At 42.2% G+C, this 143408-nt stretch overlaps 7 protein-coding genes across 14 annotated transcripts; 4 read left to right on the top strand and 3 right to left on the bottom strand.

Moving 5' to 3' along the window:
* The first annotated feature begins 7646 nt into the window (after positions 1 to 7646).
* Positions 7647 to 12164, top strand: proza (protein Z, vitamin K-dependent plasma glycoprotein a). Its single transcript, XM_072443348.1, has 9 exons — positions 7647 to 7665; positions 8876 to 8966; positions 9373 to 9512; positions 9590 to 9614; positions 9685 to 9798; positions 9888 to 10022; positions 10220 to 10335; positions 10419 to 10536; positions 11304 to 12164. Exons 2-9 carry the CDS (start codon positions 8876 to 8878, stop codon positions 11837 to 11839), a joined length of 1275 nt encoding a protein of 424 aa, XP_072299449.1. The 5' UTR covers positions 7647 to 7665; the 3' UTR covers positions 11840 to 12164.
* A 6836-nt stretch (positions 12165 to 19000) lies between these two features.
* gprc5ba (G protein-coupled receptor, class C, group 5, member Ba) lies at positions 19001 to 32842 on the top strand. Of its 3 annotated transcripts, none has more exons than XM_072443347.1 (4): positions 19001 to 19097; positions 27423 to 28457; positions 28718 to 28866; positions 30196 to 32842. In XM_072443347.1, the coding sequence occupies exons 2-4, from the start codon at positions 27425 to 27427 to the stop codon at positions 30238 to 30240; spliced, it is 1227 nt and encodes a 408-aa protein (XP_072299448.1). In that variant the 5' UTR covers positions 19001 to 19097; positions 27423 to 27424; the 3' UTR covers positions 30241 to 32842. The 3 variants fall into 3 exon arrangements, with proteins under 3 accessions (XP_072299448.1, XP_072299447.1, XP_072299446.1); XM_072443346.1 differs by lacking the exon at positions 19001 to 19097 and adding an exon at positions 24743 to 24779 and having other exon boundaries at positions 28718 to 28842; XM_072443345.1 differs by lacking the exon at positions 19001 to 19097 and adding an exon at positions 24743 to 24779.
* Positions 32843 to 35755: 2913 nt separating this feature from the next.
* LOC140357690 (IQ domain-containing protein K-like) lies at positions 35756 to 44506 on the bottom strand. Its single transcript, XM_072442203.1, has 8 exons — positions 44298 to 44506; positions 44014 to 44122; positions 43546 to 43643; positions 43352 to 43404; positions 43203 to 43280; positions 42704 to 42788; positions 38041 to 38152; positions 35756 to 36021 (listed from the first exon to the last, which is right to left on the bottom strand). The coding sequence occupies exons 1-8, from the start codon at positions 44364 to 44366 to the stop codon at positions 35756 to 35758; spliced, it is 870 nt and encodes a 289-aa protein (XP_072298304.1). The 5' UTR covers positions 44367 to 44506.
* A 460-nt stretch (positions 44507 to 44966) lies between these two features.
* On the bottom strand, positions 44967 to 62175 carry sun1b (Sad1 and UNC84 domain containing 1b). 6 transcript variants are annotated; one of them, XM_072443339.1, is made up of 23 exons: positions 59037 to 59153; positions 58617 to 58714; positions 54730 to 54921; positions 54414 to 54652; positions 54079 to 54342; positions 53870 to 54004; positions 52904 to 53035; positions 52709 to 52792; positions 51895 to 52008; positions 51686 to 51805; positions 51506 to 51599; positions 51360 to 51415; positions 51069 to 51271; positions 50179 to 50454; positions 49993 to 50085; positions 49425 to 49504; positions 49190 to 49334; positions 48046 to 48420; positions 47879 to 47963; positions 47294 to 47409; positions 47036 to 47203; positions 46863 to 46955; positions 44967 to 46371 (listed from the first exon to the last, which is right to left on the bottom strand). In XM_072443339.1, exons 1-23 carry the CDS (start codon positions 59046 to 59048, stop codon positions 46255 to 46257), a joined length of 3291 nt encoding a protein of 1096 aa, XP_072299440.1. In that variant the 5' UTR covers positions 59049 to 59153; the 3' UTR covers positions 44967 to 46254. The 6 variants fall into 6 exon arrangements, with proteins under 6 accessions (XP_072299440.1, XP_072299442.1, XP_072299443.1 ...); XM_072443341.1 differs by having other exon boundaries at positions 48046 to 48396; XM_072443342.1 differs by having other exon boundaries at positions 48046 to 48372.
* A 3328-nt stretch (positions 62176 to 65503) lies between these two features.
* On the top strand, positions 65504 to 72274 carry LOC140358476 (uncharacterized). The gene is made up of 14 exons (XM_072443338.1): positions 65504 to 65675; positions 66285 to 66488; positions 66791 to 66919; positions 67497 to 68541; positions 68616 to 68743; positions 69237 to 69408; positions 70388 to 70485; positions 70575 to 70691; positions 71108 to 71209; positions 71277 to 71393; positions 71536 to 71606; positions 71677 to 71742; positions 71818 to 71877; positions 71991 to 72274. Exons 2-14 carry the CDS (start codon positions 66330 to 66332, stop codon positions 72064 to 72066), a joined length of 2340 nt encoding a protein of 779 aa, XP_072299439.1. The 5' UTR covers positions 65504 to 65675; positions 66285 to 66329; the 3' UTR covers positions 72067 to 72274.
* A 351-nt stretch (positions 72275 to 72625) lies between these two features.
* LOC140358475 (uncharacterized) lies at positions 72626 to 75532 on the bottom strand. Its single transcript, XM_072443336.1, has 4 exons — positions 75452 to 75532; positions 75226 to 75344; positions 75048 to 75140; positions 72626 to 74743 (listed from the first exon to the last, which is right to left on the bottom strand). Exons 1-4 carry the CDS (start codon positions 75522 to 75524, stop codon positions 72725 to 72727), a joined length of 2304 nt encoding a protein of 767 aa, XP_072299437.1. The 5' UTR covers positions 75525 to 75532; the 3' UTR covers positions 72626 to 72724.
* A 16381-nt stretch (positions 75533 to 91913) lies between these two features.
* Positions 91914 to 98378, top strand: LOC140358474 (nuclear GTPase SLIP-GC-like). The gene is made up of 21 exons (XM_072443335.1): positions 91914 to 91993; positions 92062 to 92186; positions 94336 to 94455; positions 94574 to 94607; positions 94680 to 94778; positions 94857 to 94950; positions 95037 to 95253; positions 95329 to 95538; positions 95613 to 95804; positions 95882 to 96054; positions 96127 to 96220; positions 96363 to 96450; positions 96531 to 96652; positions 96812 to 96985; positions 97062 to 97219; positions 97300 to 97417; positions 97488 to 97596; positions 97680 to 97813; positions 97886 to 97967; positions 98168 to 98244; positions 98323 to 98378. The coding sequence occupies exons 1-20, from the start codon at positions 91927 to 91929 to the stop codon at positions 98227 to 98229; spliced, it is 2472 nt and encodes an 823-aa protein (XP_072299436.1). The 5' UTR covers positions 91914 to 91926; the 3' UTR covers positions 98230 to 98244; positions 98323 to 98378.
* Positions 98379 to 143408: the final 45030 nt, after the last annotated feature.

Raw genomic sequence — 143408 nt, 5'->3', positions numbered from 1 at the left:
TATTTGTAGAGCACATTTCATACACAAGGCAATTCAAAGTGCTTCACACAGCAGGAAAAATGCATTCAAATCACAAAGAAATTACAGAAACAGAAATACAATAAAATTAACTAAATAAAATTAAAAAAACAAACAAAAAAAAAACACCTTATTAGCCCATTTTGATATTATTCCCCGTGTGAGTTCGGATTTTTCAGTCAGAAGGTTATAATGGCCATTGCTTTGTTTAATTGCTCTTTCATATTTGTGTTACGTGTGTTTTGAGCTCTTACAGGACAAAATATCATTACTCACCACTGACTCATGCATTTTTGCCACTCACTGCTAATATTCATAATGCTGTGATGTCGCCGAACAACCTCAATACAGAACCTATTCACCCCTTGTGACGGCCCCAATCTGGTCTTCAAAAAGATGTATAGAAGATCTGTTTTAACCTCATTTCGGGGGAAACATATACAATATTTGTTGATAATACTTCACTGTGACACAAGTGTAATCAAACAGTTTCATATTTGTCTTCTGGTCTATTGTCATACTCTGATTATGGTTCATCATAATCAATGCTAATGAACCGATAATCCAAATATGTAGGATATAAAGCTCAACATCAAGTCTTTGCCTGTGTACAGTGCGAGTAGGAGGAATAGGGATTATAAAATGGCTGCTTGGTCTCATTTGTCATGCAGCGCGAACTGTCTGAAGATCCAGCTCCAATGTGATAATTAGCTCAACACTGAAGTCATCTCACAGTGTGTCAAGTCTAAGAAAAGTACATTGCAAAGGTAGTCTGCACAATGGTGGTCTGGTGAGTAGAAAAAATATTGTAAATGTCGTTTTGGGGTTTTTAGTTTGAAAGCTTTATGTTAATGTTTCGCCATTAGAAGAGATTTGGGTGTAGAATCAAAATACTGCCACAAAGGGTCAAAATACTGCCACAAAACTGTGTTAATTATTGGTGGATTAAACTATCACACCATCTCCAGTCACAATAATAGAAAGAAAAAAAAACATTGAACAAATTTGACTGTTGTAATACAATAAAATCATACAAAGTCATAAATTAAATAGTTTAAAGGTGCACTAACTTCTGCTGGTTCATGTTGTTCCATATGACAGCATTAAACATCTACCTGGAGAGAAATAGGCGACAACACCAGTTCAAGCTACGAGTCGGATCTGTGAAGAGGTGAGCACAGTCGCAGGAGGAACACATATTTTTCGAGTATTATTTGTTCGATCGTTTCAGCTGTGAAAACACATGTACACAAATTACACACTGCATCATAAAAGAAAGACACCATTCCGAGGAACTAGACGAGCCACATAGACGAGCCACTGTGCATTTTAAAGTCAATTCATTTTGACTGGCTCCCGCAAAATACCTTGTGTCCTGGCAGCAATTTGAAAGAACGATGACCCATAAAGTAGTTCTAGGTTTGCGTTTGAAAGCGCAGTCAAGTCCATTTCAGAGTACATTCACATTACCTTTCAATAGGCCTATATATTGAGTTTGCTTTGCTATCTGTTCAGAGAGATACAAGCAGAGAGAGTTGGAAAGAAGAGGCGTTCAAGAACCTCATATTCTTCTTCTTTTAAGTGCTCAAGTGTCACGCCCATTTAAATAGCTGTCACCTGCATCTCCGCTGTACTTGCTGTCCATCACGAGGCCTGCGCCGGCGTTCAGCTCCAGCCATATCTCTCCAAAGCAGCTGAATGTGGCCGTGGGGACAAAGACCCGAGGCCATGCCAGATTAAAGAGTCCCACACAAAGGAATGGGAGCCAGAGAGGAAATTGTGTGGAAGAAATGAATGAACGAAAAGTCACAAAATGGCTTCAGACAGGAGCTGCCTGGCGCTGTCATAAGAGGATCCCCGACTGCTTTCACAAGTTTGAGCTCTTGAAATAAAGAACTCATTCCAGAGCAAATGGAGTGTCAAATCATACCTGATCTAAACTGCTCGGATCTGTAAAAGAGAAATTACATCGACGTTAATTTGTGGGGGGAAAAAAAGAGATCTAAGAGCAATGCAAAGTGGCGCGCACCACGATTAAGTGTTAAATAAAATATGGGCGGGCTGACGTGAATTGATCATGGATACGTGGCCTGTGGGAGCAGAAGCAGGTGATTCTTCAAGAGGAAAAAGACCCCCACAGGGCTCTTGAGTACTTAACGGCACACCATCATTGGTCCTTGTCGTACAAACTCGGTTACCTGCCCTGCCTTTGGTTAGAGTGTGATGTGGTAACCATGCACATAATAGTCACAGGGTCTTTTGGGTGCATCATTTCCCTCTTAACCAAACCAGGCCATGTTGTTATTACATGTTGGGCTAATCTTATTACTGGAGTGATACGTGTGCTTTGAGGTCAGTGAGTCTGAGTGGACCATTAGAGTTGTTCAAAGCCTTCCCTGTGTTATTAAGACATTACATCATCATCACACGGCATGGCTGGAGTCCTCCATTACACACAGGTTTATACATAAAGCCTACATATAGCTGCACATTGCCACGTGACGACATTCATGCAGGCAGAGAAAGAGGAGCAGGGAGTCCCAGGTTTACATCTGCAGCCAGTGCCATCTGTCATAAAGTTGTCAGGTCTGAGGCGGCATCAATTATGAATGGCTGGGTAATGCCCTGCTGTGTGTTTAGTGCGGCTGTAAAATTGGAGCCCAGATGCAGGGAGGGATGGGTCAGGCGGGTCACACGTGAGCGCTGCACCGCTCTCTCTTGTCCCCTCATCCCAATTTGGGTCAAACTCTCAGGAAATAATGAGACGAGGGGGGTAATAGAGCGGGAGAGGGAGCCATAGGGTTGAGACAATATTACATGTTGAATAAAACATAGCACCAGGTGATGGATAAGGAAGTACTTGGGACTCACTGTTTTAGTTTTGCACATTTGGAAGCACAGTCCAGTTCTAAGCATCCAGAATGTCAACAGGCAAAACATTCATGTTAAATCATGTCTCATCCGCTCTCTCTTATGACAGCCTCTGGGGAAATTACTGAAATCTCATTTGCATAAGTCTGTGGATGTGTGAAGGTGGACAGGCCAGCGCCTGCTCCCTTTCCTCACCCCAGACTTTAGGTCAGTCTCCCTGGACCAAGCCGGTCAGCTCCTGCTCCTGCCCAGCTCTGGGGACCATCTGGTCCAAACAGGCCCTTGTAATGCTTCAGTTATTAGACTTGGGAAATGAAAACATTTGACATGGCCTCAGCTGAGACTAGACCCACAACTCTGTTTGTAAATTGCATTGCTCTCAAACAGTGCCACTGAAATAAGCCAATTAAGATTAGGACTTTAATGTGGTGATTTTGAATAGATGTAATGAGATATCTTCATTAACAATATATCCTCTTTTGTATAGCTCAGCTGAAGCCTGTTTAATGCTGCTTTACTTCACCCTCTTCTCTTCATTAGCCCCATGTCCAGTTCTGATGTCACCTGTGCATCAGACTGATGACAGTTAATTTACACTGTATTGATTTGTGCCCCCATTTTATAAGTACATTATTTTTCCTCCAGTTTTAGTTGTAGGTAAAAAAAAAAAAAAAACGACCAGAGGACTGAGAGGTAATTTTGACTGGACTGAAAAGTGAGTAAAGCATTACTTGCCAAAGGACAAAGGTAGTGCAAACTTATGCTTGTTTATCATGTTTTAATCATCAGTTACTAATGTTATCAGTCTGCACCCATCACATCATGACAGAGTCTTGCCTTCTTTATGTATTTCACTGGGAGATTATTCCCTGAGAAGTTATTAATGAGCCTTTTTCTGTATATCTCTTTAACAGTTTTCCACTCATTTGAATTTGGATTAAAAAAACAACAATGGGCTTAATCGTGGAAAAAAATAAAATAAAGGTACTTTGTAAAAACAGTCCTCTCCTTGAACCAACACCTTAACGTGGTGGAGGGGTTTGAGCGCCCGAATGATCCCGGAAGCTATGTTGTCGGGGGCTTCAAGCCCCTGGTAGGGTCTCCCAAGGCAAACAGGTCCTAGGCCCCTATGATGAGTAAAAGAACAAGGCCGATTACGTCGCCCAGATCGGCGTCACCGGGGCCCCATCCTGTAGCCAGGCCTGGGATGGGTGCTCGATGGCGAGCGCCTGGTGGCCGGGTCTTACCCCACGGGGCCCGGGCGGGCACAGCCCGAAGGAGCGACGTGGGGCCGCCCTCCCGTGGGCCCACCACCCGCAGGAGGATCCATAAGGGGCCGGTGCAGAGAGATCTGGGCGGCAGTCGACGGCAGGGGCCTCGGCGACCAGATCTCCAGACACAGAGACTAACTCTGGGGACATGGAATGTCACCTTGCTGGGGGGGAAAGAGCCTGAGCTTGTGCTGGAGGTTGAGCGATACCGACTAGATATAGTCGGCCTCACCTCCACGTACAGTTTGGGCTCTGGAACCCATCTCCTCGAGAGGGGCTGGACGCTCCACTTCTCTGGTATTGCGCCCGCAGGGAGAGGCGGCGGGCTGGTGTGGGCTTGCTTATAGCCCCTCAGCTCAGCCGCCACGTGTTGGAGTTCACCCCGGTGAACGAGAGGGTCGCGTCCCTCCGCCTTCGGGTGGGGGACAGGTCTCTCACTGTTGTGGCGGCCTATGGGCCGAACAGCAGTGCAGAGTACCCGGCCTTCTTGGAGTCCTTGGGAGGAGTACTGGACAGTGCACCGACCGGGGACTCCGTTGTTCTACTGGGGGACTTCAACGCCCACGTGGGCAATGACAGTGACACCTGGGGGGGGTGATCGGGAAGAACGCGTTCCCCGATCTGAACCCGAGCGGTGTTCAGTTATTGGACTTCTGTGCTAGCCACGGATTGTCCATAACGAACACCATGTTCAAGCACAAGGGTGTTCATCAGTGCACATGGCACCAGGACACCCTAGGCCGGAGGTCAATGATCGACTTTGTTGTCGTGTCATCTGACCTCCGGCCGCGTGTCTTGGACACTCGGGTGAAGAGAGGGGCAGAGTTGTCAACCGATCACCACCTGGTGGTGAGTTGGATCCGCTGGCGGAGGAGGAAGCCGGACAGACTTGGCAGACCCAAGCGCATTGTGAGGGTCTGTTGGGAACGTCTTGTGGAGCTCTCTGTCAGTAGGGTATTCAACTCGCACCTCCGGTAGAGCCTCTCCCATGTCCCGGGGGAGGTCGGGGACATTGAGTCCGAGTGGACCATGTTCTCCGCCTCCATTGTTGATGTGGCTGCGCGGAGCTGTGGTCGCAAGGTCTCCGGTGCCTGTCCTGGCGGCAACCCCCGAACCCGGTGGTGGACACCGGAAGTAAGGGATGCCGTCAGACTGAAGAAGGAGGCCTATCAGGCCACTCTGGCCTGTGGATCTCCGGAGGTCACAGGTATCGGCAGGCCAAGCGAGCCGCGGCTCGTGCTGTCGCAGAGGCAAAAACCCGGGCCTGGGAGGAGTTTGGGGAGGCCATGGAGGAGCACTATCGGTCGGCACCAAAGAAATTCTGGCAAACCGTCCGGCGCCTCAGGAGGGGGAAGCAGTGCCTCACCAACACCGTTCACGGTGCGGGTGGAGCCCTGCTGACCTCGACTGGGGATGTCGTCGGACGGTGGAAGGAATACTTTGAGGATCTCCTTGAACCCTCCTCGAGGGCTCATGGGAGTTTGCCCAACCAGTCCACATGTGCTTTGTGGATCTGGAGAAGGCTTTCGACCTTGTGCCCCGGGGTGTCCTTTGGGGGGTGCTCCGGGAGTACGGGGTCCGGGGCCCTTTGCTCAGGGCTGTCCGGTCCCTGTATGACCGGAGCAGGAGCTGTGTTCGCATTGCCGGCAGTAAGTCAGACCTGTTCCCAGTGCTTGTTGGACTCCGCCAGGGCTGCCCTTTGTCACCGGTTCTGTTCATAATTTTTATGGACAGAATTTCTAGGCGCAGTCAGGGGTCGGAGGGTGTCCGGTTTGGGGACCACAGGATTCCATCTCTGCTGTTTGCAGACGATGTTGTCCTGATGGCTCCATCAAACCCGGACCTGCAACATGCACTGGGACGGTTTGCAGCCGAGTGTGAAGCGGCTGGGATGAGAATCAGCACCTCCAAATCCGAGGCCATGGTTCTCGACCGGAAAAAGGTGGCTTGCCCTCTTCAGGTGGGTGGGGAGTCCTTGCCCCAAGTGGAGGAGTTCAAGTATCTCGGGGTCTTGTTCACGAGTGAGGGATCGGTGCAGCGACTGCATCACTGCATCGGACCGTTGTGGTGAAGAGGGAGCTGAGCTGAAAGGCAAAGCTCTCTATTTACCGGTCGGTCTACGTTCCTACCCTCACCTACGGTCATGAGCTTTGGGTAGTGACCGAAAGAACAAGATCGCGGATACAAGCGGTCGAAATGAGTTTCCTCCACCGGGTGGCAGGGTGCTCCCTTAGAGATAGGGTGAGGAGCTTGGCCACACGGGGGGAGCTCGGAGTAGAGCCGCTGCTCCTCCACATCGAGAGGAGCCAGCTGAAGTGGCTCGGGCATCTGTTCCGGATGCCTCCTGGACGCCTCCCTCGGGAGGTGTTTCAGGCATGTCCCACCGGGAAGAGGCCCCGGGGAAGACCCAGGACACGCTGGAGAGACTATGTCTCTCGGCTGGCCTGGGAACGCCTCGGGTTCCCCCCGGAGGAGTTAGAGGAAGTGTCTGGGGAGAGGAAGTCTGGGAGTCCCTGCTCAGACTGCTGCCCCCGCGACCCGGCCCCGGATAAAGCGGGAGAAAATGGATGGATGGATGGAGTTCATGACACATCAGATCAACGCTTTGTGGTGTGAGCTAAACTAGCATCATGGTTTACTTTTTTCAACTTTTTTTTTGTCTTTTCTTGCTTGCTTCTCAGACTTCTGTAGCTTTTGAGCAGATCAAATATTTACTCAGAAGATTCATACAGAAAACTCAAACCAATGTGGTTACAAAACTTGCTCTATCAACAAGTCAGAAAAACGTAGACTATAATATCTCATATTTAATAATGTTATGTTGACTAAAATGTCTGAAGATTCATAGACATATGGTAGATCAGGTATATGGTAGATATTCCACACTTGTGTCCAAAATATACTCAATGTAGTGAAACATTATGTGCAAGATGTAACTGAGAAGATTACATAGGCCTAAGCAGTTTATATATGATGCACAGTTATTGCACACAAAAGGTGATTTAAAAAACAACAACATTGCAAGATGCATTTCCCATGGTAGAAAAGTTGTCCTTCCATCACCCCATTAAATATTTCCCACATGACTTTGGAATTATACACAATTATACACAATACTGTAAATAATTATTTAAACTTTGTGCATTAAAAGGGATAATATTTTGTCGACACGCTTTCTAACTGTCCTCCATCTGAGTCTAGCTGTCACCGTCCGACTCTTTTAGGTGAGCACTTTGCAGTATGTTCTAAAATGTCTGTTAAAAGGGGGTAAAATGTAGTAAGGGCCTTTACAGTGTTCTGTCTGTGACCCGCTCGCCTTGTCATGAAGCGCCCTCTGTCGGTGGATACACGCCATTACACCGTGAATACGTAAACAACGTTCACGGGCCCCATCGCCCTTCTGCGTGTGTCATTTCAGCTGGAGCCACGGCTTTTGTGAACGAGAGTGACTCATTTCAGGTGGAATTGGACAATAGTTTGACTGCTTCACGTCGTGTCCGCCGAGGTACGTCACACGTCCGGTCATTGTTTATTATAAGGCTCCTATGTCGCACGGGACCGTTACTCAGCTGTACGTTTGTAACAAGGCCTTATTATTATGGGCATCCACTGCAAAAAACAATAGCACTGCCCCAACTTTGAGCAAACTGAAGCAAACAGGACCTTAGTCTGTATCATCCTCCATGGACCAGTGGATGAAACAGCTGATCTGTCCATCTTTGTGACTAATGCTAATGCTACAAGGATGAAGGATGATGGAGCATGGGATGGATGGGATGGGATGGGATGGGGGGACAAAAGCTACGCAGTTTTTGTTGTGGATAGATTGTGCTGTTCTTGTGTGAAGTGATTTATAATGAAGATGTTGCTCCTGTTTGATCACAGAAATAAAGATTGTGAAATAGAGAGCGCACTCGCACAAACATGACTAGATATAGACATAGAATTATATAGAAGCCAGTATTGATCTGCAACTGCTCTGATGGATTCTCCTGGAGGCTCTCATCTCATTTTAATGATAAAAGTCAGCCAGTTCTTTTAGCTTTTGTGTATTATTTTTTTTTCATAATAATATATACATCATCATATACATTGTGTTTTATTCTGTGTTTTGTGAAGCACTTTGTGACTTCTGTCTGTGAAAGGTGCTATATAAATAAAATTTACTTACTTACTTATTTACTATTTTTATTTATTTTTTCCCAAAATTAAAGACATGATAACATTAATCACAAAATAACAAAAACAAATAAGACCAGATCGAAACAAATTAGGCAAAATTGCAAATGTAGGAAATTGAGGCATCAAAAGAAAAATAAAGTTAAAGCACACAAAGTCCAAAATAATTCAATGTGATTCAATTCAATTTATTTTTGAAGCGCCCGAAATCACAATAGCAACAATGAAAACAGATTAAAAAAAATTCATAGGAATTTAACAATGTCTTGGCAAGGAAAAACGACAAAACCTCTTTGAGCTAAAGTAAAAATCTCGAGGAATTCCACATTTCGTCGAGTGTCTGTCAAATGTGCCAGTTGTTTTTGCATGTAGACTTCTCCTACCACAGTCCTCATTTTCAAATAAGGTATAACATGTATGAAACCTAATTATAGCTTTTCCCTTGTTAAAACGACACAATTGCACGACATTTACGGTACATTTTGTGTTGTCCCTGGTTACTTGTTGATCTTGAGGGTCTCTGCTGCTTGACATAGATGCCGGTCGCCATGAGCCCCTTGGCTGTCCCGACGTCGCTCCTGCTCCTGGTGGTGGGGGCCTGGGCCACACACCAGACCCCCGAGAAAGGTGAGAAACATCAGCAAGAGCAGGTCGTCATGTGAATAATACGGGCCAATTTTTCAGTTTTAAAAGTTGTACACATTATCCGAGGAAGATGGCTATGTTTCATTTGGCTTATGTACACCTTCTTTAACTTTAGATGAAAAACAATGACCTATTATTATCACTCTAGTTTTATTTTATCACCAATTCAATCACACAATATTATTTTTACAGCAAGTTTTAACACAAAAATCCCTAATTCACTTTCACTCCTATTGCCTGATACAGTATTCCTATAGTATCTGACAGTGAGGGAAAAACTACTACTATTTAGAGTATATATTGAATTGTAATGACTTAAATTTAGCTCACGATGAACCTATTCATCTCGACATCCCTATTACCAATACTTGTAATGCTGCTCTTTCAGTGTTCTTGGATAAGGATGAAGCGAGCGCAGTCATTTCCCGTCAGAAGAGAAACCAGCCCTCCAATTTAGAGAAAGAGTGCATGGAAAAGATATGTACTTACGACGAGGCACATCGCTTCTTCCAAGACACATATCGCACCGTGAGTGTTGTATCGTTTTCTCACGCTCGTTCTGAAACCAACAGAAATAACAAACGTCTTTCCCTGTTTCCTTGTAGGATATTTTCTGGTCGGTTTATGTTGGTAAGATAAGTGCATTTCAAACAGTGATTTGTAAAAACGATTGAGCTCGTGACACGTTTCTTTTCTTCAGACGGCGACCAATGTCTCAGCAACCCCTGTCAAAATGGAGCTCTGTGTTCAGACAGTGCGGGGGGCTATGACTGCGTGTGCAAGTCCGGTTTCTCAGGGGCCCATTGCGAAAAAGGTCTCAGCAATTAGCAAATGATGATGTTTTAAAGTGTGAGCCGTGTCTACATCTCAAGTTTGAGTTTGTTAACCTCGGTTTCCTTTCAGATGAGACCATATGCCCCTCAGAGAAGGACAAGGGCTGCTCTCAGTTCTGTAAACCTGGATACAGCTCCTATGACTGTTCGTGCGCTCAGGGCTGGAGAATGAGCCGAACCGACAGGAACAAGTGCGAACCTGCCGGTCTGTTTTTAAATCTGTTTGCTAACATTGCAAATTGTGATAGCTGAAGCTTTTTTAGTACAATATTTTCTCTTATATCTGTCTACATTTCCGTTTGTATCATTTTGTTTGGTCTTTTTGACTTGGCTCCACTGAAAAGGCATCAATGGTTGGACATGTATTGCACTGAACCTGACGGGAGTGTTATTGTTTTTTAGTGTCAAATCCCTGTGGTAAAGTGAGCAGCCTGAGTCAGTGGGAAAGCAGACAGAAATCCATCAGGGACAACAACTTCCAGGGCCTGACTTGCACGTTGACCGAGTGCCCATGGCAGGTAAATACAAGTGTTAACGTTGCACATCGCTTTAATGTATCTAATGGTGATAAATGTCTGGTTGACGTCTGTCTGTGTCACAGGCGCTGCTGAAGAGTGGAGAGTCTGCTGGTTACTGTAGTGGAGTCATTCTCAAATCAAACATGGTCCTGACTTCTGCTCAATGTGCCAAGAAATACAGTGATTTCCAAGTGGTGGTCGGTGAGTACAGGGTTTATAAGTGATGGTTTAACATGATCTCAATCCCCTACCTGGGCGTCGGGACCCCCACAGGGTTTCGCAAAATGATTTCAGGGGGTTCCCTTGATGATACGAGAGGAAAATGTCAAATTGTTATAGTCTCAAACAAGCCTTGACACCCTTCAAATGCAGGGTTAGTAAGTGCAAGTATTTGTTAGCTTACCAAAGTAATGTATCTACATCTATATCCTTAAAATAAAATCAAACATAGATGACTTTTTATGTTTGGGGTGGCGAATGCCATTGGTTATTTTGGGGGTTGGGACTGAAAACGTTGAGCACCACTGAACTAAAGTAATGTGAGTATTTGTAACTTGTTACTTTCCACCCTGGCTCATCATGTACAGTATCATTATTTATCGATTCATTCATAAATCTGCAAAGCGTTCGAGCTGCAATAATACTACCAGATGTGAGATATTTGTTTACAAAAGCTACTTAAAACTGCAAAAGTTATATATATATATATATATATATATATTGATTTGCCAACCTGACGTGATAAGACTGTTAGGTTTAAAACATATTTTACATGATTTTGTCAATAATGAGAAGAATTCCTAAAATGTGTGCCATGAAATTGTGATTTTTAAAACATTAAGTAGATAGAATACATTTGCTATCACCCTGAAAAGATTTGCTGAATAATCATGCTACTCAAGCTTCACTTAAGTTGTCGGACACAAAAACAAAATACAAAAAAATAACACTGCCCTGTTTTTTGACAGGCACACGCAAGACCACCCCTGAAGATGGCGAGCAGACACTGCTCGTAAACTTAGTCCACTTTCACCCTCGCTATATCGAAGGCCGTCCTGAGAACGACCTGGCTGTGATCGAGCTCCGTGACCCGATAAGGTTCAAGAGAGAGGTGGTGGCTGTGTGTCTTCCGGAGCGCGACTTTGCCGACCACATCCTGGCATCTGGAGGTTACCCCGCTGTGGTCACCGGGTGGAAAGAAACCACAGACCAAACCTCCTTCCAGGGACCTCTCACTCTCAACCAGTTGGCTTATGACACGCTCTCACATTGCTTAGGGACCTACCCCATGATCATGACAAATAAAATGGGCTGTACGTTGCAGCGGGCCAACGCAGACTGCAGTGTGAGCTCAGGAAGCCCCCTGCTGACACTGTACAGAGAGGTCTTCTTCCTGACCGGGATCATCACCAAGCCGGCCGATGCCGACTGCTCCGCGGGCTACATTTTCCAGAAAGTGTCTCGCCATCTGGACTGGCTTCAACCCTTAATGGGCCCACGTTGAATGCATTAGGAAATGACGTATGTGTATTTATATCCCGGCCATCTCATGAAGCAGTTAACAATAATTTAAAATCCATAATATCCCCGGTAGTTGCTTGTCATTTCCTCTGGACATTCTAACATTCACCACAAGAGGGCGCTCTAATGACATATTACAGATAATATAAAGTGCAACAAAAAGCCATGAATATATCAGTATGTGTTTTGTGATGTGGATGCTCCTTTGATTAGTTTTGTTTGACGTTATCTACTCTACATGCACTTTGTAACAGTAACACTGGTTATCGCTGTTTTTGAATGCATTAAATCCTCATTAAACCCCTGAATGATTGGTGGCAATTTCTGTTCTACTAAAGATTATATATACTGCACAAATGTGACTCCTCAAATTAACTTATTGGTGCTCTATTGCGTCTTGGTCGGTAATTGTTTTTGCATAAAGATTATACTTACGATTATATATTACGCCTTTATCGCCACGTTAGAAAGAACAAATATGTAGTTTAATGCTGTTATCCCTTAGGAGTTCTGAGGTGTGACATGAAAAAAGTCACACAAGAGCCAGAAGGAGCTCATCTGTCATTTATGCCCCAGGACGAGCTCTGGGGTTAAAGGTTTAAAGCTGGATATTAGGCTTTGTCTCCATAAGTTATTACATTTTGAGTTTTCATCAAAATAGTATTTTGTGAAGTTTAAAAAAAACTAGAAAAAAGTTTAAAACTGTGCGCTGTCTGCTCGTGATAATAAAGTATTTAATTTCTCGTCAAGCCGGAGGTAAGAGCCGAATACAGCGCTCTGATTGGCTGCGCTTGGGTGGTCCATCCAAGTTTCACCAATAGTCCTTCTAAAACTACACGCACTATAATGAATGCATCTTTTGGGTTTAAGAGAGCGAGGGACACATTTGAATACCTTCTTCCCCCTGTCATGGTGTGAAAATCCTGTACTCCAGCTTATGCTTCATGTCAAGAGAGATAATGAACATGAAATGTGACTTTTCTGAAAAACTAAACAGGACTTTGATGTCCTGCTGTGTGACAGCTGAATTTCCAGAGAAAAATACTATATATATTATATATATATATATATATATATATATATATATATATATATATATATATATATTATATATATGTTTTAGGATGGGATAGTTACATAATTATTAAGAGAAGACAATTATACTATACATATCGGGAAATGTGTTTTTTTAACATGGCAATTTTTTCATGAATGTGCAGGGTTTGTTAACATGTTTTAAATAAAGAGTTACTCAAAAATGATGCAATGCTTGTGAAAAGCCAAATACAAGCATAATAATGTATTTTGCTGAAACGGTTCTCAAACGGTTCTCAAACTGGGGTGGGGGGGTTTTCTTGTAGGTCAATGAAAGCCAGAGCTTGTCATGAGTATCATACCCGTGTTTTGGTTCTACTTTTCACTGTAAGTCTTTATGTTGACATTGTATGACATGTAGGCTGATAGTGTATATTTTACATTTAAATGTTGTCCGTGTTATGGCTTTACTTACAAAAGGTGCACACCACACTATAATATTGGTATTTCCGTATCAAACACAGTTGTAAAATAATTGCGTTCCACCCTATTGAGTCAATCGGTTTATTTTTATTTGATAGATTTAGTCTCACTTCTACCATATTCTTTGAGTGTATTGGACCCATACAGTGAGCTCTGACGTCAGGCCCTATGTCATTATTAAACATCTCTTTCTGGTCGCAGACATTGCTCCTCTGTTGTCTGGCACTGTTTTCCCACAGTCACTGGCCCACTCTTCTCACAACCTCTCGGTGCACAAGGCCAGCACCGTGTCAACGCCGAACAGAGGACTCGTAAGAATGAAGAATGGGCCACAACAAAAACCTGGCCTGCCACTTTTGATCAGGCCCCTGAAAAGCATGTCTCTACGCGCTGGGGCCCGTAGTCGCTGTTTCCATGGCACTCACCAAGGAGACAGCTCCTTGTTCCCAAAAATGGCAGTGCTCCTTCTGAGGGACTTCCAGGGAGATTTATTTAAGTGCAGCTCCTTCCTTCCCCGGCCTGCTCTTGGACTCGACGCCTTCTCTGTCCATTTGCTCTGATAACTCACAAGCACAGGATTTATATATCAGGCGATCATGGAAAAAGACTGATACATATCAACCATGAACCATAATAAATGCCCAGTGTTTATTTATTTTAATGAATTATTGAATAGGTAAAATATTCATACGTTTCAAATGATTGTTCTCCAAGCAAATGTTTTTGGAGACTTTAGATAACCAGTCAAATATTAAACAAGGTCCTGAAGTGTTCTCTTGACAATACAAGAGGGTCAACTTGTATTATGAAGTCCTTGTGCCACTCTTGTTTTAACTATAATGACATATTGTTGTTTTTTGTTTTTTCTTTCTTTTTTTTTGTAAGATTGTAAGTCTGATGACTGAGAAGACCACAATAAAGGGAGAAGAAGATGGGGGGGGGTAATTGAATATTTTGAAGAGAACGAGACACAAACCCACTTAACCACACTATGTGAAAGTGTTTCTTGACTGTTCCATTGTGTGCATCTGGCCAGTGTCCCATTAAATCAATAATCCTCCACAAAACCCTAAATTTGCCACACGCTGTGATCTGAAATCCCCCCCCCCCCCCCCCCCCCCCTGTCTTTGGGCCAGGATTATCTGTCTGTCTCGAGTCAGGAGCTGCACAGGGGGCGAGTAGAAGCGTTGATATTAAACACTGGCGTCCTCAATCTTTTTATTTCTGAAAAGCGCCTTCAAGTGCTCTTTAAACAACTGAATTTTATGGGCATGGGCAGCGAGTTCCACTTGGTTGGGTAATTGTGCACAGGGTCAGCAGTAACACAAGGCCCCAAGAGGTATACTCAAGGTTTGTATGAGAAGTGGAAGGGAAAATGGGAAGGACAGTTGAGCAGAGCGCGAGGAAGAACACAAAGGGTGTAGCTACAAAACACGTACACGAAAATCCTTCTTAAGCACTAGTACAACTGATAAAATGAAACTGCACAGCAAATAATGGCTTGTACATTTGTTACTGTTTAAATGTAGAACAAGGTTTGTGACCCCTTTTGAAATACTATAAATACCATTGCTATTCATACAACGTCACTAAATCTGATACCAAAAAATATGTAAATGTTCTTTCTTTGGGCTAAAATAAGTGCAATTGATAAATCTGATGAAATTGAGTTGCTGCATCAAGCTGCTTTCCACACGACAATCCTGATCTTGTTAATGACGAGATCCAAATGACAGGACGCCGTTTTGAAACGCTGTAAACACAAACAAAACAGTGTAACAGAACCAGAAAGGTAAATCACAGTCGGTCCTTCTTCCCCTGACACGACCTGAGCTGAAACCCGAGCAGCTCCGCAGAGGTCTCGAAGGCTCGGTGAATGAAAACAAGTGTGTGGCGGCAGAAGGACCTCCGGGTGGTGATGGACGCCACAACAGTTTTCACACACACCAAGCAGAGGCCAAAATCCAAGAGGTGGGCCAACTGATGATGGGTTCAGTTCCTTCAGTTCCCACCCTTTCAAGGCTAAATGTAATAAATTGTCTTGAAAACAATAATAATAAAAACCTTAGGACAAATAAATACATGATAATAACCTAGATATAAATCAGTGGTGGCAACTGATGAGTCATTAACCCAGACATAGCATGTGCTCAGACCATTAACTTAACATTGTTTTAAATGAGATGCTCTTCCTGGTCATGTCGCACACCTGTATCCTGCCATAGCTCGTGCATCCTGTGAGTTCAAAGATCTCACTTCTGATGTGGAAACAGATGGAGCTGAAGGGGGGCTGTCCCGGCTGTCCCTGATGCAGCACGGGGGGGGGTGAACTCCAGGTAGAATAATTAGAATAAAGAAAGGAAGGAAGGCCGAGAATACATTTATGACAAACGGCTCATGTGATGTTGTACAGACACATGACACTGACTGTTCCCGTCATAACGGTTGAGAAATTCAGCACAGGCCAAAGTTAGCCTGCATCTGTCTGCGCAGAAATATTAGTCATGTTCTTCTAAACACACTCCAGATCCTGGATCCAAATATACTTTGTTTATAAATGTCAGCCAATCGAAGTCAGACATGAGTTGACCCTTTCAAACATGTGACCCATCCTTCAACCAGTGCCATTGGGACCGGTCAGGAGCAGTGAGCTCTGCAGTGCAGGAACCATCTCCAGATCCTGAGCCAGGCTTGGTCAGAAGAGGAGGGCTTTACCTCTGGTGGATGTTTTGGGTTGATGGGGGAAACTGGAGCCGCAGGAAAAACATAAAATAAAGGGGAGGTGATTTAATTGTTGGTTAGAAAAATAGTTGAATATTTAAAGGTGCTCTTTGTAGCTTTTTGGTGGCGGTGGTGCTTTTGTTGGAATGTTCCACATTGCGGCAATAAACTTGCCTATCTTATATTTAACTAACTACAGATTTTTCTTTCAGAAAGATCCCTGAAAACATTCTCTTTTTGTAAGAGCGCAGTGGGTGAGGCTGTGGCACATGTGCGGTTGCTACCATTGCAGCGTAAGTGGGTTCAAGTCCAATGTCTTCACCCTCTCTACGCTTTTCACACAAATGTTCTGTCGAATAAAGCCCTCAGGGCGGGCTCGCCTCTCCACAGAACTAACCTGTAAGTTGGCCTGGAGGTGTCACCTGCTCTGAATATGTTTACTGTCATACTGTGGAGCATTCTAGGTCAAGAATTTACTTCCACTTAAAGTGGCGGCCCCTGAATAAAGTTACGTAGTACACCTTTAAGTATTGGCATGTTGCTGCCAACCATTGACTCTAAAACGATACAGGCTCCCAAAGTCACGCGCGGCGTAAAGGACACGACTATTAATAGTGCCCGTGCAGCCAGAGAATAACTGCAGCTTCAGTGTTCACATTCTCACATCAGATATGCGCATTGTGCATTAAACATCGTTTTCACTGTGCATCTCCTGTTGTAACTGTGCTGATGGTATCAAGACACTTGCACAAAAATACACGCTAGTGCCACTGTTGTGTCGAGCTCAATATGCATTATTTATTTTAACGACGCAGAATCAAATCAGTGGCACTAATGGCCGCGTGATGAAAGCAGTTGCAGGTACTGTTGCTCTAGTGTGGCAGCATTAGAGCCTCAGACAGGGCCCCCTCCCCCTTCTTTTCCCACGTCACTCTCTGCATGCACCTGTCAGATTAGGCTCATGCAGGTCTTCAGCTGCCACATCTCATGATATGGGTCCCTCACTGGAGAGAGTGAAGTGAGGGGACCTCTTGAACCGGCTGTACATTTGAGATTGCCCAGGCACAATCATTCGGAAAAAAGAATGGGACTTTCCTTTAACATCTTAACTCAAAGAATGGGCCCCTGTGGATGGTGACGTGATGCGCTTTGCCATTGTCGAGTTCTGTTTATCTCCCACTGCACGTTGGGGAACATTTGGGTGTCATGGCTGCTGCGCGTAAGAAAGCAATGGGTTTACAATTGGGGCAAACGAGATTGAATTTAGAAATGTAAACTAGGCGTGATAGGTAAAAGTAAACAAGAAAGGGTTTTACAGGGGTGGAGGAAGGAGGGAGTAAATGTGGGGGTGGGGAGAGTGAAGGGGGTCCACGCTGAAAGGCTCCCGCTGCTGGACAGACTAAAGCAGCTGAGGCGACAGGCATGTGACGGGAGGGGGGAATATAAGCAGAACAGCGGCTTGGAACAGCGTCAAGCCAGACCAGCTACAGAGCACTTCCGCCAATGCCCTTCACAATAATAACAGGAAGACAAGCTGGGCTGTCAGGCGTGTTTGGTAAATGAACATTTTGAGTTTTCTCTGAAAGATGATTCTGCAAAAGCAGCACTTTGTGACAAAATTGAGACCGTTGTGTGCTGTCTGCATCCATACAGTATTTTATGTCTTGTCAAACTGGAAATGAGAGCTAAGCAGTGTTCTGATTGGCTTCACTTGGATGGTCCACCTCAGTTTCACTTTGGCGTCTGAAAAAGCTGTTTTAAAGCTGTGCATGAGCCCACAAATTCATGCTTGTAATTAATAACAATGTGCCAAATGGTTAGTGAGCGCTTGGGGCGGGTTCTTCACATTTGAAAACAAAACTGTGTAAAAATCAGGTACTACAGCTTTGAAGAATAAAAACTACTTTGTTTGATGCTGGAGACATAACAAGCTGAATAGAAAACCTGGACCCAAACGTTTTGATACTCTTCTCACTGCGCTAAACATTAATACTTTCATAGTTGTAATAAATTGCACCAGCACAATAATATTTAATAAATTTTTATGTAGAAAATTACTTCTTGGAGCATTTTCTCCGTTTTACCAACAACGGTATGTATGCTTAAGTTTTTTTTTTTCTGATATTTTTCTGGCTATTTCTAAACGAGGCACAGTCTAGGCTTTTATTTTGACTTACTCAACCGGAAACGCGCCGTGTGTGCCGCACGTTCTACTCGCGTGTTCGCTTTGGTTTAGTGCAGTGAAGTGAAAGAGGGAAAACTGTGGAGCTGGGAATATTCAGCTGCGACAAACACACAGTCCGTGACACTGACTTCACGCTCCTGAGCTGGGATCTTATTGGGATCTTATTGGGATCTTATTGGGAGGAGTGATCAGTGCGGTGGTTTCCATAGGGACATTTTAAGGAGCCCCCTGTCAGGCGACCTTTAGCGGCCAGTTGAAGTGTTATAATAGGCGGAGAGAGGCCAGTGATGGTTGTGCGGGGAGCTGGCACCTTTTCCCCGTCTTTCTGCGCGGTTGTGATGCTCTGAGCGCGCGGAGGGGATTATATTGTTGCGCATGTCACACACGGAGCGCGCAGTTCTGGCGGATGCGCTCCTGGGAGGACCATTGACGCGCCGCGCGGACCTGCAGCTGGATGAGACGCGTCCGATTATTTGGGAGTAAAAAAAACAACGCACATTCGGTGACATGTTGCTGTGATGACGTGGGGTTTAGTGCAAAGAGAATCACGGGACTGCTCCATGAAAAGGTCTGCGACAAAACTGCCCTGAATCACACCCAGGGCGCACTTGCCATGTCCATTCCTGCCTCAGAGGACAAGACACGAGCTGAGGACTGAAGAAGTGTGTGTGTGGTTTTTTTTTGTGTGTGTGTGAGTCTGTGACTGTGGAGAGATTACGCCACGAGCCGAGTTCGAAATCGAAATGTGAAGCCCCAAAAACCTGCAGCACACCTGAGCCACGATCGTTCTACACCGGATTTGTTTACGTCGATTAAGGTACGTGCGTGTCATTGGAATGTGACAAAGACAGATGCACACACTGTTATAATAGTGTGTTTTTCCCAGACATGCTTTAAAGACCAGTGTGATAGGTGTTGCCTGCGCGTGTGGCACACCGGGTTCCCGGGGACCCGCAGAACGTGAGAGCCACACATTGGACTTGACCTCGAGTTTACTTCATCATTAAACACGCGCAAATCCTCTCACGGCTTAAAAGAGAATTCGACGCGTATTTTCTCACGCGGATCGACCATAGACCACAAGACGACAATACACTGGACGTGATTTAAGGGCTGTCAATCACCGCGTGCACCCCACCCCCTTCTCGTTACACCGCCCTCCCCCAGTCTTTTACTTTGGAGGTTAAATGTCATTCTTTATATGTGGGTCCCACGCGCACGCACCACTGGTAACAATGGGCCGTGTCACAAACAAACACGGGACCCTCCCATGTGACTAGTATTGTTAGGGTCTTTTCTAAAAGGGTGAAGCATTCTCCAAATGTTTATGCATTAAGCTCCTTAGGTCAGCTCAAACCATGGGTGTCTGTTGAAGTCTCTCCCACGCAGGAGACCCATTTTATTTGAGAGAGAATCACTTAAATAGTCACTCGAGTCCCATTATATAAAAGCGCAGAAGTGGTCATCAATGCCTGTGATATATGATCTTCTGCATCCATTGCCAGTGTGGTTTATTCATGGAGTCTTGCCGCTTCACGGTCTATATCGGAGTGTTCTGTTTTCCATCATTAATCAATATTCATGCAGTTTATTGTCAGCCGGCGCTTCCATGAGTAGGTTAGCTCTCTCTTGGGAATAGAGGATGCTAAGTATCTCCTCTGGCTGGTGCCATATGTACCTCAACTGGAACACTATGGCTGTGTGTGTGTGTGTGTGTGTGTGTGTGTGTGGCCTCTTTAACATTACAGTTACTCCTGCACACACCCCTCTCCTCTCCACACACTCTTTCAAACACAGAGAGATGCTCCAGGCGCGCTGCTCGCTCCAATTCTTCTCCCCAAACGCATCTGGCTGTTGTTTTCTTTCTACGAGCCCGTCTGATCACTATCATAAGCTCTAAACAAATGTGATCTTCTCCGGGTGCACTGTGATCCACCTCCATTCATCACGGCGCGTATCCCGGCTGTTCATCCATAATAGAAGATGATTATTGATATTGTGCCACGCGGATGACTAAAGAGGTCTCAGGTTTAACATTCACTACTGGGCTTCGCCGGATGCCTCCACAGTGGCCACGGTGGAAGGGGGTAGTTTGAGATTAAACATGCGCTCGGTTAATTGCCAAGTTAATTAGCATATGGTTACACTGTGAGTAGGGTCATATGATAATGAGGTCTAATTAAGTTGGCCAGGGAAGTCGGAAACGTCTAAGGGGAGAAAATGCTTCACTGACAGTTCCATAGAGAGTCTGGAAATCTTGCCGTTGCACATTTAAAACTAGAAACCATCCTTTTTATTTACATTTCAGCACAATAAAAAGCATGTCCAACTCACAATCAATCTTTCTCCCCATTTTCTGCACCCTTTTTTTGCTTGAAAGAACAAAAAGAGAACAAATCATTCCTTGCTGTTGCCTATTGTTGCCTTAATTCACCGCCCATGTTTTATGAGGATGAAACAGAGCAGACAGAATACAGAAGCCGAACAAAAAAACCCTGAAAATAGATTTGAGGTGTTCTAATTGTGAGAAAATCTTGACAGAATGGAGGCAACACCATAAGGTAGAAGAATAAAGTATTGTCTCAGTTCTGGTACAAAATGCCATATGCAATTTCTTTCTCTCAACAAAATAAAACATACACATATTTTTTTTCAAATCACAGCAGCTACAGTTCCTTAGTGCTACCATCATATGTTTAATGCTATAGTATTTCACAACAAATAACAGTATTACAACAAATATGTAGTTGCACATCTAGAAACACTGTATTATTTCCCCCCGCCAATAAATCTACAATGAAATACTTCATTTGCTCTGTGTAAAAATGTCAGCTGATGCGCAAGGCCGGTCCAGTGCGAAGTTCATTTAATCAATCCACTGGTTACAATGGTTAATGTAGCCGATTCTTCAAGTCATGACCTTTGTTTTAACGCTGAGTCAGAAAATATATAATTGGCGGAAGCAGTTTGGAGATGTCATCAGTAAACAGATGTCGAGGAAGACGGGGCCGCGTGCTGTGTGCGTCCCCCTTGCACAGCTGGATCAATATGTTGTTACACAGGGATCGCAAAAATGTGCACGCATTATTTATGGTCCCGGGAGGATGTAGAATTGATGTGAACTGAAGCGAGTAGTCAAAACGCAATAATTACAGCTGTGGATAGTCTTTGCCTGATGGTTAACACAGTGGCTTGCTACATCGCTTTTACTATTGAGATTTGTTTCTGGAATAGGTGTATTTAGCACATTAAGTGAAACAATAATACTGGTATTAAGTGTTCAGCTTCATGATGGCAGGCACGTTTTATTTATCATTGCAGAAGGCTGTAAAGAATACTATCAGGTGAACTTGTTTTATGCCAAATGCCAAATGTTATCTAGTCTAAGAACTGGCACAAATATGAACCTACATATTACAAGTATGATCTTCTTATAGCTAGAGCAGATAGCAATGTGCTACAGTAAAAGTTTACAGTGACAGAATGAAAGTGAGCTGAGGCGAGGATCAAAATGCAATAAGGCCTTCAATTATGCACTTCAATTAGTCACCATCTGGTTGTACGCCATGTCTGATTGAGAACACTGCACCGATGGCTTGCTGGGGCGCGCCCGTTGATGGGGGGGTGCGCACATGTGTGTGTGTGTGTGTGTTTTGAGCAACAGAAAAATGTCCAGTGCCAACACGTGGTTAATCTCTAAATATGAGAGAGCAGTACCTCCTCTCTCTCTCATGTGTCCCTCCTCTCTCTCTCTCCTCTGTCTATCCTCTCTCTCCTCTGTCTCTCCTCTGTCTCTCACGTGTCTCTCCTCTCTCTCTCCTCTGTCTCTCCTCTGTCTCTCATGTGTCCCTCCTCTCTCTCTCTCCTCTGTCTATCCTCTCTCTCTCCTCTCCTGTATCCCTCCTGTCTCTCCTCTGTCTCTCCTCTCTCTCTCCTCTGTCTCTCACGTGTCTCTCCTCTCTCTCTCCTCTGTCTATCCTCTCTCTCTCCTCTGTCTCTCCTCTGTCTCTCACGTGTCTCTCCTCTCTCTCTCCTCTGTCTATCCTCTCTCTCTCCTCTGTCTATCCTCTCTCTCTCCTCTGTCTATCCTCTCTCTCTCCTCTGTCTATCCTCTCTCTCTCCTCTGTCTATCCTCTCTCTCTCCTCTGTCTCTCCTCTGTCTCTCATGTGTACCTCCTCTCTCTCTCCTCTGTCTCTCATGTGTACCTCCTCTCTCTCTCCTCTGTCTCTCCTCTGTCTCTCATGTGTACCTCCTCTCTCTCTCCTCTGTCTCTCATGTGTACCTCCTCTCTCTCTCCTCTGTCTATCCTCTCTCTCTCCTCTGTCTATCCTCTCTCTCTCCTCTGTCTATCCTCTCTCTCTCCTCTGTCTCTCCTCTGTCTCTCATGTGTACCTCCTCTCTCTCTCCTCTGTCTCTCATGTGTACCTCCTCTCTCTCTCCTCTGTCTCTCCTCTGTCTCTCATGTGTACCTCCTCTCTCTCTCCTCTGTCTCTCATGTGTACCTCCTCTCTCTCTCCTCTGTCTATCCTCTCTCTCTCCTCTGTCTCGCATGTGTCCCTCCTCTCTCTCTCTCCTCTGTCTATCCTCTCTCTCTCCTCTCCTCTGTTCCTCTTGTTATAAAATTGTAATTATTCTTTATTTGTTCTTGTCTATTTCTGATGTTGGTTGAATGACATGGAATGGAAACAAAAAAAGAATTTGACCGTCAGTTCTGGCCTTCTGAATTTGATTGGACGCTACACTCCCCGGCCTGCCAGCCGCCATTGAAAGCAACAACAACAGGCACATAACAACTTAAAAAGCAACTCAACGGTTGTTAACCCGCAGTGTTAAAAGTGATCCACAGTGACGAGAAGTAAAGTGAGTGAGTATTCTCCTTGAAAGACTATTTTACAGCAGTGAAGCGCCCAGGGCTGCCTCTAGCCATTTGGGTGCCCCCATACCCCCAACCTCCTTCGAAATTGTTTAGAAATACATATTTGAGAATAAATAGATAAATAGAAGATAATGCCTATAATAATAATAATAATAATAACTTTTATTTATATAGCGCTTTTCAGTGACCCAAAGACGCTGAACAAGACAGAAGAAGTAGAGAGAAAAAGATGGGGATGTAACAGGGGGTAGAAGTGTAGGCAATGGGGTAGAGGAGGCTAGGGGTAGGGGAGGTCATAAGCTTGGGTGAAGAGGTATGTTTTTAGGCGGGATTTGAATGTTGTGAGAGAGGGAGAGTGGCGGACAGGTTGGGGGAGGGAGTTCCAGAGTCGGGGTGCTGTTCGGGAGAATGCTCTGTCGCCAAAAGTTTTGAGTCGGGATGTTGGTGCAGTCAGGGTGAGAGAGGAGGAGGATCGGAGAGCTCGGGTGGGGCGGTGGGGGATGAGGAGGTCAGACAGGTAGGGGGGGGCAAGGTGGTGAAGAGCTTTGAAGGTGAGGAGGAGTATTTTAAAGTTTATGCGCTGCTTGATGGGGAGCCAGTGGAGAGAGCGGAGAACGGGAGTGATGTGATCACGGGACCGGGTGTGGGTGAGGAGGCGGGCAGCGGAGTTTTGGACCATTTGGAGTCTGTGGAGGGAATGGGAGGAGATGCCAGTGAGGAGGGAGTTGCAGTAGTCAAGGCGGGAGGAGATGAAGGCATGGATGAGGGATTCAGCAGCGGGGAGGGTGAGGCAGTGTCGGATTTTGGCGATGCGGCGGAGGTGGAAGTATGAGGTCTTGACAATGTGGCTGACATGGGGAGTGAAGGAGAGGGTGGGGTCCATGATGACACCGAGATTGCGTACCAGGGTAGAGGGGGTGATGGTCGAGGTGTCGATGCTGAGTGAAAAGGGACCAGTTTTATTGAGAGTGGATTTGGTGCCAATGAGGAGGAGCTCTGTTTTGTCACTGTTCAGTTTGAGGAAGTTGAGAGTGAGCCATGATTTTATTGTAGAGATGCAGGTTTCGATGTGGCTGAGGGGAGGGTTTTGGGTGGATTTGGTGGTGAGGTATATCTGGGTGTCGTCAGCGTAGCAGTGAAAGTCCAGGTTGAGTTGGCGGAGGATGTGACCAAGGGGGAAGATGTAGCAGATGAAGAGGAGGGGGCCGAGGACTGAGCCCTGGGGGACCCCCTGCGTTACTGGGGAGAGGGTGGATGAGTGACCGGAGAGGGAAATGAACTCTTGCCTGTTGGTGAGGTAGGATGTGAGCCAGTCAAGTGCAGAGCCCTCAACACCCAGTTATATATTTCCTTGCCTCGCCCCGGCTCTAACTGTCACCTGGAGCCTTCAGCAGATCAGATTGAGGCTCTATAAACACTACACTTTCTGTTGTATTTATGAAAACATGATTTAGACATTTGTAAGTTTATGGATACTTTTTTTTTATCTCATAAGGGGGGCGCGCCAGAAAAAGTTTCGGAAGCTCTGCTGTAGAGCAATCTGGAGTGGAACTGCACCTGTAGTATCTTTGTTGCAGGGTAAACTGCGGTGATATAAGAAATGCATGGTGCCTACTTGCCAGGTTTGTGTGAGAATGTTGGTCTTTAATAATAGATGTCCCAGAACAGTATGTAAAATTTAAATGCAAATGACCAGGGCAGACCAGGGATAGTGCTATGAATGTGCCGTATGTATATATGTATATATGTATGTGTGTATATGTATGTGTGTATGCATGTACGACTGCTACATGCACAAAGCCAAGATGGAGCTTTTGGCAGTGGAGGAATATGAGTCCTACACAACAGCAGCCACGCAAAACTGGCAGTGTCTGGATCCTTTAGTTACATAAGATACACAGCAGGAATAAAGTCTAGGGGGAGGTGGGGGAGGGAGGGGGCGCAGGCAACAAAAAAGGGGACCAGGGAGCAGCCAAAATGGAAGCTGAAATAGAATGAGAATGGAGCGTGGGGAGGAGAAGAGGGAGAGAGAGGCTTCACAGCACTGCTTTAAATGTAGCAAAGACATGAGACTCTTCTACTGTATACTGTGCTGAGGATGAGATCTGAAGCAAAAGAGCTTTTAAAGGCAATAAGACAAAAATGGTTGCGTGGAGTGGTGAAGTGAAAAGATATGGAGGTGGAGATGGCATCTTCTGTGACTGTGTGGGGTGAGGTGACATTCTGTAGATGCGGGCTATGTTACACTCTGCATTTGGTAAATGTACCAGAACGGCTGCCAAAATTGTACAAGTACAGGTTTAAAAAGCTACTCAGGAAAGTACAATTATCCAAAGAATCTTCTAAATTGAAGTAATGTGAGTATTTGTATTTAGTTACTTCCCCTCAATGTGAAAAAGTGAGGTCTGTGATAACAAATATTCCTAAATTGGGACAATAAAGTAGCATATCATATGCATGAGGCGTCAGCTGACTCCTTCCGAGCAGTAGCACCCAAGCCCCTTCAGTAGCAGCCAGAGCACCCATCTGTGCACAAGAGGGTGAGAGGGCCAACATGCACAAGAGCTCACTGGTGACGTTTGAGTCTTTTCTGTTTGGAGCATCTCCGCAGCAGATTTTAATAGACTGTCATTAGGAAGGGATAAAGGCAGAGGAGGGCCAGCTTGGGAATGAGCAAGCACCATCTATTGTTTTGTCCCGGCTGTTGCCATGGTTATGACCGGAAAATCAACACTGTGAGGAGATAAAATTAGTGAAGGTGTTTGGATGATGATGCAGTAGCAGCAGTAGCAGCAGCAGTAGTAGTAGTAGTAGTAGAATTTACATAAAAATATGAAATTAAAAGTCAGTAAATTCCCTAAAACCAGATGTCCTTCAGATAATCTATTCACTATTCTATCTATTTTATTAAGTTAAGACATAAGAAAGCACGTCCTCATTAGATCATTTATACAATTTTACTGCGTACAAGTAAACGCTGACCAATAACAACCTGCGGCAGTGTGAGATGACAAGAACAAGTCAGGATATGAGAAAGGCAGAGTTTCGGTAATGAGGGAGAAATATGGGGCCGCTAACTCCCATCAGGCCACTTCAAAGACTCAAAGATGAATATGCACAAGATGAATGCACAAACTTTCACTGTTAATGAATATTTCACATGTAAACAACAACGATTGCTGTAAAAAAACAACAAAAAAACAAGACGAGGAAATCTTGCGCTGCCCTCGAAAGTGCTTAGAAAACGGAAGAAAAAAGACCTGAACGTCAAAGTCGTTTTCCCATTATTTATCGATAATAGTTTTTCAAATCAAATGATCATAGCCTGTTTGTGTGTAATTTGAGTCATTTTTTTTTTGCTTGCCGGACAAATAGCTTTCAATGTGTTATTCAAGCCAATATTTGCTCCTATATCACTCTTCTCTCGTTGATCTTGAAACACAATACATCATGAGGCTGAAACTACCAGGCTTGTTGCTGTTACACTCTGGTCTGTCCTAGTTACAGTGCAGCTGGAGGCACTGTGTGTGACCCAGCAGCCTACCCAGTGTGTATTTAAACCAGGCTCTCTCTCTGGCATTCAGACTACATGAAACACTAGCCTTTATATGGTATGTAAATATTGTGGCTATTTTGATGTCAAAGCATATAAAGAAGTCTTGGGATAAACAAAAGACTTGTTTGGAGAGTTTGAGTTAAAGTACACCCAGCAGCTTGGGGACAACACATCTGAGGTTGATAGCAACATGGCACTTTCTTACTGCCTGGATATTGTCTTGAAATACTCTTGAATCCAGTGTGTGTGTGTGTGTGTGTGTGTGTGTGTGTGCGCGCGTGCGTGCGCGCGCGTGCCTATGGTGTGTGGTAATATCAGTGGTAATATCTTTTGGATTTTTGTTGTATGTAGGATACAACCTTGGATGAGTTGTTTACTAGACTAGACAAACTGCGCTGCACTTAATGACACTGACAGTAACTGCCTGTCATTGCTTGTTGTATTGAGGGCAATTAATGGCCTTTACTTTAGCTATTTATTTGCATGTGTTTACAACAAAAGGAAATGTTTCAAGGCTTCCTAGGGGTTGAAAAGAGCTGCTGCTATTGTCTATGCGTGTATAACTATATGAACTACTGTCCTTTGTTTCTGCTTAAAAACACAGCAGTGGGCCCGGCAGCATTGTCCCTACAGAGAATAACTTCAGAGGGAATGTTTGTTTGCCAATGGCTTTAATCATTTACTTGCTTTTGTTTATCCCCTCTTTCAGAAATGGCGATCCTGCCTGTTCTCCTCCTGCTGACACTCTCCATGGCACGGCCTGTTTCCAGTCAAGAGTGGATGGACCAAGTGCAGGCTACTCCCCGAGGATGTGGTTGGGGCATAGTGCGCCCGTACACACTTCTTTGTGACCTGGACTCTATTTGGGGTGTGGCCGTGGAGTCGGTGGCTGCTGGAGGAGCTCTGACCTCCATCTTACTCGTTCTGGTTCTCCTGTGTCGCCTGCGCCACATCAGTGAGGGGGAGAAGCGAAGTGGTGTGGGGCCCATACTTCTGCTGCTGCTCGGCATCATAGGTCTGTTTGGCCTGAGTTTTGCATATCTTATTGAGCAGGACGAGTCACTCTGTCTCCTGCGGAGGGCGCTATGGGGTCTGCTGTTTGCCCTGTGCTTCTCCTGTCTGCTGGTCCAGGGTGTGCGGCTTCGCAGGCTGGGTCGTGAGCGGCGTAGCCCAAGTGGATGTACGCTCACCGGGCTGGCCCTGGGGCTGAGTGCGGTGCAAGGGATCATCGCGGCCGAGTGGCTGCTGCTGACAGTGCTCAGAGAGGGCCAGGCCGCCTGCCAGTACCTGCCCTTGGACTTCTCTCTGGCATGTAGCTACGTCCTGGCCCTGCTGCTAGCCGCACTGAGCGCTGCTTCTCTGGCGCTCTGCGGGAAAACTCAGCAGTGGCGCTGCAATGCCGTCTGGCTGCTGTTGACATGTGTGCTGTCGCTGCTGCTGTGGGTGGCCTGGGTGGGCTTGTACCTGTACGGAAACGATTGGCTTGGACGCTCCCCTGAGTGGAATGACCCCACACTGGCCATCGCTCTAGTGTCTCAAGGCTGGCTCCTGCTCATCTTCCACGCCATCCCCGAGTCCCACCTGTGCCTAAGACCCCCACCACAGCCCACCGCCCCAGACTACTTCGACACCTCCCAGAACTCGACAAGGATGAGGGAGACCAGTTTTGATGATGAAATCCCACTGTCCCACAGGCAGTTTGTGGAGAACCAGGGCTATGGATACACTGACGAGAACGCAGCAGGTAAAGTGCAATGCAATATAAAAATGGAACGCATTATTTCTAAGGAAAATCTAGATGAGACTGTAATGGACCATACAAGTGCAATAAATATTGACAAAGGTGAACGCTTTTATACAATCCAAACCATAATACCATAATATTCCCCAAAATGTATGATCCTAAACCACTTTTTCATATAACTTTGTTGATTTGCCGTTAATATTCTGCTTCAACACAAACCTAACAGTGCAGCATCATAACTATTATCCTCTTCTCTCCAGGTCTGAGGAGTGGCAGCAGTGCCGGGCAGCACAACAGCAGCGGCGGTGGTGCCCGGCCCAGCGCTCCGTTCCGCAGTAACGTGTACCAGCCCACAGAAATGACCATGATCCTGAACGGGGGCGCGGTGAGTACAGCCTCCCAATCACAGGTACACCACTCTAACTCCATGTAGATCTGCCCTCCCAGCCATCACACTGGACTGCATGTTCAACCAGAGTCCAACAACTCATATGGGAATGTGGGGGAGGTGTGAGTGTGCACGAGTGCATGGTCATGTGACTTTAGTGTATCTGTGGAACATGCATGAGTGGTTTTGACACTGCAGTGGTTCTCAGACTCACTGCTATACTGTACCTCAACAATGAGCGTAGTACTAGTATTCACCTTATCCGGACGCCCGACTGAGCGCTGCCATGCGACGTAATCCTTCTTCCCGTTGTAACATAACAGAAAATACGTTCTACATAGACTGAAAAGTCGTTTTCGGCCCGCCCGGGGAATTTGTGCGTTGTTGACTCGTTGGTCACATGAACATTGGATATTTTACACCAATCAATCTACTTTATAGTATATTTTAGTGGAGAGACTTTTCATTTGTTTCTACAGTTAAACCAACGGAGTTCCCGCTGGAAGTGCGATTTCAACGGAAGTGCTGATCCGTGGCAATAAGGCCAATATAAATATAATGTATAAACGTCTTATTAACAGTTTTTTTTTTTTAAATCAGTGCCATTCAACACAAAAAAACACTAGTTGCCTGCACCACAACTTGAGAACCACTGTCCCACAGGTTACTCATCTGGCTCATCTGCTGTAGTCCCAGAGCAGCCATCCGTGCGTGTGTCTGTGTTTTGTGTGTGATGCGTATCTTTATGCCCTGTGAATGGGACACACCGGCGCACTCGCCTCACAGTCAGTATGAATTAGGCCTGTCAGGCAGTCGCACAACACACCTCAAAACACTGCAGCCCAAATGCTGAATCCACACTTCACTGCACGCTGATGAATAGTCCCCATTTGTTGCTACCTTGGCCTGTTTTCTCAGCAGCTCATATAGTTTTATGGTAACATTTACAACCGCTAATTGCACTTTTCTTTATTGCCACTTTCAAGTATTTAAATGTGTATTAACTCAGTGAGAAAACATGTTTTTGTTATAAAAAAGAAGTATCTAAAACAAGCCATTTCAATTAATGTTAAATCAGGTATTGTTACTATGGCGTGATACACATTGACTAATACAGAATTGTGTTCATTCATTCATTTGTCTCATTTTATCTGTAGTGAAAATCCAATAAAGGGGTTTTGGTAATGTCTTTATAGTCAATTCAATGTTTACACAAAGACACTGAAAAAAGAATTGGAAACTACACCTCGACCAAATAGTTTATCCCAATTGCTATTCCACGTATTATCTTTTCACTCTTTCAGTCAATCAATAAAACGTTTTCGGAAAAAGTGTGTTTTTCTTTTGCAGGTGCCCTCTGCCCCTCCCACCTACACGGGCCGACAGCTGTGGTAAAGGATCATGTTTTGAGAAGACGATGTGGTGGGGAGGATGAGGACAGTGAGGAGTGCTGAGAGATGATGTTAGCCTTTCAAAAAAAAAATTAACAAAAACAAAACATTGTCGCCAACTGGGCAATTTCACTCTGTACAGACTTAATAACTGTCTGTGTGCCAATCAACTCATATCGTTTTAGTGTGTTTGGGACTCAAAGATAATGGGCCATGGAGGACCGAGCTACAATGTTTTAGACGAAAGAAAATGAAAGAAAATCTGACTCATATCTGCCAGGATATTGTAGTATTATTCTCCAAAGAGTTCAGCGCTAAAACAACAACAACAAAATCGTTCCAGTTTTTCCGGTCAGTCAGTCAGACCAGACCGTCTCTTAAAATGGAAAACCTTTGGCTCCGTCCTCCATCCATCCACAGAGAAGAGCACACGGGCATCTGTACAGCATAGGTACCACGCCCACTATATATATATAAAAACAAGTGTATACGACATCTCGACTTCGGTCTCCACGATCCATCCGAACACTCGCATTTCTCACCCCGATTCACACGCATGGAACTCAAAACTGTGAAGCCCCCGTGACCCACAGCGCAGAGCCAGTGCACGGACAGATGCTGACGCCGCGAAAACAAACTCGTCCCGACGAAGGGAAGCGTCAGAAGAGGGCTCCGATTGGACAGTTTGGGACGTCAATTCTCTGCGAATCTAGGTCAAACTGCTGTTCTCTCCGGTGGGCAAATGTCACTTTAAATCAGCAGGAAACGAAGTGAGACAACGCCGCGGCTTCCTCAGTCCGTTTTTTGTACGTTCGGACATTTAAAAGACGTTCAGATTACAGGGTTTGCTAACTGGTGCTAAATACCCTATAGTATATTATAGCTCTGCACAAACTTCCCAGCGGAAAACATATACAATATAGATCAAACGTGCAAGACATAGAAGCTTGTGTGTTGATCGACTTAAAGATGGTCTGTAGGCGACACCCTCGAATCCTACTGTGACAAGATGGCGCCGGGGACGTCTGTTTTGGGGGCGGCCGTGCTGTTGTGTCTCTCTGGTGGAGCGTCCAGGAAAAGTCAGCCTGCCAAGAGAGGACTCACGTTTCCCAGAGTCTACATTTCACTCTTCTGTCACCACGGGCTCTGTACATAGTATGGTGTAACGCTTGTTTACTTTGATTTAGTTTAGCCCCGCTGAAGGACTGACAACTCTTTTGAAGTTGATTTGCCTTGTGTTTTCCCGATTTTTGTTACGCTTTTATCATTATTTTTCTCTTCTAATAGTTTTATTTTTTATGATTAGCTACTTTTTTCTTCAATGTCTTGCCAACACTGGACATGCTTCGATCTTTTGTTTAATGCATGTATAAGTTGTAAATTACAGTCAGTGTTTTCTGCTGCGAACTTCTAGTATTTCTGTCAATGCCTCTTCTTATTTGGTATCTTGATGCAGTGTTCATAGTACATCGTGGGAAATATTAACGGTGGGGAAAACAGTACTTAAAGTTGGTTCCACTGTTTGTAAAGCAGCTCTAAACTGAAAAAAAGAAAAGACTAAAGAGATACAGTGAGGAAAGTAAGTATTTGAATACCCAGATGTGTTCATATTTGGTTCAGAAGCCTGTGTTTACAATTACAGAGGTCAAACTTTCTTTAAGATTGTGTCTCTCGCAGTGGAAATGCACCTACGATGAACATTTCAGAGCCCTCCATCATTTTTTTAAGTGGGAGAACTTGCAAACTCGCCGGGTGCTCAAACACTTACTTTCCTCACTGTAGATTTACGAGGCCGGGGTCAGACCTGGACCACTGCTGTATGTACAGTCCACTGATGGTTCTAAAATAGCACTGGTACCGACATGTCACTCCTCAGCCAATCAAAGCCAGTCTACACATGGGCTGGTCCTGGATCAGTGACGAGGGGGCGGGAGGTGTTCAAGTACTGTGTGTGTTTTCACTTTCTGTGGAGTACAAAAAAAATATATAACACGTGAATTTGTAGATTTTGCACTTGTCAACTACCTATCTGTGCATGCTTCTCACCATTTCAACAAGTAAGACCTTCTTGAAAACGTACTTTTGAATACTAACTATAAAAGGTCATGTGACAGCAATCATCTTTCAGTGTATATCCAATACTTCACTCTCAGTGTTCGTGCTTTCTCAAACGTATAAATGAGAGTGGGGGGAAGGCAAAAGGCCAGCGGAAATGGACTAGAATACAGCTGGATCGTTGAATAAATGTATGAATTGGGGGGGGGGGGGGGGGAAGAAAGGAGAATCTTCAGGCTGATATTGTCTTTGTGTTTCAAATGAAAACAGACTGTGATGAAATTTGCACAAAACTTCTCTACTTCTCTATGTGGTTCGGTTGGTCATCCCCGGGCCAGAAAAAGAGCCCTTCCTCCTGGCGTGTTGTTGCCTGTCCTCATAATTTGTCTTGCCTTCAGACTGTTCCACGGGGGCAGCCGACAGGGTGGATATTCACAGCTATGACGGTGCAGTGACGCAGCATGCCTCTGTATAGAACCCGATCCCTCTGATTAGACCGTTTGAAAAAAAAGTTAATTCAACTTCAATAAAAGTGTCATGTTTGTAGCTAATTTGTAACTGTGGTGTTTTCTTCACACAGTGGTCTAGTTTGCAATGGTTAAGTTTTTTAATCGTTATTTAGTTTGATGGTACAGCGCCTGTGGTAAATATGTGTCATCATTTTATCAGTCAAGTTTCAGTCTGCAAAGAAAAATGTAATAGAAAACTTGAAAATGACAGGAAGTATAGCGTATAGTCGAATATATCACCAATAAGCAACGTTCCATCAAAATTGCAGTGACAAGACTCGGTTTAAGCATTCATTTAACAAAATAAATGCGTTATTCAGGTATTATTATTGTTTACAGTATGGTTGCTAGGTAACAGCTATGGAATTACCGTTAACTGTCAAAGGCAGAAGTGTGACCCAATTCTTAAATATAATAATAAACTAAAACACTACGTTTTAGTGAAATGTGTAGTCCAACTCGTCATATGCACTTGAAATCATTGGTTGATTAAAAACTATCATTTAAAAATAAAGGCAATGTGTATTCTTTTTTTTTTTTTTAAACATTAACTTATAGTGAGTGCTCTTAATCCAAACCCAGCACCAATCTCATAATCTGCCACTGTTTAAGCACTAATGTGTCCTAAGCAAACAGAATAAGTTCCAATCTTCTATTAAAAATATGTGTTCAAAACTCTGAATTAAATCTTGATTGTATAACATAAGTCGCAGTTATTTTTTTTTTATTGAAACAAGTAAACATACAAAACACAGAACATAGAACAAAACAGAGAGAACATTAAACAAAATGAAAAATACAAGAAGCCCAGAACAGTCACTGAAATGAAATAAATCCTGTTTAACATAAACGTCCCATTTAGTCCAAAGTCTGTCAAATAAATCCACCTTCAAATAAAATTCAAATTACTTTATTCACAATTCTACTCGCAGTATGTATTAGGTAAATAGATGCTGAAGTTAGAGCTACAGAACAGGATTAAACATGTTGATTTTTAGCTTTGGAAACCACAAACAGGAAAAGCAAAGGCCACAGTGGCTCTCCATAAAACCTCACCATTCAGAATAAACAGAAGGCAGTAATGAAGGAGGACACTTCAGCTTGAAGCAGCATTAAAACCAGGTCAGGCGCTCTATTGTACGTCGCTTGTGGTGTTTCACTTCGGACGCTGTTATCTGACTTTGCAGGGACAGCCTGGTGCCGCGCTGTGATCCGGTTACAGTGAAGCCCAGAGCTGCCAGACTCAGTGGAGATGGATCAGATATCCTCAGAAAGAAATGCCCTATTTTATCACCCAAGTCAAGTGGCAGCTGTCCCTCACTCATCCACAAACCTGCCACCGGAGCAGCTTCACCTCACAAGCCCTTCGTCCCCACTAAGGAGGGGAGGACGGAGGAAACCAAGTTCAAAAAGTGTTCAAATCAGTCAAGAGCGCGCCGTTCTCACCTGCTATCACTGACACGCAGACGGCGAAGGGAGTGTTTTATGTCGGCAAGCGGCCTCAGAAGGGCACAAAGTCATAGAGGCGTTCCAAGAAACCTAAATCTTTCCTTATGAATAATCTAAAAGTGAATAAAACAATGGCATTCAGCCTTACTCATGTGAAGTGCTTTTAACAGACAACAGGTTTGTCACATCGGAAAGCAAAGCCATTTGTAATTTTCAGTTTAAAGAGTGGAAGACTGGAGTAAAGCTATGAGTATTAAACAGGGTTGAGTATGAAAATGAACAGGATCTGGTTAATCACACATAAAAACACATCATGATCCTTATTATCTAATGCTTTGGATTGTGGGAGGAGTCGTATCTATGGCCTGATTTAGTACAATACAATAAAAACATGACATTTATTACCATGATTCATTTATTTTATTCCTTAACAATCTGATCATTGATAAACCCGCTGTTCCAGACAAGCTTCAATGTGGAAAGTCTGCTTCATGGACCTTGGTGCAATAGTGCACGTCGCACAGGAAAAAGGAAATGACAAGTCAGAAAATAGGATGTGGTCGTCACACAGTCAGCGCTCAGCTAAAGGTGCTCAGGAGCGGCTTACGAGCTCGTAATACGTCCTACTCCCGACAATATAACATGGGACGTCAACCGTAGTGTTAATTTACAAGGCCGGTAAAAGGAAGTCATCCATCAAAACGGCAATGAAAGCAATCATCTAATTACATGTGCATCTCTCAGTCCGTAAATCTCCGCCGGGCCATGTTTAACGGCTAGTTTTACAGATCACATTGGTCAACTTGACATCAGTTTAATAGCTATAAAACAATAAAACGTGTCTGGTTCAATATAACATGAAAAGCTATTACTTAAAAACTACAAGCAAATATATCGGCTGAACAGATCTGTAGTAAATCACTGCTGGTTATACTTGATCCATGAAAAGTGATTTATAAAAAACGTTGGGAAACTAGGACGTGCCAAAAGAAGCGGTGAAATATCTACCGACAATAAAACATAATTAAAATGGAGGATTCCTAAGAGAACTAGAAAATACAGACATGAATTATTTCAGACTATAAAAACTTCATCGTAGAATGTCTTAGATAGTTTTTACTCTGTTGTATGCAAGTTATTGAAAAGGACAATTCAGATATTGGATATTAAGTTTACAAAATGAATCAGTTATTCATATGTGTTTAAGATAAGATAATCCTTTATTGTCCACACATGAGGAAATTTCATTGTTGCAACGCAGGTAGATACAGCGGAAAAGGACAGATAACTTATAGGAAGTTTAAAAGACACTCTTAATAGAAGAACTCTTATAAACAAAACTCTTATAAACAAAACTCTTATAAACAAAACTCTTATAAACAAAAAACTCCTATAGACAAAACCTCTCCTTTCCTAATAAGGAATGGAGGGGAAAAATGAAGATAAAATAAAATAAAAACAGCTAGCGTGAGACAAGATAATACTAATAATAATTTAGTATTAGTTTCATTGAGGCTGTGAGCCCAAAGAGGGAGAAACTGCAGCCAGCGATTTCTCACTCGATTCAGCTACAACTGTGACCTTCGGCATCAGAGTGGCAGAGCCCATGTCGGCCAGGCCCCCAAAACCGGGGGTCAGCCACTCACCGGGGGTCAGCTGGATGGTGGGGGTGTGGACCACGGTGCTCTGCGGAGACGGCGACACTACCTGGATAGAGACGTCCGAGTTCTCCAGTTCAGCGCTTTCGGGAAGATCGGCCATGGACGAGCCAACTGAAAGAGTCAAAAAAACAAAATAAACTATATTAATCATTGGGTTTTATCATAGACTTCATATACAGCCTGTCCCTTACTTAGCCTGTAAACGTAACAGCACACTTTGTTTTTAAATCAGAAAATAAAAGGGCCACGCCTCTCCACAGCTGCATTTTGAATATTTCCTTTATTAAGTCGGTCTATTTTATAACACAGCTCAATCTCCGTTGTTTTCTTTCATTCAATCAAAGGCGTGACTCATGCCCTGCATTTGGAGGCCGTTATTCCACCCCACGGTGTAACAAATATCCACACGGCTCAAGTCAAGGACGCTCTTGTTGTGATGCATGATCTGTTGAGCGCAGCACCTGTCACGCTGCCCGTGACCTTCTGACCTTTGACATATCCTCGCGCGGTGCCATTACGGGTTCACTTTGTCATAGTAGTTGTCTCTCCTCCATCTCAGGGCTAATTCTGATTTCCAAACCGCGAAATGGCAGAGGAGGCATCACGTGCTCGCCTCCTCGGGTCAGTTGAGACCAGAGCAGCTGTTGCCAGGTCAACTTAAAGAATGGGGGGAGGGGGCTTCAGTAAAGTTACGTATAAAGAGAATAAAAGCTTTCTCAATGTCTTATTTTGTAGTCTTTTATAACTTATGGGTGCACAACAATCTTTTTATAGGTTGTTTTATCATCGCCAAAGCAAGTTCCTATGTTTGTGATTTATAGCAATGGCAATAAACCTTTTCTGTTTCTGATTGTGATCAAATAATTAACGGATAATTAGGTCATAACGTTCTTGTTCATTAATATTACCGATAAACGTCGACCAGTTCAAATAAAAAGCAAGTTTCTTAGCTCAGGTTCATCAGTTTCTTACAAAAACGCACCATTAATAATCATTTTGCCATTTTGTCCATATGAATCCAGTGAAAAACAATCAGGACATTGACAAGATACACCGGAATACTGCGTTCAAGTCCTTTTCTGAATCCGAGCACAGTCTGGAGAGGTTGATGAACGTGCCGTGCCCGTGGTAACCTACATACACCGCCGAGTCAGCAGTAGTGGCGCACGAGCCGCTGTGGGCCGTGGCAGAGCGGTGCAGAGGCGGCACGGCCACAGCCAGGCCCATTGTGGTGAGGAATGTGTGATTGTGATAGGCCTATTGTTTGTGCGGAGCAAAACAGAGGCACCATCAATATTAATATGGATGTATTTGTGTGAATAAAATACAGATTCATACACATAAAGACAGTTTTGTACAGCCGACCATGCAGTACAACACTAATCAGTTTCATTCATGATTTCCGTCGTGTTTTAAACTAATATAATGTTTGTAGCTGTAGTGTCTTGCTGGATGTAGAGTTGCCATAGCTCATAACTCTCTGGAGAAAAATCATTTTGGAACAATAATATATCACTGTTGGGAAATGCCACATGTTGCTGCCTTGACAGGAATAATTATAAAACCAATAATCACGTTTATGACTGAACTAAAACTACTGCAGCTCTTCTTGTTGTGTCCCAGGATCATAATGGACAAAAGACATTCCCTTCTACATCTATTAAACGCCCAAAAAGCTCACAAAATGATTAGAATCTCGTGCAAAAACAAGTGAAAAGGCAGATTAAACTGTAAAACTCCAGCTTCCTCACTCCACGCGTTCTCCTTTCTACTGTTGCGCACGTAAAATCCCAATAAAACAAAGCGTCGATTAATAAAACATTTGTTTCGACGAAGACTGATTAATCGCTACGGGACTGTGCTGTGTATTTTCTTTCTTCCTTTTCGGCTCCCTGAACACAGCCACACATTCTCAGCTGTTCATCTTTTTTTTTCAAACCTTAAATCTTGCACTTCTAAGTTCTAACCGTGACTTTGACCCATCATTCTGCCCACGAACAGGTGCAATAACAGAGCGATAATCTGTCACTTCTAACGCTCCGTGGCCATATCTGATCAGAGCCACTTAAATCCTTTGCTGGTGGCACGGATGCTACGTTTATGCCCTTTGGGAGTGTGTTTCTCTTGTACCTCTGCTCTCTTGTTGGGCCCAGAACTTCTCCACCGTTTGTCCGATGTCCTGATTCTCCCTCAGCTCCTTCTGCCACTGCCGGAGCTCCTGGACGTCCGGCTGTGCCCTCACCTGAAGGACACACAGTTGAAAGACGAGAACAACGTAAGACCCTGTGTTCAAGGCATCGCGCGGAGAATGTCCCAAAGTGTCCAATTTGGCATGAAACGTTGGAGAAGAGACGACGGCTGCTGCACAGCGGTGGAGAGTAACGAAGCACGAAAGTGAAATGTTAAGGTATTTGTAGTTTACCGTGAGTGAGTCGTTTTTACAGTCGATACTTTTTACTTGGTCACGTTTGACAGGAGTTACATGTACTTTCTGCCCCACTGCAGTTTTTAAATAACATTTCACTCTGTAATAGTCAAAAAAATGTACCGTATTTAAACAAAAATGCATAATAGAGAAGAAAAAAACATATATAAGTTGCATTGGAGAATGAAATAAGGTTGCAAGTGTGAAAATAACAATTAATATCACATATAAGTCGCTCCGAAGTATAAGTACAAGTATATAAGTATAAATATAAGTCGCACCCCGGCCAAAACTATGAAAAAAGGTGCGACTTATAGTCCAGAAAATGCTGTACTTCAATGCTATTTACTTAATTTATTTATTTACTAGATTTTTATATGTGATACTTTTACATAAAATGCAGTACTTCTTCCACCACTGATCCTTTTACAACAAACCAGAGCTAGTTCTGTTGTTTAACTGTACAGTGAAAGTTTGGAGCAATAAAAACATCTGATTTCTATGAAAGGTTTTAGTGGGTTTTCAATTCAAATTAGTCTGTAGTGGATATTGTCGTTCTATCAGATCCTGTAATTGCGGGAAACCCCTGGTGATGCGTTGGTGTCTCTGTTTAGGTTCTCGGCTTTCCTGTGAGAGCAATAAACAGAAAACACCCCTAAGCTTTCATTTTCTTTACTTGTTCGTTATGCAGTACTTCCACAACTTTCCATCTCCCAATCCTTTTGGTCTCTCGTCCTCCGCACACAGTTTTCTTGAGTGCCCGAGCATTCAACGCGTCTGAGAATAGGCCCGTTATATAAAGGACAAGAACCTGGCTACGGCGGAGAGTGCTCCAATAGCTAATTCACTCATACAAATGGAAATCAGGGGGTTCCGGGGTCAGAGGGGTTGTGTTTTCTCCTGCCACTCCGGTTCAACTCTGCACGTTGCACGACTTCTTCACACGATGCAAAGGCACTGGAATTATTTATAATACATCACAGTGTTGGTTATGACGTGTCCCACATTCAGAGGCAGGGAAAGATGTCATTAGGAAGGATGGATGTGTAGTGTGTGTACCCCAGTGAGATAAGAGTGTCTTTACTGTCGTTATTTGATAGGGCTTTTATTAGTTAGAGCACAAGCTTCATTACAAAACAACAGCAATTAACGACGAGCTCTTTTATGATGTGTGCAGTGTCTACGTAATAAATGAAAATAAATGAAAAGGACTATGGATTTGTGCAAGACAATTTCCTGAGTAATTTCCTGTACGTAGAATGGACTAAACAAGTCTATTAAACCGTAGCTGTGACTGTACAAGATCTATTCCAGGAAATAAAGGTTATAAAGGAGTTACTAAAAGCACAAACCGGGCTTGGATCAGCAACACAATCAAGACAAAGCAAATGCAAGGCGTTTGAAACAAGAATTGCAATTAAAACAAACTACTGCAGGGCTGTATCGTGGTTTAAACCTTTTTTACGCACTAAAAAAAAAGAGACAAACAGGCGTAAATAAACTGAACTCAGTACAAGCGCTGCAAACGCCTCAGAACCACAGGCAACACAGTAAACGTCTGTTCTATTTTTAAGACGCCGCCATCTTTCAGCTTTTCTCCCAAGACACAATTTGCTGATGCACAAAGGCTTTATAATCACAGTCACATGCTACACTCGCTCGACCACACACCTATTATTTCTCTTGTCACCAAAGGCCAACGCAAACAACCACACAGTTGCCAGCTACTGCACAGAAGGGAGCAGTGGAGTGCCCGGGTAAGTGCAGTATTGAATCACAGGTATGGATCGCTAATTAGCTCCAGTCCAGACCGTCTTTGGTGTAACGGTGTCACTGATTGACAACGCACCGGGCCCGTTTTCCCATCCATTTAGTTATCAGTGGCTGCCGAGCGTTCATCCGGAATCGCAGACCCACTTCTGCTGTGGACTGTAAATCTCGCAGAGTGGTGAGCGCGCCGTTCTCTTTCATCCAGCGCTATTAGTTTATGCCAAATGCAATATCACTCAATAGCCTGGCCCACTTTCGAGACAATGGTGCCCGAGCTTTAAGGTTGTCCTGTGCACTAGAGGAGAAAGTTTGAAAGAATAAAAGCAGAGGAGAGCTAAAAGGAGGTCATATACTGCACTTGTTTTATAAATGCTGGATTATTTTAAAGCAAATTCGGTGGAAAAACTGTGATGATGATTCATTTCAAACTCCTTAATAGTGACGTTTAAATAGGCTCATCAATATAAAACACTTTTACTAATAAAAAAAAAACCTTTGACTGCAGAGGTTTATGGTTATTGGTTAATACATCTGTAATTACCTATCAAATAAAACAAAACCGGATCACATTTTCTCACATTAGTATTAAAAGTTGTAGTAATATTCAGAATGGACTTAGATTTATGACTAATTTGTGGATTTTCTGTTTGAATGTTTCTTAAAATATAAACAACATTGTGACTCACCCATGGAGAGTATAACGTCTGATGGATAATGTATACTACTGGTATGTTAAATTGAAATAAGATACATAATAAAAGAAAAGTACGCTTCGAGGTGTGTTAAACATATGGTGTGACCTTCTGTGACCTCCTGCTTGAGCGAGCGGAGGTTGCTTCCACACATTAGATTAGCTCGATCTGGACAAGTGGCCGAATATACTTGTGAACACTTAATAAATCTTCACATGTGTAGATAGAGGAAATGGCTGTGATAAAAGCTTCTCTTCTTGGCCACAAAGCCCTGATACTGCCATCCTAATGTGAAAGCCTATTTATTACCACCGCCCTCAGCAATCCATCCCACTTCAGTAGATATGAGGAAGCACGAGGCCTCTTCCCCTTCGCACTGTTTATGTGCAAGCTATACATATGTGTACATTATGGCATCAGACATGGATGACTGGATTAGAGTCGGAGCTTGGCGCTCAGTGCAAAGAAGATTATGTAATGCAAGTGCTTACGTTTCAGCTATTTCCACTGCTGCAGCGCCTTATGTGACTGGATGAGACAAATGAATAATGGAAATTAATGGGGAAATGATGAAACGAGGCAGTGGAGATGTCCTCTTGTGTGTCCAGGGGCTGGGCCTGCCTGATACACAGGCGCTCTGCAGTCAGCGCTGCGTCAGGGAGCTTATATAACAGCAGCAGATGAGAGAGTGAGGGTGCAGCATGTGGGGGCTGGACAGGGCACTGTGCAGAGCTCCCCTTTTATTAACAAGACTAGATCAACCAAAATGCTATGATACCTCCAATAGAATCATTCTTGCATGTCTTACCTTAGGGGGTCGCACTTGTCTTTTTTATCTTAGTTTTAGCTCAGTTTGAGTCTAAATGCGTTCTTACTATGTTCATTCGTAATTATACATTTGATTAAGACCATAAAGCGGCTTCTTTTGTATGCAATATCAATAACAAACTGCCAGGTGCTTAAATGCTGCACACATTGTTTACCATAAGCACATCATACCATAGGCGATTAGTCGATAATATCCTTAAAGATACAACATTCTTATCATCTTTGCCATACTATTTGTCTTCTCCAATAAGTGCACATACTTGTAAAGGATGGTCTGATTTATTTGAGTATAAATGTGTTTTAGTGTAGTAGTAAGTGACAGCTCTGTTACAAACTGTTGCACGTCGTCACAATGTCCTTCACCTAAAATATCTCAAGGCAGTTGTGTTTATTTGTATCAGTTGACTCAAACATCATCTAATTTGAACAAGTATGTCTTTTAACTCATTTCATACTTTTCCTTGATTATATTGTGTGAGAGCACCTACTTTTTTCCCCCCAGCAGTTTGTTTTTCAACCACTTTTTATCATGTCTGTCTTTAACTCGTCTAGGATTACTGATCATTACGTGCATTACATCAGATCTGCATAAATTCAGTGAAAGCAGTGGGAAAAGCTTGGCATCTGGCTCACTACTGCCCTTTTACACACGTTCATGCACATGCGAGTGCTGCCCTCTAGTGGTGAGACAAGTCAGTAATACTGTACCGTTGTTCAGCTAAAAAAACAAACACTAAAATAACAAAACGGTCAGGCCTGATACTGTTTAGTGTTTAATATCCCAACACAGCAAATACCTACAGTTCTGAAGTGTGTCAGAGGCCTTCATCACATGAATAAAGAGCTGGAGGCAAAAGGATTTAAGAGAGTCATTACTGATGATGTAATCAAGTCTGTGGATGAAACTACAGCATCTGTGTAAGAGAGCCTCACAGAGGATGGAGTGATTATACAATACTATATTTACCACCACAAGCGTAATCAGGGAGCAAACTAGTAAAGCACATACAGAAGATGTATCCACACCGACAATACACAGAAACTACAGGGTTCTGCCTCTCACTTTGTATGTGTTTACCTTGTATCCTCTCCAAAAGGACTGGATCATCACTGCAGCTTGTGCTTCACTTAGTTGTAAAAACAAAGGTATGGGCGGCCGAGGACTGAGATTGAAAAGAGACAAAAGAGAAAGGTTAATATCCTCAATATCCTGGAGCATTTTGAGGATTCAATAGGTTTTGTGAACATTTCACTCTCATGTCATAAATGAACCATCTAAATAAGGAAGACATTTAATTGATGTGTTGTAAACTTCCTATAAACTTCCTATACGTTATCTGTCCTTTTCCTCTGTATCTACCTGCGTTGCAACAATGAAATTTCCCCATGTGTGGACAATAAAGGAATATCTTATCTTAAACGGCTCTGTTATCTCTTTACTGCATTCACAGATCACATTCATGCATTCTAGGTATTTGAGTAGCTATGACTTTACATTACATTCTGGGTTATACCTTTGAGTACAGATAAGACATAGATTTAGTTTGAATGAGATGCCCACATGATTGGGGACTTACTGCATGCTCAGCCACTCCTTCACAAATGGGATGTCACACCACTGAACTGGTTTCTGTCCTTGTCGTCGTGGGTTTTGGCTGTGAAAGTGGCAGACACTCAAATGACATGTTTGATTCAAAAGGTGATTATTCAGAGTCAGAACTCTTACTTGTAAAGCCACTCTGTCAGGAAGTCGCAAGGGTTAAATGCTGTTACCTTTCGCTGAAACAATGAAATGAACCATTTACAAATATGGAATTAAATACATCAACGTACATTAGACACCGTGGGTTACTAAGACGATGTCAAAAAGTAAAATAGTGTAATTAATTAATTAATTAGTTTTATTTGATAGAAATGCACCTTTAAACATCCCTGTTTCACAGCTTCTTTCTGCAAAGCCTCAAGTCCAGGTAGTAAAACAGGGAAAACACTGGTCTCCAGCCATTCAGTGAGAGGGTCTACAAGTGTGCAGACACACATAAGATAAGATATTCCATCATGTCTATATATGTGTATATATTACATCATGTCTATATATGTGTATATATTACATCATGTCTATATATGTGTATATATTACATCATGTCTATATATGTGTATATATTACATCATGTCTATATATGTGTATATATTACATCATGTCTATATATGTGTATATATTACATCATGTCTATATATGTGTATATATTACATCATGTCTATATATGTGTATATATTACATCATGTCTATATATGTGTATATATTACATCATGTCTATATATGTGTATATATTACATCATGTCTGCATTAGCAGTCACAGCTCGTGTGGATCAATGGTTCTGACTTACGTCCAAACAGTTGTGGAGGACGTGGTGTGCTTTGGGCAGAGCCGAGCTGCTGACTCAAAACACTAGGTTTGCTCTGAACAACTCTGGAAGAATGATCACATTCAGATTCCTAAATTGAAGAGAAATAACATTCTTAAAAAATTGAAATTAAATAATAATATAAATATTTTTTTGAGATTGAAATATTAAACACGGATAAAAAGTTGTACATAAACAATAAAATACAAGGTATTCTGGTCATTTTTTCTCCATGCACTTGTAAAACGTGCCATGTTCTGGTTGACCTGGGCAGGGTGAGTCCCGGAGCGGGGGCGGGAGTGGGGCCCCTGAGCACTGCTGTGTCTCCAGTCCATCCACAATGGACCTGGAGGACGAGGACGCCTCGAGTCAAACGCTTCCAAACGTGACAATCATGGAAACAAATGCAGTAGAATTAAAGTTGGTAAAACAACATTTCCAAACCAACAGTTTGACCAGACTTACCTTCGGACACTTGGTGCCAATGTGACGGTCGGAGCGCGCGTGTTTGTGCGCTCATTTTGGCGGAACCTGTATTCTGGTTGCCTTGGACGCGGGGTCGCTAAGGAAACTGTCCCGCCTGTACTTCCGGTGTACTTCCGGAGTGGTGACAAGCGAAAAGAGGCTGAGAGCGATATTCTCAATAGATCCATCTGAGAAGCGAGTGTAGCTCAGTGCACGTGTGGACTCTGTCGACATACGTCAGGTCCGTGTGTGTTTAGACCCCATGGTTTAGACCCCATGGTTTAGACCCCATGTCTGTGGATCTGCTCCAATAATATATAGATCCATGGTCTCCTCTAGATGAGCTAACCACGCCCACACGAGTGCTAATCAGAGCAGTTCTTGTTTGTGTCGCTAGATGGCGATCTCTGCCTCTGTAATGCTAAACTTTGGTTAAAGGGACGAAAATGGTCAACAAAACCAATATAAAATGTATTTAAAATCTTTATTGGAATATATTCCAAAGCAGTTAAGTCATCTCATGACTGAACAAAAATAGCAATTTATATCTTAAAAAAGTCCCAAGATGTTTCCAAAATGCACAAAACAGCTTTTATAACAAAATATACATTGCAGTAACTCATAATTTGTGGTCACCAACTGACTTGTTAATAAATAACATTGTGAACAAACTTTGTACATAACATTTCAGCCTTTCTCATCTTTGCAACCAAAATTAACTACACATTAGTTTCTCAAATATTGTGAGAAACCAATTTGTCTTTTTACAGTGCATTTCTTTACATTATAAACACAAAAACAGGATTAACTTCAAATAAAACAACTATGATGAAAGATTTAGATGAGAAGTTGTGAAAAACAACTGTAAAATTATTATACTTGACATTTTTAAACATAAAGAGGGATATGATAAAGTTACCAACCAAAGGAAAAGTTCCCTCCTGTAAGAAACTAAAAGAAGAAAAAATAAACACAAACCCTTCACTTCCCTCTCATACAGTTAATTAGCATTTAAAATGATTCTGAGTTTAAAATCCAGGCACTGGACTGTCTGATAAGAGACCACATTGAAATTCATGATGCAGGTAAAACCAAGCTTAGCAAGCCACATGCCAATACAATTTGGGGATTTGTGCACAATCCTATAATAAATAAAGTAATACAGAAACACCCTCATTAAAGTTCAGGTCAGTGGTTACATTGTGTTTCTGTGGACAGAGGAAGACTTTCAGTACGTCTCCAGAAACATTCAACACCTGTCTAATGTATATTGTAGTATTGCCTCTACAAACATGAAATGAAGATGAAAAAAAGAATCAACAAAAGTAGCATGTCTATTGTGTTAGGCAAAAATGTAGTGGCTTCAAAGCGAATACAAATGGCAAAAACGTGAGAAGTGATGAGCTTTTACCCTCTTTTATGCATCTGACAGGCTGAAAATCCACAACACGCTGGAGGGTGGATTTTGGCCAGTTAGTGAGTCTCAAAACACTCACAAATTCAGTGCAAAAGCATTTAAAAAAAGAAAAGACGTAGCTTCTTTTGTGGTTCATTTCCTGTTTTTTGTCCTTCCATAGTCCTTATATTATATAGATTCTTCTTCCAGTACAAAACACATGCATAAAGCCATTTGGATCCTTCTTCTCTGGCATAAAAAATGTCCAAATATATCAAAGCGTTCATCGATTTTTTTTACAGTTGGCATCAGCTATGTACAGATGATATGTCTCCTTGGATGAGTTGATGTTGGCGCCTGGTTCATAGTGGTTGAGGTTCTCCATGAACTCTGAAGCGGTAGAGGCAGGTGTACTCTGGATGACCCCAGTTGGACAGCACCCGCACCTCGATGATCTGAAACGCCTTGTCATTGGGCTCCTGGCACAGACACATAAAGACAATGTCAAGTTCATGCCTATGAACTTAGTAGTAACAGAGTCAGGAATCCATTACTTTTTTTTTTTTTTTTTAACAAAAGCTGTTAATTATGATGTTTTAAATGGTAAATTTAGACATACAGCAACACTTTAACATGTCTGCAATGATAAAAGCTTGTGTGTTGACAGGCCAAAGAATAAAATTGGTTGTATATATATAGTATTTTATGCCATGCTAGAGATCCACTCTGGAGGACTTTAATCAGCCGTACTAATGGTGTTGCAATAAACTGTAGCCCATTCAACATTTAGGCCGCTGTTTCTTTTGTCCAACACAAGTTGAGCTCCTCCATCGTAAGAACAGGCTGAAAGTGAAAAACCCAAAGAACATTTCCTTCCTTTCACGCAGGGTCAAATAATTCATGGGTTAATGCAATGCAATGCGATAACGTGCTCATTTTCCAAGCTCTAATTATTAAGCTAAGCATTTACCATGACAGGAAAGCTTTGCAGCGAGTCTCCATCTTCTTGGTAAATGTAGTTCCCAAGTAGTTTTCCTTCTTCTTGATATTCATTATCCAACCCCTTCAAATGAAATAAAAACACTTTAATCCAATGTCGGCTCAAGAGCTTTACAAGTGACCAGTTTGTCATAAGTCACGTACATAGACGGTGAAGTTGCGTGGAGCACTGGTGATGTTTCCAGTTGGAGAAAGAGCCTTGGGAATGTGCTCGACACAGAACGACGTAGGCAGGACTCTCATAGACAACCGGATCACCAAGTAGCCCTGAGAACCTTTAAATGCCCAGCAGTTCCCTGGGTACACGTCAGGCTGAGGAAAGGAGAACAATACATCTGTAAAATACTGAATATTCACATTGCTGTACATTTCCTGATCCCATATTGAAGTGGATGGTCTTACCTGGATGACTGCACGAGGAGACTGGGAGAAGTACCAGAGGGGCAGACCAAACAGACTCATGAGGGCCGTCTTTGTCTCGTACGTCTCAGAGCAGCGGGTGCTGAGGATGCTCCCACCTGAAGAGTCATGGTGAATGTTTATAATGGTATTAAACAGGCAGTTGAAGAGTAGAGTTCAAACTATCAAATAAATCTCAATGTGTCATCTGTATTTAGTTTTACATGCTCACGATAGTTTTTAAGTACAACATAATCCAAGTATATCATCTTATTTCCTTACTAAATTGTTCCCAACATTTATGGTTGTGACATTTATTTGTGTTTATGTAATTTACTGTGGAAAAGCTGTTATTTTCCTTCTAGTGTTTGAGGAGACGTAGAAAGAACTTAAGGCTTATTGAGTCCACCATGTTAAAAGGCTTCTAATACTCTGACGTCCTCCAGCCTGACTAATGCCGACATCCATGTTACATAACCGTGACAGAAGAGTGGAGGAGGAGGACAAACCCTGGGCTGGAAAAACGGCAGGCTAATCTTGTCGAGATAGTTTCGCAGGGTTAGCGTCGTATAAATCCACTAAACTGACCTCCAGATTCCAGCGCAAAGTCCACCAGGCCAGTCCGATCTTGAGAGAAGAGCTTCAAAGCGTTCTGGACAATCACTTTAACGTGCTGCGAGACAAAAAAACAAAGACTTAAGATTATTACGGTTACACCTTTTACAATCACACGACGAAAAGGAGAAAAGTGGCACCTCCTCGGAGAGCCCCTCAGCGGAGGCAGAGTGCTGGACAGTCCCCGTTACTAACTGAACGATGCTCTGCGCGTGGGACTGGACCTCGCCCATGGTCTGAGCTTTGTTGAGCTCCAGCTGCAGCGACACGTTTCGGAGGATGCTGAGCTCGAGTTGGGCCAGAGCCGCCCTCAGGTCCGGGGTCCTGGTGTAGTGCTGCGACAGCCACAGGAGCAGAGACTCTGGGACCTCGCCCTCGTTACCGCTGCCATAGAACAGGGCCTGCAGTTCTTTACGCACTTGGGCGGACACTTCTGAGGAGATCTGGGCAGACACCTCGGAGGAGATCTGGGACGAGAGCTGGGACGAGATCTGGGACGAGATTTGGGTGGAAAGCTGGGATAACAAAAAATAAATAAAAATTACTCTTAACAATTAATTTATTCTGAATAAGCTTTTCAACATGCAATTTCAAACATGTTCAAAACAGATCCACATTTAAATTTAAAGCAGTTAATTTACTTGTGAGGTGGAGAATTACAACTTGCAAAGGAAAACCTAGGGTTCCGTACACTCTGTCTTAAAATAACCAAAAACATGTTCACTACACAGCTACACACAACCAAAAACGGCAACAATTTGTTTAATTTCATTTCATAAATTAAGCTTCAATAAACTCGACCACTTAAACTAGCCTTCACGTTCCTTATGCAGCACATTCCGTCCCTCTTTCTATTTTTGACACTTTGACAAACACAATCATGTGCAATACTGTGACATAATGTCAATCATCCTGGTGCAATATTTTCTGTCCATATTACAGCCAAGAGTTTTTTTTAAAAAGAGTTTTTATTATTATACTTCTGTACCTAATCTGTGTTGCAACATTGGAACTTCCCCATTATGAGACAAATAAAGCTTATCTTATCTCATCTTAATATTAACTTTCTGCATTTACACCCCGCACATACAAAGGTGAGACTTGCCTGATCATAGTTTGTTTATTTAATCATTTACAAGAGTATAATGTACAGCATTTTACCAACCTACAATAAACAGAAATACAATAACAAAGCAGTGTTAATCTCTCCACGTATTTCCAGAAGCAGGTAATTAAAGCCTCGGTAATTTGGCAAAAACATGCATCTGATTTGAGTTTGCTTACGTCTTCTCGTAGCGTGTCCAGCTGCTCACACTTCCCCTTGCATCCAATCACACCCTGCAGATCGGCTCGGATTCTGCCCAGCTCCGACTCCAGCCTCTTCACATCAGCCAGGAGAGCGTCGTGGTCGTCCTGCTGCACGCCCACACTGACAGGAGGCGAGAGCCAGGTTTTCAAAATACAGAGCACAACCCGCCCGACAGTAAAAGGTTGAAATATTTCCACAAGATGCGTTTACCTGACCGGAGTCGCAACGAACGCCTGTTTCCCGCTCTCCTCCCTCTCAGACTCTACGTGCTGTTGTTTTTGTTGCACCTCCTACAACACAAGAGAAGCCAAAATGTCAAGGTCCGACGCTGATGCAAGAGCAGCTTTTCACATAGTTTCAGTGGGGAACAAAATACACGTTTTTACTGAAATCCACAGAACGTGTAACAGATGCAGCCCCGCATAAACGTCACTCTTCAATTCCAGCAACAATCGCATGTCTCAACTACTTTGCTCGGAGTTTCTTCCCACAAGCAAGTACAGTTTTACATTTGTGACTTGTGCAATTGGTGACTAAACTACTAATATTCAAAGGAAGTAATTGTAGAGTCTAAACTATATTTTCACAGTGTACATGACGGTGAATGACTCTGAATCATTTAGTTCACAATATGCTCTGACCTGCTGGCCAATCCATCACAATTTCTCAGTACAAAAACCCAACTCTGCTTCTAACAAGTACAACAATGTAATTTATTAAGCTAAATGAAATGAACTTAACCAAAACGAATCCATATTGTTGATTCAAGCACATTTACCTCCGTTCTGGCAGCCAAAGCTTTGACACGCAGCTCTACCTCTGCCAGCCGCGCTCCCTGAATCTCCTGCTGTTGTTTGTGCTGTTCGGCCGTCTGGGGGAACGACGCGATACACAACAAAAAAAACAACGCAGGATTAGAACGTGCATCTCAAACGGGTCACGGTTCATTATTTGTCAGGCCTACCTCTGCCCGCTGTGCCCCGTCCTTCTGCAGCTCTCCTTGCAGCACGCCGAGCCTCTGCTCCATGAGGGACGACACCCACAGTCCCAGGCTCTCTCGGTCGGTCTGTGTATGGAGCTGCTCCTTCAGGCGGCCGTACAGGACCAGAACGTCCCCGTGCCACTGCTCCAGCTTCGCGTCGCCCTGCTTCACCTGCTCCCACAGGAGGGCCAGCTGCTGCTCCACGTGCTCCAAACGTGACAAATCCACACCGGAGAGGAGCACAGGAGGAGGGGCCGACTAATGAGAGACAAGGAGACTTTAGCACTCGATAGTTCTCGCACAACGCACGATTTATATGTCGAGAATGGATGTGGTTTGACCTGTGCACAAGAGGAGATGGCAACAAGACCATGCATGCAAACACTCGTAAACAGTGTCTTTATTTTAAAAAGCGATACATTATTTCACCCCCAAATCTGCAGCAAACTCACTCCAGGTTTTCTCCTTTTTGCTGTGGTCAATAAATCGACTTAAGAGAGTGTGCGTTCTCATTTTCACATTCACCATATCCAAATTGAGACTAAACCAGAAACTAATCCTGGACTAGATCAGGACTAAACAAGGACTAGAACAAAACCAAATCAAGTCGACATCGGGACTAAAATCGGTTCTATTTAAGACCAAATAACATCAAGTGTGAAGGCAGCTCAAGACAATCAAATCAAATTATATCAGTTAAAGATGGAATGTGGTAAATTGAATTAGTAATAAACTGATTACAGTTTTAGAACCACAGTTACAAAGTGTTATGTTGTTGTATAAATGAGTTTGTAAAAGAATGCTTCTGCCCATAGTTACCCATAAGAGCTTGTGTTCCATATGTTAATCTAAGTTTAGTTGAGGTCACTCACCGGTGCCTGTGACACTGGAGTGGCTGGAGTGTACTCCACTGGAGCCTCCGGTGCAGGAGCAGGAGCAGAGACGGAAACAGACTCCTGGGTCGACCTCTGGTTAGACAGTAAAGCGATGGGAGACGCTGCACGCCAGTCGGTGATGTTTACGACGGGGAGATAAGTGAGCAGAACAGCAGCGGACGGACCCCACAACCAAAGAGCTAAAAGGACAACAAAAGAATGGACGGTCAGATGCTGTGGACAGGCAGTGACAGCTTCAGGTCCGACTTCAGTAGCTTCATTACGTACCAAGGAGGGGTAAAAGGAGCAACAGCAGCAGGAGGAGCTTCCAGAGCTTGGGAAGGCTAAAAATATAATACAGAGAAGTCATATTGATTAAATTTGCTTGTGTATCTTCTTGTGAATTCTCATTAAAGTGTCAATAACCGTCTTACCTGGTCAGAAAGAACACATTCAGAAGAGACATTAGAGAGACCAAACTGTACCATCCACAGGCAAGAAACCACAAGAGCCTTTTTCCGGCACTCACTGTCAAGAAAACAAAAAGGAGGGAACACATGGAAAACCTATAAGTAACGTTTCAAAAGAAAGCTTGAGGCATGTTCTCTACACACCTGGAGCCGCCAACAGGAGCCAAAACAGAGAGGCAGACTTGTGCGTTGCCGTTCCGACCCCCGAGGCCAAAGCTTTAGCTGCGTTTACCACACAGTAACCAGGCTGAAGGAGGCAGTAACCTAAACCGAACGACACCGTGGAATTCAACAACGATATTCACTCGCTTTAAGTAAAATCGGCAGAAAACACATCTAGAGAGACGTCTGACCTGTGAAAGCGAGGACGCTCCAGAGGGCCCCTGCCAGCCTTCTGCGCCTGGAGCAGTGCGTGTGCAGGACGGCGTGAGAGTCGGAGAGAGTCTGCTTTCCTTTACAGTCATCACCTGTTTCCACCGTAAGAGCACAACGGCCCACGCAAACATGTAAATATGACAAGATATCAGAATAAGTCCAAATTAAAATGTGCCACTCATTTGAATAGTGTTGCATAATAACATTTCGAAAAGGCTGGACACTCTATATAACGTAAAGAAAATAAAAACACTCTTTTTTTGTACAATAGAAAGTAAAAAGATATTAGTTTCCGCTTTTTTTCTGTCTCGAAAATAGCTCAAGTCTAGTCAAAATGTGTCTTTACCACTTGTTCAAATGAGTATCTAGTTTCAATCTGAATCTGCTGAGTAAAGACGTTTTTTCACAACTCTACATTTGAATCATCTACATATTGTTCAGGAACGTGCAGCACGAATGTGTCACAACACTGCTCCTCGTCACACCCTTTTGCTTTTCACAGTTCTGACGGCCGCGCCCGGAGTTAGTCACCGACGCAATCCTTTCATTTCACTACTCAATTATGAGAGGAACTGGTTTGGCTGAGAAAAATCTGAACAGTATTTAAGCGAGAAAAAAACAAATGAGCAGCAAAAAAATAAATAAAAAATGCACAGGCATGAATTCACTGCTCATAAGAATAATCTCCATGCCCCATTTGACCTGTGACTTCACTCCCAAGCTTTAAAATAACCCTCATCATGCATTGTAAATAGTATGTATTGGTATGCATTGGTGTTATCATTTGCTTACATAAGGAACCATTAAACTTGAGGTGTGATGCATCTTCTGTCGCCAGATCCTTCACATTCAAGCTGCCGCAGAAGCTCGAGTGCGCTGCAACACACAAAATATACAACATTACCGGCGTGAAACATGCTTTTGTGATTGAATTAAGACAATAAGGAGTCTCTCTGCAGCCACATCAAAAGAAGCAGCATCCGATACCTTGTTCTTCATGAACAGTTTTCCTGTTGTATCTCAGCACTCTGTGGAGAGTGCATTGTTTTAACCACTGCAGTCGAGAGACGCTGGAGGACAGAGCCTGTCCCACTGAACTCGAGAAGGATGAAAAAACACCTGGCGACACAATGGGCCCATACACTTGTTAACAAAAGCAAACGGCGTTGAAGAAAGATGAAGGAAAATGAAGCCAGTGATGAAGAGGACTCAAGTCGAGGAATGTGAAAGGAATTAGAGGTGTTCCATTCTCAGGATCGTGACCAGGTTTAAAGTGCACACGACAGGTTAGACTAGACCTCTCACAACGTAGTTACCATGATTAGATTCAAAATATGCAGTTTCCTCTAGTTTGACCATTTTACCTCCCGAGGAGCAGCTATGACACATTTCCTAGCAACCATACTATTAACAAGGGAGAAAAATGGCTTAATTTACACAACTTCATCTTAAAACCCACTTTCATTTTGTCTTTTAACACCGTGTGAGTGTCATTTATGTATTTTACTGTTATTTACGTTATTGTTATTAGTACATGGCTCATATTGCTCAAATGTAGAATTGTTTTTTTTTGGCCTGTGTTTTTGTTTTCTTTGCTTTCACAAGGGTGTGGTGCAGCATTGTGGGAACAGCCTGGTTTATACAGAATGTGGATGGATGAAATAGTTAGTTGACAAGTAAAAACATTTCATCTACATTTTGGAGATGTTGTGTTTGACATTAGTTATTCCTTTTGAGATCTCGGCGTTGCTTCCTGAGATCTTGACATTTCCTTCACAAACTGGCACTCTCATAACGTAAAACTATGATGAATATTCACCACACGTACTACAAAGCAATCATTTAAAAAGCATGAATACTTGTCATATGCACTTTAAAGTCACTCGTGGGAAAGAGAAGAGCAGAGTCAAAAAAAAGAGAATGAAAAAGAGAGTTGGGGAGTATCTTTTGTACCTTTCCCCGACAGACTCTTTGCTTGTGAACCGACCCAGAGCACGGTGTTGAAGAATACGGTAAATAAAGACACAACGGACGCCAGCGTTTGTCTGCTGCAGCTCATACAAGTGTTAGATATAGAGCGCAGAACACCTGGAGATACGGGCGATAACGCTGCATATTAGAAAAAGTTATTCAAAATGTGTTTAGTTAATAAAGTCTCTTACCAGTTTTGTTCCTCCGACTTCTGTCTCTGGAGTAAATACTGGTGAACGGTGAGGACGAGGAGGACAGCACATCTGTGGAGGCTTCTTGTGCACGAGAGGAGGAGGAGGAGGATGAAGATGTCCTCTGTGTCGTGAGCACACCTGTTCTCTGGGAGGAGTGGTGCACGCAGTCTTCACACAAGTAACCGTTGGCAACCGCTGTATGAGATTTTGATGAATTGGCACTGCAGCCGCCATTGACGCTGGTGCTGTGGTCGCCCCTTTCTGAAAAGAACAGTTGATGTCACACGGGTCGAGATGGTTTGACGGACTTGAGCGATTAGTCCAACACTTACCCCTGTGTTCGTGTGCAGTGGAGGTGGTCGTGATGATTGTGGAGACGTTCCGTTGTCTGACTTGAGATGGATCCAAAACGGAGGAGTGCAGCGAGGCGTCAAAAGATGTGTTGGTTTCGTGAAGTTCACTGCTGTCTGGGGTACTAGCAGCTGAAAACGACAGGGCTACTCTTGGTGTAGGCGCTTGACTCAGAGACAATGAGCGGGAAGCTGACTGTTGCTTTTTGCTCCGAGGGGTTCTGAAATAGAAAGTTAAGTGCGTTCAAAATGATGTACATTTTAAAACTGGGAATAGTTAAACACTGCACTCTCTTACCGCGTGTCTTTCCTGGTGCTGCTGCTGTAGCTGCTGCTGCTCTGGCTGTACGAGTTGTCCACCACACTGTTGCTATCCAGCTGTCCCATATTCTTCAGGCGCAGGCTCCTCCGGGACATTCTGGGAGACTCGTACACAGGAGCAATCTGGTGCTCCTTCTCAAACTCTAGGGCTGTCGTCGAGTAGCTGGAGCTACAAACAAAAATGCGTGGTTAAAATTTATGATGCTGAAAGTTGAAAGTCCAATAAAGCCGCAACGTGCAAGTGAAAGCCCCCGAAAGGGAACACAAATAGCATGCAGCTCGTTTCCTCTAAATGACACTGGAACAGGCCAGGAAGTGACTCACTCACATGAGACATACTACACAAAAGAGTGGAGTGTTCCTCTGTGGAAAAACTACCCAGAAAAATTCTCAAATATGCAAATAGTGAAAATGTTCTCCTCCACGGTCTGCTGCACGGTAAGCAGAATCACACTACACATGTAGTAAAGCAGTTTGCCATGTGAAGTGAGCGCTGATGACTCACGTCACCACACCCACCGGGCAGAGTTGCACCAGAGAGGCCAATAATCTGTCCTGACCAACAAGGAACAGGGCAGTTAAAGACACAACAAGTGCTCAAACTACACAGGTACGCCATGCCAGGAAACCAACATCATGGGAATATAATGTGGACATTGTGTTTAAGCCGACTCCACTGTTTACAGGCTACGCAAAGGTCATAGTAACACAACAGAACACTGCTCTGCCATTGGAGGACAGAGGATGAACTTCCTGTCGGACACTTGGGTGTGTCGAGATATTGTTTGTTTTATGAAAGCTCATGCAATGGGTGCTCCTGCGCGTGAATGATGTCTGCACAGACAAATCTCATCACATAATACCACCATTTGAAGGCAAACAGTATAGAGCAGTGGATCCTCAGAGCAGCTCTAAAGCCTGAGGATTACTCCGTCTCACTGAGATCTAATTATACACTGATTCTCCTCATGCTGCTTACGTACAGGCAGGACAAATGTTAAACAAACTTAAATTTGTCATTCAATATTCAAATATTCATTGCAAGAAATAACGGCCTTGAAATGATATATTATAAACAGTATATATAAAACAATATAAGTTTTATATTGTAATCAACACTTCTTAAACATTTAAGAGCTAAACAATAAGTTTCAGAAGTGTAAAGTGCTAAATGTCCAACGGTCTGTACCTTCTGGCAGATGGCTTCCTCTCGGCCATATCAGTGACACATAAATAGACGTGGACACAGCAGAGTGAGCGTGTACCAGTCAGAAGTAGATGGGAGCTACAGAAGGGAGAACTGTCCTCTCTGTGCTGCGGATTACATAACAACTTTTGGCAGTTGGACTCTTCCCACACTGTGTGGAGAAACTCTGGTCTAGAATAAGAACAATGTGCATCAAAAAGCCTCACACACAATCATTTCCATCCTAAAATAAACGGATGTGTGTTTCGCGTTAAGTGCATCGACAAACCAGAGGGTCACCGGTGCAAATCCCTGCCTACTCCAGTCACAGTACTGCGCCTTATCGCGAGAGGATGGGCGTCAAATCAGCTTCCTGTGGTGACCCCTGAAGACGATGGGGAGCAGCAGGATGAGATTGCTCTTCTTCTGAAATCTCTGGGGGATTTGCATAGTAAGCAAAAAAGTGCTTCTTTGACAAAGGACACAACTACACAGAGTTCAGAGCTGTTTCCTCAACATCTCCCTCTTAAATGCTCTAGTTACAAATCTACACAGTTGGAGCAGGAATCCATGGTAAATCTACTATGAATCATCAACACTTTTTTTCTCTTGGAAAGCTCAAACTGAACAATAAGTTCTTTCTCCCCCAAGACAATAAACTATTTCAAGAGTCAGAAATTTAGCACATTTCTCTGGGTTGGAAAAATATGTTGCAACGATCCAGGTTGTCCCTCCCACCATGTTGTCCCTCCCACCACGTTGTCCCTCCCACCACGTTGTACCTCCCACCACGTTGTCCCTCCCACCAGGTTGTCCCTCCCACCACGTTGTCCCTCCCACCACGTTGTCCCTCCCACCACGTTGTTCCTCCCACCATGTTGTCCCTCCCACCATGTTGTCCCTCCCACCACGTTGTCCCGCCCTCAAACAGAGCAATGCCCCGCCTGTTTCCTCCCATACATTTGTACCACACACACACTACACTACACTACACAAACAGCTGCTTCATGTGGTTGTGGTCACCATGGAGACCACTATAAACACTCAGGAGACACACAGTCAACGTAACTATAACCCACATACTCCGTGTAGCGTACCGAATGTCACACCGGGCTGCAAGAGGAAAACTGTATGAATGAAAAGAATCATAAAAGAAAATAGGACTAAAAGCTGCTAATATTGTAATGTAATGTAAAATGTAAATAAAATGCACTGTGATCCAAACACAACGGATTGAATCGAATATCAAATACATGATATATCAGCAACACAGCATGCAAGACTTTTAATTGAAATGTATTTAACATAATACAGAGACACCACTTGAGAATCATATTTTGAAATGGATGCTCAAGACAGTAGTACTACAAAATAACAGAAATGGATTAGGATTCATGAGTTTTATGACATAACCAGTCACAGCAGTTTGGATTCTCTCCAACAAAAGGGCCAACGGTTTTTCGTCACCTGACTTGGGGCCTTCTGCTAGTGCCCTCTATTTTAGACGTTTGATATGACGGATGCACAATTTCTATTCAAGAAACGTAACCTATTATTGCAACACTAACTAACTACCTCGGGAATCAAGAGTGTCAGTAAAAAAAGCCCTTGGGGAGTCACAAAACTGCTCAAGCTGTTGTAGCTTCAGCGCTCGAGAAACAAAACAAGCTCTGTTCTCCTTTGAGCCATCAAAGAGTTCCATAAATCTAGTCACCTTCACTTCATCATCTTGTCCTTGCCCATTTCTTCAAGCATGTGGTGGTCAGATCCAGGCTGCCACACCTCCGCATCAATCACAACCAGAGACGGGCAATATCATAAAACATGCTCATGACCGACTTCTGTTGGGGCCTGTTGTTAGAAATGACTCAAAATTCGCCTGGAAAGTTGGTTTGCATTCCTCAAACAGCTATAGGCTTGTTAAAACTACTTTCACGAAGAAATGGCAGGTTTAAGCATCCAACGGGTTTTGTTTTACGACTCGACAAGTTGAAAAGCAATAAAGTAAAATAGGGCAGAGCCTGGAAGATGAGTGTCATCTGGAGGACATAGTCTTAGTGAGAAATGCCAAAGTGACAGCCACACTAGACCATAATCTTCCTCATGCACAGAGCCCCTCCTGGTGAAAACGATGTTAATATTACACAAACAATGCTTTATGTGTGTCCCAAGTCAAGTGTGGGCATTGAACTAGTTTGCAATAAAGCTACTCGACAACACATATTAGAATTACATGCGAATTACATGCGATATACAAGGACTATGTCGGATTGTGCAAGCGGAAAACAACAGCGAATCGGTTGTTTTTCAAAGTTATTCACACGGGAGCACACGATTTCTGCCCTGGGTCGCTCCGCTCGCAAAAATAAACAAAAGATCATGAGGCTGAGTCACACAAACCACCGACACAGAAATTTGGGAGAAAAAAAGAAAAAAAAAGAACGAAAGGAATCCTCAAGTAAAAACCGCTCGGCCTGTGCGAAGCTGCCAAACGTTATTACCTTATTATATAACCGAACAGATTCAATGAACGTGGTGAACTGACCAGTCCCATTACGTTCTCTTTCATTGACGCTGCTCAGCCGGGGCCAAACAAAAGAGCAGACGAAGTGAAGGACTTACAGCTCCACGGGATGCAAAGTTAAGACAGTATTGGGTGCAGTAGTGGGAGCACTCACCTGAGGGCGTAAGTATAGCCGGTGTTGTCCGGAGCACACAGCGGCGGCGTGTATGTGTGCAATTGGGAAAAATCCATGTTCATTCTTCGTTGTTTAGACTGAAAGAGTTGGGATTCAATGGACAAGACGATATTTTTTAAAAACTGGATGCCATTTCAGGAAACAACCTACAAGTACAACATGTTGGCTCCTTTGCTCCCGACCACATACATCAAATACATCTCTAAGTAGCAGGTCAAACTGATGAGCTCAGCCTTTGTTTTACATGTACATAAAGCGATCCGCAAATAAATCAACCGCTTCTTGAGCACAAACCGTTTAGTGCTATCCCCCTGCAACTACACCGCTCTTAAACAACTGCACATTCCTCTCCTGCAGGAAGACAAGACTCCTGCTGTAATCCTGGCGGGACGTGCTGACCTCTTGCCGCATGTTGGCTCTGGCTTGTTGACGGACACACGACAGTAGAGCTCGCGATGAATACGCGCTTGTCCCGAGCAGATGTCGACCATCTCCGACAACTGGTTACGAGGCGGTCTCGAAGGCGCAGCAGTCGCACACGTTGAATCCAAAAAGGCACTGGGCTCTGGGGGTTGTTCCTGCCCTGGGAGAGCTCCACACGCCGAGCAGAGCCGTGTTATGAAACCAAGTCGGGCCAGCGAGGGGCGGGGCGGGGCAGGGCTTTTGGGCAATAGGCGGGAAACCACTGGCCTGCCTCCAGTCAAACCTGCTTTATGTAAATACACCACATGTGGAGACCGGGGCGTGTGGGTTGTTATGGCATGTGCTGCGGCTTGACAGCGCCACTTTCAAAAACGTATCCTCGACTGGGACGGTCACGGGCGGGTTGAATTTGAACTTTGACAGCTTCTGCAGGGTGATACAAGAGCAGAGGGCCATTTTCCTCACATCTACCACTACAAATCTCATGTATAAACCCATCCAAGTCCACAGATTGGACAGATTATTGGGTGGGTGGCCAAATGGTAGGAGCACATGGGTGAATAACTACTGTAAGACAAAGTTTGAGCTCAGCAGCAGACAGAAGAATAGCATGTACAGTGATAAAGCTGTGTACTACTGACACTTTCACACTGCATCTAGTCGCTTTTGCACCGGTTTCACGCACATTCTTGTCACGCAAGGCAGTTTTGAGTCCACTGTCCCGGTCCAAGTGTCAGTGTGGCTTTGGCTGCACACAGGGACCTGCCAGGACCCTCTCATGTTGCCTAATCCTATATTTAGACGTTGTGCAGTCAGACAACAGCGCCAGTGACAGCTATGGGACGACGTAGGCTGACTATTTACACACTATATACACCGTTTTAACGTCGCCACGCTCGCGGCAAAGGCAACAAATACACCTGCCAAATGTATATGTTGTGTGTATTTTCGTAGCGAGCGCAGGGGATTGGTCTAAATAAGGCCTGCGTTATTTAGGCTGCCAAGACACTTTGGAGCCAAAGGAGCCAACGAATCAAACGTATGATCTAGCAGACTACAGCTGAACTAAGACGTGAGATGGCACAGTAAAGCAGTAGTAACACTTGCCCGCGTAGTTAGACTCCATGTAGGCTTTATGATTATTCTCTAGCAGCGTAAATCCAGCGGACCGTCAGCGCGTCACGTCACATGCGCAAAGAGCGAGCGACGCACCAAAACCAAAACGCAGAGGTAAAAAAAACACTGGTCAGACAAAAACAAAGACTGTGCTGCGCGTGTGCTCAAAATGCAACAAAGTTCGTAAGTTGTAACGGAGTGTAACGCTCGGCGCACAGCGCGCAGCAGATCCAAAATGGCTTCCCGACTGTAACAAAGCCAGAAGGATCGCTGTTGAGCTGTTCCTCTCACTCCTCTCACTCCCACCGCTCCCAGGCCCGGGATTGTGACGGCTGCAAGGCTATTGGAGGAGAAGAGCTCTGCAGCCACAACATGAGGGCCCCCTGAGGGCCCCAAGTACAAGAGGAATCACACTATTGTTACGAGTGAACCTTTGGACAAGTCTCAAGGGAGAGTGAAGAGTCCTGCATCTGTCACTGAACCTCAGAGTCACGTTTCAGCTTATTCTTTGAAACCTTTATCTTGAAACAATAACACTCCCTATATCATTATTCAACTCAGTGATACTTTTATTATTATCAAATAGTCATTATGTCTGGGAGTTGTAGAAAAAATATGAAGTTGTAGTCATCTGGACACTGTTTTTACAAAAACAAGTTCTCAGACTAGATCCCCAGATTGAGAATGACACTTGGATGAAAGTCCAAACATTTTGTTTTTTCAGTTGTTGTCCAGATGACTACAACTGAATCTTTTCCTACAGAATAAAGTAAATATATTAGTAGTTATATTCGTTTTTTTTTACAACAATCAAACTTCTGAGGAGTGTAACATCAAAGAAAAGCTATAACCCACTTATGTTCAGTCAAATCAATCATTCTGGGATGAATTGAGATCAGTTAGTACTCCAAAACACACATTTTTAAAAATGAGCCTAAAATTCACAACATTGTAAAATACATTATACCTGGACTTAAAAATAAAAACTTGATCTAAGTCTCTAGATCTAATTAGAGTGATATTTCCTCTGTGCAGCGCTTATAATTACACAGACCTCAGAGGCCAAAACAGTGTCCGCTTCACCATGTTCACTCCAAATGGTTCAGAAACAGCTTCAGTTTGAATTGGGGGTTATTTTAGTCAGGCGTGTTTTCAAGCCAATCAGACACACAACAATCCTTAAAACTTAGTTAACTTAAAACATCAAGAGTAGTGCACCTGGCACACTTTGCCTGGTGCCAATAATACACATTGTGCCTTTAATATGGATGTACAGTAAACTAAGGAAACTGTTGCACAATTTGGACTTGACAACGTGACATTGTTATCAACATTACATTACCTTGATTTACTTACATAATACAAGCAGAACAATCATTTATCAACACCACAAAGAGCCAATTCATTCTTTCAACCTTCACCTCAGGAGTGACAGTGGCCTCAGCTGCACAGAACAAGCCTCTGCTGCCATCTAGTGGACAAACACTTTCAGTTTGAGCTTGATGAAGATGATCTCCATTCAACACATGACAATAATTACCACAATTACCCATTAATAACACACAATCTGCACACTTTTGTACAAGCATTTATGCCAACCCAAAGTCTATAATATTACATTCAACCATGGACTTTTCAGGCAATATGAAACTCGATAAGGTGAACTATCCTTGTGAAACTAAACTTTTTTTTTAAAACCACGATTATTGTTATTGTAAGGGCAATGCAAAAGAAACGTGTACCGTGTGAAAAGGAACGAGAGAAGACGTAAAGAGTTTCACAACAGCAGGAAAATAAAAGTTACAGACAACTCACGCGCAGGGGAGAGGCTAATCTGTCCGTTTGCGGTGACGACGTCAAACTCTGGCGGGCCCCATCCTAAATCCTCCCACGTGGGCACCAAAACAACTCTAATGGTGAAGTTGATGTCTGTGGATTCACGAGCGGGAGTTCGTTCTGACAGTGTAACGTAACCGGAGTGAAACGAGGACTACTCACGCTAGCGTTTGCCTTTCCCGCACACGGTCACATTTTCCGTTACAGCGTGCGTCGTTTGCGTCAGTCCATATATGGTCACAATAGCCAAATATGGGTTAGGATAAAATGCGAGCAACAGAGTATGCTGCCCCTAGCGGTGCTTAAGAGAACCACATGTGTTGGTCTGTGTTTTTATGTTTTCTTCCTGTATTGTGTAGTATTTTTCACTACTAAACCTATAAAATGACAGTGTATAACAAACATTGCAAGTCCTGAACATGTGCATTACTGATTTAACCATGTGCAATACTGTCATATTCATGTGCAATTACTGTCGTACTCACGAGCAATTAAGGCTATATTCATGTGCATACAACTGATGTAAATAAGAGTGTTTTATTTTGTTTATTTACTTACTATTAGTATTATTTAGTCCTCTGCTAGCTATTTTTACTTTATTTTATTTTATTATTATCTTATTTTTATCTTTGTCTTTTTATTTTATTATCTTGTTTTTGGTTTCCCCCTCCATTCCCTATTAAGATATGAGAGTTTTGTTAATAAGAGTTTTTTTGTTTTGTTCATAAGAGTTCTTCTATTAATCTGTCCTTTCCTCCTGTATCGACTGTGTTGTAACTACGAAATTGTGCGGACATTAAAGGATTATCTTATCTTATCTTAAAACAATTTAAAAAAATACATTCAGCACTTGGCAACACACAGCCTAGTTTCAAAAGATTCAGAAAGATAAAACATTAGGACCATTGCTATTTACTCATTTAAAACTTACAAATAAGGCCTTCAAATAAAATAAAAAAATCAAGAAAAAAAAAAAGTCAGAACCATAAATAGATTGAATAATAATCACTTAAACCCTCATAGTTACAATAAAGTAATCTGAGCCACAAAAATTCCTTGTAACCTGTTCACAGACAGCGCTGCAGGGCTGAACTATTTATGTTTTTTTTCTTTCTTCTTCTTTTTTGTAGAAGCACACTGCTTTGTGGACAGGACAAACCAGACGGACTGGATTTCCTCGTCACTACAGAGTTGGTGATGTGATCCTTTTGCACGCGGATGGCTTCATTATAGCTGTTCTCATTTGACTGTTTGGACTCTGTTTTGTTCACTTCCGAACCATGAAAGTACTTGTATTTGTATTGTTCGTGGGATACGTCTCCTGTGTACAGGCTGAAGAGCGAGATCGCAGTAAGTATATAGAGGCCTATGCACAGATGACTTAAAATGCATCTTTATTGAGAGGTGCTTTGTTTGTGAACTGTTTTCTTTTCACAGAATTATTTTGCGAAAGTTGTCTAACAGCCGCAAAAGGTACGCTATCAATATTCGATTTCATAATTATTATTGTTTTATTTTAAAGACGGTTACTTTAGAGTATGGTTTCTTGCCAATAATGTTGCCTAAATGACCTGAAATCATAATATTTGTCTTATTGTCCAATACTTTTAGAAATTGAGAAAGCTTTGCAGGATGCGCCAATCAAAAACAGAAAGAGTATAATTAAAAAGCTGACTCGAGGTGCAGTGTGTTACAAACTCCCTGATGACAAAAGAACCTCCTGTCTGCACTTGTTTGGTAAGATCTAGATTTTTCTTGATGAAAGGTGCACTGTGTAACTTTTCAGGTGTGTTTCCCTAACCCTAAGCCACCAGCGTGTAACCATGGAGATGTCACTGCTTTGTCTCTAATGTTCCACAGACTGACGTTAAACTATCTTGCGTTTGTTATTATTGTTAATGGACAAAAAGTCTGCCTTCGTATGAGCACTTTCTTGTCATTGAGGACACGTTTGATGCCATGTAGAACATCCAAAGTAATATCTAACATCTCCATGGAGAGAGCAGGTGGCAGACCCTCAAAGTTACACAGAGCATCTTTAATCCATTTGTCTTTTTAGTCATGCAACGTTTTAAAACATTTCAAATCCAGGCATGCATCAAGGTGAGTTCTATCAAGCTTTATCAGGCAAAGATCCCAAGCGACTGGATATTGTTCTCTGTTATGAGCAATCCACAGCGTGTGTAGGGGTGAAACTCCACACATTTAAGGTACACATCCCAAGTCACGTATATAATGTCAAGCTATAATGATTCATGGAATACTTTCTGAATATGCAACAGGGCCGTACACGCACAACTGTGGAAGGTGACATTGATGCTCTCCTTCTTGAAAACAAAGATAAGGTGCGATATGTCGAGCCCGTCCACTCAAGATCAACCGGACACCCAAAGAAGGAGTTGTGAAAACGCCAGAATGAAGACTGTGCCCTATGTTGTCTTTGTTTTAATGTGTATTTATATTTGATTCCCTCACAGACTTGGAAGCTGTATTGGACATTTGTTCAGTTTGTTTGTAACATAACCTAATAAAGTTAACATAAGAATCTGGTTGATGCTATTGCTAAGATGCAGAGGTCCATGTTCTTGCCTAAATATGGTAATACAATAGATAAAAGTACAAGATATTGTGGGAGGTATTGCAAAAGTGATGGTCCTACAAAAGTACAGGTGCCTTCACTGTCATTGGACATTTCAATTACAAAATGAATCGCACACATTTCAAATTATTAGACTATGCAAGCCCACTGCCCATATGCTTCCATTATATTATACACTGTAATGGGCTATAGATAGTTAATTTCACGTTTTATAGTTACAGTGTATTTATATTGGGCTTTTCCACCAGGCCTTGTCCTGCTTAGCTTCTGAGAGCTGTTGAGATCGGGCTTTGACAAACACGTGTGCCAAAGTAAACCTCAATCCTTACTTTATTGGAGATTGTGTTCCAATACAACAATTGCCAGAGACAAATATCCAGTCTAAATGCCGAGCTTCTAGTGTCCCGCAGCCTTGAGGTTTACAGATAGCATCAGTGATTGGGCCATCCATGGGTTCAGTGACATCCCACCACTGGAATGTGTCCCTCTCTGTATGTGTAGTGCACTGCACACTGCTGTGTGTACGCCTTGTATAGCTGTGTTGTGTTTATAGCGCTTCGAACTCCAGCCTAGACAAATTTACCTCTGATGCAATAAAACACATTCTGATTCTGCCTTCAACCTGTATTGCAGTTTGTTCTTTTGCTTTATTCAGAAGATGTAGTCATTATCATGAATTGTTTTCCGACATTATTGTTACAAAATCTGTAACAACCCATTTTTCATTTCATATAATGTTCTTATTGTATCTCAAAATGTAAGTACCACATGTATTGAAGTGGCTTAGGTGCTTGTACAAACAGTGTATTATTTATTATAGTATTACTCCTTTCCTGTCGCCCCTCCCCTCCTGAAAACGGCTCTTCTGGAGCGCAGCGCACCCTGGGATACTGTTGCTAGGAGGCGCTGTTGTAGCCCGGAAGACAACCCGCGCTGTGAGAGGAAAATCTCTACATGCCTCTGCTGCTGCTCCCTCATCCGCGCACTTACCGGCCCAATATCACTTCAATATTTACATCCGGTCATGTAGGGCATAGAGCAGAGGCGTTTGATCACCAGGAAAGGTAAGGCGTTTAGACACGTGTGCATGCCTGTTATTCTAAGGAGCATCTGGACTTTCTATTTCGGGCATTCATTCTAATGGGCTAATCAAGGCTTTTTGCACATAAAATCTGATTATTTTGAATGTTATTGCCACGGAATATGTCGTCCTGATGATGAGTAAATGACACGTAAATAGACAAAACGTTCTATTTCATAGTCAATGCCACTGAATTTCTCTGTCTGTTCGCTTGAATGTTATCTGATTCAAAAATATATATAGAGCTAGACAACACCTTCCCTTTGTCTTGTGTCCTAACAGGATGTCCATTTATACGGTCTGTGCATTGCTATGCGATGACCATTTTCACAATTAGAAAGGATTGCCTATTGATTAGTCACAGGATTCCAACCGGACTGGGAAATGGGAGCCGTTCAACAGCAAGGTCAGCTGGAAAGGCACGGCAGGAATGTGATGAGTGTGATAAAACACTGATGGGCTGACAGATAATAGACAAGTCGGTGCTCTTCCTCTGCGTTTCTGAACCAGAGCCCAGCTTTGACATGGACAATACATGTTAATTACACGTTTATACGACGCCGTCTCTGCCTGTGCTTTTTTGATTTGACAGCTGCTTCAGGGGAGGCTGCACGCATGCTCCCGGCTCAGGACCTGGATGCGTTCACAGATGGAGAGCTATGAGCAGTTTTGCCTTCAAACCCTGGCACTTCTGCAGGACCAGGGCGGATTTAAGAAGTTGACACCGGAGCCACTTTGTTCCCTGAAGCCACAGTCTGTCATCGTTTTCCACGGAAGACCAATTCTTCCGCCTCGGGTAAAGAAAGTTTTATCACACTGTCATTTCATTTATCTTACACGCTTTGTTTTCTGAGGCGTCGTCTACATGTTTCGCTTGTGAGGGTGTTTGTGCGAGGCATGTGACGAGGAGTCCAAATTAGATCAGCAGTTTCTTGGGTAAACATCAGGCCTTTTAACTGGAGAACCGCCCGTTCTGTTGGACCGCAGACAGGCTGGACGGACTGCAGTGTGTCACATGCAACCGTCTCACCGCAACTGCGTGAGCGCTCTGTGATGAGAGTGCACATTCTGACTTGTATCGGTGTGTTTCTCCCGTAGCTTACGGCTGAACAACGCCGTGCAATGTGTAACTACAGGGAACAGGCTGTGCAGAAGGAGGTGCAAAGGCAGAGCCAGCAGAGGGGCCGGCCAGGAGCTCCAGTCCGAGACCTACTGCACCAGGCACAGGTTAAGGCTATTCCCAGTATATGTTTTGATACTGGTTTATTCGAGCAATGAGCAGGGATACGTTACTTACATATCTCCGTTAAGTTTTGAATGAAATAGATAAAAATGCATTTATCTGGATATAACAAACCCAGTTAGCAGTGAAATGAATAGGGATACTATGACTGTGATTTCAAATATCCATCCATTTTCTACCGCTTGTTCCCTTTCGGGGTCGCGGGTGACCGGAGCCTATCCCAGTGACTTCGGGCCTTAGGCGGGGTACACCCTGGACAGTGGCCAACTCAACGCAGGGTCAACACAGAGACATAGACATTACAGACAATCATGCACTCTCACATTCATTCACTAGGGCCAATTTAGAGTCACCAATTTTGCCTAACACATAATATAAGTATGCACAGAATTAAACTAATAACTATTTGGTATGAAAACTGTCTTTGAACTGTGCCGTCCGTGCTATTTTTAGTTCAGAGTGGACTTTTAAACGCCTTTGGAATGTCTAAGGAACTGTCAACGATTTCTGTAGGATTTTTGCAAGTAATAATCTTTTTTTCTGCTGTATTATCTACCACAGACAAAACCCGGTGGAGTCGTCGGAAAGGCACAAAGTGGAAAGACTCCTACAATCTGTGGATACACTTTAGTCACAGATTCACCTGGACTTACCAAAGATTCTGGATGTGACTATCTGGCTGCATCCTTTTCCGACACTTCTATTGTTTCTTGCCAAAAGGAAGAGGAAGTCGAGAAGTCAAGGACAGAGCAACAATTTGAGGAGGAGGAGGAGGAGGAGGAGGAGGACAAAGACGACATTAGTTTGGACAGCCTTCTTAAAAAGTCCAGAGAGTATGTAAAACAGGAGCAGAAAATGACAGCTGCACCTGACAGTTCTCCTCTTGACACTACAAACTCCACCATTCAGATGGGGTTTAGCTTGCGCCACAGTCCTGTTGGCCAACCCAAAACCCAGAGCCAACCTTTTTACGACCCCATTCCCCAACAACCTGCCTCCTTTTCTCCAACATCACCCGACCAGCATAGCCACCTCCCACTTAAAGACTTCTGCCCTAGTCGTTGTGCCCCAAATCGGCGCCCACGTCCCATCTCAACAGGAAACATCCACTTTTCCTTTCCGATTGAGCCGGCAGACCTTATCCCCCGCGGTCCTGGGAGACCAGCCGACGTGGGAGTCGCAGACCGTGACATGTTTCTCGGCACGGCCAGGTCCTCTCATCATAGAGCGTCTCTGGGGCAAGACTTTATAGACGACGTTGAAAATTGTCAATCAAACCAATGGAGTACCAGCCCTAAAATGGAGCCTTGCAGCCCTGACGATGTGATATGTAGCCCGAATGGTCATCGGGGCTCGTCACAGTTTCGGCGACGTTGCCACACTTTGGACAGCCAGCCCCAGAGTGGTCGTGCGGCGGCGGCGGCGGCGTGTATAGACCGCAGCCAGGAAAGAGTGCCGCGGTTTATGGCAGGTGTAACGTGGCTCGGCCCAAATCGGCGTCTCCCTACGAACCAGTCCCATAACACCGAGTGCCCCTCAACATCAAAGCCAAGCGTGACCTCTGACTCGCCCAACGCTCCCAGGAAAGCACCAGACGCACAGACGAGTGAGCGAGCGCATCTCTCTGCGATCTATAGATGACGAGCCTCTAAATTAACTGTGTTCTCTATTGGTGTTTAGGAGCTGAAGGCGCCCAGAGACCAGCACAGGCGTTAGAGGACAAGCAAAGACAGCTAGAGGACGAACATGCCCTTCACATGTCCCAGCTGCTGGCGGAGCAAGAGAGAGAACAACAGCGCCTCCTCCTGGTGATTGGATTACACACAGTACTGCATGCTTCGCTGCTTGACAGTATACATGCGTTCGCACATCCGGGAACTTGTGCAGTGGCAACCGAGTCCGCCATTTTGAAAGGGGGCACAACTGCACGTCTACTACATACGAAATCCAGGAAATATGAGGCCAAAAACCTGCGTTCTGTTAGGACATCGCTCTGTTGTCAGACCAAGGAATGATAGCTTTGTCGTGTGCCTTAGTTTGCCGTTATCGTCTAAAGAATCAAAGTATTCGTAGCTCATTATGCCGTAGAAAAGGATGCAGTCGTGTTGGTTTTTATATATCGCGTGCCCCTTTTAAAATGGCCACTATGGGGAGGTCCCGGCTGTATAACGTCACCGCGAACGCATGTATTAATTGAGAACAAAACTAACCAACTAAAAAGCAGTTCCTTCATCAAATACCTGTATTAAATGACTCATACAACTTGACATGAACAGTCAGTTACGGTCTGTTTGTGTCCAGGAGCATGACCAGGCCGAGAGGAGACTGAAGGAGCAGTGGTCAAGGCGACCTCTCAGCGCAGATGCCAGTGGGTGGAGCTACAGGTTGGGGAGTGAATCCTGCCCCATCATCAGCCCCTCCTGCCCCCGCCTCAGCCCGTCCCACACGCCGTCTGAGCGATCTCGCAACTTAGGTATTTGTTATCATGACTTTCTAAATCTGCAAAAAAAAAAGCACTGGACTTACCTTTCACGTGAGGTTGTTACGTGAAGCAAACTGGAGGCACGGCTCGGTCTGGAGCTCTGGTACCTAGTTGGAGTCAGAGCAGGTGAGCTGATTCATGCTGTTAAATTAGTCCTACTCAAATAGCATTAAAGTCATAAGCTAGTGTTAGTCCATTAGCAGTTTACTGTATTTCATCTGAAGTACATATGACACTACACCTTTCAGTAAAACAGGGAATGGTTTCATGGCAATACGGTTCTTTAGAACAAAGTCTAAAGAATAAGGTCTTTAGAATAAAGTCTAAAGAATAAAGTCTTCTGATTCTGATTCTTTAGAACAAAGTCTAAAGAATAAGGTCTTAGAATAAAGTCTAATGAATTAAGTCTAAAGAATAAAGTTTAAAAGTCTGGCGGTAATGCAACACTCGCCATAAAACAACAACAACAACAACAACAACACTCGGATGCCAACCGCCATAAAACAACAACAACAACAACAACAGGAATAAAGTCTAAAGAATAAAGTCTAAAGAACAAACTGACATAAAGTTTGAAGTTTGTTCTTGTAGCTTTTTGTTAAGTCACACTAAATAGCGTCACAAATGCTCGAATTGATCACAGGCTCCATAAAATGAGTTGTTTAATCATCTTTTTTTGCTTTTTTTCTTGTGCTTTTTCAACCGTCTAAAAACGTACATGGCTGTTTCTTCATGTTTTGTTGGCCATCACCGCGGTAACTCAAAAGTCACTGAAAAGCATCAATCGCAACATGTGTAAATCTTTAGGCCACGTGTTAAAATTCGTTTTTGAGCAATACATTCACATAACACTTTTATTCCCGTTTGTTCACCTTAAATGCATTTGAATTGAAGTTAAGCCTTAAGTATACATACACAATTGGCTCCAGTGAGTTGTGTGCCATTCTGAATTTGGGCTTTTTTGTTTAAGGCTTTCCAAATCCTGCAATATCTCCGTCTGTTCTGTCACCAATTACCACATGGGCCCCTAACTGGACCGGCTACAAACCTGGGACCAGGCTCAGTGAAGTGTGTTTGACAAAATCACATCAATCAAATGAAGCCTTTTTGTTTCTTTACTTACTATTCATTTCATCTCAAATCTTTTACTCCTCTAGGTCATGACTCTTAAACAACAAAGAGGTTACTGCCACATTTGTGCTATAACGCGCGGCTTTCTCACCCGGCGACTCCTCAAAACTGAAAAAGTCAAACAACTGCGGCAAACTGTTGTGGTAAGAACATCCTTCCCCTTAATACGACTGTAATACATGAAACATACATGTGCAATTCATGTGGAATTACTGTCGTGATCACATGCAATGGTATTTATGTATTTATTTATTTTTATCTTTATTATTTTTCCCCTCCATCCCTTGTTGGGAAATGGGAGGTTTTGTTTATAAGAGTTCTTCTATTGAGAGTGTTTTTCAAACTTCCTATAAGTTATCTGTTCTTTTCCTCTGTATCTACCTGCGTTGCAACAATGAAATTTCCCCATGTGTGGACAATAAAGGATTATCTTATCTTATCTTATCCAACATTCACGACATTATAAACGGATCAAATACTTATTGTATAGCTATTGCTCTTCAAAAACCATCCAAACAAGAATCTATTGATTGTAAATGTTTGTTCTGTGTTTTCCAAGGACACACACGCGTTTATTTGTTCACTCCAAACCGAAGCCCCTCAAAAGAGACTGTCCAACACGACACAAGACTTTTCTCTGCAGGAAAGAGTCCGAGCTCAGGTTTGTGCAGTGACTGTGTGTATCCACAAGAGGGCGTCCCTGTCTACATTACTATGTGTTTTCACAGTTGCGCGCGGCTCTTTATGACGTCCATGACATCTTCTTTCAAATGCCTCTGTCACAAAGATTAGCCCTGCTACAACAGGAACGAGAGCTCCGTTTGGAAAGAAAGTTGAGAGAAATGGTAATGAAAATAAATAAAAAACAGTTGTGTAACATAAAAACAAAAAAATGTCTGCACAAAATTGTTATTACCAAACATTGAGAAGTGTTATTATTAAAAACATTCAGTCTGTCTTCATACCTCAATATTTCTTTATCACAAGGAAAAGACAAAGTCGTCTAAAGATAAAGTGCTCTCTGCTGCTACACAGAGGTCAATAGACAGAAAGAAAAGGTAAAAATAACTTCAATGTTGATAATAGTTTGTCGATTCATATAAATGGTTTGATTAATGTTTATTTTAGAGTGGGTGAGTCTCCAGCTCAGACCAAGAAGATGCAACAGAAGCCAAAAAGCCCCACCACAAACCGGTTAACACTCTTATGTTACAAATACATATATATATTTAGTTTAGCATGTTTCAATGACCATAACTGCTTTTCCAGAGTTCTGAAACCAAGCCAGGGCCAAAATTCCCCTGCGATGGGGCAACTGAACCGCCAGGGGTAAATCACACTTTATTTATTTATTATCACTTTGGAAGATTCATAAAAGGATTCATAAAACGTCTTAATTGCGTGTTCATTGTTTGAGGTAATGTTTCTCTCAACATTTATAGCAGTTGGTACAAGAAGACCCCAGAGGAGAGGGTGAGGCGAGCGGACCACCTGAAGAAGCAGCACTCTCTGGGGTGATTGATTGTGACTGAACCGTCGTCACTGGACCTTTGAACTTGAATTATTTATTAGCTGCTGGCAAAAGGATTGTTACAACTTAAACATGTCTAAAGGATTGACAGAAATGCATATTTATTCGTTTACACATTTTTACTGTGCCTAAGAACTTCTCTTTTGTTTGCATGCAGTTGATGTAATAAAGCCTTACACCGTCTTGCATCACAAACTAATTCAACGTGTTTCTGTTGAAGGGCTCCTTAAACCAAATGCTTTGTTTACTTAACGGTGCTGAGCAGCCTTACGAAACATGTTGTCCTTATATTTAAAATAAAATGGTTTAAATGACAAAAAGGTTAATGTGTTGTTCCATTTATATGAATAAAATCCAATCCAACTTCATTTTAAACATCGTTGGCCAAAGTGGTGGACACAAATTCAAGTTAGAGAACATTAACACATGAGACAAAAACAAATCATGAATAAAGCAAAATCATCAACAAAATGACAAAGTTAAAAATATAGAAGCACCCAGAAAAAAGAAAACAAAGCAATGGAAATAACTAAATGACATATTTCTCAAATAAAATAGCAATGACACATTTTCAAACAACTTGACTCAATTCTTGGAACAAACAAATCTGCTGCTCATTCACTGTTTTGTCTCACGTCAGAATGGCTAATATCCTTCAAGTGCATTTGGAAGGGGCACAATCCAACCATCGACATAAACACATTCACTTTTTATGTCATGTATGAAAAAACCTCTGAGCTCTTCAGTCAACCTCCCCTCGACAAACAGGCTCAGCTCCTCAGAAACAGGACTGGTGTCTAACATTTTGGCCACAAAGACTCGAGTGCTGGGGCAAAGACAGTCGGAAGTGCACTTACATCGAGCTTTAACTTCAAGATAAAAGTGTATTTCTCCATAGCTGCCATTTTTCAGTTTTATTGTGCACTTAGTTTTGTCTGCTTTACTGTTGGCACAATGGTAAACTCTGTGACCATTCGTAAAGCACTCATAAGCTCTTACCATTCCTGTGCCCTTTAGGAGATCCTGTACTGCCAACTGAACAGAATCACTGATATCAAGAGGGTAACAGTGTCCACGAGGAGTGTAAATGACTTTTTCAACATTTTGTGGTGGGTTAAGGTTTATCAATTCATTGAAGTGTAACTTGCCAAATACAAACGACCTGAGGTGGTTAGGTATATTCTGCCAAATACCAAACTTCTTGACAATACCATCATGACTGTTAATTACGTCCCGAAGCAGAGCCTGTAAATCTTTATTGTTTCTTTCAAAGACCAGGGCAGACGTAGCCCAGAGGGGTCCCCAGTTCTCAACACTGTCACATAAATGGATGAGCTGGTGGCAGTTGAACGTGACATGTTCCTCACCATAAAGTTCAGCCATCTTTTGAACAAAGTCTTTCAGGTAAAAATGTGCACGGTTCAGACTCTCTTGGGTTATGCTGTCTTGGAGAAGAATGTGGACACTGCACGACAGCAGGTAAAAATGATGGAGATATTTAGATTCTAGGTATGGCTGGAGAACATATGTACCGTAGAATAAAATAAACGCCTCCCAATCTACAGCTTTCCATTTGTCCCGATACTTCAGTGAAATTGGAACTCGGGTTATCGTTATCTTTGACCTGAGACCAAGGTGACGTGAATCCAATTCGTCTTCTCTGTCACCAATATACCAAGGCTCTGTTAAATTCTTCTCCTCCAGCCACAGGAAGACCAGCTGCTTGGTCACACCAAGAAGAACTGCGTGTGAGTACTCTGGGACAAACCCTCGCACAATGTCAAAGACCGGAAGTTCTTGCAAGAAACTCAATCCTTTTATGCCTTTGACTGGTTTTCCTAAGCCCTTGGCACGGCTGGCATATTGTTGATGCATTTCCTCACATCGTGCTTGCTGTTTCTGTTCATCATTTGCATACGACCTGATTTTACCTGAGCCCTTATCAACCATTGTGCCAGGGTGCAAACACCAGTCACAGCCATATTCACCATTGAATTGTGTACTATTTCGAAGAAACGGTCTTGCCACAGCATCAGAGGAGCAAATCAAAACAAAAACTCTTGAGGAATGAGCAGCACCATTACCATCTGTCCATTTGAGTGGAGCTTTTTCTATTTCAAGACATTCATTCACAAAAGGCCTTAGAATTTCTTCCATATTAGGACGTCCTTTGCCACACCAAAGTGCTGGCACCAGCACATTCTGCTTTCTGATTTGGTAAGGCAGCTCATTGATAGTGAACTGGAGAGGCCAGATGGAGATCTCCTCAACCGGGGCCGAGTCAAAGTTCAACAACATTGTAATGTCATCATCTGCCAGTGTTTTGTGTATCAATTTCTGGTATGCTTTTCCATCCATAATGTCATTGAGTTCATTTTCACAAATGACAGCTTTGGAAAGGAGTTTCAAACCATAATTCTCAAGGGTATCCTTGAGAAGGTCTTTCAAAGAGCTAAACAGAAATAATCCTTCTCCGTTGTATTTTTGTATGGCAAACCTGCCAGTGTTAAAGATGGAATCAGGAGTAAAGTTAGGGATAAGAGATTTTAACAAAGTCATTAGGTCATCCTGAACAGGATCAGTTAGGTGATGGCGCAATACAAAAAGCTGGGTGGCCAGGAAGCCACGTTGAGTTATGAGTGATTGTGAGGGAAAAGACCTCGTCTGTAATGACAAAAAACAGATAAATATCAATTTCAAGAACAATTACAGAAAACACACAGTAGAACAAAAACGACATATTGTGTCATCATTTATCATTTGATTTGATCTTAGCCAGTTTCAACATAATAACAAGACCACAGCCCAGACCCAGTGGTCTGCCTTCGAAGAGAGACTAAAACAAACACCTAAAACAAAGGTCCACATCTGACCTAGACTTTTTACTGTGATAAAAAATTGGGGTTTGAAAACGTTAGCATAGACAAAACATTGTGTTTGCATTTTCATTTTTATCAGTAAAACATACCACATGATGAGACTCCTCTTGGTCCAGTGCGGGATCTGCATTTGTTTCCACATTTGTTTCCATCATTTCTTCATCATGTTGTCTATTGAGAGACTTTTCAGGCACATTTATTGAATAAATTGGAATTAAATTCTTCTAATGTTGTTTCAGTCATGTCATATTACTATAAAGTTTGTACCTGTTTGTATTCCTTCAGTCTTTTTCTAAATTTAACTCTGGGGCCAACTTTTGGGATCAAGACTTTAAGATGTTCTGAAGTGTCAAGACCTAAGAAAGTTTTATTGTTGATCTCTTCATCTGGAAAAAGACCACATAATAATCTGCACAATTACTACTTATGTGTAAATGTTTTTGGACATATAGACACGGAACTTAAGTTGTGAAAAGGATACAACTAATCGGACCTTCAAACCGTTTAATTAAGTCTCTGAAGTTCCAGTCTCTTAATTTGTCCTGAATGACTGTGGAAGACTCCATTTAAACTGCAAAGACAAACAGACCTTGAGATTGTTTACAGGAAAACAAAATACACAATGCTTGTTATTGAAAAAAAGGTGCATATTCTTGGTGTCATCATAAAAACCATCACAAAACAACATAAAGGTGATGTCCGGTGGTCGAGTGATTAATGCAAAGCACATATGCAGGTTTCCAGTGCCGGCCGCTCTGTCCTGAGTTCAAATCCTGTCTCTGACAATTTACTGCATGTCCTCCCTTCTCTCTCATCCCCTTTTCACACTGTCTTTCCTGTCCAATAAACCTTACAGGCAAAAAATCTTAAAAAATAAATATTGATCAATATAAATATGCTTCTTCTTCTTTTATTCTGCCTATCTTTAGTAGCTCAATAGACACTAAGCTCTTCCTAAAGCTGGAACACACCTTAATCTCCCTTCTTGAAAAGAGAAACCACCACATCTGTGTCATCAAAGTATTTGACACTATAGGTTTGGAATAATGCAATGTGTATTAGCTCAATATTTCTGTATGTAAAAAAAGAAAAAGAAGCTTATCTACCTTTATTGCCTAGGAGTTTTCAGATGCGCTGGGAAACAGATGATCTGAGGTGAAATGCTGACGACGTGCTTCTAATTATTCTGTTTAGTCTGTACATCAGTGTGCGCAGGCTCTTAGCACTTTATGCCACTCCCAAACACAAAGCATGACCAAACCTTCTGACCCTGGACAAGACTATTAGATCCACTTCCCTCAGGCAGGAGGCCACTCCCTTCAGGCAGGAGGCCACTCCCTTCAGGCAGGAGGCCACTCCCTTCAGGCAGGAGGCCACTCCCTTCAGGCAGGAGGCCACTACATCTGTAAATTCATTTCAAATTTTGTATACATAGTAAGCCTGTTTTTATCCTATAGCGGATTCAATCTGTCTTTATTTAATGCATTGTTTTTTCATTTTATATAGGTTGTTTTATCATTGTTCATTGTTTTATGTTATGAATCACCAAAGCAAGTTCCTATGTTTGTGAATTCTGTTCACTGGCAATAAACCTTTTCTTATTCAGATTCTGAAATCTGCACTCAAACGATAGGAAATACATAGTTTTGAACTGTGTGTCTGTCTGAACCTGATAATATATAATAGATCCATGGTCTGAACGCTGATGTATGATGTTGCCGTGCCGTGTACGTGCCGTGTTCTTACATCCAAAAGTCAATTCACATCAAGGTCCGCGGACCGCAAGGGCTCTGATTGGTTGATCCACGTATGGAAACCTTATTAAATGCAGCTTTGAACTGTTGAGTTTTGGCGCAGAAATGTGTGCACACTGGCCTTAAGTGGCCTTAAGTCTTGTGCCAGTGAATATATGAATGTAAAATAAAACAGTTAAATTCCCATGACGCACCTGCACCTGCAAGCTGACGGAGTAGCACACACCAGCCTGTTGTCCAGCCCCTGACCCCTGCACCTGAAAGGTCAATGGCACAATTTGGTGAATGTTTCTGTATGTTTGTATCTTTGGGTCCCTGGAGGTTAATAAACTTCTCGTGCGTTGGAAAGTTTTTGCCTGTATAAAACTGTAGGGCTGCACTCATTTTAGTGGAGAGGTTAACCTCAATATTTTAAAGGAATTGTGCACTTTTTAAAAGAAGCATGAGACTTTCAGGACAGGATCATTACACCCCTAAGGTAAATATTTGATGTGGAAGCACTCTAGATCTGACCCGTGACGGCCTGGAAACAGGATTTTCCAAAATGGCCACCAGCAAATTAACCATACATAGTTATTTCACTTGTAGGACACATAGGCAGGGGCGATTCTAGGGAGTGTGGGGGCCCTAGGCAGAAATTCTTAGGGGGGGCCTACCGACCAGTGTTCACAAAAAATCTTCGCGGTCTATTCTGTCCTCACTGTGATGTCACTACCAGGGCTAGACAGATAGCGAACATCCAAAAAAGAGAGTCCAATGACCATGTAGAGAAGCGTCTTTTAAGACGCTTTTCCCCACAACTTGTCTCTTTGACAATTGGAATTTTGTAAAACTGTAACAAACACATAAAAACACATGTAAACACATGTAAACCTTATAAATGTACATTCACATCAATTGTACATGAACAGCTACATATAAGAGCAATGAAAATAAAGATTTGAACACCTAGCTTAAACCAACATTCAAAGGAAGTACAGATTAAACTTAAGTTTGACATAAGTTTATATATGCAAACGTAGAACAACATTATAACACAGAATAACATTCAACTTACGGACAAAGATACCCCAAGGCAGAAAACGGGATGTTTTTGTCAGTAGCTGCACTGCCGGAGCCGGACATGCTTGACTGAACGCATGAGGCCGAAAAACGAAACTTATACGACAACGTCCACTAGGGGCTGTAGTCGACTATCGCGCACACGAAGAAGTTTAGAAATGACGTAATCCTGTGTCAACAGTACACGGTCAGTAAGCACAACCAGAAATAAACCATATATTAAGCGCACGGGCGGCTTCGCGGGGGCCCCCTAGTGGCCTGGGGCCCCAGGCAATTGCCTGGTTTGCCTAATGGGATGCAGCGCCTCTGCACATAGGAACATGAACTTGGTGTCTAAACATAGGTTTTGAGGTACTGTGAGTCTACTGGCATATAATACAAGGTCCTAAGTATGTCAGCCATCTTGATTTTTCAAAATGGCCGACACGAAAGTGACAAAACTACACATTTCAGCATATAGAGAAAACTGAAGCATGATTTTGGTGTCTAAACATAGGTTTTGGGGTATTGTGAGTTTACTGTCATATGCTAGAATGTCCCAAGTATGTCAGCCATCTTGGATTTTCCAAATTGCTGCCTTTAAAATGACAAAATCACAAATTTTCGCATGGAGATATGATAGAAGGGTAATTTTTGTGTTTAAACTTAGGTGTTTGAATATAGTGGTGTGCCAGCTGGGTATGCATGCTTCCATTCAAATACTAGTATAATAAGTTACTAGCAAAATACATGAATACAAAGTAAAAATCAAATTCTATAAAACAAAATATGCCACTTTACTTCCAAACCAAAATGTTCACTTGATAAACACTATTCATAATGTACTCTTAAATCTTGTTAAAATAAATGCTATATTTCAGGGCTTCTCCAAGGTTCTCCTCAAATGTGATGAGTGTGTCTCTCCCATGTGTATGTGATATAAGGCCTGGGACTGTCAAGAGAAGTCTGTTCTTAAGTCTAGTGGTATGGATGCGGTTCCCCGCAGGGGCACCCAACTGATTGAGACAAACCTTGTAGAGTTCTGCCAATTCTGCTAACTTAAACACTTGTGCACAATCCATATCTCTCCTTTCCTCCATAAAGGCCACAAGCTCAGCAAATGCAATTCCGTCCAGACAGGCATCTTCTTGTGTCCTGTTGCATTGCTCTCCTGGACCTATTATAGAGTTTGTTCAAACAGTTGTGGTGGTACTTAGCCTCCATGGCTATCATGTCTCCAGGCGCAAGCTTGGCCAAAAGCTTTGTGTTGTTTAGTTGTGTGGCACACTGTCTAACATTTATATCTAGCTGTTTAGTCATGACCTCATGGAAGCCTCCGGGACCCGCAGGATCGTCACAGAAGAAACACAAAGATTCTTCCACTTGTCGCATTGAGCCAATTGAAGAACGTGTGTATGCCTGATGTCTTCTGCTTTTCTGACTGCTGTTTTAGATACCTATTTAGCATGCTTTGGTTGAACATCACCCTACATATTTTGTGCCACACTGCCTCATTAACAACTAGGGCTGACTCTATTCCCGGTTACCCCCACGAGTCCGAAGGTTCGCTAGTCCGAAAGTTCACAAGTCCGAAGGTTTTAAAGGTTCACTAGTCCGAAGGTTCGCTAGTCCGAAGGTTCACTGGTCCGAAAGTTCTCTAGTCCAAAGGTTCACTGGTCCGAAGGTTCACTAGTCCGAAAGTTCCTCATAGGCTAAAGTGAAGGTACAGACGGCATCGGGATGTAGTCAGTCTGTAAAATGCGCACCAAGACACGCACTGGGGCTCGTCACAACGTTTAATGTACCAGCTGCTCACAGGAGGCACCGCAAGTTGTACTCATGGATGTATTATATTATCTGGATAGGGTACGCCCCCTCTGCCTCTGGCTCCAAATTGAGTAGTGGCCACTCCGTAGAATGCAGCCTTTTGGTCGGACCATTTCAAGAGTTCGGCCTCTAAAATGACCAAACATTCTAAATTGTTTGTAGTCTAAAAATAAAATAGAAGGAATTTCACTCTTTGACTGTTTCTAAAATACTTTAAAAATACATTTTTAACCTCCCGCTCCGAGCGCGCACTTGGATCTTCCCCTGGACTAAAACTGTGAGGAGACCTTGCTCAACACCCGGTCTGGAGAGACGGGAGATGGCGGAGGAGAGTGGATCGGGGATCGAAGACGTTCTGGACGGCGTGGAGGAGCAGCCTTTTCTGGCTGCACGTGCCCGGAAACGTAAAAAGTCCCTTAGCTCGTCCGAGGGTTCTGGGAATGAGCAGCAGGATGAGGCTGAAGCTATTGATATCCGGGGTGAGAGCAGAGACTGTAAGGTGATCATAAAGCTTGCACAGGATAGTGCATCCTTTAAGGAGTGGAATTCAGTGGCATTGTCAAAGAGCCTAACTGTAGCTGTGGGAGTGATCAAGAGTGCGAGTGTCCTTAGAGATGGCTCGCTGCTGGGCGTGTGCAAGGACGCGGCTCAGCAACGGAAGGCGATTGGAACTAAACGTCTGGGTGGAAAGGACATTCTTGTGTCTGATGCTGAAAGAAACACGGTCAGAGGAGTTATCGTAGGTGTCCCTACGGCGACGTCTGTGGATGAAGTTAAGGTGAATTTGACTGGAGTTACGGTGGTGGACGCTAGGCGGTTGAAGGTGACCCGGTTTGGGGTAAGATGTGACAGCTTGTCGGTAATGGTAACACTTGAAGGGAGGTGCCTGCCTAGTATGGTGTTCATTGGGTACATGTGCTATAGCGTCAGGCCATATGTTCCGCCGCCCCTGCGTTGCTTTAAGTGCCAGCGCTTTGGGCATATTGCAGCGGTCTGTAGAGGGAAGCAAAGATGTGGTAAATGTGCAGGAGATCACGAGTATGGGAAGTGTGACGTGGGAGCAAAACTGAAGTGCTGTAACTGTGGGGAAGAACATAGCTCTGCCTACGGGGGATGCAGGTTTAGCAAAAGAGCTGCTGAGGTGCAGAAAATAAAGGTCTCTCAAGGTATATCCTATGCAGATGCAGTCAAGAAAGTTTCAAGTAACGAGTTTAGAGTAAATACAGAGAGAGGAGCCAGCGCTGCTCCCAGCCAGGGCGAAATGAGAAAGGCCAGCGTGGCTCCCAAGAAGTGTGAAGGTTTCAAGAGTGGAGGTCCCAAGTGTGCAGGTTCCAGAATTAATGAGAATACCCTGGTTGTGGATAGAGAGGATTTTGTACTCTTTATGGTGGATGTTGTAAACTGTGCTGCTCAGACTCAAAGCAGAACTGAAAGGATCAGGATCATTGCTAAAGCTGCAGGGAGATTCCTTGGAACAAAGGAGCTTGATTGGGCAGATATAGAAAACAGGCTAAAGGCGCTAAATGGGAGTCGGAGTGATGGGGGTCTGCTTGTGGGGAGTCAGAGTGATCAGAGTGACGAGATGGGGGTGGGGGTGGTCTCCTGTCCTCGCCCAGTCTCGTAGACGCACGGCTACCAAGCAGCGACATCAGTGGACATATTAAAGCCTATAGAATGAAGCCTAAAGAATAAAGCTGTACGGTGGAAGCACCGAACGTCAAAGAAGGAGAGGAAGATGAAGAAGAGTCTCCCTGGAATAAAGCCGGTTGTTGTTGTTGTTGTTGTTGTTGTTTTATGGCGGTTGGCATCCAAGTGTTGCATTACCGCCAGACTGTATTCCTCAGAATAAAGCCGGTTGGTCTCTGAAACAACAACAACTATTCTAGTCACAAAGACATATCATGACCTCATGGGCTTTGTAACACCAAAGCAATGGAAGGAGTACTTTTACGGACTACAACAGAGTCTGAGGACTACGACAAAGTCTGAGGAATAAAGTCTGGCGGTAATGCAACACTTGGATGCCAACCGCCATAAAACAACAACAACAACAACCCTCGTGAACGAGCCTCCGGAGAACATGTGACGGAAACTGAACACAAGCAGAAGAATGTGACCAGACGAGACCACGATACACGTAAGTTGTGTTTGTATGTCATTCCTCACGTTTCACACATCGTTCCATGTGAAGTGTAAAACAACGATTACACAGTTAACACAAGTTAACACAAACTAACACAAGCTAACGTTTAGCTAACGTTTAGCTACACAAAGATGCATTGGAACGACACGTCGTGATGGCTCATGACTTCTGCAAATAAATAACTCATTATTTCTCCTACTAAATGTTCTAAGAGACAAAAGGTTAAGCACAGATGAAGGAAAACTCGAGAAAGAAGGGGAAATAAAGTGATGTTTGTATGATGTGCAATCAAAAACTACAAATAATTCAAATACAACCTGCTGAAATGGGTCATATCTTACTGTCAAGAAATGAGACATACACCGATGCTATTCCTTAACACATAGAGAACACAATTCAACTTAGAATATGAAACGACACAGAAAGATCAGACATTTGTATGGCATGCATGGGAGAAAACGCGGGGACTGATCACGCAAGCTGTTGTAAGCAGCTTACGTGATCCTCCTGCGTCTCACCCCCGCGTCTCACACTGTTTTTTCCCATGCTGGTTGGTTTTATTAGATATTCTGGAATAGGCGGGTCACATTTCTCATTGGTCAGTTTCACATCAAGGCACTTGGTATTTTTCCGTAGAGATCAAGCCTTGGGTAAACATTACCCAGACTCCTCTGGGTTATCACCCCCCCTCGGGTAAACATCCTTTGGCCATCTTTACGACCCCTTCACAAATCCAGTTTGTCACACACCCGTTCTTCTCTTAGACTAATGATGCAGATAAAATATCACTATTATGCAGATAAAATACATCACAGAAATATAATCATATATTCACATTTTATCACATTTCCCTCCTGTTTATCAAAGCATTAGTCTACTGTCTCATATGCCAAACACATTACTCTTTTCAGTTTTCAACATGTCTTTCATATTGGTGTTAAAATGACACTTTTACACACAAAAGTTTATGCACAGTCTTCAAACACTGAACACACTCCTTTTCTCTCGGCCCACAACATTTCTACAGCATTACTGTCCTAAATTTTGAGTCAGATTGGTCAATCTCTGTAATTTGACAAACAGACAATTTATCTTGTCTATAATTTGTGTGGTGTGATGGGAAATATAGAAGTACAAGCGGAAAGCCCTTAAACCCGCTGCTCGCTGGTCAGTCAGTTCTCGTCAGGGACCTCTGGACACCCCAATAGAAGCAAATACGTTGTATCAGGTGCTACTGGAACCAGATTGTCCACTAACCTCTCGCCCTTGACCCTGCGGTATGGTTCTGGGTGATGCTGATCACAAAAGAGATACATAGGCACAACGTCCCACAAGTGTCCCCACACCACCATACGTCCTTGCTTGGTTTCTTAAGAGACCTTCTTGCGCTGCTCGCTTCGGTCACACCTATGACACATATGAACTGGTACATTTCCCATCTCAATTCATAATCGCATTAACATTACATGTAGTTATGTTGTAGCAGATAAAAAAACTCTTAGTGTAAACAACAGTGGCTGTATAATATGCCATTGTGTTTCTTCAGCTACTGTCATGTCAATTATACATCGTACATTTCACATTACACATCATGCATTTCATAACCTTTCAAGTTGATCACTTATTTTCTTCCCTCTATTTTCCATGTCTGTGTATGTTGATTGATTGTCCCGATTGTCCCGATTGTCCCGTGCATAATACAGGTGTTCAGCACCCATATTATCGTCATCGCTGTGATGATGATAACTGTTGATTCTTTTTCACAGAGTATGGTACTCTGCGCACCGTAGCCTCTGGCTCTCGTTCATCGTAGCAGAGTATAGCACTTTGCGTACACGAATCTGTTTGTTGTCTCTGCATACAAAAACGAAGAATACAAACGAAGTCCTGCGTCTGCGATGTTATGGATCTGCCACTGTGTTGTCCAGACATTTCTCTCACTTTCCCATGAGAGCACCCATGTTCTCGTCCCTCCAATGGTCGGTGTAAGGACGACACGGTGTGGCTCTGTCCACTTTGTTGTTCCACTTGGATCGTCTCTGTAAACACCACATCTCCAACACGTTCTCGCTGCGGTGATAAACAAAGTCTTTTCGACAATTCAGTCTATTTCAAACAGTTTTCTTGTTTACAATTTTTTTTTATAATTATTGATTCTGAATATTTGTTTACACGTACATATCCCTCCTGAGATATGGAATTCCCATTTCTCAAACTACTACATAATTCTATATTTAAACAAAATTCAATAATCCAGATAGTTTACAACGTTCACTAATCCAGGATGTAATCAAGGAAGAGATGGAATTGCGTCTGTCACTCCAACTCCGCAATGTCACCTCTTGACCTTTCGCAGTTCAGTGGTCACATCCCTGGCTGAGCCCCCCCTTACACGGCGCTGGGCCCCCACCCTGTGTGTCTGTAATCCGACACTGCCTCTGCGATCTGCAACTTGTAAATCTGTTTTACCACCATTTGTTTCAAACTCCAAATGTTTCAAACTCTAAAAGTTTCAAACTATAAATGTTTCAAACTCTAAATGTTTCAAACTCTAAATGTTTCAAACTCTAAAAGTTCCAAACTATAAATGTTTGGTTGTCCACGTGTGCGCGCGTATGTATGTATCTATGTATGTGTGTGTGTGGGTGTGTGATTCAAATACATCAAACAATAATAATTATCTCAATAATTCCCCGTTGAGCTGGCCATAAGGGTCAGTTCACAACTTAGAGTATTCTTCACATAATTAATAATTTCACATTTCCTCTGTTTGTGTGGCCTGCATAAGGTCACACATCTAATGTAATATGTACTTATCTTCTATATGTGCTTCAGGTGAGTTTCAAACTCGATCTCTCACACCTGCTCATGTGGTGCTTTACAAACATTGTGTATTAGTTTGTTCTAGCAAGTCTATATGTGTATAACAATCAAAATGATTCTAAACCTTCCCCTTGTACATAAGGCACATCATTTTATCAGTCTAACCATCTCTTGCCTCCGTCCTGAGTCCTATAATGTTTAAGTCCTGTTATCACTGGTTTTCATAACTTCTATAACGTTTAAATTTAGATGATATTGTCTAATTTAAATCTATTCAATTCTTGATTGAATCTCAACAATCCTTCAGGTATTTACTTTAGAATGTCAAATTCTTTCCCTGTTAATTTTAACTTTTCCTATTACTCATCACGTCAACCCCCCCTGAGGTGTTGCTGTTGATACTCAAAGATAACAACATCTGCTCCATCCTGAGTCCTCCAGATTCTTTGCCAGTCAATAGCCCCTGTTATCTCTGGCTATCTTTATGACTTGGTGTCCTGTTGTCTTTAGTTAATGACCCATTCATGTCTTTCCAAGGAGGACATCACTATTTAACTTATTCCCTCACTTACGTCTACATGCAATACGAGGTTTCCTCATGATAATACAAATAAATAAGTTACTGATATAACTTTTACTATCACTTTACTTACTGCCCGTTCTACTCCTATGTCCAAAAACATCAGTAGTCACCCATTTACCCCATATTATCACTTCCAGGCCTGTGCCTGTATTTGATCCTAAATTTAAAAACACTTCTGTCTTTTCGTCCTGTACTTTCATCTAGTCATGCATTATGGTTACATAATAAGTCCAAAAGATAATTTTGTCAAGTCCAAAAATAAAACAAAAAACAAAACAAAACGTAGGTTTGTTCTGTGCACTCAAAAAACACGATACCGTAAAAACACAACTTTTGTCTTCTATGTCGGGGACAGGAAGTGTCCTGTCTGTGATCACATTCCCCAAAAAATTGGCCATCTATAAAAATCTGAATTAATCTTCATCTCTTATCAAGTTTAATACAATCTTTATAATTGATTGTTGTCAATCAAAACAAAAACCCTTAAAATTTGTTGAAATACTAAAATTTAAAACCAGCTGAGTTTAGCTTTACTTATTTCATCAGTTCAGAGCGTCCTCTGAACTGCTTTCTCCCCATTCTCCTGCCTTGTTGACCCTCCTTATCTCCCCCTCTCTGCCACGTCATCTGAGCACCCTGGAAGTCTCCCTCCAAAATCCTCTTATGACTTTTCCTTTGTCTTTTTACAGTTGGGGTGATAATTCTGGCATTATGTGGTCTCGGTCGTCTGAGAGAAATGCTACTTGCTTTACAGTCACGTCATATCTCAAGCTTCTAGTAGAATTTCTTATTGATTTTCCACCGGAGATAATGCTAGGTGTTTAAAGATTCACCCGTGACTGCAAATTTTAGATCTCTCAGAATAACGCCTTGTGACCCTTGTATGATTAATTGTGATTCTCACACTCGTTAGTGAATCACTTATTAATCCTCATTCACACATTCACACCTCTCTCTTACTTACTTCGCTCGTGCACAGCGCTTACATTCACACATATTTCCTCAGTAATATTAAACTGGGTATTTCCTCAGTGATACCTAAACTGGGTATTTCCTCAGTAATACCTAAACTGCGTATTTCCTCAGTAATATGAAACTGGGTATTTCCTCAGTAATACCTAACTGCCTTGCTTTATGTGTGAAACTTATCTCGTCCATAAGCCTACAATATTTTTCCAGTAAATATCAAACTAATGCATAAAACGTTTTATGGCTAACTCTTTTTCACACACAAAATTTTGTCTGACCTTCTTTGTCGCCTGTGTTCTCCTGCTGCTTCGAAACGACGTGCTCTCCTCGCGGAGAATGAGGTGCGATGGGCGGCCACGGGAAAAGTGGACTTCCTTTAGCTGTGCACAGACTTCACCGATTCACCCGTCAATCTCCGCGAAGGGCTGCTTGTCGTCCGGCTCGAAGGACCAGAAAATGTCAAGAAATGAGACATACACCGATGCTATTCCTTAACACATAGAGAACACAATTCAACTTAGAATATGAAACGACACAGAAAGATCAGACATTTGTATGGCATGCATGGGAGAAAACGCGGGGACTGATCATGCAAGCTGTTGTAAGCAGCTTACGTGATCCTCCTGCGTCTCACCCCCGCGTCTCACACTGTTTTTTCCCATGCTGGTTGGTTTTATTAGATATTCTGGAATAGGCGGGTCACATTTCTCATTGGTCAGTTTCACATCAAGGCACTTGGTATTTTTCCGTAGAGATCAAGCCTTGGGTAAACATTACCCAGACTCCTCTGGGTTATCACCCCCCCTCGGGTAAACATCCTTTGGCCATCTTTACGACCCCTTCACAAATCCAGTTTGTCACACACCCGTTCTTCTCTTAGACTAATGATGCAGATAAAATATCACTATTATGCAGATAAAATACATCACAGAAATATAATTATACATTCACATTTTATCACACTTACATATATAAATGTAAACGTATTTAAAAGTGACAGTTGTGTTCTCACAGGGCTGATAAGACGACATTTGAGGTTTTATTACATATTTCATAATGAAGTGTTTAAATAGCAAAGCACACGCTTGTTTTCTATAGGAATGTCATGGATTTACTTCCATGGAATATGTAGAGATTTAGCAAACATGTTAGTTATGTTCTAACTTCTAAGGTTTAAACTTATGCAAAAGTAAATGACTTTTGGTTCTAGCTTTAAAAATTAATGTGAAAAGAGGAACTTTGTGTTACAGAGCGAAATGTAAATCTGTCAATAACATATTCCAGCTTTTCTCTGTTAAATGTGCATAATATATCAATGTTCTAATGAGTATCTTTCTCATCTTCAGTGCTGACCAGTGAGTTTGGTCTGTCTGTGCTGTCCAGAGCTCTACAGGTCACTGCAGGTCACTGCAGGTCACTACAGGTCACTACAGGTCACTGCAGACCTGATCACTGCAGACACAGAGTCATCTCACGTAAACTCCTGACGACTCCAAAGCAAAAGGTATTTTAATATTAACTTGTGCCTCGACTAAAAGTAAACAGTGTAGAATCAGTACTGTTTTGTTATGACCAAAAAAACTAAATGATAATTGTTCTTCAAAAGAGCCACTGCTGTGTCACATGTGTCTGTAAAACAGCTTCAGGACAAACTTGTATAATCTAAAGCTGTGACATGTTCTGTTTGTCCCTCAGTCAAACGATGGAGCTGAACGGAGGAGTTCACTGAAGTCCTTTTCATCAGAAGACTGCGTAGCCATGGAAACAAAGTCTTGTTAAATACTGAGATATTCAGTATTTAACGCAATAATGTCACATTCATGTGCATATAACTGATGTAAAAAGAGTGTTTATTTTACCATTATTATTAGTATTATCTTGTCTTATGCTAGCTGTTTTTATTTTATTTTTATCTCTTTTTTCCCCCTCCATTCCTTATTAAGAAATGAGAGGTTCTGTCTATAGGAGTTTTTGTTTATAAGAGTTCTTCTATTAAGATCGATCTATTAAGAGTATCTACTGTGTTGCAACAACGAAATTTCCCCATGTGTGGACAATAAAGGAATATCTTATCTTATTCAGTTTGTTCTATTTGACTTATACAGGTTGTTTTATCATTGTTACTATTTTTATGTTGCACTGAATCACCAAAGCAAGTTCCACTGTTTGTGAATTCTGTTCTTTGACAATGGAATAAACCTTTTCTGATTCTATTAATGATGATAATAATAATGAACAGTACAGACTCCAAAACTCCTTAATAAGGGACTCCCACATTGTAGCTTTAAAACTCAACTAAAACTGTGGCTAAAATCAATTTATCATTTGTAGTTATAATCAGATTTGCATTTATTGAACAAGTTCATTCATTAGGCCCGAGCGCCACAAGCTGGCGAGAGGCCTATTAATCTCGTAAGGCCGTGCGAAGCACGGCTGCGAAAGTGCGCACGTAGTGCGCACGAAATCGAGCGCGAAGCGCTCGCCCACTTCCAAACACTCACTAACGCACTCCTCCACTCATGCACGCCCCGTGCATACTAATTAGTTGTAGGAAAATGGAACATTACCGTTGTAAACGGGCGAAGCCCGTGCAAAAGTTCGCACTAAACGAGCACTTTACATTGGGATGACGACCGCGAAGCGGTCGTCATCCCCATATAAAGCACTCATTTGCGCTAAGTAGCTCACGAATACGTTCCCCATCTCTTGCATGTTCCGTGCATATAAGCATGTAATGCAAAAATTGAACATTATTACTGTATAGAGGGCCAAAAACACAAAGTGGGCGGAGCCCACTCAAAATTATCGAAAGTACCCGTCAGTGACCAGGGACCCACACCATGAGGTAGGAAAGCGCGAGCGCTTTCCGAAAATGTATAGTTTATGATATTTGAAAAATGGGAAACATTGTTTTCGCATCGGAATATTATTCTTTCTTTCTTTCTTTCTTCTTCTTCTTCTTCTTCTTCTTCTCGGGACCAACCCCCCTATTTTTCACCCAGTGAACATTGACGAAAAGTCACAAAAATTTGCACACCTCTAAAAATCGTGCCTCTCTACATTCTGGCTATTTCCCTTTTCTAAAATAAAAAAAATTGGCGCGTCAGCGCCACCAAATGTACCAAAAATGCATTGAGAGATGGGAAATGACCCAAAAAAAATCTGATCGTAGAATCATGAAATTTGGCGCAGAGGTAGATGGTGACAAGAGAAGTAAAAAATATTATTACGGCAACGCCGTCCCCCGAACCAAATGTCGGCCATATTGCTTCAAAAATGGCTAATCATGACTTCGGAGTCTTTCCAAACGTCGTACTTTTACGAACTCCTCCCAGGGCGTTGGCCCTAAAAAGCTGAAATTTGGTGAAAATGCTACTGAGGAGTGGGACATCAAAAGTTATCCAAATTACATTGATACCTCTCACGGTCTCTGTGCGGCGAAGCCGCAAACTGTAACTAAAATTTCAGAAATCTCCCATATTTAAAATTTCTGCCGTTTGCGCAGATAAAGTCCGAATTGCGTCAAATTAGAATCAGTTGTTAAACTCTTTGCCCTAAACCTACTTGAAGTGAAATAAATTCATTTGGCGCCACAGCGCCCCCTACAGATTTTATATGGAGGTTAAATGTTTAGTTTTGCGAAATTATATGAAATTTGACACACAACTCAATTTTAGCATCCCCATCAAAAAAGTCAATGAGACCCATGTCATAATTGTTATGGCGTTGCCGTAACGATGACCGAAACCTCCCATGTTATTCCAATGGGGCCAGAACATGTTTACACTTTAGACTTTCACAAACTCCTCCCAGGGCGTCAGCCCTATTAACCTGAAATTTGGTGAGACTCATCTTCAGGACCATCAAAAGTTATCCACATTTTCATTCAAGAATTCAAAATAAAATTGCTTTTTGATGGTAAAACAAAGGGGAGAACATGTGACAGCGTCACAGATTCAGCAGTAGGCGTGATAAAAGGACAATTGGGGCGCGTTAGCGCCCCCTCCTCTTGCGGCGTGGCGGCGGTGTGGCGGCGGCGTGGCGAGGGCCGATCATTGCCGCTTGCGGCTATATTTTTCATTATTCTTATTAAATACATTAATAAACAAATGTGTTTTGTATTTATTAAAGATTGACATGACACAAGAACGACACAAAAGGAAAAAGTGAATATAATTAAATACTGCTTAACTCAATTATGTAACAGAATTGATGATTATATTTTATATTTCTTCTCATTTGATTAAAAAAAGCATATTGGCCAAATCATATTATGTAAATAAATAACTGAAAAGTTAATAACAAAATATATACCCAAACCAAAAACTACAGAAAATGATGAGGACATTATTACACCTCTAAATGTAATTTATTGTCATTAAACCAGACTTTTTATCTTAACACTTCTTTGTAATTCTCTTAAATATCAGACCTTTACAACATGATACATGTATATTTATAGATGGATATAACAATCCATCATTATACGTTACGTAAACAGACTATTTCAAGCCGAATCATTCCAAAAGTCCGTGTTGACTGTTCTCAGTCTTTCACGCTGCTGTGACGTGCATACGTGTATATATATATATATATATATATATATATATATATATATATATATATATATATATAATGTCTATGTCCATAGCGCTCTTATTTCCGGGTTTCTCGGTATCGGATAGAACTTCTCTCCGTTTATTGTCCCGGTTGCTGCAACAACTGCCACATAAACCTTCACCATTGTGATTATAGTAAAGCGTGCGATATCATTAATGAAGTTTTGGGCCTCTTTGAACCGTGTTTCGTTGTGAATCGAAGCAGACAGACTGCGGTATAGAATGGGGGACACGCACTGAGGGCGGCCAACTTGGCCAAAAGGGCCTGGAGGAGCCTGGAGGAATGTGGAGGGAGCGTGGGGGGTGGTCGGGTGACGTCACGTGAATGACCTCTATAGCCTCAGGGCTAACCCTAACCTTAACCCTAACCCTAACCCTAACCCTAACCCTGACCCGGCGCGGTCTAACCCGATGCGGTCAAATAGCCCAGCATTTTCAGGAGCGGCTCTGTAGACACTCCCGAGATGTAATGGGGTCCACATTAACCCTGATCCTTTTCTAACATAGGAATGACAGTTATGTTAGGGGAAATGTGGACTTAACCTATTATTTTGAGACCCTCTATTACTAAACATTATAAAACTACTCTAAAAGTAGCATACAGTAAGAGTGGTACTACTGCAATTAAAATCGTTGCGTTAAAAGAAGTTTGGGTTAATTGAGTAAATCTGTTCGCCCTCAGAATTATTGCCCACGCGCGCTCAAATTGCGCGTCTGGTCTTTGACCAAGAACAAGTAGGAGGAGTTTATCCACGTTCACTTCTACTATTATTGCAAATGCTTCAGTCTGTTTTCCTCCATTGAGCAGCAGCCGCCCTGAAGATTCTAAAGCGGAGCAGGAGCAGGTAATAAACATTCATGTGAAATAGACAGTTTAAAGATAAAGTCTGCATGTTTTTGATTGTATTGATTGTATTGATTGTTGTCAGTTGTCTCCTGGAACTTCCCGATCAATTCTACTCTTGATTATGGCTACAGAAGCAACTTGAGTAAAATAAATAATACATAGCATACCGTTTTGGTTTGGCACGATCCTGTGGATAAATCCCAGAGTGTATGATATAAAAGCGCCTGATCTGGCACCGTGGTTGGGCGCGGCTCTCTAGTCTCCGCTCTTCCTCTTCCTCTCCGCTCGTAATCCCGCCTTTTATTGTTAGATAATGTTACAAACCTTTTTTTTTTATTCCTCACAGTTGCTGTGTTTGCATTATGGACGAATTTGTTTGCAGTTTTTTAAGAAAATGGGGCTATGGTTCACTGATAGAGAAGTTTAAAGGTAAATGCCACTGTTTGATGCAATTTATCAACATTTGCATATGCATTTCACTCTGTCTCCCGCTTCAGACGAGGAAGTGGACAAAGAAAGTTTTCTCTCTCTTGGAGAAGGAATTAATGAAGATGAACTCAAACAGTTAATTCCAAAAGCAGGAGCAAGGCTCAAATTCAAAAAACTACTTAGACAGTTAACGGTAAGTTATTTTAACATCATAAGTGTATGCAGATGTTTTAAACATGTGTGATGGGCGTTAGGGGGCCAGTTGGTTGTTTTCAGAGAATGTGATGACGTCATAACCTCAGATGGGGACAAGAGCCACAATTCCTTATTAATTAGATAAATATCTTTTAAAAAAATGAATACAGAACATGTTCAATCTGATGATTCTACAGTTAGATTATAACAATAATATGAACATTATCTTCTTTATTGAATACTATTGGCTCATAGATGTGTGAAAGATGCTCCTGAACTGAACAGATACGCCGTTTTGTTTCAAGGCTAGATGGTTATTATAAAGCATAATTTAATATAATTAGTTAAAATAATTAAAACAAGCCTTTAAACCTGAATCTCCCACCAGTTGTTAGGGATCTTCTTACACAAAAACCCCCTCAAAACTCAAGATCAGACACATCCCACCACTGTCCCACAGCTAAATGGGAACAGAACCTAGAGGTTGCCCCTGATGCTATCCCTTGCACACATAATGACAAATAACTTAAATTTGTCACTAATTCAATATACAATATTACATGTATATACAATATCTAATGAGCTCTGTAGAACTAATTAGACCGGTCAACAATTATTAAAAATGGGACGCACCTCAATTAACTATGCTAACTGCACACAGAACACACCAGATACCTACATTCACACCTTCTGACACTGTACACCGGTCCACCACATCTGGGAAGGGATCACAGAGCTCCTATCATTAGATTTCGGCTGCCACATCCCTTCATCCACCATCAATCTCAACAATTTCAAGCAGAAAAAATACTCCTTATCATGTCAGTCGGATTATATCCCTCAGCAAACATTCAGCTGCCGACCTCTGACGGTCCTCCTCATTTTTGAGTGTGCCATTTTGTCTTGTGGCCCCATCTTTAACTTGAACGTATGCTCACCCTGTCCCGCCAAGTCTACATGTAAGTCAGGGTTATTGTCTTGTTTACTGTTGTTTACTGTCTCTTATATAAGAATAAATAAAAGCAATTGTGAAGGCCCTTTACTACTTGCAGTTTAAATTATTAGGAAATCGAGCGCGAAGCGCTCGCCCACTTCCAAACATTCACTAACGCTCTCCTCCACTCATGCACGCCCCGTGCATACTAATTAGTTGTAGGAAAATGGAACATTACCGTAGTAAACGGGCGAAGCCCGTGCAAAAGTGCGCACTAAACGAGCACTTTACATTGCGGTCGTCATCCCCATATAAAGCATTCATTTGCGCTAAGTAGCTCACAAATACGTTCCCCATCTCTTGCATGTTGCGTGCATATAAGCATGTAATGCAAAAATTGAACATTATTACTGTATAGAGGGCCAAAAACACAAAGTGGGCGGAGCCCACTCAAAATTAACGAAAGTACCCCAGATTTTATATCGAGGTTAAATGTTTAGTTTTGCGAAATTATCTGAAATTTGACACAAAACTCAATTTTGGCCTCCCCATCAAAAAAGTATATGAGACCCATGTCATAATTGTTATGGCTTTGCTGTAGCGATGACCGAAACCTCCCATGTTATTCCAATGGGGAAATCACCAGAACATGCTTACACTTTATACTTTCACCAACTCCTCCCAAGGCGTTAGCCCTATCAACGTGAAATTTGGTGAGACTCATCTTCAGGGGTGGACCATCAAAAGTTATCCACATTTTTATTCAAAGAGTCACGGTGTCTGTGCGGCAAAGCCGCACATTTTGCCAAGAATTCAAAATAAAATTGCTTTTTGATGGTAAAACAAAGGGGAGAAGATGTGACAGCGTCACAGATTCAGCAGTAGGCGTAATAAAAGGACAATTGGGGCGCGTTAGCGCCCCCTCCTCTTGCGGCGTGGCGGCGGTGTGGCGGCGGCGTGGCGAGGGCCGGTCATTTCCGCTTGCGGCTATATTTGTTATTATGATTGTTGTCAACACTGCGTTTATTCCTGTGTTTTTAATGCACCATGACATAGTAAGAAATAGGGACACAAATAGCACCCTAGACACCTCAGATTGGGGGGAGAAATAAACAGACACTTGACAACTGTCCAATGCAGTGGTCAGTGTAGGTTCATATTTGTTGGTTTAGAACCATACGACCCATGCAGCTGAAATGAGTGTCTTGCACAGGATGGAGCTGAAAATGGGCAGAAGGAGCTCGGGTGTGGAGCCACTGTTCCTTTGCTTCAAGAGGAGCCAGCAGAGATGAGCCCAGAATCTACTTCAGGTGCCTCTAGGATGTCCCCTGAGGTAGGTTTTCCCATTGACCTTAGAAATAGTTTATACAGAAAGTCACTAAATAAATGAACGTAATGTAAGCACCCACGTCTGGTAAAGTTTGTATACTAAATAAAATGTTTGTATTTAGGATTTTTCATCTTCAGGTACAACATGTGAACATGGTAAAATACATGTAATTTATACATTGGAGTATGTATGGTGTAAAAATAAAAAATCTCAATCTCTTTTCTCAGAAGAAAATGTCACAAAAAGGAAACTGGGTCCACAGCCTGAGACCGACACTCCTGCGAAATTAAAACGACAATGTGACACTGCCCCAGGATCATTTGAGGGTAAAGTTGAAACAAATTTGGTTTGGTTCCTACATTATTCTAAAAATCACACTTTGGCATTCTTGCATATCTGGACAGATGACTTCATTCAGAATCAGGTGATAGAAATTATGCTTAGGGTCCACAACGTGTTGGGTGATCATGAGAGCACCGAACTGAATAATTTTTTAAAGTAACTACTCACTGCATTACTATTAATTTCTTAAATTTAATCTATTTCTATTTTTATTTATTTGTTTTGGGCTTTTCTTTATTCAGAAATAAGATTCGGGACTTGAATACTGATAAAAGAGACCTGGTTGGTGTCTTTGGTAAAACTGGTGGAGGAAAGAGCACTTTGATCAATGCCATTATTGAAGAGAAAGATCTTTTGCCCACTGGAGGACTGCGCGCATGCACCACCGCCATGATCAAAGTGGAGGCTAATACACAAAGCAATAAGTATGAAGCAGAGATAGAGTTCATCTCTAAAGAGGTAATAGTGGTCATAGTAGGGCTCAAATATGAAACTTATGCCTGTTGATGAATGCATGAATTGAACGTCCTTTAGGAATGGAAAGATGAGCTGTGGTCTTTGAAAAATCTTTTTGGTGAAATCTCAGAAGATAAGAAAGATTGTGGAGAGAATATTGAAAAAATGACCGCTCTTTATGGAGATGAGTGGAAATACAGATCTCCTGAAAACTTGATGGAGCCTAAATATTTTAAAGAAATTCCAGAATTTCTTAAGTCTGGAAAAAAGATTGTACAAGTGGAATCGGTGACTGTTAAAATCTATAACATTATCAGAATGTTATCAACCAAATTAATAATTTATTTGACATATTTTTGCAGGCCCAAGAGTTGGCTCAAAAAGTCCTTAAATACACCAGAAGTAACTCTGATGAAGGAAAAAGATGGTTCTGGCCCCTGGTAAAGTGTGTGACTGTAAAAGTACCAAACAACAATCTTCTTAAACACATCACTTTAGTGGATCTTCCTGGAAATGGGGATCGAAATAAGAGCAGGGATCAGATGTGGAAAGAGGTATTTTACCATGAAATGTTGGTGATATTCCATGTCTAGTTCCTAGTAGACATTTATTTCTAAACGAATGTGTTTAGGTGGTAGCTAGTTGCTCCACTGTGTGGATTGTGTCTGATATGAACAGAGCAGTATCTGATAGAGACGCCTGGGAGATCCTTGAGAGTACGTGCAGTCTCATGGGTAATGGTGGTGAATGTCAAAACATTAACTTCATCTGCACCAAGAGTGATGAAGGGGCTGATGACGATGGGTGAGCACTTTATATTTGCTTACATTATACTAATAGTGTTAAATGTTTGACCTCTAGTTTAATATTTTAAAGCACACCTGACAGCATTGCTCGCAACATTTTGAAAAACAACCAGGAAGCCAAAGACTTAATAAGGAAAGAATTCAACAAACTTTCCAAAGTCAAGGTGAATTTCTTGTCAAATCTGTCACACTCAAATATTACAAATATTATGTCCCTAAAGTGTCAGTATTAGCTGCTTATTGTGGGTAATCAGTAGGAGAAGTGTTGGTAAACTAACCTAAAGGAGCAACTGCTTTATTTTGTAGAAACAATTCAAAGACGAATGCTTTGAAGTATTCACTGTGAGCTCTAGAGAATTTTTCCAAAAAAAGAATCTTGAACCTGATGAAACTGGTGAGTAAAAATGAGCATGAGAAATACCAAACACAGATATTTAAAGTGTTGGTGGTTCAATATATTGTATTTTGTTACAGAAATACCCAAACTTCAAGAATGGCTTCGAAGTCTAAATGACCAGCATGATGTAACTCTGAACTATGTTTTTGGAGCCTATGGGATTCTGTCTCTGATCCAGGGAACAAAACTGGAAAACGTGGTAAAATGTGTAGATAAATTGTGTTACTTACTGTTCACATCTGTTGTGTTGTGTGGCTGTTTCTCATTCAGCTGTTGCATTTGCATTTACATTTGCATTTGCATTTGCATTTGCATTTGCATTTGCCTTTGCCTTTGCCTTTGCTTTGTGTTTCTGGAGCCTGGTCAAACTGCACAGGTGTGTGAGAAGCTGAATGGAAACATAAAGAGCGAGCTTCAGAAAGTTAAAAGATCTATGGATGATGTGTATGAAGAGTTTGAAAAATGCCTGCGTAAGGGTGTCGAGGAGTCTAAAAACAAGTCTGAAATGGCCTTGAAGAGGAAATTAAACCCTGTAAGAACATCTGGACACAAAAACTAAATGTATTTACTTTAATGTTTTAATTTTTCTTGTTTTGCGTCTTTAAAAGACAACTAAAGGTGGTGGGCGTGGTTTTCACAGACAACTGAAATGTGCTTTGCAAAACGATGGCCTTTACGAAACAAAGAAGAAACAAATCAACCTCAATGAAACATTATCAACTTTTCTGACTGACAGCATAGATGAAGAATTCAGGAAAACATTCCCGTAAGATTCGTTCATTTAACTTTATTACAGTGTGTAATTTTATTAATTTACAGCAATCATCATACTTTTCTATTTTTTAGAAATGATGCGATATCTGGACCTATCTATGGGAAGATTCATGCATTTTCACTTGACATGAAAGAACTGGTTCAACAGTTCAAGAATTTGGAACTTCAGCTGACATTTATCAAGACTGAGGTAAACATGTAAATTATTTGATACAAAATAATATAATGTACACTTTATTTGACATGTTTGCTTTTATAAGGTCGCCAAGGTTAAGATAAAACTGTGCAAAGATATTCGTGATCGTAAAAAGTTCATCTACAACAGTCTGACAGAGACTGTGAAAGAGACGATGCAAGAATGTTACGAAAGTTGGTCTTTGATGACACTTTTAACACATAACTCCTGTTATAAAGTATAATAAACTTGAAATAATACACTATTTTAATTGCAGAGGCAGCAGATTTCAGCGGCTTAGGCAGTTTAGAGAAAATGAAAGATACTGTAAAAAACCACCTCCATGATGTAAAGGACACGATGTTTAAAAAAGCCAGAGCTGTAATGTTGGCCCAGCTGAAGGAGCTGATGGTAAGTTACCAAGTTATAAGTCTTATAGGACTTCTTTATCATACATTTATTCTGATGAGTTTGATGAATCAGGATGATGTCCAGAAACAACTGGAGAAAACTCTGCAGGAATCTATTGAGCTGTCGTTCAAAACAAAGGACTTGTCAATCCCAGGTACACACAGGACACACACTTTATGAATAATGTCACAATTAGTTTTGTAATATATTAAAAAGTGGTTGCCTGGTCAGCCATGAATACACACTAGCCCAATACTTTATGAAGATATGAAGATGTGAGAATCAGTCAGGCAATAAAAGTAACATTTACGTGTAATATACTGCATTAATTATTGTTGTTCATTCTGGTTAAAGATTTTGGAGGCCAGTTTAACTTGGTGAAGAAACACTTTGATTACTTGATGGGTCATAAATAAAGAAGACTTAACCTGGTAGGTAAAACAATGTCTATGATAGATGATTTTTTTGTAGCGATCAATACTTACTGCTGCTTCAATGTTCCAATGAAGGCCTGATCTGCTGGACTGAAGCATGTCGAGAGAGGAAGTGGAGCAGAGAAACTGCAACAATAGAACTCAAGATGTGTTTTTGTGAGCTTATAGACGCTCCTTTTTCAATATTTACTGACACTTACATGATACCAATGTTTTTAATGTAATATAAGTGTGTTAATCAGATCAGTGCTTAAGGCTTACTTCTAATACAAATATGTGGGATACATTAAGTTTCTACTTCCTACATTAAACCTTTACTTTGAATATGTAAGCTTTTAGTTTTTCAGTTTTCTTTGGTTGTTGCCAGATACTGTGATTGTCATTTAATTAAAAATGACATCTAATAATGTCAGAAGAACATGATAAAGGCAGTATAGGCTTTAACCTAATTTCCTATTCTTATTTACCTATTTAAACATTTGGGTTTATTTTAGTTGGGCTTTTATTTTCATTATTATACATTTACATGTCATAACATATAATGTTTTACAGAGTCTAAAGGGAGTACGATGAAGCATTAGTGTATGTGCGCCTACCTGAAACCATTTCAGCTGCAAGACTGTATATGCACGAAACAGAAATCATTCCTTAACATTTCTTATACAATACATTCAATCCTTAATTGTCCTAGACTTGATAATTTGGTAATGTATGAAGAGTAAAAGCCGCGCACACACACACACACACACACATATATACACACGCACACACACACATATACACACGCACATATACACATGCACGCACACACACACACACACACACACACATATACACACGCACATATACACACACACACACACACACACACACACATATACACACGCACATATACACACACACACGCACACACACACGAGATAAAAACAGTTTTGTTTAGCTGTGCACATGACTTTTTCTTTGCACTCTTCTCTTTCATGTCTTAAACTGTTTTGTGATTTCTGTAATTTCTTTGTGATTTTAATGCATTTTTCCTTTCGTGTGAAGTACTTTGAATAGAACCTTGTGTATGAATTGTGCTCTACAAATAAACTTGCCTTATGGTCTACGGTTCACATTTGTTCACTGTAATGTTCGATATTCACTAACAGTTTAATGAAAAAAGCTAAGCCAAAGTGAACTAAGGACTTTTATTCCACCTTATTTTACAAATTGTTCATGGGCCACATACCAATGTATGCTTCTGTTTGTGTGTAATCCATGCTTTGACACACGCACACACACACACACACACACACACACGAGCATGTGGGCCGTTTATGAACCGCATAACAATGTCAATGCTAAGACAAGGAAATCTTTATTTATTGAATAATATGATGAGAATGTTATTTTCAGGGCTATGTAAAAACCTTACAGGTTCATAAATCTATTATAATCATGAATATGTATTATATTATATTATGGGAGAATGTCAGATGTCCATACCCATGTGCTTTTTTATGAGCTCACAAAATATTGAGTAAGATCCACACCTAAAGTGCCTGACTGTTTATAAATTGTATATTTTATGTATTTATTTATTTATTTATAAATTATAGCTTGAATTGAGAAGATGATTAAGGAGAGTTTACAGTTAGGAACTTTATCTGAATTATTGCAGGACCATTATATCTTCATCTACATTGAGTCAAAGGGTGGGAGACGTAGAGTCATTTTCTAAACTGGCATGAAATCTTAATACCAATTTGCTCTATTCATAATTTTCTATATCTCTGCTTCCGAAGAGTGCACACGCTTTTTTGCTCGCGCCGCTTGCTATCGCTGCTTTCCTTATTTATTTTGCTTTTTAATCAGTTTTTGTCTTCCAAACATTTTTGCTTTAGACTTTTTCAAGTAAACCAAGGATTTTAAGAACATTTTTCCAGTTTTAACGACATATCTGACGCCAGCGACATGTCCGGGAGAAGAAGGGAGAAAGACTGTGAACGCTGTCGGAAATATCAACAAGAAATTAATGAGCTGAAAACACGGATATTTGTTTTGGAATCTGAAAAAGTTCTTCACGATACCATTCCTTTGTCAACCGACGGTAAGAAGAGCACACTTTTTACAAGAAAAACTGCTACTTTCAACCTAAACCGCAGTGACTCTGTGTCGTTTCCAAAACTGTCTAAAAACCAGAAAGACCAGGCTGTTTCTTGGAACAAACTTGGAGCAAAGCCTAAACGATACAAAGATAACGTGAAGTCGCCTAAAATACAGCTCACCAACAGATTTTTACCACTTTCAGAGATGGAATTAAATGAAAAAAGGAAAGATGACGTGGCCAAAATACAGCGAGGAGGATCTGTGCCAGGAGCCAAGGTCACGAAGATTGTTTTAGTTGGGGACGGCGCGATAAGTCACGTGACGCATGAAAAGATAAACACACATTCTTTTGCAAGCGCCACTGTTTCTGAGATAACGTCACTCCTTCCAAATATTATGGCTAAGCATGGAGAAGCTAAACAGCTGATTGTGCACGTGGGTGCAGTGGACATGTGGCGGGAACAGACTGACGTTTTGAAAAAAGACTTCTTGAAGTTATTCGACGTGCTTGATAAAATGGAAATCAAAACATTCATAAGTGGACCTCTTCCAAACATCGACAGGAGGATAAACAAGTTTAGCCGGCTTCTTCAGCTGAACACATGGCTGTCCAAAGAGTGTTCCCCGAGAGGACTACACTACATTGAGAACTTCTATCTATTCTGGAAACGAGAGGACCTGTTTAAGAGAAATGGCCCCCACCTATGCAGAGGTGGAGTGAGGGTGCTGACAGAGAACCTGCTCCACGCTCTGAGGCATTGGACTGGGCCTGGACAGGGTCCTGAGCAGATAGTTAGAGAAGAGAGGAATGAGAGAAGAATTCCTGCTCCCTCAGCCAGAGACCGAGCCAATGTTTCAACATCAAAAGCACCACAACCTCAGCCTCCACCAAAGGATTCATCAGCAGCTGCTCCACCACCACCAGCAAAGGATTCAGCTCCAGCTGCTCCACATTCACCTCCACCGCCTCCAGCAAAGGAACAATCTTCAAAGGCCTTGGACCCATCTGTGACAATCCCAACAACATCCCTGTCATCGCCCCTGCCTTCACACCAGCCCTGGGTTCCCCCTGCAACATCTACTCCCACTAAAGATTCATCATTCTCCTTCTCATCTCCACTCTCACCCATGGGCCTTCCCAGCCATTTTGAAAGTCTGATCAAATCAGGCATTAAGATGGCTCCACTCACGCCCAATATAGCAAGGGCTATGTCAGTACCGACTACACCAACAAAAGCCCCACCACCCATCCCCCCTCGCCTCTCACCTGGTCCCAAACTCTCCTTGGCTACAAAAGCCCCACCACCCATCCAACCTCGCCTTTCACCTGGTATCTCCCATAGCTAGGATGCACTGGGTCTCAGCGTTGCCGGGACTTATTGTCACAATAAAAATCAAACCAACCCGGGGCCCTATGTAAAAAGAGCCCCCCCTAGTGCTATTTCTGTAGTCACATCATCACAGAGATGGAAAAACAAAATGCGAGTCAGGCCCAATCTGAGAAATGTGATTCATATTCCCTGTGAAAAGATAAAGCCCAGTCTCACTGAAACTAGTTTGAAACTTGCTGTGCTAAATGTCAGATCCTTATGTAACAAATCTCTCTTAATTAATAATTTTATTTCTTCTTATAATCTTGATTTTATGTTTTTAACTGAAACATGGCTTGACAAAAACACAGGAAATGTAGTTCTGATAGAATCTGCTCCACCCAACTTTAAGTTTGAATCTGAAACACGAGAAAACAAAAAAGGGGGTGGAGTCCGTGCTGTCTTTAGAGATGAAATAATTACCCGCAGGTTGTCTTTTGGGGTGTTTTCATCATTTGAGTATGTATCCTTTAAAATGGAGCTAAAACGGTCTCCATCCATTCTCTTCATTGTTTTATACAAGCCTCCCCAGCACTGCCAAAGTTTTATTGATGATTTTACTGAGATGCTTTCAGTCATATGCACAGACTTTGATGGTTTGGTCATTACAGGTGATTTCAATGTGCATGTTGATAATATTTGTGACAGAAACGCTAAAGAGCTTGATGCTGTCCTTGAAACCTTCAGTCTTACTCAGCATGTGAGAGGCCCCACCCACAGCAAAGGACACACTCTAGATCTCATAATTACAAAGAGGGTAAATATTTCAAATGTTAATGTGATCGATGTTGCTCTGTCTGATCATTTCTGTGTCTTCTTTGACCTGTCTGTTTCTCCCAAACCTCCGGTTGGTCCTGCAGTTGTTCAGAGGAGACACATAAGTGATGGCACAGGTGCACTGTTTATGGAAATGATAAACTTTGAAAATGTCTCATGTTCTAATGTAAATGATTTGTTGAACTCTGTTACATCTAGTGTTTTGAATGTTCTGGACACCATCGCCCCTATAAAGGCTAAAATGGTTAAAAATAAGCAGAAGGCGCCGTGGAGAAATGATGATTTGGTCAGGGCACAAAAAAAGGGAGTGCCGCAGGGCCGAACGGAAATGGCGCAAGTCAAAGCTCCAGGTTCAAAAAGAGATTTACAAAGAAAAGCTGAACATGTACAACCTAATCTTATGTAGAACTAGGGAAAGATATTTTTCTGAAATAATTGGAAGCTGCAGTAACAACTCGCGTGTCCTGTTTGCCACAGTAAACAGATTAACAAACCCTCCAGCTCAGCTGCCGTTAGAACTCATTTCCACATCCAAGTGTAATGAGTTTGCATTATTCTTTAATGACAAAGTTCAGGGCATTAAAAATGCTATAAATCCCACAATGCAAAAAATTACCCTAAAACCACCAAGACACTTAAAGCTCACTCACTTTGCACCAGTAACTGACAAAACTGTCCATGAGATCATCACCAGTCTGAGTTCATCTACATGCTGCCTTGATGTGTTACCCACCAAATTTATAAAGTCTGTGCTGAACAGTTTGTTAGCACCACTCACTCACATAGTTAACATGTCGCTTCAATCTGGAACATTCCCAATGTCTTTGAAAACTGCGGTCATAAAGCCTCTCCTAAAGAAGAGCAGTCTTGATGCCGCAGTACTGAGTCATTACCGGCCCATCTCTAATCTACCATTTTGGGGCAAAGTCTTTGAAAAGGTTGTTTACCAACAGCTCACAGATTTCCTCTTAATAAACAACTCATTTGATGTTTTTCAGTCAGGTTTTAGACCTCATCACAGCACTGAGACTGCTCTTGTCAAGGTGACAAATGACATCCGCCTGAACACTGACACGGGCAAAGCCTCAGTCTTAATTATGTTAGATCTGAGTGCTGCTTTTGACACTGTCGATCATGGGATCCTCTTACAGAGACTAGAGGACTGGGTGGGCATCGCTGGCACTGCCCTAAACTGGTTAAGGTCCTATCTGGAAGACAGGAAGTACTTTGTTGAAATTGGTAGCTGTGTCTCAGACCACATGACCCTGACCTGTGGAGTGCCCCAAGGGTCAGTCCTGGGTCCCCTTCTGTTCAACCTCTACATGCTGCCGTTGGGTCAGTTGATACGCAGTGAAAATGTGTCCTATCACAATTATGCAGACGACACTCAGATCTATGTTTCACTATCGGTAGGTGACTATGGACCAGTAGATTCACTCTGTCACTGCATCCAACAGATCAGTGTGTGGATGCAAAACAACTTTCTCCAGCTGAACTCAGACAAGACTGAAATAATCGTTTTTGGCCCACAGAAACAAAGAGAAAGTGTTAGCGGTCCCCTCCAGAGTCTCGCTCTAAAACCTACAAACCAAATTAGAAATCTGGGGGTAATAATGGACTCAGACTTGAACTTTAATAGCCACGTCAAATCAATAACATCAGCAGCTTTTTACCATCTAAAAAACATTGCCAAAATCAAAAATATACTGTCAAAACCAGATTTAGAGAGACTTATCCACGCGTTTGTCTCCAGTAGATTAGACTACTGTAACGGCCTGCTCACTGGTCTCTCCAAACGAGCTGTAAAACAGCTGCAGTACATCCAGAACGCTGCTGCTCGGGTCCTGACTAGAACCAGGAAGTATGATCACATTAGTCCTGTTCTCAGGTCTCTGCACTGGCTCCCTGTGGCTCAGAGAATAGACTTTAAAGCAGCTCTGCTTGTGTACAAGTCTCTCCATGGCCTAGCACCAAAGTACATCTTGGATATGTTAGTGCCATATGAACCATCTCGGACTCTGAGGACCTCAGGGACCGGCCTCCTGCTGGTGCCCAGAGTCAGGACAAAACATGGGGAATCTGCGTTTCAGTTTTATGCAGCTAAAATCTGGAACAGTCTTCCTGAAGATGTGAGACAGGCTTCTACTCTGACAATGTTCAAATCTAAGCTAAAAACAGTTTTGTTTAGCTGCGCATATGACTGAAAGGATTTTTTCTTTGCACTCTTCTCTTTTATGTGATTTCATTAGTTTAGAAAATCAGTTGGATTGATAATTTTTAATTTAGTTAATTTTATTGTAGTTAATTTTCATCTTTGCACTCTTCTCTTTTGTTTGTGATTTTATTAGTTTAGAAAATCAGTTGGATTGATAATTTTTAATTTAGTTAATTTTATTGTATTTCTGTAATTTCTTTGTGATTTGAATGCAGTTTCCTGCTGTGTGAAGCACTTTGAATTGCCTTGTGTATGAAATGTGCTCTACAAATAAACTTGCCTTGCCTTGCCTTGCCTATATCAACTGGCCTGATTAGGTAGTTTAGGCAGTTTCAGTATCAAAGAAAAACTTGAAAAGTTAAAGGAATATTAATTTAGTTTATTTTATCATCTTAAATCTGTGTCATCATTTGTCTATTTCTTTTTCTGTACATTCCAATTGTTATTTGTTCTCTTGTCAAACTAAAAATAGTCTTATGCTTAATTTATCTTGTGTGTATGTTTGTGTATTTTTTATGTTTTTAATAACCATAAATTGGGTGGTCTTTAATTCTGCTGCAAATGTGATGCAGTGTCATGACACCAAATTAGAGTTGCAGGCCTTCTCAAATCAAGCCATATAAACAAAAAAATAAATACCATTAAATAAAATGATGCTCCCCAATAGTGCTTTTGAGAATCACACAGTTACTACAAATAAGGACATGCAACAATCTTCATGTATGTTCTAATTTGAGAACACTATTTTAGATTTTACAGCAAATCTTTCCTCATTTCACAATGACACGTGTCAAAGATAAAGTCTTTTGCAGTCCAAATGTAGTTAGCATCATGCTCAACTGTTGAACTTATAAAGTTTATTTTTAACTGAATAAGAACATGATGTGGTTAAGAGGCCTGTCAGCTTTGTAAAGCACAAGTAATGATCATACTAACATCATGTCATGTCAATGCCTTATCTCTGAAGTGAAGCAGGGATGGGCCTGGTTAGTATTTGGATGGGAGACCACTGGAATGCCATGTGTCACAGCGGGGCAGTTGTGTCCTTGGGCAAGACACTAGCCTCCAGTGTTAATGTATGCTGGTGTATGAAAGAGAGTGTGTTTGTGAGATTAAATGTCTGACAACGGATGGAAATGAGCTCATGACTACAATCACAATCAACATGCACTGTCTTGACCAAATAAACTAAATCATAGTAATAATACAAATTTAAGGCATATTAACATATTCGCAACTGAAATTATTTAATTTTTTTAAGTTTAATGATTAATTGATGATGATTTTATTGTTGTTTTATTTTTTAGTGACCTAAATCATGTAACTTTGCCCTCCCTGTGTAAACACTCGTATGGAACGTATGGAAGTCATTTTCAGGAAAAATACTATTTGTTGGGTGTCTTTATTTACAAGTATTGTTTTATTTCAGCCAGTAGGTGGCGCAAGATGACCATTAGTGAAAGTTACTGCGGGCTTATTGTCTGAATTGCAGCTGTAATTGGCAAATCCTATATTATATCATAATTTGTCAAATCAAAAACCAAAACTGAAAGCAATATTTTTCCCGTGTCTTTCAATAGATACAATACATACGGACTATTTACTTTTAATCCTCTGCTTCTCCACAATCAGACAGTAAATGGCCTGCTTCTGTTTTCACACTGAAGGGGAAAAGGTCCGGATGTGAACAGGAACAGACTGGAAAACCAAACATCACAGCTCTGGAGGAAGATGGTATGGCACTGGTCAGACTCAAGCACACATATATTGACCTCCAGAGTCCCTGTAAACAATTCTTATGATAAAACTCAAAACTCTGAATTTTATCTGAATTTTGTGCACATTATAATTTAATTTAGAGACTGTTAGGGCGATGTTTTATGCTTTTTCCTGTGTTCCTGTACCAGGGTTCTTTTGAAACATATATTTTGTCTGTTGTAAAAATGTTGACAAAAATCACTCCAACATTGTCTTGTGGTGAAAGGAGGAAAACAAGAAAAATGGAAAGTGCCAAAAATGTTGAAAGTTTTAGCAGTTGAAGCCAGTAAAGGGACGCTCCAGGTCGATGCACCTTTAACAGCTGGACGTCCTGCTCCAGGCTCTGGTCAGGTGAGGGTTTGTAGGTGGGATATCAGCCATAAAGCTGATGAGCCCACTGCACTGCACTGTTTATAAATTGTATTCTTAATTGAGAATTTAAGATAGTCAGTGGTCTGAGAACTTGATTTTATCATTTTAGTTTATCTTATTGATTAAAAAAAAATACATTATTTTCATTATATCAATTTTTTTGTCATTATTAAACGCATTATTTTTGTCAGAAATAAAAAAGCGACGGTCCAAAGTTTGATGCTCCTCTTAGCCTCATCTCTCATGGATCTGCCCTGGTGTCCTACCGGGTCAAGTGTTGGGTCATGACACTTTGGTGCCAAGTGTCTCTTGGTGTCTCCATTCCGCCAGACAACATGTAACAGGCACACAACACATGCTCCAACACAAGCGCAGGCCGTGGACCATCTCAACAGAACAGAGCCAACTGAAGGAGGAGACACTCTGTAACATTTCTGTCGATCAATATTTGAATGATTATACCGTCTACTATTAGTAATGATATTTACAAAAGAAGTAAATGTATGATTTTAAAAAGTGCACCTGTAAGATCCCAAGAAACAAAAAGAAGTAAGATAAATGTTAAATGTTATGGCCTTCCCTTTGATAAAAAAAAAAAACTGCAATTTCGTTCAAAGAAAGTTTCATTGCTTCATGAAAAACACAGATAATAATATATCTAACTGTATAATCAGAAAAAGTTAAGGCAGGCCTTGATCTAGACATTATTTTGATCTGGTTCCAATCAGGATTAGGCTCTTAATTATACATATATCTTATTGTTCTTGCATCTTTCCTGACACATGCAGCTCGACATTGCCCATAAACATTCAGGCCTCAAACATACCAACTGGTTCTGTGGACAGGATTATCACAGCATCTGACCTTTGACTCTGCAGAGGTCATGTCTGAGGCACAAGTGCGTCTGCGGCCCCACAACAGCCCCACGTCTGTCATCCCAGGAATCTGCAGAAAAGCACTTCAAAATGGTGACTTTCTGTACTGTGTGACCAGCAATCAATGGAAGAAAAGGATTTGCTTGTGGATTTCAGACACGTAAAGGTAGTTCAGAATGCCCCTCGGCTGTTTCAAACCTCACTAACACGTGAATGCCAGTTTTGCCGTCTATTGTCCTCTACTGTATGCCATAACTCAACAGCCTCTACAGGTTGTGGCCAAGTTAAGAATCAGAAGAGTTTGTGACTGATTTGTGACTGTCACTTGGGTCAGCTCTCACATTGTTTGGTGGCTTCAGAGATTGCGGCCGCTCCACGACCCTCCTCCCTCCTCTCCTGGACAGTGCACTTGTACACAGTATGCTCTTTTGTCCATAAGTCAGTAATTGTGTGTTTATGGCATAGGAGCTAACACCAGCCACAATCACTGCTGATGGATATCTAAGGTGGCTTGGTAGTGCCGGGCATTTTCCAGTGGGTGACTCATGGGGTTTCTGACAGATGTCTGTACCAATTTATTGCTACTGCCACTGCCTCTCTTGTTCCCCACCCCAACTATGTGACTCTATGAATAAGTGTGCTGTGCCTGGGCCGCTTGTGGTTGTGTAGTTTCCAACATGGTCTTATGGACTTTCCACTCAAAAAAGGTAAAAAGGGTGAGTGGGGCTTAATTCAAAGTTATTTAATGGCTGGAGACAAACAGTATAGGAAAAAGTTTACCCCATTATACAGTGACAATAAGATTGGGGTGCTACGGGAAAATCCTTCATCGGTCACATCTAGTTTTGAGCTAGAAATTTGTTTATGTAGGTATTTTTGTTTTTGTTTATACTCGAATCAATTACATCACATTATATTACCTTTGTAATATCTGTCAGCAAACATTACTAGTTCTAAAAATGTTAACATAAGGGATCATCTCAAAATGGGTTGAAACTGAAAAGACTTAATTGTTTTCGTCTTTCTCTGGACCCCCTCCCCCCCCCAAAAGACTTAAGACTGGCTTCACATAACATTTTACGCGTTGATAAAACGATAGTAGTTTGATAGACCCTGCTCACCTCTAGTGAACATCCCTGAACATCCTTCTACTGTTTATCAGTAAAAGTTATGAACTCTCCAAATAATGTCACCTGTCGCGCATGTTTGTTTACTCAATCCACATGGTCACGGGCCCTAGGGGCCCTACGACAAATCACATTCAACCCAAACTGTGAGATGACATTGAGTCTCAAAAGGATGAGAGAGTGAGAAACTCATGTTTCTTGTCAAAACCTGTAATTGTCAATTGCCCGAGTTTAGACCTTAGACATGTCAGAATGACAGAAGCAGAACACGCGCTTTCGTCTCAGTGAGAATCTCACGTCTTCTGTGATTGGCCGAAACCTCAAGCGGGGTTTGTTTTGTTTCCTTCTTCCGGTCAGTGCGTAGGCACGTTACTAGAGCCAAATCTCTTGATCATATGCTACGCCGCGTCTTGCCGCAAAAAAGCTTTTCCAACTTTTCTGCACCAGCCCCGCTCCCGCCGTGATCCCCGTGCGGCGGCGCACGGGCCGGCGGCGCACGGTCCGCGTGCTGTGATCCCCCACTCTTGTACGCACGAGAGTTTTTTAGCAGACGAAAAATATCAAGTCTTTTCAGCTTCAACCCATTTTGAGATGATCCCTAAGTCTATCCAGGGACTGTAGAGAATATCACATTTGTGCGATACATGGCACAATGCATTTCTCCTGTTAAGGTTAATGTATATGGTGGTCTCTGTCTCATCATTAAAAAAAGAAACTACTGTATTTACCGGACTATAAGTCACACCCTTTTTCATCGTTTTGGCCGGGGTGCGACTTATACTCTAGAGCTACTTATATGTGATATTATTTGTTATTTTCACACTGGCAACCACAAGAGGGCACTCTAGGCTCTAAGCGACACAGAAGAAGAATCTGCACTTCCTCTACCTCCGGAGTTTGTGGAGTTGTTTAGAAGTGACACAGAGGAAGAAGAATTCAATGCATTTAGTGATTTGGGGTAAAACTGATGCTTTGGTAAACTTGTTAGCATGTTCTTTATGCTATAGTTATCTGAATAACTGTTAATATGTTATGTTAACATACCAGACACTTACCACAGTTCTGTCTGTGCGTCATGTAGCTGAAGGTGTTAGCGTTAGCATACGTCATGTAGCTGAAGGTGTTAGCGTTAGCATACGTACACCTATTCCCCATGTTCTCTCATCTGTTATTATTTTAAATTGCATTTCAAGATGAAATGTCTGTTCTAGGTCTTGGATTTTATCAAATAAATGTCCTCAAAAAATGCGACTCATACTCCAGTGCGACTTATATATGTTTTTTCTTCTCTATTGTGTATTTTTTGGCTGGTGCGACTTATAAGATAAGATAAGATAAGATAGTCCGGGAAATACGGTGAATCCATAGTGTTTGTGCCTCTCGGTCGCCAAGTGAATAGCACATAATGCAGCCAGACTGGCTATGACTATTTGCTGAATGTCCTCCCTCCTCTCGTCCCTATTTCATGTTACACTGTCCTACCAGCCAAATAACCCTTTAAAAACAAAAATAGTTCTGTTATTTAGATTTGCTGACGTTTAACATCTTTCCTGTGTAAAGTCAGCATTTAAAATGAGACTTTCTGGAATTTTGGAGTTTTCCTGCTTGTTGTCATGGGGATGGGATTGCTTTGCCTGAAATATTCCACAGTATGGTATGAAACGTCTGTAGCACTTATTTTATTGCGCGTGTACAGTGAGCGGGTGACCTCTCCATAACAGAAAACTTGTAAATTATTTGACATTATGAGAGCTAAAGACGTCTACATCATGGGTAAACGTATATTAATCAACAATCACTATCACCAGTGGCACAAATTGAATATAATAGTGACAGCGATAGATTGGTTCCCTCCCCAGACTGTGCTCCGGCAGGTCAGCCAGTTCAGCACTTATGAGACCCTTGAACTGTTGAACCTGCACACAGCTCTTTACCTGTAACGCCCTGCCTGGAAACGCATACCTGGATTGCTTCATTCATTTATTAGTTTGACAAACATAAAAGCCATACCAGCGGGATTTGGCGCTCTCTGATTGGAGCGACACACTTCAAAGCATAACTCCACAACAACACATTATTTGCACAGCAGTTGGACTGTAATGGCTTTTTTAATGACTTGTATCTATTGGTACATTATAATCTGCTTGCAGTTACCTTTTCTCAAGGTTATTATGTATTTTGTTGACAGTTGGGCCACGTTTAGAAAGCTTCTGTTGGACGGATTTGGTTTGGTGGGAAAGAAGCTGTGTTAAATATTTATAATAGTTTAACGTCATTCATGTTGCTGTTTGTGAAGAATATTAGAAAAATAAAATGTCATCAATCACGAAACTGACACATTTTACTCACAGTTTAGACCGTCATGAAACAAAATAAAAGTGTTATGGGGTATTATCATCAAATCATAACTATTGTGTAATTTTTATGGATTTAGGCCGTTGTTTACAATATGGTTGCTAGGTAACAGTTGTGGAATTACCTCTAATGTACGTCACATTTGCTGCTTGTGTCCAACCAGGGAGCAACAACATTGTAAACTGCACTAAAATGTACAAAATGGTGATTAAAATAAAAACAAATTAAAACATTGAATACATTGTGTAGTATAATCTGTCATATGCACTTTCAGTTGAAGTACATAGTAATAACTGTGATTTTCCTTTTTTTTTTTTAAATGAAATTTTCCTTTTTTGTTTTGCCTTTCCTAATGTATCCAGATAAATCATGGTTTATTATTCATTAACAAATCCGGTTTATAACATCTACACAGACAAAAACAAAAGGTTAAGAGGTCAGCTTTTACTCTCACATTTTTGGTAAGCCTGTTATTATTTTTTCTAATCCAATTTTATTCATGTTTTTGCATCCATTCTATTGCCAGCATAACGAACGGTCCCATCTGGGAATCTGGGACACATTCTGGAAATATGGTATTTCCACCTCTCTTCAACAATAATAAACAGCCGGTTACTGACCATTCCTCAAATCAACATTATGTAAAACTTTCCGTCTTTTCCCTTTTCATCCTCATGCATGATCAAAGCCCCTATAACACAACACACTGTAAGTCCTGTCTTCATAACCCACTATTTCTGGTCTGAGGTTACCCGGGACACCGTGTGGATTCACCCAAATATAGTCGACCGCAGCAGCCAGTTAAATCATCTGTGTTTGTCATGCAAATAGTAAATATTCATTAACAGTTCTGTAGATTCTTCGTCATTATTTGGTGTGTGTCCTGTAATCGGCAAAAGGGGATTTTTTTCTTCTTTCTATCCTTATGAGGGTTCTAGAAATAATCCTAAACTAAATATTGACACAGGCTAAAGGAGTGCGCCTGCGGTGAGGGGCTGTGAAGAGGGTCGTGTAGTCCCGGCCAGACCGCAGCGCAGAGAGGAACCACGCTGCATCAAAGAGGTGATCTACCGGCCTTGTCTTCATCCTCAGTGCCTCTCACGCTCACCAACTATTTCCAGAAAGACCAACAGCGAGTCTCCATTATAGCTGTTATCATTTCCAGGCAGCAATTTTCCCAAACCAAACTGGATTAAATATAGAATACTTTTATTTTGATCGGAGATGGACAGAGCAAATGACCTGCCAACTCGCCTTGGTGTTTGTAAGTCGTCCTCCGAGTAACACATCACCTCCCATTTGGCTGCAGACTGTCACATGACCAGAAGCTTAACATCAGCGCTGCTACTTCAAGCTTCCGACTGTTTTTTATCTCACCTCAAAAAGCAGAACGCCTTTAAGATAAAAAGTTTGGGATGGAGCGTTTCACTGGGTCAAAAATATGTGGAATAGATAGTCGTGAAACAAAGAATGGCCCTTAATGTCAGGTTGAAGCATTCATTGAGTTGGATTAAAAGCGTGTTTGTTGGCGTCCCTATAAATAAAGGACTTGTAGAATCTAACGCAATGAGTGCTTCAGGTCTGCCCACACGATCCGTGACAGAACTATTTGATCCAGAACGTCCTTACTTGCCTCACACACACAATGGCACAAGCGTATAGGTGCTCGAAGTAAAAAGGCATCAATACTTCAGTACCTGGATGACAGAATAGTTGAATCACCAGCATGTTGCTCTTCAGGAAAAGCTGGAGAAGGGTAATTCGGGGGCTTAACTGTGGTGGCAGTCTTAGCGCTTCATTGTAGGCCACAAGTGACGTGTGCAGTACAGATCGAGGTGCAGTATGCGCTAAACAACGTCACTTAACTCACTTGACAGTTCTGGCCTGTGTGTACAACAGTCAGGATGTGCACAAAATATTTAAAAATATTCACAAGATTACAGAGCCCATGTGGCAATGAAAGATGGGTCAAATGCAAAAACTATAAACAATAATAATAATCCTGTCCATTGTATTCTATATATTCTCCAAATGTTTGATTAGTTAGCAAGTTTTTTTTAAATATACTGTAGGTAGGTAGTGATTCATTTTAGTGTTCCATTTACCGTTATGGCTGATGTACCATAAATGTTCACACACACTGTAGCTCCATGTTGATACGTGATTCGCACAGACATGCTAACAGTGCAGCCTCCAGAGTGTCCAGAGGGCCTGGCTTCTCTGCCCACCTCACTGGCTCCTGCGGGGACAGTTTGGCTTGACATGACTGCACTGGGCGCTGGTCCCATCCCTGCACTGAGGTGATGAAGGAGAACTCACCCCCACCCATTGGTCACAGAGGTGAGGGAGCACCCAGGGGACACACAGGCGGGCGTCTCAGGCCACACTCACACAGTTGACTAGACCAGACATGGCTGCTTTCAAAGAGTGGTGCCAGCGTGTCTTGCCCAGCACTGCCCACGGCGAGAACAGAAGTGTTCCACAGCCACTACAGTGCCATCAGGTCAGCATTTCTCTTTGCAAAGAGGGCTCCAACAAGTTTTTGTACACAAGGTGTCATATTCAGATGGCAGTAGTCTTTCAAAGGCTTACTTTTATTCTTTCTTTTTGGCCTTTTCCTTTACACAGTCACCACGCCACATCAACTACAGTCTAGCACACAGGAATTTGCATACTGATTTATAGATTTACAGATGTCCTCCCTGAGGCCACAATCTTTTTAAAGACATTTCCAATAATGGATATTTACAAACTGGATCATATTGAATTCCTCATGCCATAGAATCAACCAGAGATACATCCAATGTATCCAACTAATTTAACTAATGTAATGTAATGTAACTTTGAATGACTTGCAGAGAAACCCTGTAAATGAGCGTTGTATATTACTTATATAGTGCTTCATTATGAGAGGTGGGTGGAGTAAGAGTAAGGTTAAGGTTCACTTTATTGTGTCCGTAGGGAAATTTGTCTTTTGCATTTGACCCATCCAAAAATGTAACTCAAGTAAGAGTAACATAACTTCAAAATGATATTACTCAAGTAGTACAAAGCAATGGTCAAATTAAGAAATTACTCATGTAAGTGTAAAAAGGTATTCGTAAAAGTATTTATTCAAGTAAGAGTAACAGTAATCTTTTCATATTGTCAACACAAAGCTTTTGTCACCTGTAGATTTACGACAAGAAGAACCAAAACCTTACTGTGCTGTTACTCCAAAAAAGGTTAGTCAAGTAGAAGTAAAAGTATGACACCCGTAAACAGCTCAGAGAAGAACAATCTATTTTAAAAAGTTCTCAAGTAAATGTAACTAAGTAAATCCCTCTTCTGTTCATTATGTTCACATTTAACTTGAACTGTTCGACTCTCCAATGGGCTCTGATTTTGATAAGCGAGCAGCACAGGCCCGCCATCTGCCCAGGTGCATGAGAGCAGACAGCAGACAAAAGGCCATCAAGAGAACAGAGCTTCAAAGCTGTTGATGTGATGATGAGGGTCCCTGCTCATAGGGGCCTCGTGCTTCTGAAAACTACTGACCTGTGAGAGGCAACTTCACACAGGTCCAGGCTTTGATTCTGAAGGTGCCCGTTTTAAGTGGAATAGCGGCGCCGACATCAGCAGCAGTGATCATTGTTGAGCTGACAAAGGGTTAACAGGTGTATTGTTCTGAGTTTGATGCTAAACACGGGCCAAAATGTTGGAGAAGTTTGGTTTAAATTTTACGGGTGAAGAAAAGAAGCTGCAGTCCACGGATACATGATTCCAGCTTGTTGCTGTATCGAAGCTTTATTACAACGGTTTGCCGCCACAATTGTAAATATTTTATGGATTTAAAGGTTGAATGGATGATTTTTTTGGCCCAAATCTGAGTCATATTTCCTCGTGGCGTGGACTGCCGATTAGTCCTGCCACGTATCAATCATAAAACGCACGTACCGCTCACCTGCAGCCGCGTGTGGCTCGTCCCACGTTTCCGCGTGTCTAAGCGCATGGATCTATCATAATATAGTTCCCTCAGTGTACGGGACAAAATTAAGACGGAGAAAGACAGTTCGAGCTGACGCAGAAGTGGACAGAAATCTACGGGAGACGAGTGATGCGATGCGCTCCGTTGCGCTAATAAACAAACGCACGTGTGTGTTGTATCAGTCCGCACGGGGGAGTGCGCATGCGCACTTCCACCTGCGTTCTCAAATCGCCGAAAAATTGTTCATTGCGCCTTTAATAAATGTATTTGATTCATATTTTTTATTGTATTGCATAAAATCCCTCGCAAGCCAAGTCTGCGCACTTTTTCTGACTTAAAGACACTCTTTTGGAGTTCTTGGGCTTGATTGAGAATTTTGATCTTAATTAAGTTCTAGAAGATACTCAAAAAGAGAGACACAACCTACAACAGCTATGATTGGAATGGCAAAAAAAAATCTGATTTACTGAGCACCACAACCCCAGATCCAGATTTGAACAAAAATAGGAGGGGCTGGCTTGTCCCGGCTTTAATATCTCAACAAAATATATAGAACATGTACCGTATTGTATGCATTGTGCCTTGGCATTATCTCTGCTGGCTCCCATTCTAAAGACCATAACAGATGGAAGCAACCATGGAGGTTTTCCCAGGAGACATTTGAGGAGAGGACAGGAGAAGATTGAGTAAAAGGACACAGGGGGCATTAAGGACACATTCTCTTTAATCAGGGACCTGCTGGATGCTGATGGACAGAGGACAGAGAGTGATGGAGGGAGAAGATGAACAAGACACTGACAAAGACAAAGAGAAGAAGCCACTTGTGGAGCAACAGCTGGAGTTGCTCTCCCCCCTCGTCCCGCCTGCCCCCCTGTCCCAAACTTCCACCTCAGAACACCCGCCTGCCACACAGTAACACCTAATATGTTCCTTCCAACAAAGTCTGTAAAAATAAATAATAATAAACAAAATGATTTGATATTTTAGTCTTGAAAGAGGGAACAACATGTAAAGCCATTTCAATCCTGCAGTTATAGAAAATAATAATTTACACTATGAATGAAAGCAATGTGTTTTTGTCGATACCGTACTACAAAAGTGTCTGTATTTGCAGAGTTGTAGAAGTGAAAGGCTCCGTAAACTGCTGACCCCAGCTAATCGCCGACAGTGCATGGGGACTGCAGCCAAGCGGGGGTCTTTCAAGAATTAATAGCTTAGGGAGATGCAAGGAGACAACCCTGCCACAAGTGGTTTGTCATGTTCACTCTACAGTTGCTTATAGTGCTCAATCTCACACACACACACACACACACACACACACACACACACACACACACTGGACTTGGTGGTAGGGCAGGAGAGTAGTTTAGAAGTGAGTCTTTTTGTCCACTCACACTCGCATCCTTCACTACCGAGACTGCTCATTTCCCCAAAGAGAGATTGATGAAGACACTTTGTGCTTTGGAGAGGCAGGGGCGCAGGGCCGGCAGGAGGAGGACAAAAGTGCTATAAAGTAACTATTTTTCTATTACTTATAGGTAATTGACGTATTAAACGTATCTACCTTAAGTTATAGGTTACATCGGTGGAGAGGTGGTCCCGGACACGATGGCCAAGCAAGTGGTGGATCCGCCAGAAAAGTTACATACTGTACCTTTAAAGTGTATATGACAGGTTAGACTATAGGATTGATTTGACTCAAAATGTTGCCTATATTTTTTCCCATTTTGCCAATTTTGCTGAAGTTTATGATGTTACTTCCTGGTTGGACGTGAGCAGCAGATGTAACAGAGATAGAAGTCATTCCACAACCGTTATCTAGCAACTCTACTGTGAACAAGGGCCAAAACAAATAACAATAGTTGTGAGGTGACAAAAAACACTAACCTTTATTTTGTTAAATGTTTGTTTAAATTGTCAGAAAACTGTGTCAGTTGTGTGGAAATGCATTGATGACATAAACGGAGGGATTTAAAACTGTACCATTTTGCCTCATAAACTGCAACTTCACTGATGTAAAACTATATTTACCACAGTGTTACCTGCCAAAAACATACAAGTAATAATTAGAAAAACGTGAGAACATATAACATGCACTTTAAGTATATATTTCTAAAGGAAGGAATTTAAGGGAATTTGGTATTTTACTGTAGTTTATGGAGGAAAGTCAATATGGTTATAGTCACTATTAGGACACTCTGTTCCGATGCATGTTGTTCGTGTTCCTCGAATACTTTTCATCCATGACATGAAATGAGGCTGATTGGGCAGTTATAAGGCATGAGCACTAATAAACTAACGCCATATGCATCAGTGTCTCTTTCGTGTCGTGAGAGTAAAGAAGACATGAGATCAACAGAAGCAGTTGCTCTTCTGTAGAGCTCGTGCTCTTTTTCAGCAGTGCCTCCATTTGAGAGAGCAGGCCCAGGCCAGGGCATGACAGGGTCAGGAGCTGACATATGATATGACAGATTGATGTCTCCTGACAGAACATGAGCCTCAGTCCTGTCTCTGTCTCACCTCTGCTCTTCTCCCTGGGGACCAAACCCTGCTCTCCCTCTCATCCCCAGAGACAAGCACCTCCAATTCAAACTCACCAAAACACTACCCCATACTACTGTTTTATCATGTCTTGAAAGTGTTACAGAAGCCTGCTGTAAAAGCTGAACTGTGGCATATTTTGTTACATCCAGTTGCAAATTCCTGCCGAGGACCATCCAGAAGCATCAGGCTGTTTCCATGTTACCTAAAACATTAAGAGTGCAAAAAGTCAAACAGAAAGTAGTTTCCTAAAACCTTGTGCTATAAACTCCTAGCAGCACCACATCAACATTTTTTACATTGATAAAGAGAGAAGAACAAAACATTCATAAAGCAGCGATGAATAAATAACTGACATTCAACACAATTTAATTATTTATTTCTTTTTTACATTAAACTGCGTCTCATTTTTTTCTGAATCGGGGTTTGTTTTGACATGACATTCTTGACTCTCTTTCTGCAGTGTCATCACGGAGATCCAAAATGGTGACATCTTGGCTCTCAGCTCTTGTTACATGAAGTCATCCGAGCAGAACGTGGATGCATTCTTCAGCTCTCACCTCCTTGAGAGACAGACAGAACAGTGATGGATGTGTATATCTAGATACGTATGTTGAAAATGGTTTCTCTTGTAAGCGTGCCAAGTGGCCCTCGTGCAGCTCTGTGCCCGGACACGCACACCAAGCCCTGAAATGGTGCCAAGAAGGACTTGTTGTTAGAGGATGTTGTCTTGAATATCTTACATATTTGGGCTCGCCTTATCACAATTGGTCCATAAAAATGTGTTCCCATAAAGATTTCTCAGTGCTGATACTAAACATATTGAACCAAATAAGTTCCCATCACTAATATGTACATTTCTTGGGCATTTTATCCGATGAGCAATCAAAATGTCTCGAGTGTTTGCTTCTAGGAGCTCAAAGCTTCGCACACAGCTTGATTTCTGAAATTTTCAACACATTTTCCACAGGGATTTAAAAAAAAAAACTCTGAATATTAAATGTTTAAAAGATTGCTTGGGGCTTTTCAGCTGTATGTGGTATGTAGTAATGAGCACAATACCGATAATACTTTATTTAAAATCTGTTTTTGAAACTTTGTAAACTGCAGAGTTATTAAAAACTTGTTTTGCAGAAGTTTATGTGATTTTTAGCCTGAAAACCACCCAATTATGAACATCATTTACCACATTGCTGATTCGCTTATTTCGTTCCTTAAATTTTTACTGTGGAAGTGTGAAGTGGGCGTACACACAATTTAAGGAAAATACCTCAATATTACAGAGCCTTTACAGTGTTCTTATACAAGATGTTGGAAATGAAATATATACATAAATATATAAAATACATAATTACAATGTGGGGATTTGTTTTAATTATTATTATGAGGACATTGTTTCCTGAAAAATGAGAGTTCTAGCACTAGACTCTCCAAAACAAGAACATGTTCTCTTTTTCCCCCTGAATTTGGTGATTACGTGAGTCTTTTCTGGACTTCTTGAGATCAGAAGAACAAGGTGAAGACTGGGTGTAAACAAAGAGACATTTTTGAAACCCTTTGAAGCCGTCCGTAAGGTCATGTGCACGTACCGAACCACTTCCAGCCTGCTTCCTCCTCTGATTGGGGACGTTCATCACATCAGGGTTCACAGGTCACGGTGGGGGTCATGCGAGGCTGAGAACTTCCACCAAACATCTCATGATACAGTCCAGAGTCTTTCCAAAGTGACAAAAAGCTGTTGGGGGGGGTTAAAGAAGCACTTACCTCCAGCTAATACACCATGCATCACCTTTATAGTCTTCTGCGGCTCTTATCAATGGGCCATCATTAACCCGCCCTCTTTCAGCTCCTCCTCTGTAATTTTTTTGTCAGATCAACAGAACACCTTTCATCTAAAGATACAGGCCTTTCGCTCTGACCCTAAACTAGCCTTGGCTTAGCCTCAGGCACCATCACCTCCCGTTTAACCCCGTGTCAGCCTAATTGTGTCTAAAGCTGTAAGGTCACAGCACAGACAGGACTCCAGACCACTCCAGACCGCCGGCCTTACGGAGTCGGGCACTGACCATAGGGGGCAGTATTTTCGTTATTGTTTACTGAACTAAATTAGTTGCTCTTCCATTTCAATGTTCTTCTCAGTAAAGTACTTTAATTAAATGCACAAAAAGTACCTGCTGTCCTACTATTATGACGTTTGCGAACAACTCACTATGTCCAGTAAATGTTATCAAGATAATAGTAATAGTAAAGAGGACAAGTACTAATTTGTGCACTAACTTTGCACTACCACTATAACCTTCTTTTGGAAGCTTTAATTTGCCAGTTCAGCAATCTAATTATCATTTATACTCTATTATTATTTTAAAAGAACAAGCCTACTACACGATGTATTTGTATGTTTTACAGGTTACCTAGGGAGGAACGACACATCACATCCTCCTGTGGAGAGCAGCCAAAGTCTCGGAAGAAGACAAGACTTTATTTGTGTGTAAGTTATGATCTGCACCTTTCTGCAGGTTGTCAGGGAGGAGACAGAAGGAACTTCAGCACTGCACTTTGATGAGTACAATTTGCCAACAGATAAGTTCTAAAGGCAACAGAGGCGTTTAGTGCTGAGTATTACAACATGAGAAGTTACATTGTTTACAATTTTTTTTAGAAGAATATGTTTATAAATGGGAGATAGAGTTCTTACCAGAGGTTGGTTATCCCAGACATCATAGCACTTTACATTGAATTATTTGATTATTCCATACTCTGTACTGGAGTCACTGCTGTCCCACCTCGGCGCCTGGTGGTCTTCCATCCGACAACCCAACCCTGCTCAGACCCAACACAGACAACTAGATCTCTATGATCTTGTTGGTGTCTTGATGTAATATGTTTGAGAATGACAAGGTAAAAGAACCGACACCTTAACATGGTGGAGGGGTTTGAGCGCCCGAATGATCCCGGAAGCTATGTTGTCGGGGGCTTCAAGCCCCTGGTAGGGTCTCCCAAGGCAAACAGGTCCTAGGTGACGGGTCAGACAAAGATCGGTTCAGAAGCCCCCTATGATGAGTAAAAGAACAAGGCCGTTTACGTCGCCCGGATCGCGTCACCGGGGCCCCATCCTGGAGCCAGGCCTGGGATGGGTGCTCGATGGCGAGCGCCTGGTGGCGGGGTCTTACCCCACGGGGCCCGGCCGGGCACAGCCCGAAGGAGCGACGTGGGGCCACCCTCCCGTGGGCCCACCACCCGCAAGAGGATCCATAAGGGGCCGGTGCAGAGAGATCTGGGCGGCAGTCGACGGCAGGGGCCTCGGCGACCAGATCTCCAGACACAGAGACTAACTCTGGGGACATGGAATGTCACCTCGCTGGGGGGGAAGGAGCCTGAGCTTGTGCGGGAGGTTGAGCGATACCGACTAGATATAGTCGGCCTCACCTCCACGTACAGTTTGGGCTCTGGAACCCATCTCCTCGAGAGGGGCTGGACGCTCCACTTCTCTGGTGTTTGCCACGGGGAGAGGCGGCGGGCTGGTGTGGGCTTGCTTATAGCCCCTCAGCTCAGCCGCCACGTGTTGGAGTTTACCCCAGTGAACGAGAGGGTCGCGTCCCTCCGCCTTCGGGTGGGGGACAGGTCTCTCACTGTTGTGGCGGCCTACGGTCCGAACAGCAGTGCAGAGTACCCGGCCTTCTTGGAGTCCTTGGGAGGAGTGCTGGACAGTGCACCGACCGGGGTGTTCTACTGGGGGACTTCAACGCCCACGTGGGCAATGACAGTGACACCTGGGGAGGGGTGATCGGGAAGAACGGCTTCCCCGATCTGAACCCGAGCGGTGTTCAGTTATTGGACTTCTGTGCTAGCCACGGTTTGTCCATAACGAACACCATGTTCAAGCACAAGGGTGTCCATCAGTGCACATGGCACCAGGACACCCTAGCCCGGAGGTCAATGATCGACTTTGTTGTCGTGTCATCTGACCTCCGGCCGCGTGTCTTGGACACTCGGGTGAAGAGAGGGGCAGAGTTGTCAACCGATCACCACCTGGTGGTAGGTTGGATTCGCTGGCGGAGGAGGAAGCCGGACAGACTTGGCAGACCCAAGCGCATTGTGAGGGTCTGTTGGGAACGTCTTGTGGAGCCCTCTGTCAGTAGGGTATTCAACTCGCACCTCCGGGAGAGCTTCTCCCATGTCCCGGGGGAGGCTGGGGACATTGAGTCCGAGTGGACCATGTTCTCCGCCTCTATTGTTGATGCGGCTGCTCGGAGCTGTGGTCGCAAGGTCTCCGGTGCCTGTCGTGGCGGCAACCCCCGAACCTGGTGGTGGACACCGGAAGTAAGGGATGCCGTCAGACTGAAGAAGGAGGCCTATCAGGCCACTCTGGCTTGTAGGTCTCCTGAGGTCATCGACAGGTATCGGCAGGCCAAGCGAACCGCGGCTCGTGCTGTCGCAGAGGCAAAAACCCGGGCCTGGGAGGAGTTCGGGGAGGCCATGGAGGAGGACTATCGGTCGGCACCAAAGAAATTCTGGCAAACCATCCGGCGCTTCAGGAGGGGGAAGCAGTGCCTCACCAACACCGTTTACGGTGCGGGTGGAGGCCTGCTGACCTCGACCGGGGATGTCGTCGGACGGTGGAAGGAATACTTTGAGGATCTCCTTAATCCCTCAGTCACGTCTTCCGAAGAGGAAGTAGAGACCGGGGACTCGGAGGCTTGCTCATCCATCACCCAAGCTGAAGTCACTGAGGTTGTTCGCAAACTCCTCGGTGGCAGGGCTCCGGGGGTGGATGAGATCCGCCCTGAGTACCTAAAGTATCTGGATGTTGTAGGACTGTCTTGGTTGACAAGTCTCTGCAACATCGCGTGGCGGTCGGGGACCGTGCCTCTGGATTAGCAGACCGGGGTGGTGGTCCCTCTGTTTAAGAAGGGGGACCGGAGGGTGTGTTCCAACTACAGAGGGATCACACTCCTCAGCCTCCCGGGTAAGGTCTATTCCAAGGTACTGGAGAGGAGAATCCGACCGATAGTCGAACCTCGGATTCAGGAGGAGCAAAGTGGTTTTCGTCCCGGTCGTGGAACACTGGACCAGCTCTATACCCTCCATCGGGTGCTCGAGGGTTCATGGGAGTTTGCCCAACCAGTCCACATGTGCTTTGTGGATCTGGAGAAGGCTTTCGACCGTGTCCCTCGGCGTGTCCTTTGGGGGGTGCTCCGGGAGTACGGGGTCCGGGGCCCTTTGCTCAGGGCTGTCCAGTCCCTGTATGACCGGAGCAGGAGCTGTGTTCGCATTACCGGCAGTAAGTCAGACCTGTTCCCAGTGCATGTTGGACTCCGCCAGGGCTGCCCTTTGTCACCGGTTCTGTTCATAATTTTTATGGACAGAATTTCTTGGCGCAGTCAGGGGTCGGAGGGTGTCCGGTTTGGGGACCACAGGATTCCATCTCTGCTGTTTGCAGACGATGTTGTCCTGATGGCTCCATCAAACCCGGACCTGCAACATGCACTGGGACGGTTTGCAGCCCAGTGTGAAGCGGCTGGGATGAGAATCAGCACCTCCAAATCCGAGGCCATGGTTCTCGACCGGAAAAAGGTGGCTTGCCCTCTTCAGGTGGGTGGGGTGTCCTTGCCCCAGGTGGAGGAGTTCAAGTATCTCGGGGTCTTGTTCACGAGTGAGGGAAGGATGGAGCGTGAGATCGACAGGCGGATCGGTGCAGCGGCTGCAGTGATGCAGTTGCTGCATCGGACTAGCCGGACCGTTGTGGTGAAGAGGGAGCTGAGCCGAAAGGCAAAGCTCTCTATTTACCGGTCGGTCTACGTTCCTACCCTCACCGATGGTCATGAGCTTTGGGTAGTGACCGAAAGAACAAGATCGCGGATACAAGCGGTCGAAATGAGTTTCCTCCGCCGTGTGGCTGGGCGCTCCCTTAGAGATAAGGTGAGGAGCTCGGCCACACGGGGGGAGCTCGGAGTAGAGCCGCTGCTCCTCCACGTCAAGAGGAGCCAGCTGAGGTGGCTCGGGCATCTGTTCCGGATGCCTCCTGGGCGCCTCCCTCGGGAGGTGTTTCAGGCATGTCCCACCGGGAAGAGGCCCCGGGGAAGACCCGGGACACGCTGGAGAGACTATGTCTCTCGGCTGGCCTGGGAACGCCTCGGGATCCCCCCGGAGGAGTTAGAGGAAGTGTCTGGGGAGAAGGAAGTCTGGGAGTCCCTGCTCAGACTGCTGCCCCTGCGACCCGGCCCCGGATAAGCGGCAGAAAATGGATGGATGGATGAAGGTCAATGAAATCTCCCCCTGTAGCAATACCAGCCTCTGAGTCCCATTTTGGGTTGCCATTGTTCTGAATGGATAAGTCCAGCCAGGTGATATTTGTGACAACCTAATGATCTATGCACCACAGGTTTCAGCCATTTAACAAGTTAGAGGACCGGTGCATATGGAGCGATATGTTGCACTCATGGGAGCCATATATGACCCAGCATCAATGACAGTGTGGAGGCCACTCTTTGGGTGTGACAAATCAGACACCCAAGCCAAACTGTAACAGCGCCTGTGTGGTGGGTCCCCCATTACCCCGGCTGCCCGACTACAGTGTCTGGTTTCAGATTCCTGGAGGTGTGATGCTGGGGCGATCCTCCCCTGGGACTGGAGGTGTCTACAGTAACTTTGGCAGCAAACATTTACAGACCCGCTCAGTGTCTAGCGTGTACCCACAGATGGCTAAAATGGATACATGAGCAAATTAACGCATGCACTGACATATGTATGTACTAACCACCACTTGTTTCACAAGCAGGCATGTTAACTGTTGCATTCTCTGTCTGTCTCACTGGGCTCACCGTTTACAAGAGGCAGTCTCCCTCAGTTGGCCGGCGGCAACTGAAATCTGATAATTTAGGACAATTATATGGAAATAAGGCAGCTGTTCCCCCATGTTCAAATCTGGCACAACGAGACCCACACCAACAACATGAAGCAAATTTTGACTCAAAGCTCAAAGCTCAACGCAGACAATGAACAACACAACTTTTAATGAGAGCAATGATATTATAAGACTGCAGCCAAAATGGTGATGGTGGAAATATGATTTGTCCCAGGACCATCACAATATTGTCCCCTAAACGGATACGGTAATGCAGAATTGTATAACTACATCTTTATGGTTTTCAGAACCAGTATTTATGCCATTTAATCAGTTTCCTTCAGAACAGTGTTAGTTTTCAACACTTATTATATGTCCTCTTACCCTTTCTCTGTTTGTGTTTTTCCTGGACAAGCAGAAGGCTTGGGGTGAGAAGAGGCCACAGGACAGTTGTGGGCCCAAGACTGAGGCCTCCCTGTTTGGGATCATGAAACCCACTCCTCCCTAATCTTTGCCGACATGCAGCTTGTCCAGATTTAGGTGAGGGGAAAGTTACGCAAAAAGATATTTCAGTTAACTGTGTGTCAATACAGACATGAGCCAAGTCAAACTCCATTTGCACTTGTTTCTTCCCTTAATCGCTCATCTAAACAAGCTTGAGGGCTGCTGGGAAGGCGGAAGAACGGCTAAGAGGGAGGGGCCAAGGGGTATGGGGGGGTGGATGAGGGTTTGCCAAAATAAATGCATGAATGCTGTCTTTGACTGACGGCATCTTTGAAGTGTGCTATAATTGCAGGCCTCTTGTCCAGCAGTGGAGCCTGTGGCGAGCCGAAGCCCGGCCTAGCTGAGATATCTGGCCGCAAAGCTAACCATACGTCATAACTCCTCAATAAACAAAGTCATGGAGCTGCATCTTAGAGACTTGCAGCATCATGCTTTACTGACAGCAAAATGAAACATGGAAAGTTGATGTTATGCATACTATAGCTTGGGATTCAATATTTTTGCCTCTCTGCTGTGATAGAAAAGAAAACATGCGGCTAAAGTTGTCGTATGGACTTCATTTATGTCACTGATTGTGGCAAAACAGTTTTTTTATGACACAGATTCTGTTGATTGGTCAGTTTACTTAACATGACTATAATGACCTAATCTCAACAAATTAAGGAAAGCATTTGCTGTACAAACTGCATGTGATCATATGGAGAGCCGGCGGTGGAAAAGCCCTGTGCCATGCTCAGGTTTTTTCCAGCGCACTGAGGATACGACAGTGTTTCATGACACTGTGATTAATACACAGCTCCTTGATGTGTTATTTAGAAAATAAACCTGCCCGGACCAGTGATTATTAGGCTCTGCTCCCTAAAGAATACCTCCACAATGCACCTTTCTGTTGCTCATGACATTTTTTTCTTATTGCCCAGGGTAAACTGTCTGGGTTTTTCTAATGTTCCACTGCGCCACTTGAAAAATGGGGAAAACCCAAGCGTGGTTTTTCCTTAGAATACCCTTTGGTGTATGCACAAGTTACTTTATTTTTTTTTACTACTGAAAAAGTAAAGGTGTGAGGGATAGGTTAATAAGAGTTGCAAGCGTTAAAATGGACGGCTTGTTGGGACAGGGCTTCAAAAAGCTGCTAGCAATCCTGTGTTTTTTGTTTGATATTACAATGATGTGGATCCTTGACAGCTCTGCAGTGCGATGAGAGCAGTGAGACGCCCATCACCTTCACACACTTTTTTGATGTTTTCCTAGATTTAGGCACAGAGCCAAACAGGCATTCCAGCTCCTTATAGCGCTCAACCTATTCACAAGCTTATAAAGTTAAATACTTCACTGTCCTGACTTCTACACTCAATAAAAATAAAATGAACATGTGTCATATGTCTACTTTTTTTAATCAATGTTTTATTTGTTATAGATGATGGTACACATTTTAGAAGATTAACCTAAAATCCAAATAATTGCTAAGAATCTAAATTAAACTGGACAGAATTATGCGATTTATAGCAGTCGACAACATTTTTCAAGACATATCTATTCATTTACTTAACAGATCCCTTAAATCAATTGTTAAATGCTCTCATTTAAGACATAAAAATGTCTAGAAAACAGTAAATCTTTACACCACGCCTATGCAGGAGGCAGATTCACCCGTTGCATGCAAACCCTGCAGCAGACCAGAGGAATCCAGACCCAGGTGGGGGACAAGGTGGGTGAACCTGGCAACCCTCCAAGAGCTCTACCCCCCACTCACCACCTCCGCCTCCCGCTGGTCTTACAGCCCTTCCCTGAGAGTACACACACCTGTGCTTGTGTCTGGACATTTCTTTGTTGCTCTGAACCCCACCAATCCCTAAGTCTTTCATGCATTTTATCCTATTTTTTTTTTTTAATAAGTACAAAATGGTGGCTGATCACTCAGGAGGGAAAAACACTTCTACTGTAGGTTAAGGGATGATATAGTGGTTTGTTAATGCTTCTTTTCTGCCATGGCCACAATTAGATGATAAATAATGTTTAGGATTGTATATTATACGAAATATGAAGTACTCAATTACAGCACAAGATTGTTGCAGTTGAATGCATCATACTCATGTAAGTGAATATGGTTATCATGTGTTTTTAATTATTGCTTCATTTGATTAGGTTAGAACTACTTGAGCAAGTAAATATTTACCAGTTTTACATCAGTAAAGTGGCAGTTTGTGAATTCCAGCTAAAATGCAGGGTCAATTTACACACGACATTTTTTTTATGACATTTTAAACAATCATTTGACAAAATAAATGTAGTATTTGAATTACTATTTGTCAAATCATAACTATTTATGTGTAATTTATATGGATTTTGGCCTTTGTTTACAATATGGTTGCTAGGTAACAGTTGAGCAATGACCTCTACATACAGGTTGCATTCACGTGGCTTCACAACAATCCATCAGCCAATAATATTGAATAAAGATGGTGGGAGGCTAAAAAGAATATTGTTCAAATGCAGAGTGTTATAAAACAATAATTTCTTTGGACAAATCATCTGGTTAAATGTTTTTCTTTATAGACATTTCATGGCAAAGTCCAATGCAATCAAGTGTCTCTTGCTCACATCTAATGTTGTGACATCATCACATTTAGACGTGAACGGTGTGTTCAGGAGCTCCTCAGGAACTCAGAAATATGAAGTCCAGGTTCCAAGTTATTTGCATTCATGTGCTTTTTATCTTGAAAAGGGGGATTTTGATGTGACAAATAACAATAACCCAGTGTTTAATAACGCTAACCAAAGTTAGCCTTTTCCAAAGCTAAATGATAGCTAGTTATCTGTTTGGGAAAACATCTCACTATTTTTACTTTAGCGAGCTAATGTTACATCTTAATTACAGGTAAGCAGTAGTGTTGGGTATTTTTGCACAAATATGTAGTTCTTATTTATGTAGAACTGACAGCAAAACCCTAAATGTAGAAAAGTTTAGAGCTAAAAAGAGCTAAATGTTTTCTTCTGTCTCCACACGCGATGTCAGGTGAAGTCGGGCAACAGCTTTTGACCCAAGTTCTTGAGTTCTTTTCTCATTTTGCGCGAGCCTTTCACGTGCATTTTTCAACTCGGAAAAACATGTTTCCGACTTCCTTAGGACCGATAAAATGCAGCATCGCATCTGTTGCTCACGCCCAACCAGGAAGTACAAATATAATCTAACCTGTCATCTGCACGTAACGTAAAAGTACATGGTACAGGAAGTACTGTTTGGGACTGAAAGATCTCCTGAAAAGTACAGGCTGATTGACATGAAGTGCAAACAATCCGACATATTTTACTGACGGATCTGGATTGTTTCCAAGTTGAATAAAAAAATCTTCCACATCTAAGCCCATATGAAGTGTCTTTCATCTGTTGTGCTAAACAAAACAGCCAACAGTTTTGAATTAACTGCGTGAGGGGCACAGGTTATAGCTTCCACCGGGGTCAGCCCTATGTTCCCCGGTACCTATGTTCCCCTTTACCTATGTTCCCCAGTACCTATGTTCCCCGGTACCTATGTTCCCCAGTACCTATGTTCCCCTTTACCTATGTTCCCCAGTACCTATGTTCCCCAGTACCTATGTTCCCCGGTACCTATGTTCCCAGGTACCTATGTTCCCCTTTACCTATGTTCCCCAGTACCTATGTTCCCCTTTACCTATGTTCCCCAGTACCTATGTTCCCCAGTACCTATGTTCCCCAGTACCTATGTTCCCCTTTACCTATGTTCCCCGGTACCTATGTTCCCCTTTACCTATGTTCCCCAGTACCTATGTTCCCCTTTACCTATGTTCCCCAGTACCTATGTTCCCCAGTACCTATGTTCCCCAGTACCTATGTTCCCCAGTACCTATGTTCCCCTTTACCTATGTTCCCCAGTACCTATTTTCCCCAGTACCTATGTTCCCCAGTACCTATGTTCCCCAGTACCTATGTTCCCCTTTACCTATGTTCCCCAGTACCTATGTTCCCCAGTACCTATGTTCCCCAGTACCTATGTTCCCCAGTACCTATGTTCCCCTTTACCTATGTTCCCCAGTACCTATGTTCCCCAGTACCTATGTTCCCCAGTACCTATGTTCCTCAGTACCTATGTTCCCTGAGACCTGGGTTATGGTTAGGGTTTGTGTTAAGGTTATATGCTGCTATATTTTATGCTGCAAAACCATATATTTATGCACAACTATTGGGGATGTGGAGACTGAACCAGTAGCTTGTGCGAGTATATGCGTAGTTCCCCGTTTATAGAAAATGGGGAATATAGGTACCGGAGAATATAGGTGCGTACCTTGGTTGGTGAAGCCATGCGGGAGGACGAACCTTAACCCTCATGAGAGCAAGACAACACGAAACTGTAATTAAGCCTTGGTTTCTGATTCAGCAGAAAGACACACACTTTATATTTACATTTCAAAGTGAAGTATTGCACAAACCAGTCATCAGTTCCGATACATGAATATAAGATAGGATTGTGTCTTGTAATAGCATATGCTTTGAATGGAATAAGGCTATGACACACATGCTGTAATTCTGACATCAAGAACAACACAATTTCTCTCATTTGCGCCCAGTGATGCACCAGTGTTAGTCATCTCAGGGTTATTATGTCATGTCTGCAGCAGCACCTCTGAGTTTGGGATCAGGGAGAAGACGGTGAGCACAGCTAGCTTCAGGCTGTAGCGTGAGTATGAACATTTGTTTTGCTGATGCTATCTGGAATGCTGCAAACAAATCTCACGTCTCTTCATCAATGCACTGAGGTCTGGTCCCGAGTAAAAGTGGCACCGTATGCAACATGGCCTTGTTTTAAAGTCATGACAAATGGTTGGTACATTATCTATGATTTTGATTAAAAGGTGCTGCACCTGATGTATCTTTTACTTCATTTGTCTTATATTTATGGGGGGATTTTTTTTTTTAAATGGTTTGCAGTGATATAACTATTCCTCACTTTATTAATGCATTCTGAGCATTGTCATTTTTCACCATGACAAGCATTTTTAACACCTGAGTTTTGCAATCTCAGTAAAGCTAACAACTTGCAAGCTAACAGGGCACTTCCTGGTGATAAATGATGATAAAACATTGTATAACTAGATGCAAGCAGCGCACTCTAAGCCAGCTGTACAATATCTGTGTACGGAGGCAAGAAAAATGTTGCTCAACTATCAAACATAATCTACGGACTTACTTAAATGTAAATATATAAAAATGCAAATCATCTGTCATTTACAATAAATTGTCAATGGTGCAACAAAGCTTTTGTCACTTGCAGATTTATATTGCGTACCCAACCTAAAACATGTACAATAGGTAAAATCATCCATGAAAGGTAGTCTGACCAAGCCTAGCACAGAGATCTGGAGATGGGGCACCGAGAGCTGCACTGTGGTGACCCCTGCTCCTGAGGAGGGGCCCTAGTGGCATTAAAGGGTGGGTCAATGCAGAGGGCACTTAACTTTACTCTTAGTGTAGGCTGCAGTTGAGTAAGATATATTAAGTTGAATAAAAGTTTGGTTTGAAAAGTATCATACAGTTTTATCATGAAGTTACTTGAGTAAATATAACTTTACCTCTGATTACACAGGACTACACAAAACCAGAGCTTGTGGATGTTTATTTCTAAGACTTTGTAATGACACGTTTAAGCATTTTTTTCATCCTTTTTTCTCCAACAGTGTTTTGCCTAGAGTAGATGCACATGACCTTGTTTTGGTCGCTTTGTGTTGGTATTGATGCTATCGTGTTCTTGTTTTTTTTGGTCACAGCTTGCTGCACTTCAGTCATACAACCATCATAATCTCCACAACTATGCTCGCGATTACACAAAGCTAAAAGATGTATCTATTTTGCGTTGGCATACGATATATATTTATATTATGACATCACATGAAGAGATTAATTTCTGCCTTCAAAAGCAACAGACAGAACTTCTTTATTTGTTCAGTGTAATTATAGTAATACTTCTTTCTCCTGTTAGCAATACTTTTGGCATGCATCATGTTTGCGTCTCCTCACAGACGGCTTAAGCCTCAACACGTCTGCACCACTGTCTCATCTGAACTCAATCACTGCTTCAGACACTATTAATATTTACTCCTCAGACAATTCTAAACAATGATTTATGTAATTGTCCGCTTCAACCCACCATACTGTAAAAACAAAATAAACCCCTGTCTTATACATTTTAATATAAATACTGGTTATTTCAATACACCAATACGGTACATAAATATACTCCACAGGCAGATTTTTTCTTCTTGAGGGCAGAAATACCTTGAACCAATATCCCCAAACTTATTAAAACCAATCAAATCAAAATGACAAGATATTCAAAGATCTTTTTGCAGTGTGCGCTGGCCCATCTGTAACATGCATGTGCTGCTCTGGCTGATCTCGGAGCCTATTGGGGCCAATCAGCAGCTTTCTGCACAGTAAGGACATTCCTCTGACAGTCTGTTTTCCTCCTGCGTTGTCCTGGACCTCCATTTTGGATGAAGGTCAATAGGTCACTTACAATACAGTGCACTTCAGCTGTTGCTTCGCTTTCCGTTCAAAGTGGAAATAAAAGTTAAGAAGTTGTATCATTTAACTTATTGGTGGGGGTGTCTGCATATTTATTTGCCTGGAATGTTGCAAGATATTGCGTTAAACTGACCTTCCTATGTGGGCCCCATCGGACAAAACACATATAGGCCCTGCTTTACATCTCAAATCAAATGCCTAGATTATTACTGTTAAACTTTTGGAGCTCAACCAATAGGTGCGTAGAGTTAAACAAACACCACTAAACATGCTCCTCATTGAATCCTCACTGAAACAAAAGATTTAGGCTGTGCAGTTTCACCCCATTTCACTGCGTTCAAATGTAGACTTGTATCTGTAACAGATCAGCTCATTCAGCTTATCTCACAATAATGAATTGTGTCACATCTTCCTGGATTCAGACCATATTTACACATGTGCTGTACACTTACACTGTAAACCTTTTCGTACCTTTGAGAAATGCACTTCAAGTGTATGTCACTTGAAGTGTATTTCTCAAAAGTACAAGCCATGCCCATGTGAAAAGCAGACTGCCCAGACCCACAAAACCCATAAGGGGCCTACATACAACACTTATGCCTGTTTCAGCTAAAGAAGACTGATAAAACATATATTCAAACAGTTGCAGTGCGGTCTCTAGTCATTTACTCTAATATAAAAGGAAAGTTGTCACCACCACACAAAAACTATAGCTCTGTTTGCTATGGTTTAAGTTTTCATCAGGTTATCTCAAAGCTGCTGATGAGTGAATTTAGTCTGTTCAATAATCCTACGGAAAACATATAATCCAATGAAAAGGTAATCCACATGGGAAAGTTTTAATCCAGACAAAGCAGGGCTCATGTTTGCTCCATTAGAGCCTTTTACTGATGCACAAAACATAAACAGCAGCAAGGGTCACTACACGGGTCTGCTCCCGGTGAACCTACAGGCCAGGGTCTTAGTTTTTGTCCAAAGGAAGACCTCGGCCAGCCTCACGTGGACACCTCAGGCGGCGTCTCCTCCACACACCTGTTTAACCCTGATAAGCGCTCGTGTCCATGTGTACTCAGACCTGCCTCTCATTCATAAAAGGCACAGGGCACAATGTATAAAGAACAGAAACTTTTTCATCCACCGTCACACATTACAGGGTGTTTTATTGTTTAAGAATCCCTTGAAAAAGAAAATGCATTACTTTCTTGCCTTATGTTTAATGGCATATGTGGAATGGATGGGTTTCAACTTCCTGTTTCAAGGCAACATTTTGATTACTTTTCCCATTCAAAAGCTACAGTATGTTTATTGACCCAAAGTCTCATTATATGAAACCCATGGATACATACTATATTTAGAGATATGTACTCTTGGTTCAAGTGAGCAACTAAGCAATTCAACTACAAATGTTGCATCTTTTGAATGGGGAAAAGGTTAAAAAAATAAATAAAAGAACATTTACCCCTGAAATATAAGGTTGTTTCAGTCCAAGTCTTCTGCAACTAAAATCATTATACTTTGCAAGCTTTACTATCACTGTTACTATTTTACAAGTATATTTTTAACAGACTGAATATGAAATGCCAGGAACTCGTGCGGGCAGATCATGTAAAGTGCCTGTTAAAATGATAAAAGCAGAGTGGGAGCGTGGGCCGTGAGAACACCGTGGTGTATAGGGTTGCTCTGCTTGCGGATGTTGTAGATGGTAATAATATACCCCCTCTGTGTTTTGACATAGGAAGACTAATGGAATAGTTTCATTCATGATTGTGAGGGAAAAGGTCAGTCTGTGATCACAATGTCCGCACTCCCAAACCAATATAGAAAAGCAGGAAAAATGAACTTTCTGATTTTCTAACGTTGACTTAATTTGGTCTATTTATACCTGTTGTAAAATGTATATAACGCTATAGAAAATGACAGGAAGTGACATTACAATAGGGACACTCATTCCATCCAAAGTAATGTATAATTTACACAAAATAATCACCTTTTCTGACCCTTTTTTGAAACATTAATTCAACAAAATGAAGGTGCTCTCAAATATTTTTATTTGTCACATTTTAAAAATTGTGATATTAGATGAGCTTTGGCCCAGTGGTTGCTGGGTAATTTCCTTGTGCGATGTCATCAATTACAACCAGGAAATACAATGATAAATAAAACAAAAAATGCTATTCTGAGTTCAAATGTGTAACTTTTTAGCTATTTTTTAATGTATTCATCCTGCATTTTAGTCCAATGAGGAGTTCAACCCGTCATAGGCACTTTACATGTCAAATCTGTTTTAATACGCTTTTAATCTGGTTTCTACTGTGTTTCCTCAGCATTTGTGTACTTAAGGTTATATTATGATTGAGTCCTGTATGTTTTCTGAGTGCTCAGAAAAGTCCTGCTTTCACCTACCCCCTATCCCCGCCCACAACCGCACACTTAGTTGTGATTATTTGAAAAAGTACGACTCTGAGTGACCCATGTAGAGGTCTAAAATGTCCCGTAGCCACTTGAAAAATAAAAACATAAAACTCTGCTGCTTGTTACAGTGAAATGCTGCCGTGAAGAAGCTTATCAGTTCTGCAGTTTTGAACAGGAAGTCAATGGACCTTTCCTTTCCATTACTAAGCTGTTTCAAATCAATATTGCGGTTTACAATGAACAACATGTAACCCTATCTACTTTTGTCATAGTTCAATAGTAAGTACATGAAAAGTAGTGAAATGACTTGGGTGAGTGAGAAAAGTGAGTGTTACAGTCTGCGTCAGTGAAACACACATTTGACTTGAAATGTGCACAGTAGAAACTCAACCGACATAATGAAGAAATAGCAGTGAGTTGTTTTGATTCTATGCAGACAGAAATACATCAAATTGCACCATGCAGGAAATGCTGTCTGCATTATTTGGAAGAGTGAAGTGCTCAGTGGAGAAAAGAGAGAGTGGGAAAGTATTGGATGTGGGTGGATGAGAAATAAAAGTTATGGGGGAAAGAAATATGCAAACGTCAAGACAATATCTGGTTTTTAAATGAGATCTATTGGGTAATGTGTTTTTTGAATGTTCATCGGTGCTTGCAAACTGCCCCTTTTGCATCAGCAGTTGTTTTGGCTGTGTTCCAGAAATATGGGGAGCACATGAATTGTTTGGTCTGCAGTGGAGGTGTAAGACAGTCAAGCTCAAACCCACTTGTTATTTTGGGGTCACATTACAACGAGGCGGTTATTACATCACTACTTTTTGAACTTAGCGGCAAAACACAAAAGCTAAGAAAATATCGGATTCAGCTTATTTATATTTCCATTTCATCATTTGTTTATTTTCTTTAAGCCCAAATCCTGTGATCATATTTCTGCAGCTTTCCTGGGATCTGGGGCCAAAACATGGACTTGAAAAGCTGCAGCAATAAAAGCTCCATTAGCTGATTTAACCCCCTCTTTTCCCTGTGGCCTCCTCGCCCTTTCAGTGCTACGCCCTGCAGCAGAGCCGTCCAGTCTGTGTGGATTATATAGAATAATAAGAATCAAGAGAAAAGGAAGTATAGAAGCAGTATAAAAGAGTACTTTATAATATTGCTTATATTGTTTAAAATATATATATATATATTTTGAAACAATACTCTTATCAACATTGAGATTTCTTTCTGAATTCTTGCATAAAATATTTGCCAAATATGATTCAAATATTTACTTTAAAGGTGCATGAGTTTAATACTGTGGAACAGTGTTGCTAAGGCAATAATCTTTCCCCTCCACCAGAAAAGTTGCATTGTGCACATTTAAAATGCCCATTATGGATCAGTCAGAAAGAAACTAAAGACACTAAAGCAGGGGTGAGCAATTATTTTCCTCCGAGGGCCATATTCGAATCGAGACAAGTAGCGGAGGGCCGGCCCGCGATCATTGGTGTGATATTTTATATATATATATATATATATATATATATATATATATATATATATATATATATATATATATATATATATATATATATATATATATATAGGCTATTGAATCTATTATTTAATTAATTTCATGTCATGTTTATTAAGGATACAATTAAAGACAGATCTTACAGACGTTTTTACAGATGTAAAAAATCTAAAATCTTTCTAGGGGCCAGATTAAAACATGCCAAGGGTCACATCTAGCCCCAGGGGCCACAAATGCCCAGGTCTGGCCTAAGGGCAAAAAAAATTAAAAAAAATTAAATATATATATATATATATATTTGTTTTTTAAATATTACTTGGCATGTTTGGCAGGCCGGATTATAAAGACAAACGGGCCGTATGTGGCCCGCGGGCAGTAGTTTGCCCAGGTCTGCATTAAAGGAAGGTCTCACTTGCACAATTCTGTGTAAATATAAAGTTAAAATCATACTTCATAACATTCTCCATGGAGACAGAGTAGTTTTATGCCATAGTGTGGAATATTATTGCCAAAGGAATAAACATAAGAGTCATCTTAATGTAGATTCAAGCCCACTATCCGAAAAAACACATTTTTGTCTACATTTTTCAGTCCAATAAAAACATAGAAAATGACTTACTGTGGATTTAATTAGAGCGTCTTCAGAGCTGCTTTTAGAATATGTGTGGGAAAAAGGAATGACTTTCTACTTTCTATGTTCAAGAAAAAAAAACAGTCCCTGTAATTTCACATCAAATTATTGTACCCTTAAACGCATAGTCTATGAATTACACATGATTTTAAAATCTGAGAACGGCGAGATGAAAGCACTCGTTTTTACTCTTCAAATTCACAAATAAGGATTTAAGTGGGATCGGGGGAAATCACTTACTATGCGTATAAAGTGGGCTTGGAGCAGGTATATTTAGATGGATGTATCGGTCATTCAAGTTGATGCCAACAAATGTTTCAAAATATTTAAAAGTTACTGCATTCACTTGTAGGACCTCAGCTTAAAGGAAACTGTTTACAGAAAGGATAAATACTGTACACCGGGAGATTATGTTTGGCAAATATCATTAAATAGCATGGGTTTGGGGGTTTTCCACTCTGAACAGGTGCTCTGTGTGAAGCCCAGAGCGAGGGGCAGACTCGGGACGGTCACGCTGGTTAAATTTGTCGACCTGTGCACCCTCCCGCTAACCTCAGTCCAACAGCGAAACACTTGTCTTTCCCAGTCCACCTGAAGGCCTCGTGACACAGGGGAAACTTAGATCGGATGTATTAGGCAAAACAATTAGAATCTACCAGACTGAAGTTAGAGGTGCGCCGTGTAATGCTTCTGGTGGAGGGTCTACCAGCTTTTCTCCAGGACATGCTGCTGCTTTGCCCTGGAAATGCTCAAATGCTCCACAGAATAACATTCAACATATCGATCGTCATGGAGGCAAGGCAAGTTTATTTGTAGAGCACATTTCGTACACAAGGCAATTCAAAGTGCTTCACACAACAGGGAAAAACAATGCATTAGAATCACAAAGACATGACAGAAATCACAAAACAGGTTCAGACATAAAAGAGAAGAAAACAAAGCTGTTTTTAGCTTAGATTTGAACATTGCCAGAGTCGCTCATCTTCAGGAAAAACTTTAGGAGACAAGCATGTGGTCGATTCTCCACTAGAAAGGTCACATACAGGTCACGGCTCTCATTTATAAAGTATGTACAAAATTATGACTATGTTTAGTTTGTGATCTATAAAAATACAACTGTGTTACTATTAACGGCAAGGTGCATTTACCGCCACCCACATCTTCAAAATATGTGTTTAAAACGATAAAATAAAAACAAAGGAGAGAGATAAAGAGAGAGAGAAAGAGAGTGAGCCAAAAGCACATAATTGGGTGATGATGATGAAGAAGACAATGTTTGCCCAGAGAGATGAGAAATTAGTTTTTGGAAGTTTGTCTTTTGTCCGTTCACACACTTTCAATAAGAATTCTACCCAACATTTCATAAATGAGACTCCTAATCTGTGAAAAGCAAACACCGCTCACAGTAAGAATGCCCACCAGAAAAGTTACATCTTTATTAAGCCTTCAAACAGTAATGACAATAAAACAGTCATGCAATTTAAATGTTTGAACTTTTCAGCAGTCGTTACATTTACTCTTTAGTCCTGTAATGTAACAGAACCCTTACTTTTAGTCAGCGTTTTGGTTCCTCTTCCCACTTTGAATACGCCTACAAGATACAAAAGCTTTGTGTTTGTCACTTGTGTTTCTTGCATTGCTCCTTTTGATCTATCATTTTAAAATGACCAGCTTTGGACACCATCAATTGTTTCATCCTCCCAATTACATTCACTTCAAATCATCAGATCCAAGGCTCTCTTACAGTTACTCTTACTCGAATAAATGTTTCCCCAAATACTTTTGTTTCTTGAGTAATTTGAAGACCGACTACTTTGACCTACTACTTATATAATAAAGGCTGCTTCACAATGAATGTGTTTTTAAGCATCAGACTAACAGGAAGTGTAGAAGCTACTTTTCCTCTTTTGAATGACTTCTCTACCTTTATAACTAGTGTGTGTGAATGTAATGAGTGAGAATATAGCTTTGTGAGTGATCATTTATTTTCAGCTCTGTACTTAGCGCGCGCATGTCACTGAGTCAGAATTGCCTCTGTCAATAATAGCCCGGGGCAGACGGGAACATCACAAGCTCTGTTGCGGTGGAATCGCGAGATGACCCTGGTGTCAAAGGTCAAAGGACAATGAGGTGACACCGGGATTGTTAAAAGATTGGAGTAAACAGACCTAAGCCGCATCGTGGCTCCAAAAAAAAACAATAGGTGTCCCTGATCCCATTGGAAGCTGTTGATTTTGATTTAAATCTATAGGATCAGGACACTTAAGCAGCACAATGTAACTTTTACTTTCTCCCAGTAACAAAGTGATTCTATTGGAAGAAGTGACATGAAAAGCATCACAATCGACTATTGACGAACATGTTTCATATTTTACTTTTAGATTAAGAAGTATTTTTGGACAATTATTAAAGAGTAGTGAAATATTAGTAAAGAAATGTCCTGATTTTTAGTCAATCAATTTCTTTATAGACTTTTTGTTTGTCTATTTCAATTTGCTCAAAGCCAAGACTTGAACTCACCTGTAAAAAAAAAAAAAAAAAGTAACATTAGTCCATAAAAAAAAAAGTGGAATAGAAAATACAGAAACCTGCTCACAAATATAGTGAATTAAAAGTAAAATCTACTGCAAAATGTACAGTACTTTTACCTATACTTTTTTCTTTCAATATATAATTAGAAAACATCATACCTTCAGCTATTGATTATTAATTACCAACAGTAAAATGTATGTGTTTATCCTTACTTCCTGTATTGCTGTGTGTTGTTATTCAGTTTTTTTAATTGTATCCAACTAGTTTTCATGTTAATGGAAGAATTGGACTACTTTCTCCATACTTCTGAATTTTAGCTTGCACAAGATACAATTGAAAAAAAAGATATGACCTAAAAACAACCAAAATGGCAACAACAAAGCCACTTGGGGATTTAGGGAGACACTGTTATTCGTTTTGCCACTTTGTTGAGAAGGAGGATGAAGAACGGCAGTGCATTCCGCTGTGACAAATATGAACGACAACGCTGACAGTGGAGACGCCATAACTCTCAGAATGGGGAAGTAAACGTCCCAAGTTGTGTAAAAAAGGGGAGATTTGAAGATTAGGACGGACACCAGAGAGGTTAGAGGCAGGGTGCAGTGGGAGGAGGTGCTGCGGCTGCCGTCCTTGATGCTTGAGATTTCACAGAGTAGATTCTTGGGCACGGCCTTGTCACACTGAGATTTGTTTCTTGCCGTGACACAAAGGCATAGCTGGCCGCACACAGTCACCCCCCCCTCCACAAAAAGCAGACAGTTGGGCTGGAAGGGGCAGCGAACGCCACACAATGGTGGCTCTGTACGTCCAGCAGGCCTGCAGAAGTTTGCTTTTGATCGTCCATCACGCGAAGTCACACTCTCAAAAAGAAGAATTAAGGGGAAGAAGTCGCCTGGTATCTTCATAGAAATATTTGTTGTTTGATGTTTGTGATGTTTGTTGTCAAGGAGCTATTTTCAGAAAGGGAAGCGTCCTGACCTCCGCTCACTTGCTGCAAGAAACTGTGAGAAAATTCTAACTAATAAAGAGGTGGAACTTGCCATCTTAAGTGTTGTCACGATTGTCAGTTTCGATACGAGGGAAAATAGCTTTTTAGATAATTGAAGATCTTTTCCACACAAAATATGAGCATGTTCTTACAGTTCTGATCTAGAATATTCTAAAAATGTCCAAGAAAGGTGCAAATTTGTCCCATTTTTGTGATATTTATTGATTATTGCTAAAGTTTGAACTAGTTTTAATAGTGAATTAAGTACTTAGGTATCGACTTTTTTTTACAACCCTACTCCATGGTACATTTGTCATCCACCTCTTCCCTCTTTTGCCACAGTTCACGTAGACTATTGTGGTGGTGAAACAAAGCCACTCTCCTGGAGGTAAATATCTTTCCTTTTAGTCTCGGCCTGCAGTCGTGTGAGTGACAGCTCAGGTCAGGGAGGCCGTATTTTACTAGCTCTGTTTCAATGGGACTGTGACCCGTAACACAAACAGGTGTTGGACAGTCTGACTCTGCCTGTGTCTTCCCCACAGACAACGACAACTCTCTTTGAGGCTCCAGGCTGTTTGCACTATCTCTGCCATCACCGTGTTTGGATTCTGGAGTTGAATGAAGTCCAAAAAAATCTTGAAGCATCTCCATCTCGTTTTGTAGGTTCAGTAATTCTTCACATATTATTATCCATCCATTTTCTACCGCTTGTTCCCTTTCGGGGTCGCGGGTGACCGGAGCCTATCCCAGTGACTTCGGGCCTTAGGCGGGGTTCACCCTGGACAGTGGCCAACTCGTTGCAGGGCCAACACAGAGACATAGACATTACAGACAGTTCACTCTCACATTCATTCACTAGGGCCAATTTAGAGTCACCAATCTTACCTAACACATGCATGTCTTTGGACTGTGGGAGGAGCCGGAGAACCCGGAGAGAACCCACGGTAACACGGGGAGAACATGCAGACTCCACCCAGAGATATCATGTGATGTTGGTCTGGTCCGGGAATCGAACCCATGATCTCCTTCTTGGGAGGCAATATTATCATTATTAGGCCCGAGCGCCACAAGCTGGCGAGAGGCCTATTAGTTCCGTAAGGCCGTGCGAAGCACGGCTGCGAAAGTCGAAATCGCGAAGCGCTCGCCCACTTCCAAACACTCACTAACGCTCTCCTCCACTCATGCACGCCCCGTGAATACTAATTAGTATTCACGGGGGGTAACACAAAGTGGGCGGAGCCCACTCAAAATTAACGAAAGTACCCGTCAGTGACCAGGGACCCAGGCAATGTATAGTTTACAATATTTGAAAAATGGGAAACATTGTTTTTGCATCGGAATATTCTTCTTCTTCTTCTTCTTCTTCTTCTTCTTCTTCTTCTTCTTCTTCTTCTTCTTCTTCTTCTTCTTCTTCTTCTTCTTCTTCTTCTTCTTCTTCTTCTTCTTCTTCTTCTTCTTCTTCTTCTCAGGACCAACCCCCATATTTTTCACCCAGTGAACATTGACAAAAAGTCAAAAAAATTTGCACACCTCTAAAAATCGTGCCTCTCTACATTCTGGCTATTTCCCTTTTCTAAAATAAAAAAATTGGCGCGTCAGCGCCCCCAAATGTACCAAAAATGCATTGAGAGATAGGAAATGACCCAAAAAAAATCTGATCGTAGAATCATGAAATTTTGGCGTAGAGGTAGATGATGACAAGAGAAGTAAAAAATATTATTACGGTAACGCCGTCCGCCCAACCAAATGTCGGCCATATTGCTTCAAAAATGGCTAAGCATGACTCAGTCGTACTTTTACGAACTCCTCCCAGGGCGTTGGCTCTAAAAAGCTAAAATTTGGTGAAAATGGTACTGAGGAGTGGGACATCAAAAGTTATTCAAGTTACATTGATACCTGTCACGGTCTCTGTGCGGCGAAGCCACAAACTTTAGCTAGAATTTCAGAAATCTCCCAAATTTAACATTTCTGCCGTTTGCGCGGATAAAGTCCGAATTGCGTCAAATTAGAATCAGTTGTTAAACTCTTTGCCCTAAACCTACTTGAAGTGAAATAAATTAATTTGGCGCCACAGCGCCCCCTACAGATTTTATATGGAGGTTAAATCTTTAGTTTTGCGAAATTATATGAAATTTGACACACAACTCAATTTTGGCATCCCCATCAAAAAAGTCAATGAGACCCATGTGATAATTGTTATGGCGTTGCCGTAGCGATGACCGAAACCTCCCATGTTATTCCAATGGGGAAATCGCCAGAACATGTTTAAACTTTAGACTTTCACGAACTCCTCCCAGGGCGTCAGCCCTATTAACCTGAAATTTGGTGAGACTCATCTTCAGGGTTGGACCATCAAAAGTTATCCACATTTTTATTCAAAGAGTCACGGTGTCTGTGCGGCAAAGCCGCACATTTTGCCAAGAATTCAAAATAAAATTGCTTTTTATGGTATAAACGTTGCTGAAAACATTGAGCACGTGTTAATCCTTGAAAGAAAAGTCAAAAATAGAGTTGATAGATATCCAGAGAAAAGACTTGGCGATGTTGATTGTGCCACATCCACAACATAAAGTCATCAGTAGGAAGCCTATTGTTAAGGATCTTTAAGGTTAACCAGATGATTGATGTGTTTCTTCTGCACATGGGACCACACAGGGCCATCTCACTACACAAGCCACAGCCTATAACACTGCTGAGGACTGAGGCATACCACCCATACTTAAGACTGGCACCCACAACCAGAACAACCTCAGGGGACCTTTGCTTCCTCTCGCCATAGACCAAGCACAATGTTGCCACTGCTGCCGGTAACTACAGGGGATTTGATTTCACATGTTGGCTTGTTATCGCGAGACACGGATCAACATTGTGAGAAAAAGGGAGAAGAGAGAGGAGAGCGGTGTGGGCATCGCCAGTGTTTGTCCACTATCTCTCCTCTCCATCAACTCCACAGCAACTCAAGCAAGGGGGGCAGCTTTCCACTGAACCTAAGCCTGAGAGAGATCAAACACTCACACAGACTGACTTGAATGCATCGTGATACATTTAAGTGCTTGGGAAACCTTCATCTTTTTGAATGCTGTGGGATTTAGTGGTTCTGCAGTCAAAGAATGGATCAGGTCCCTCACATGTCAGGCACATTTACATACAAAGGTGTCTCAAACAGACAAGCCTTTGTGTGAAATTGTCTTTAGGTCTAAAATTATTAAACCAATTTTCCTGTTCCAGTATTAGCTTCCCTTCCATCATTGTCTGCCTTTCACATACACACGAGCTGTAGAATTCAGGGGCTGAACTTGGAACTGAAATGCACACTTTTGCCACTGGCATAGGAGCAACAAAGGTCTACACAGGCCCTGTTGTCCCGGGACAGTAAGGTAGTTATCCATGCCACAGTGGAAACATAAAGCAAGTGAATAGATGAATGCTATCTTTATATCTAGTGCACCAGAGGTGATTTGAAACAGTGCCACTGGACGTCATCGAGCCGCTCTCTAAAACGCTGCCTTTGAAGCCCTTACAGTGCCGACAGAATCAGGCCAGAGCTCTCAGATGCTGCAGGGAGGAAAAGCATTAAGGAGCCTAATTTAATAGCAAAATGTTACTTTTAATGTAGCAAAGATTAGATTTCAATTATACTGTCCAAAGTCCAAAGTCTGCTGAATGACCGTGTGTCAAACAGAGGATTGCTTGAGCCGGGTTTTGGAGTTGGAAGAGGCGGCTCCAAATTGCAGAGCACAGCACAATATTTT

The sequence above is a fragment of the Eucyclogobius newberryi genome, unplaced genomic scaffold (assembly GCF_026437365.1).
Source record: "Eucyclogobius newberryi isolate DKJ021-1_F unplaced genomic scaffold, fEucNew1.0.hap1 SCAF_13, whole genome shotgun sequence".
NCBI lineage: Eukaryota > Metazoa > Chordata > Actinopteri > Gobiiformes > Gobiidae > Eucyclogobius > Eucyclogobius newberryi.
This window is presented reverse-complemented; position numbering and strand designations above follow the sequence as displayed.

What these genes read in the sequence shown, in the direction of transcription:
- proza (XM_072443348.1), top strand. Translation starts at nt 8,876, where the DNA reads ATGCCGGTCGCCATGAGCCCCTTGGCTGTCCCGACGTCGCTCCTGCTC. An exon ending in TCCAAGACACATATCGCACC is followed by an intron (nt 9,513 to 9,589) that starts GTGAGTGTTGTA and finishes GTTTCCTTGTAG; the next exon opens with GATATTTTCTGGTCGGTTTA. An exon ending in TGATTTCCAAGTGGTGGTCG is followed by an intron (nt 10,537 to 11,303) that starts GTGAGTACAGGG and finishes GTTTTTTGACAG; the next exon opens with GCACACGCAAGACCACCCCT.
- gprc5ba (XM_072443345.1), top strand. Translation starts at nt 24,758, where the DNA reads ATGCATGGTGCCTACTTGCCAG. An exon ending in GCATGGTGCCTACTTGCCAG is followed by an intron (nt 24,780 to 27,422) that starts GTTTGTGTGAGA and finishes CCCCTCTTTCAG; the next exon opens with AAATGGCGATCCTGCCTGTT. An exon ending in CACTGACGAGAACGCAGCAG is followed by an intron (nt 28,458 to 28,717) that starts GTAAAGTGCAAT and finishes TCTTCTCTCCAG; the next exon opens with GTCTGAGGAGTGGCAGCAGT.
- LOC140357690 (XM_072442203.1), bottom strand. Translation starts at nt 44,366, where the DNA reads ATGGACTGGAGACACAGCAGTGCTCAGGGGCCCCACTCCCGCCCCCGC. An exon ending in TGAAACAGGGATGTTTAAAG is followed by an intron (nt 43,405 to 43,545) that starts GTGCATTTCTAT and finishes TCATTGTTTCAG; the next exon opens with CGAAAGGTAACAGCATTTAA. An exon ending in CCTTTTGGAGAGGATACAAG is followed by an intron (nt 38,153 to 42,703) that starts GTAAACACATAC and finishes TGTGTCCTTCAG; the next exon opens with GTGAGGGCACAGCCGGACGT.
- sun1b (XM_072443339.1), bottom strand. An exon ending in AGCACCAGGAAAGACACGCG is followed by an intron (nt 54,653 to 54,729) that starts GTAAGAGAGTGC and finishes TTTCTATTTCAG; the next exon opens with AACCCCTCGGAGCAAAAAGC. An exon ending in AATGTGTTCTTTCTGACCAG is followed by an intron (nt 51,416 to 51,505) that starts GTAAGACGGTTA and finishes TTATATTTTTAG; the next exon opens with CCTTCCCAAGCTCTGGAAGC.
- LOC140358476 (XM_072443338.1), top strand. Translation starts at nt 66,330, where the DNA reads ATGCGTTCACAGATGGAGAGCTATGAGCAGTTTTGCCTTCAAACCCTG. An exon ending in GACCAATTCTTCCGCCTCGG is followed by an intron (nt 66,489 to 66,790) that starts GTAAAGAAAGTT and finishes TTTCTCCCGTAG; the next exon opens with CTTACGGCTGAACAACGCCG. An exon ending in AACTGCGGCAAACTGTTGTG is followed by an intron (nt 70,692 to 71,107) that starts GTAAGAACATCC and finishes GTGTTTTCCAAG; the next exon opens with GACACACACGCGTTTATTTG.
- LOC140358475 (XM_072443336.1), bottom strand. Translation starts at nt 75,524, where the DNA reads ATGGAGTCTTCCACAGTCATTCAGGACAAATTAAGAGACTGGAACTTC. An exon ending in GACTGAAGGAATACAAACAG is followed by an intron (nt 75,141 to 75,225) that starts GTACAAACTTTA and finishes GTGCCTGAAAAG; the next exon opens with TCTCTCAATAGACAACATGA. An exon ending in AAGAGGAGTCTCATCATGTG is followed by an intron (nt 74,744 to 75,047) that starts GTATGTTTTACT and finishes TTGTCATTACAG; the next exon opens with ACGAGGTCTTTTCCCTCACA.
- LOC140358474 (XM_072443335.1), top strand. Translation starts at nt 91,927, where the DNA reads ATGGACGAATTTGTTTGCAGTTTTTTAAGAAAATGGGGCTATGGTTCA. An exon ending in AACTACTTAGACAGTTAACG is followed by an intron (nt 92,187 to 94,335) that starts GTAAGTTATTTT and finishes TGTCTTGCACAG; the next exon opens with GATGGAGCTGAAAATGGGCA. An exon ending in GAACAAAACTGGAAAACGTG is followed by an intron (nt 96,653 to 96,811) that starts GTAAAATGTGTA and finishes GTGTTTCTGGAG; the next exon opens with CCTGGTCAAACTGCACAGGT.